The sequence below is a fragment of the Heptranchias perlo genome, chromosome 1 (assembly GCF_035084215.1).
Source record: "Heptranchias perlo isolate sHepPer1 chromosome 1, sHepPer1.hap1, whole genome shotgun sequence".
Lineage (NCBI taxonomy): Eukaryota > Metazoa > Chordata > Chondrichthyes > Hexanchiformes > Hexanchidae > Heptranchias > Heptranchias perlo.
The window spans coordinates 33,258,518-33,402,696 of record NC_090325.1 but is presented as its reverse complement, the minus strand read 5'-3'; the positions used below and the strand labels follow the sequence as shown (position 1 = coordinate 33,402,696).

Genomic DNA, 144,179 nt, shown 5'->3' with positions numbered 1-144,179 from the left:
TGGGAAGAAAGGAATAGAAGGATATGCTGATAGGGTTAGATGAAGTAGGGAGAGGAGGTTTGTGTGGAGCATAAACAGTGACATGGACCTGTTGGATCGAAAGGCCCGTTTCCGTGCTGTACATTCTATGTAGGACAAAAATAAATGGGCCAGCCAACTTACGGCATCACTAACTTGAAGACCTCTGTCAGATCACCCTTTAGACTTCTCTTTTCTGGAGAAAAGTGCCCCAGCCTATTCAATCTTTCCTGATAGCTATGACCTTTCAGTTCTGGCATCATCCTAGTACACCTGTTGCTGTTCCTGGCATGCTCTTCTACACTCCTCATTGAACCAGGGTTGATCCCCTGTTGGTAATGGTAGATTAGATTATTTGCTCAAGTCTCTGGAGTAGGGCTAAAAAGTTAGTTTACAGATGGCATAAATTGATTTATTCCCTTCTTTGAACCTGGACTTACGAGCCCATATTTGGCCTGTTAAAAGTTTTGTGTAGGTATAGAATGGAGGAGGAGGAGAGCAATTGTCCACAGTACCTCTGTTAAAGTGTATGCTTCTTCTGCAGTGCATTCAGCTTTGGCTGTTGGATTACTTAGTGCAAAAATTATAGGGCGTTCATTGAGGCTGCCCATGGCGCTAATCACTTCTTTGGTGAACAGTCTGCCAGCACCTGCCACTCCTGCCAAAAACAAATTGAACAAAATCAACCTGAAATCTTTGAAAAAAAGAGAAAAGAAAACACGCTAACACAAGACTGAGTTCTTTACAAATGCCGACTGAACTGCTGTGCACTCTCAGTTTACATTACAGATTTCAAACATTTAGAAACATAGCAACAGGGGTAGGCTATTCAGCCCCTCGGGCCTGTTCCACCATTCAACGAGATCATGACTGAATCTGTATCCCAACTCCATTCACCACCTTGGCTCCATATCCCTTAATATCCTTGGAGTTTTGCAGTTTTCTATTTTATTTGCACTGAAATCTTTGAAGTCAGGATCAATGCAAGGATAAACATCTCCTCCAATTGACAACCTGTGTCAGAATTTAAAGCTATTATAAAGCCATACAAAGTTTGAACATTATTTTTGCCAGAATTTAAACATTTCACACAGAGCAAGTTTTAAACTCATTTGGAAGCAAAGTACAGAATTTATTATACAACATTTAAATACTCTACTTTCAAGCTTTAGCAAAAATAAGCTTGCAAAAATACTGAAGTGTCGCTATTCATATTTAATTGGGGCCCTACAGTTTTGTACTACGGCCACTTCCTGATATTAGTGAGGAAACCAGCAATATTTAAAGTGCAGTTCAAGTATTTATCCTAAAATAAAACAGCTTCTCTCAGGGCACTGTTGGAGAAACCCTTTTAAGTAATACCCCCAACACTACCACTGCCATGACCAATGTAAAGAATCTTACAACACCAGATTATAGTCCAACAATTTTATTTGAAAATCACAAGCTTTCGGAGATTATCTCCTTCGTCACGATCCAACTAGACTCCAAGTTGGCCTCAAGATAAGATGGGGGATGCCGGTGATGGACTGGGGTGGACAAATGTAAGGAGTCGCATGACACCAGGTTATAGTCCAACAGCTTTATTTGAAATCACAAGCTTTCGGAGCTTTGCTCCTTTGTCAGGTGAAGTCACCTGACGAAGGAGCAAAGCTCTGAAAGCTTGTGATTTCAAAGAAAGCTGTTGGACTTGCACCTGGTGTCGTGCGACTCCTTACATTTGCCTCAAGATAATGTTGGGCTTGGGCTCCAGAGGAGCTGTGATGATGTTTTGTTCATAAAGGGGTTTCCGAGCAGCAAGCTCCCACAAACAGCAATGTGGTAATGACCAGATAATCTGTTTTAGTGGTGTTGGTTGAGGGATAAATGTTGGCCAGAACACTGGGGAAAATTCCCCTGCTCTTCTTTGAAATAGTGCCACGCGATCTTTTACGTCCACCCAAGGGGGCAGACGGGGCCTCGGTTTAACGTCTCATCCAAAAGACGGCGCCTCCGACAGTGCAACACTCCCTCTGTACTGCACGGGAGTATCAGCCTGGATTTTGTGCTCAAGTTCCTGAAGTGGGACTGGGACTTGAACCCGAACCCATAACATTTTGACTCAGGCGAGAGTGCTACCCACTGAGCCACAGCTGACAAATTACACATATATTTGAGAAACTTACGGTAAAAACAAATTACTGGACAATTCACATGGTTAATTACTAAGCATGAGTGAGAATATGACATTGAGGTATAGAATGTTCAGAAAAGAAAGTGGGCCAAAATATAAAAAGGTGGTGTAGCCCTGTGTGTCAGGGACACCCAAGAAGTAAGCAAAGTTGATTCTGTAGCCAACCCCCCTGCCACAGTATGAACTATTCTCCTTTCCCATCGCCAATACAAAATAATCCAAGCTAATACTCAGGGTATGCTACAGAACCGTAGGTCAATATAAGGAAGACAAATTGTTCTATGAAGAGAGATAGGAAGGGTAGGTGAGAAGGGGAAAGTTATTTTAATGGGAGATTTCAAAAATCAACAAAAGTATGAACTGGGAAAATAAGTGTTTTAGAACCAGTGTTGATAAATGTAATGAATAACATTTTATGACCACTACATCAAGGAAACCACAAGAGGCAGTATTCACCTTGATCTAGGTGTAAATAAATTCAGATAATGTACAGGAAACACAAATCGTAGCAATGTGATCTGGGAGTCAAACACTTAATACCAAGAGCAAGGTAGCTAACTATAAAAAAGGCTAATTTTAATGAAAGGAGGGGACAAATAAAGCAAATAGATTTATGGAGGTTGTTCAACAACACTTCAGTAGAGGCCAAGTGGAACTAAAAAAAGAGTATATACTGAAAATCAACAAGCTCAGACTAAACAATTGGATTAAGAAATTAAAAATGAGGGGAAAAATTACCTCTATAAATTCTGTAGAGAGACAAGGAAAGTGGTTTATTGGGATGAATACATAAAAATGGAAAAAAAAGTTAAATAGGCGATCAGAGGAGCAGACAGACAGACAGCTAGAGAAAAGCACAGCAGATGATGAGGCTGGTCAGGAAAGCATTGGAATAGTCAAGTCTGAAGGTGACAAAAGGCATGGATGAAGGTTTCAGCAACAGATGGGCTGAAACAAGGGCTAAGACAGGCAATGTTAGAGGTTGACGTAAGCAGTCTTTGTGACGGAGGGGGTACAGGGTACAGGGTCAGAAGTTCAGCTGAAGTGCAAATAGATCCTGGTTGTGGATAGTCTGGTTCAGCCAAGACAGTGGCAGGGAGGAAGATGGAATCAGTGGCAAGTACAGGGACCAAAGATCTTAGAAATTGTAGCTCATGCAAGACTGGATGTCAGATAAGTCATCCGACAACAGAAGCAGTGAAGGGGGGCGAGCAAGGTGGAGGAGAGGTAGAGCTGTGTTGTTGTCAGCATATATGTGGAAGATGACCCCATGTCTGCAGATGATGTTGCCATGGCACAACATGTAGATAAGGAACAGGAGGTGCCCAAGATCGATCTTTGGATGTAGGCAGACTGCAGAGGCAACGGTGTGGAGGTGGGATGGGAAATCAGTGCTGGAGATCCTCTGGCTATGATACGATAGGCAAGAGTGGATCCAAGGAGGTAGTCCCACTGCACTAGACAATAGAGCGGAGGGGAGGTGGAGGTGGAGGATGATGGAGGCCAATTTTGCAAAAAGATTGTAGAGGTTAGGATAATGCATCATAGTCATCAAGCGTGTCATTTGTAACTTTGGTTAGGGCTGTTTCAGTACTGTGGCAGGGGCAAAAGCCTGATTCAAACAGAGTGGCAGGAAATATAGGCTTGGATTTAGGAGGGAACAACACTTTCAAGATCTTTGGAGAAGAAAGGGATATTGGAGATAGAGTGGTAGTTTACAACAGGATGCATTATCCCAATATACAAAATATATTTATACCTGCAGTAAAAACTAGACTTCTGCAGCTCACATTGCCCAAGAGCACTGTGCAGCTATTCAACATTCTTTCAAACCGCAGCCTTCTGATGTTTAAAAAATCCCCCAATAAATATGTATTTCTGTACTTAAGGTACAACATGGTCACACCTGCCGAAGTACCAAAATTTCAAATAAAATCTACAAAAACTGCAAATGCACCCACTTCAGTCACAAAAAAGTTCTGCTGTAGCTTTCATCACTTACCAATAATAGCAGTGGGCCGTAGTATATTCACTGCCTCCAGAAACGTCTTGGCTAACTGACCAGGTACTGGATGGACATATGCTTCTTGGTGACTATCTATTGCCTCCGAACGACCCTGTAGCCAGAAGCAGCATTGTTAAAATTTAACTGCAATAGATAGACTCAGTTAATCTACCCCATACCAGAGGTGGGGTTAAAACTTTTTAAAAAAAATAAAAGCTAATTGCTCCTCTTTCCCCAACTGGATTTGCCAAAGCCATACACCCACTATCAGTAGTCCAGATGATAACAAATTGAGAGAAATATTTTATACTTTGAAGTGCATTTATTGTTATTCAGGCAGTGTATGTGCAGTGCTGTGACATATTGCAGAAACACACAATACGGCAACTTTTGCTTTTTGATGGTGGGCTATAGCAGCATTTTTGCACCAAATATCCAGTTTGCTGTACTAGGAATTCAAGCAGCTCATGTTCACATTGAAATTATATAGAAAATTACTTATGCTACTCCAGAAACTACACACAAACACACAACTTTAAAAGGACAGCCAGCTATCAATCGCTTAATATAACTAAATTGCAACTAGCACTGTATGCTGTACAATCACATTGAGTCCACATTAGAGTGTGACAGGTCAGTAACTGGTTTCATTTTCTAATAGAACTGAAGAACTTTTGAATATAACTCCATCTTTCCTTCTTAGAAATTTGCTCACGCCTATCCTAGCCCCAAGAAAAGATTCATCTCTAATACTTTCAACTACTCTTCTACTGACTTTACAACTGAACTTTCTGAAGTCACAGAAGCTACTGTTCACTCTCAAATTATGTATCACTTTGAAAGTTCTGATCTAATCCATAATTAAACATATGGTTTTGAGGCATTCCACTGGTAATCTTCTTGGCTGCATTATACTTCTCAAACTATATTTTTGAAATACTATTAAACATTTGAGATGTTTAGGGTGACAAATGGATCACCAGTTTTGAGTAGTGCACTTCTAAATAAGTTACCATTACACAAAATAACATTTAATTACTTTTGGGGAAATATAGTAGTACATATCATTCAAGTGGATATGTGCTGACGCTTGGCTTTGTGATATTTTCTCAGAGTTTACGATTCAGGCTTGCCAATGTAGGAAGGCATTTACGTGCATACCATAAAAGAAAGGAGCAGGAGTAGGCCATTTGGCCCCTCGAGCCTGCTCCGCCATTTAATGAGATCATGGCTGATCTGATTTTTACCTCAACTCCACTTTCCTGCCCTTTCCCCAAATCGTTTGACTCCCTTGCTGATCAAAAATTTGTCTAACTCAGCCTTGAATGTATTCAATTACTCAGCTTCCACAGCTTTTTGGGGGTGAAGAATTCCAAAGATTTACGACCCTCTGGGAGAATAAATTCCCCCTCATTTCCGTCTTAAACGGGTGACCCCTTATTCTGAGACTATGACCCCTAGTTTTAGATTCCCCCATGAGCGGTAACGTCCCTTCAGAATCTTGTATGTTTCAATAAGATAGTCTCTCATTCTTCTAAACTCCAATGAGTATAGACCAAGCCTGTTCAATCTTTCCTTATAAGACAATCCTTCCATACCCGGAATCAACCTAGTGAACCTTCTTTGAACTGCCTCCAATGCAAGTATGTCCTTCCTTAAATAAGGGCACCAGAACTGTACACCGTACTCCAGGTGTGGTCTCACCAGCACCCTGTTGTAGCATGACTTCCCTGCTCTTATACTCCATCCCCTTAGAAATAAAGGCCAATATTCCGTTTGCCTTCCGGATTACCTGAAACATGTGTTTCATGTACGAGGACACCCAGAAATACCATGTATTTCGACACAGGCACTCAGTTGCGAACATATGAATTAAGAGCAGGAATAGGCCATTCAGCCCCTCGAGCCTGCTCTGCCATTTGATAAGATCGTGGCTGATCTGATTGTGACCTCAACCCTACTTTCCCATCTACCTACTTATAACCTTTGTTAATCAGGAATCTATCTAACTCAGCCTTAAAAATATTCAATGACCCTGCCTCCCCTACTCTCTGGAGGGAATTCCAAAGACTCATGACCCTCAGAAAAAATTTCTCCTCACCTCCTTCTTAAATAGGAGACCCCTTATTTTGAAACGGTGGGCCCTAGTTCTAGTCTCTCCCACAAAAAGGAAAAACTTGTGTCTGAGTGAGTTCTGTGCTCATCACAGCTTAAATACCACACACGTGCATCATCTAAATTCTTTAAGGGCAGAGTTAGACAGATTCTGAATAATTGTCCAAGTGTGGGGAGTAGTTGTTTCTGGGCTATCAGCAATGAGCTCTCAGGCTCCATTTCAATCAGTAACGCACAATAAAGAAAACTGCCTCACCTATACACAAAGCAGACTGGAACCCAAATATCCAAAAGATGAGAAGATATTTAGCAGCTGGCTAAAAATATTACATGAAAACTATTAAAGATAAATCTTTTGGCTCTCTTGCTCACCTGACAAAGCAAGCCATACTTGTCAAACATCCAGATCTTCTTCTGTGCTTCCTCTTCAGGCATTCCCGATTCTTTCATGGCCATCACAATCAGATCAGCAATACCTAGTGCTGCCTGCATAAAGTAATAATAGAGGAAACGAGCACTTGAAATCATTTGTAAAAACAAAAACATGTAAAGAAGCTATCCCACAACCTCACAAACCATATACAGAGCAGCACAAGCACAATAGTCAAATTGGGCCTTTTATGTCTTTTATTCTCTAGAAACAAGACAGGAATTTTGTTTTCTCTAAAGTTTTAGCAGACAGTTGGCAAAAAACAAAAAGTGACCAGAAACAAATATTTGCAGCTACCCTATGAGCTGTGATGTCAAATATGTTGATGCCAATGACTGCAAGGTATGTTATCATAGCATTATCCTCTCCTTCAATTGAGATATTTATGTACAGAATATACCCTTCTTTGCTCAGTTCTGCAATGTCAATAGAAACCTTCAAGGTCATCAAATCAGACATTGCATTACACTAAATATCTCATCATGTAAGCTCTGTATAAAGGAGCACCATACTGCCAGTGTTCTAACATTACATAGAATTGGGGTATAGTTAATACTGAGGAGGACTGTGACAAAATACAGGAAGACATTAATAAACATGCATAATGGGCATGTAATTGGCAAATCAATTTCAATGTAGATAAGTGTGAGGTGGTACATTTTGGTAGGAAAAGCAGGTGGGGTGGCATTGTTAGTAAAGGATGAAATCAGAGCAATAGTGAGAAAGGATATTTGCTCACAAAATCAAGATGTAGAATCAGTCTGGATGGAGTTAAGAAGCACCAAGGGGCAGAAAACACTGGTGGGAGTTGTCTTTAGGCCTCCCAACAGTAGTGGTAATGAAGGGGTTGGGATCAAACTGGAAATTAGAGGTGCATGTAACAAGGGTACTACAGTAATCAAGGGTGCTTTTAATCTGCAAATAGACTGGCCAAACCAAATTAACAATAATACTGTGGAGGATGAATTCCTGGAACGTGTACGAGATGGTTTTTTAGATCAGTACGTTGAGAAGCTAACTAGGGAACAGGCTATCCTAGATTGGGTATTGTGCAATGAGAAGGGGTTAATTAATAATCTTGTTGTGTGGGGTTCCTTAGGGAAGAGTGACCATAACATGATAGAATTCTTCATTAAGACGGAAAGTGAAGTAGTCCAATCCGAAACTAGGGTCCTAAATCTGAACAAAGGAAACAACGAAGGTATGAGGAGTGAGTTGGCTACGATAGACTGGGAAGCTTCATTAAAAGGCATGACGGTGGAAAGGCAATGGCTAACATTTAAGGAATGAATGCACAAATTGCAACAATTATACATTCCTTTCTGACGCAAACACACAAAAGGAAAAGCGTCCCAATCATGGCGAACAAAATAAATTAAGGATAGTATTGGATCCAAAGAGGAGTCATATAAAGTTGCCAGAAAAAGTAGCAAGCCTGAGGATTGGGAGCAGTTTAGAATTCAGCAAAAAAGGATTAAGAGGGGAAAAAATAGAGTATGAGAGTAAACTTGCAAAGAACATAAAAGTGGACTGTAAAAGCTTTTACAAGTATGTAAAAAGAAAAAGATTAGTGAAGACAAATGTGCGTCCCTTACAGTCAGAAACAGGAGAATTTATAGTGGTGAACAGGGAAATGGCAGAGCAATTAAACAAATACTTTGGTTCTGTCTTCACGGAAGAGGTCACAAATAACTTCCCAGAAATGCTAGGGAACCAAGGGACTAGTGAGAAGGAGGAATTAAAGGAAATTAATATTAGTAAAAAATAGTGCTGGAGAAATTAATGGGACTGAAAGCCAATAAATCCCCAGGGCTTGAAAATCTGCATCCCAGAGTACTAAAAGAGGTAGCCTTGGAAATAGTGGATGCATTAGTTGCCATCTTCCAAAATTCTATAGATGATGGAACAGTTCCTGCAGATTGGAGGGTGGCAAAAAAAAAAAAACCCACTTTAAAAAAGGAGGGAGAGAAAACAGGGAACTACAGACCGGTCAGCCTTACGTCAGTAGTAGGGAAAATGCTAGAGTCTATTATAAAGGATGTGATATCAGGCCATTTAGAAAATATCAACGGGATTAGACAAAGTCAACACGGATTTATGAAAGGGAAATCATGTTTGACAAACCTACTGGAGTTTTTTTTTGAGGATGTAACTGGTAGAATAGATAAAGGAGAATCAGTGGATGTCATTTATTTGGATTTTCAGAAGGCCTTTGATTAAATCCCACATAAGAGGTTAGTGTGCAAAATTAAAGCACATGGAATTGGGGGTAATATACTGGCATGGATTGAAAATTGTTTAACACAGGAAACAGAGAGTAGGAATAAATGGGTCTTTTTCGGGGTGGCACGCAGTAACTAGTGGGGTACTGCAGGGATCAGTGCTTGGGCCCCAGCTATTCACAATGTATATCAATGATTTGGATGAGGGAACCAAATGAAATATTTCCAAGTTTGCTGACAACACAAAACTAGGTGGGATTGTGAGTTGTGAGGAGAATGCAAAGAGACTTCAAGGCGATTTAAGCAAGTTGAGTAAGTGGGCAAATATATGGCAGATGCAGTATGACGTGGATAAATGTGAAGTTCTCCACTTCGGAAGGAAAAACAGAAAGGTAGAGTATTATTTAAATGGTGATAGATTTGTATATTAACATTCCCCAAGGGACCTGGGTGTCCTTGTACACCAGTCACTGAAAGCAAATATACAGGTGCCGCAATCAATTAGGAAGGCAAATGGTATGTTGGCCTTCATTGCAAGAGAATTTGAGTACAGGAGCAAGGATGTCTTACTGCAGTTATACAGGGCCTTGGTGAGGCCACACCTGGAGTATTGTGCAGTTTTGGTCTCCTTACCTAAGAAAGGATATATTTGCCATAGAGGGAGTGCAGCAAAGGTTCACCAGACTAATTCCTGGGATGGCAGGACTGTCGTATGAGGAGAGACTGGGTCGACTTGGCCTGTATTCACTCGAGTTTAGATGAATGAGAGGGGATCTGATTGAAACATAAAATTCTGACAGGACTGGACCAGACTGGATGCAAGGAGGATGTTTCCCCTGGCTGGGGTGGGGGGGGGGGGTCCAGAACGAGGGGTCACAGTCTCAGGATACAAGGTAGGACATTTAGGACTGAGATAAGGAGAAAGTTCTTCACTCAGAGGGTGGTGAACCTGTGGAATTCTCTACCACAGAAGGCTGTGGAGGCCAAGTCACTGAATATATATATTTAAGGAGCAGCTAGATAGATTTCTAGACACAGAAAGCATCAAGGGGTATGGGGAGAGAGCGGGAATATGGTATTAAGTTAGAGGATTCACCATGATCATACTGAATGGTGGAGCAGGCTCGAAGGGCCGAATGGCCTACTCCTGCTCCTGCTCCCATTTTCTATGTTTCTATATTTTCTATGAGGACTTCAGTAAAATCATCCTCTGCCCTTGGTTGCAGAATGGCGATCTCTGCGTAGTGGCCGAGAAACAGGTCCAAGGCTTGTTCATCAAGTTCTCTGTCCCCAGCGCGGCATCAACAAACCCACCAAGATAGTTACTCCTACTGCCTCTAGTTTGGTGGGTGATGTTAAAAAGGAAAAGGAAAAAAAAAAAATCATTGGGCTCACCTCCCCTGCTCCAAGGAACAGATATCTGTGCTCTGTGATTGGTTTGTTGATCACTCTCTGGGCTGAGAACAGTCCTGCCAGTGCTACCGATGCTGTGCCTATATAATACAAAACAACACTAGGTGGCAAACAATGGCTGTGTAAAGCAAAAGAAAAACGGTTTTAAATTAGGCAAAGAGCACTGGAGCAACTATTAATTTTAAATGATCAATTCTAGATTTATTTTGTTCAAGGTGCTTAAATAAAGGCATAATTAAAATCAAAATTGAAAAGATTGCACAGGGTTAAATTTTTTAAAACTTTTTTTAAAAATAAAAGACGAATTCTCTGGCAGTGGGAAACTCCAATTTTTAAAAAATTTTATAATTTCTTTACCTGCATTAAATACTTAAAAAAAATAAAACAAATAAAATTACATTGAAACAAATGGCATCAGGAAAAATTAATAGAAGTGTTAATTTCTCATTTTCTATGGAACAGGTTAGGGTGCGCATTCCCAGGCAGGGTTTTAATATCTTTTATTTTGCTTTAAATTTGTTGTAGCAGATTGAAATTTGCTTGATATTTTAGTGTCCTTGCTAACTGGAAGGTGCACTTCATCACCACAGTACAACAGCTACAACCAAATCATGGTTCAATAGTATCGCAATCAGTGTAAGAACCGAAGAAACAGGACTGAAAATGGAATGACAGTGACCAACTGGAATGATTTCAATTTAGTGAAATTAATGCCAAGATTAAAAACAGAGAAGGTCTAATAAAAAGGGTTACACCTGAAACACTAACCCATCTTTGTCCTTCAGATACTCATAATGTGCTTAGTGTTTCCAGCAACCAGTGTTTCTATTTCTGATTGAGTATTCAGATTCTTTTGTGCAGTTATTGCTCATTTTATCAAGATACTATAACTTTATCCTGTTCTCTAGGTGGGTGAAAGGCTGTGCAGTATTACTTTTTCATCTCAAATATTAAATTAGGGCAACAAGCAGGTTACAGATTATTTGAATATGAAAGAGCTCATTTCCAAATACACCAGAACAAAAGTGGATCCAGCAGAGGCCCCTGGGGGGACAAAAATTTTGACTGTTCTCCAATCCTAGCAACAGCCATTAACGCTAGTCCCTTTTTTCTGTCCATCAGCAAACTTGCTATCCATGCAGTTACATTTCCTCATAAATTACACCTGAATTTTTGTAACAAACCTCCCGGAGGCATCTTGCCAAACAGCTTCAAAAAAATTCATATATACATTTATTGCATTCCCATTATGCAATGAGCCACTTCTTCAAAAAGCATTATTAAATTTGTCAAACAAGACTTGCTTTTAACAATATTATCCCAACAACTGACAAGACTGTCTCTGAACCTGGACATTGGTTCATCTAGGTTCCAAGCTAACTCTACCCTGTCTACAAGTAAATTTCATCCCACCAGAGGAGCTCTGACTTTAACTCTGGACTCTTTCATATAGTCTTCTTCCATTGCCTCCGTTTACAACCAGGACATATCTATCCTAATTTTGCCATGCCTATGAAATCTGCATTCAACGTGTCCATTCACATGCACATTTTAGCTGCTGCTCCGGATCTGAGCCGATCATTTCTATCTCCTTTTTTTCCCTCCAATCATGACACCTCTTGGGTCCTTGTCTCCTGTCTACTTCCCTTCCCATCACCCATTCAAGCCATCTTTCATTTCGCCCCTCTCAGGTACTCATCCCCCAATCCCTACCCCAACCATTCACTTTTACTTTATCTCCCTACTCACCTGCTGGCATCCCAGGCTTGGATCCCCCTTGGATAAGCCCAGATACACTCGGTGCCTCGATTCGCATTCGTCGAAGAGCCTACTGAGGCACATGTCACTGCTTCCTTATGATCAGCAACCCCAACTGCCCTATCCGCCCGTCACCAACCTTCCCACCCAGCGCATCCACTGGGGGCTAACCTAGTCAACCATCTTCCCATCCGCTCACCCCGCTCACTGCTGTCCGCTTGGACTCTGCCAGCGGATCAACCATCACCACCCGTCTGTATTTCCATTCAGATTGTTCTTCTGCTTATGAACAAGACCCTTATCATCCAGCACCTTATTGTGGATGATTACATTGACATCACAGCTTTGGATACTTGGCTTACAGGTGGAGACACCTTGCCCTTTACTGAAGCCTCCCTTGCCTGACTATATTTTCCACCACCTGCCCAGCCTAAACAGTTGTGGTGGTGATGTTAAAGGTGGTGGGGCCCTCATCACCAAATCACATGTGGGTCTCTCCCCCACACTCTGAACACCATTCTTTTGAGCTTCTCACCTTGTTACACCCCTCTCCCCTCTCTTTTAAAATCCTTATTCTCTACTGCCCTTCTCCCCTCCCCCCACAAGAGTTCTGAGATATCCTCACTTAGTTTCTGCATGAAGCAAATCCTCATCTACATCTCAACTCACCTTGCCCGCTCTCCTGTCCTCCTCTAACATCTCCTCCATATTCACAGCTACACCATCAATCTCACCATCCCACGTGGTCTCTCTATTCATCGTCTTGATCACAGACAAAGCCATTTCTAATCACTTCTTTATATATCTCACCACTCACATCCTCCCACCCGCTTCCAACCCCATTTCCTTCTGCATTTGCCATTGGAAAACTCTTCCCCAAGTCACTTATAACTGCACTTTCAAACTCCCAACAGTCTAGCCTTTGGCACACACTTCAGTGATTCTTTTGCAGCTAACGATCTGCTCAATTACTCTCACCTCTACTTTTGATGCCCTTGTCCCCAGTTAAACCCTTACCCTCTACCACCCTCCCCCTGTATGGCACTCATCTTCGCTCCCTCAAGGCCAAGGGATTTCAACATAACTTGGGCACAACTGGTTAACTATTGTGTCAGTCCAAAACCCTCTCTTCAGTTCTCAATTAGTTTGACTTGAGTGGCCATCAAGTGTGTAACCATTATTTTAGCACACCTTATTGCACCCATTGCAGCTGTACCCAAAACCCACAGATTTTTAAACAGAACACTCCATACAAATAAAAAGCTTTTCTTGCCATCTTTTTATCTATACACAGTTGCCTGGCCTGTGTCACTTATGTAGGTCCCTATGGTATCAGGTTCACTAGTTACTTGTACCCTGCAGTTTGGGAGTTTCCAGCCATTTTAACTAATAATGTTCAGCTGGCAGGATCATATTCCTTAGAAACTTACCTTGAATATCATCATTGAATGTACAATAGTTATCTTTGTATTTCCTCAAAAACCTGAAGGCATTGTGATTCCCAAAATCTTCAAATTGAATAAGGGTATTACGACCATACCTGATCAAAAAAGAGATTGTTCAACTAAGGCAGATTTCACTCCATTTCTAGACAACTAGATTACAAGTCAGACAAATATATAAAGTTATTAAAAGCATCTTAAAAGTATATCAAAACGATCAGTCTTCAGCCACAAAATGCAGTTAACCACTATCTGAAGACACCTGGTTCAACCCCTGGTTTATGCTGAGTTGGCAGGTCTCAGCAAGGGCAGCAATAAAATTGGCCTCAAGTGTTCTCGAACAAGAGAACACTGGCTGAAAAATCAGCCAGGGTTCTCACTTCTGATGACTGATGTCTAGTTCCTCCTGCTGCAAAATGCCTGTGTGGATGCTGGGCGAGGAGAGGTCTCAACTGTGATCTGCCTACACTCACTACTTCAGCCACTTAAACAAGCTCCCAAAGGGCTGCAAACCCCAACAGGACAGGAAGGGAGCAAAATTGGAATGAAAAAAATTTTTTTTTAAAACACAGCTGGAAGAATATCTGTTTAGGCACTAGATTAAGGATTAGAAGGATCAGTAAAAATAAGGATAATCAACTGCAATGCGATTCTCTGAACTGGTTGGATCATTAAAGTTTCATGTCAAAGAAGGTATTTGAAGGGGAGACACATTCTGGACCTTTGCTTGATTTAGGGACAGAGAAGAGGAATATAGCAGAACCTCTGAGGAGTTAAAATTGGTGGGGTAGAATCCATTTTACAACAGACTGTACTTGATCTGTGGAAGAAATAAGCTTGCTGGGCTAAATGGTGTGGCTTTTTCTTGTTCCATGCATTTTTTTTTTAATATAAAGTGGGGTGGGCGGTCATGGAATCTTGGCTTGTGCAGTGATCTTGGAAATCCTCTCGGTGGGGGAGTGCCGCAGAAGATTAGTCAGTGGGGCCGAAGTGAAGCAGTTTACGCTCAATTGCAGTGAATGCTAATTTATTGGGCGTAGGTTGAGGATTCTTGAAGGACTATTGAAATGTGTGGCGATGAAAGTGCACTGGACATCAACTTCACTTTGCAGAACAGCCTCTATGTTGGAACACAAAAGAGAAAAATAAATAGAGTTACCCAGGCCATACAACTCTTTTGCAGAGGGCAGGGGCAGTGGAAAGAAACCCCAAGAAGTATTAGTGAGGGTGAAGGAGGAAAGCTCCCAGACAACTTCAATCAATGGTGTTCTTAGCAAATCTATAGACAGGCCCTTGGAAAGTTTGAAACTGGCTGAATCGGGATGGTAGGCTATGATTACAACTGGGCAGCAGTGTGCAATGAGTACGGTGACTATGGGAGCAAGCATGCAATTTTCATTAAGCTGATTGATAAGTAGTTGGATTTGTTTTATAGTTCTAGCAGAATTGAGAACTCATTTTAATTAAGATATTATGATTTCAGTTTTACTTATAGCATGAATACACCACCTTTCAAGACACACACTGATGTCCTGTGATAACAACTAATCACATTTCTGTGCTGACCCCCAGTGACTCTGTAGTGTTACTGTAAGCTGACTTGGGGCCAAAACACAGTACCTAGCTTGGCACCCAACATTACCATGACTAGCATTTGACACTTTAAATGTCAACCAGTGTGTCAGGTACTGCAGGTAAATGCTGACAAATATTCTTCCCCTACTGCCAATGCTTGACAAGAGAGAGCATGACAGTCAAAAGGTAGGTTTACTAACTTGTTTACAATTGCTTCCATAAACTCATCAATAAGCTCATCATAGCGTTGTGAACGGTCTCTCTTCTGGTAAAGACCCATGTAAAAGGGATCTTTCAATAACATCTATAAGAAAAAAACTCAAGTTTTAAGTCTGAAAATACACATTCCTAAATAAATTCTACACACACACACACACACACACACACACACACACACACACACCACACACACACCACACACACACCACACACACACGTGGATTTCCCATGGAATTGCTCAGAATTAGATGCAGTGTTTCAAAACGAGAGCTTGCTAAACCCCAAGCATTACTCCCAATCCCAGCAGATGCCATCCTCTGCAACAGAGTTTTTCTCACCATGTACAGCATCACAAGATAGAGTCAAGACCTTTATAATGAAGTTTTATCTCTAGTTCTGAAAGAATGTAACGACCACTACAATAAATAACAGAATTAACTGGCAGAACATAAATTCGAACAAAATGTGCGCTTTTTTCATGACAATTCCAACAGAAAAAAATAGAATCCACAGTAATCAACACTATAAGCACATGCATCATGACTCACTGATAACACGGAAAAGCTGATTAACATTGCATCACAGCTGTGTAGGCACCAGTGAATTAGTACACTATCAGCCATTGCTGAATCAATAAATTCAATGCAGCAGACACCAGTGAGTTAAATGGCAAAGTGGACAGCAGTGAACTAATAAAGTCACAGACAAGTGGACTTCAAAATCAATAAGCTAATGCAGTAGCAGGCTCAGTAGTGGCGAATAGTAGTGGTAGTGGGGGGAGGCCTCCAAAACAGGAAAAGCAAAGAGCTCTCAAAGCCTCACGTACGAGAACACACACCCTTCAATTCCTGTTCTGCACAGATTGCAGGCTGGGAAATTCTGCAAACTACAAATGCTGATACACAGATGTGATTTAAAGCTCTCCCTTAACTGTTGTGGGCCAGAAGTATTCAGTTGAAGCCCATGCATTTGATTCTGCCCGAGGCCATCAAGCAAAAACTTTAAAGAAGATAAATTTAATCATGTAATGGTAAGTGTATTTTTTCAATTTTTATTCTGTTTAAACCTTAGATTTTAGAAATTTCAGTTGCCAAGGAAAAAAAATGGCTGCTGAATACATTTTTAAGAAAACCCTTCAAGCAATTAATGGGAACACTGGACAGATTGTGCAGTCTCAGGTAAATATCTATAAAATAGCAATGAATGTGTCACACTAATACTACAACTTTAACATTGAAAGTACTTATCAGCACCACTTATAGGAGTAAAAAGTACTGCAGGTACTTATAAAATTTCAATGAAACACACACCTTGTTGTGTAGTTCAAATACAAAAACAAGCAACCATCTTCATCCTGTCCCTACTTTTGCTTCTCTCCCACTAATTATTTCCATCTCTCTCTGGTGGAAATGCTTCCTGCGCAAAGCATTTCAGCTACTGTAAATGTTCACCTATACTTGAAAAGTAAAAATGTGCAGGCCTTTCGGGAAAGGGCAGGTGGGTAGGACTAATTGGAAAACTCTTTCAAAGAGCCAGCACAAGCACGATGGGCTGAAAGGCCTCCTTCTGTACTGTATGATTCTATGACTATTCATCTGCTAAAAACAGAATGGCAATAACTATATAAAAAAGGGATGTTAGAGGTTCATTATGCAATTTTTCTTTTTATAATTCAGATTTTTTAAAAAAAGGTTTAAAGAAGAAAACTTGAATGAATTAAATGTTATTAAAGTATCCTTATTCTGATATCTGAGGATCTGTGCAAAATTCACCCTCTCTGAAATCTTACAACAGCAACAGCTTGGAGGCCTATCACTTCCTTCATACATGGTTTAAAATATGCTTTAAAAAAAATTGAGAACATTTAGTCAAACCATTGTTTCAGTATTTCAACTGGTCTATAAAGGCTGAAGAAAAGTAAAGCAATACCATTTATTGGACCAATAAACATTTTAAATACATTTTGCAGTTACCTCATTGTCAGTACCCACATCGATACAAACAGGAAGGCACTTATGGGGATCAATTCCAGCACATGTTGTATACAAGCACAGCTTTCCCACCGGTATTCCCATCCCATAAACCCCTAGGTCTCCAAGTCCCAATATCCGTTCTCCATCTGTTACCACTACAGCCTACGAGGAGAAATAAAATTAAGATGCGATATTAATCTATGTGCAACAAACCCTTCAATACAGTATCTCTACATTAAAAAACACCATGTAACTAAATATTTTCAGCTCCTGTAATAATCATTAATCTTCCATTTTTTTTTAATACACCTGTAGTACATTTATTAAATTTCAAGTTGAACATTCCCAAAGTGCAACAGGTATTTAGTTATTCTACAAGAATACAGCAGTAACATTAGCAGTAATGCAAGGATTTAAATGTCAAATGGGTGATTCAATTCTCTTTCTATTGCATGGATTAGTAAACTCAAATAAATTCAACACCAGAGAGTGCAAGGACCAGAAAGGCTGAAGTGTTAGCATATACAAAATAACTAGAATCTCAGAAATCCCATCCCATTCAAATCTTTCTGCTTTTACAGTTTTATGATTTTTTGTGCTCTCAAAAGGTGCAGGATGTCATTGCTAAAGAATGATTCAAGCATCAAACACTACCAGATCAGGTGTAGTACATAGTGGCAATATCTTGCCCCTTACAGAAGCCTCCCACCAGGCTATACTTTTCACCACCAGTCCCACCCAAACCACTGCTGTGTTGGTCTCATGACCAATACACCATGGCCTCTCCCGCTACTCCTCTGGCACCTTCCAGTACCTCACACTTTTCCACCCCTCTCACTTTTCCTTTAAAAGAGTCATCATCTACCACCCCACTCAGAATTCCTCCCCAAAATATTCTCCTTTTTCCTCACTCAGCCTCTGCACTGTGACTCCACATTCTCAGTGACTTCAATCTACAGCTCAGCTCTCCCTATCCCCTCTCCCCCAAATTTATTGTCCTCCTTTAACTTCTTTCTCCATATAAACTCTTCTACCCATATTTACAGCCATCACCTGACCGTGCCAGCTCCCATGGCCTCTCTGCTCCCGATGACCAACAAGGCCATTTCTGACCACTACCTTGTGTCCTTTAGCACCCACATCCCCCTACTCCCTTTCAAGCCATCTCCTTCTGCATCTGCCCCTGGAAAAATAACACTCAACTTATGTAAAACAGAACTCTCAGGCTCTCAATCGTCTAGCCTTTGGCTCTCCATTCATCTGTACTTCACTAACCAGTGCATGGAGCTCATGGACTTCGTTATCACCAAGACTGAGACCATCCATTATGCTGCTTTTCCCTCCCCTGCCCCCACAACCCACCATGCCAATATAACCCCCCAGGCTCACAGTTGCCCTTTCCATGAATCCAAATCTCTTTCAAGTTTCTCTCCCATCTCCCCTCATACCCTCACCAAGATAACCTTGTTCATGAAATCTAACTCCTACTCCTTCGGCCACATTCCCTGATGTTTAAATGGTTCCATCTCTTCAGGCACCCACTCCCTCTTCTTCAAAAATGCCATCTCCCCTCAAAAAACACCACGTTTGATCCAACCACCACCCCCACCCCTGACCTCCCTTTCTTCTCCAAGGTCTTGGAATGCATTGTCATTTCCTATGCCAACCTCTCCTACAACTCTGTCACTCATACCATCCTTCCTTCCCTTGCACTACCTTGGAAGTCCTGTTTCTCTTCCCCCCCGCCCCCCCCCCAACAAACAAGAATCCATCCTTCACCCCCCTCATCTGCATGCTGCCCCTCAGCAACATCATCTGCAATCATGGGGTCAACTTCCACATGTATGCTCAACTTCTCTCCACCACCTCAATACCTCCACTGCCTCAATACCATCAGTGCTTGTCTGATATTAAAGTCTTGGATGAAGCCACAAGTTCCTCCAGATTTTTCATTATTTGTTCATGGGGCATGGGCGTCACTGGCGAGGGCGGCATTTATTGCCCATCCCTAATTGCCCCAGAAGGTGGTGGGGAGCTGCCTTCTTGAACTGCTGCAGTCCATGTGGTGAAGGTTCTCCCACAGTGCAGTTAGGGAGTTCCAGGATTTTGACCCAGCGACGATGAAGGAACGGTGATATATTTGCATGTGGGGATGGTGTGTGACTTGGAGGGGAACGTGCAGGTGGTGTTGTTCCCATGTACCTGCTGCTCTCGTCCTTCTAGGTGGTGGAGGTCACGGGTTTGGGAGCTGCTGTCGAAGAAGTCTTGGTAAGTTGCTGCAGTGCATCCTGTGAATGGTACACACTGCAGCCAGTGTGCCGGTGAAGGGAGTGAACGTTTAGGGTGGTGGATGGGGTGCCAATCAAGCGGGCTGCTTTGTCCTGGATGGTGACGAGCTTCTTGAGTGTTGTTGGGGCTGCACTCATCCAGGCAAGTGGAGAGTATTCCATCACACTCCTGACTTGTGCCTTGTAGATGATGGAAAGGCTTTGGGGAGTCAGGAGGTGAGTCACTTGCCGCAGAATACCCAGCCTCTGGCCTGCTCTCGTAGCCACAGTATTTATATGACTGGTCCAGTTAAGTTTCTGGTCAATGGTGACCCCCAGGATGTTGATGGTGGGGGATTCGGCTATGGTAATGCCGTTGAATGTCAAAGGGAGGTGGTTAGACTCTCTCTCTTGTTGGAGAGGTCATTGGCTGGCACGAATGTTACTTGCCACTTATGAGCCCAAGCCTGGATGTTGTCTAGGTCTTGCTGCATGCGGTCTCAGACTGCTTCATTATCTGAAGGGTTGCGAATGTATCTGAACACTGTGCAATCATCAGCGAACATCGCCATTTCTGACCTTATGATGGAGGGAAGGTCATTGATGAAGCAGCTGAAAATGGTTGGGCCTAGGACATTGCCGAACTCCTGTAGCAATGTCCTCCAACAACTACTACCATCTTCCTTTGTGCTCGGTATGACTCCAGCCATTGGAGAGTTTTCCCCGATTCCCATTGACTTCAATTTTACTAGGGCTCCTTGGTGCCACACTTGGTCAAATGCTGCCTTGATGTCAAGGGCAGTCACTCTCACCTCACCTCTGGAATTCAGCTCTTTTGTTCATGTTTGGGCCAAGGCTGTAATGAGGTCTGAAGCCGAGTGGTCCTGGCGGAACCCAAACTGAGCATCGGTGAGCAGGTTATTGGTGAGTAAGTGCCGCTTGATAGCACTGTCGACGACACCTTCCATCACTTTGCTGATGATCGAGAGTAGACTGATGGGGCGGTAATTGGCCGGATTGGATTTGTCCTACTTTTTGTGGACAGGACATACCTGGGCAATTTTCCACATTGTCGGGTAGATGCCAGTGTTGTAGCTGTACTGGAACTGCTTGGCTAAAGGCGCAGCTAGTTCTGGAGCACAAGTCTTCAGCACTAATATTGAGATGAGCAAAACTATTGCCTTCAGCCCCTGGACAGTTTGCAACTTTGGCATCATGTTCCAATCAGAGCCAAATTTCTGTCCCATATCCTCTCCAGCACAGATTGCTTACCTTCTACCTCTTGCCATGCCCCTACCCCAGCTGATCTGCTGCTGAAATCCTTACAATGGCCTTTGTCACCACCAAACTCAATTACTCCAATGCTCTCCTGGCCAGCCTCCCATCCTCCTCCTTCATTTTCAGCTCATTCAAAATTCTGCTGCCCATTTCCTATTCCACTATAAATCCTACTCGCCAATCACCTCCCTACTCACTGACGTAAATTGGCTCCTGGATCCCCAACAGCTCAAATTTCAAATTCTCATCCTGGGTGTTGATTTGCCCAGCTATCTCTAATCTCCTCTAGCTCAATAGCACCCCCCCTCCCTGAACTTTCCACTCATCCAACTACAGCCTCTTGTGCATTTCCCCCTCCCTTTGTTTCATCACTGGCAGTTATGCCTTCAGCTATCAAGGCCCTCACAGTCTAGAATTCCCTCCCTAAATCCCTCTTCTCCATCCCCCTCTCCTTTTAGGACCACATTTTTTGTTTTCATTACACCCACTGGGTTGTGTTTTTAACATTAAGGGTGCCACATAAATGCAAGTTGTTGTGCAGAATCTTCTTCTACAGTGCCCCAACATTACAAGGCTCAGCCCCAATCAAAGAAACTAACCCCTTTCTTTTCTCTTCCCCCCGGCTCCAAATCCCATTGTGTAGGTGTGATATTTTCAGGTGTAACTCTTAGAGTCAGCATTGAGGGGAGGTTCTCACTGCATCAGCGTGGGCCAGAGGTGAAAAGTTATTCTCACTAGAAAATAAAGTGAGGCCAACGTTTCTGGTTTTAAATGTCCTCATTAATGTCACCCCATAACAATTTGAAGCAGCCAAACATCCCAGACAGGATAGATTAACTCAGCATTACATTATTAATGCTGCAGATTATTATATATTTGAAGTACTGGGAGAACCAGGAAGGAAGGAGGGAGGGATTGAAGTGATCTCTGGGTTTAGGTAGGACATGCAGTCTAATGTTTATGGAAACATCCAATTCTTCCAATTGGGATACAGTCCAATAATTAGCTCTAACTGACCTCATGCAGAAATGTTTGCTCAAACATTAAAATACACCAGCAGGCTGGATACCAACTGTATTTTTAAATGCACCATTTATTATTTACCTCTACATTGGGCTCTGGCCAGTTGTCAAGAATTGATCCAACATGACCTTGGTCCATGATGGAAATAAACACGCCTCTGTTGCAATGTGAAAGAAAAATTAACATAGAAAAATGAACATTTCATATTGCAGAAGTAATTTTTACAAGGCACAGTGAAAATTTACAATCAGATTGTCTAAAAGAGCAAAGAAAAAATATTTCAGTCCATCAAAGTTGTTCTTCTAGTACTATAACTTCATCTTAACATGAGAGATCTTTTTTGCGCACCCCGAATACCTTTGTCTCTACTACTTTGTAAGAATGACATGTTTGGAAAAACCTTTCAATGCATAGAATATATGGCACAGAAACAAGCCATTCGGCCAGTGTTTATGCTCCACATAAGCCTCCTCCCACTCCATCGCACCCTATCAACATATCCTATTCCTTTCTCCCTCATGTACTTATCTAGCTTCCCCTTAAACACCTTCATGTTATTTGCCTCAACCACTCCACGTGGTAGCGAGTTCCACATTCTCACCACTGAGTGAAGAAGTTTCTCCTGAATTCCTTATTGGATTTATTAGTGACCATCTTATATTTATGGCCCCTAGTTTTGGACTCCCCCACAAGTGGAAACATCTTCCCTATGTCTACCCTATCGAATCCATTCATAATTTTGAAGACCTCTATCAGGTCACCTCTCAGGCTTCTCTTTTCCAGAGAAAAGAAAAGAGCCTTGCTAATATAAAATTTAAAATGGTGAAAAATAAATTGTGTCCTTTCGTCCTACTAGCTGAACTTAATCATAAAATCTTAAGCAGAGAAGGATAGAATCTTACATTCAGCCCATCGTGCCTGTGCTGGATCTTTGAAAGAGCTACCCAATTAGTCCCTCTTCCTCCATAGCCCTGCAATTTTCTCCCCCTTCAAGTAATTTTCCAATTTCCTTTTGAAAGTTATTATTGAATCTGCTTCCACTACCCTTTCAGGCAGTGCATTCCAGATCATCATAACTCACTGCGTAAAAAAATTCTCCTCATTGCATCTCTTGCTCTTTTGCCAGTTACCTTAAATCCACGTCCTCTGGTTACCGACCCATCCATCATTGGAAAGTTTCTCCTTACTTACTCTATCAAAGTCCTTCATGATTTTGAATACCTCTATTAAATCTCCCCTTAACCATCTCTGCTCTAAGGAGAACAATCCCAGCTTCTTTAGTCTCCACGTAACTGAAGCCTCTCATCCCTTGAGACCATTCTAGTAAATCTCCTCTGCACCTTCTCCAAGGCCTTGACATCCTTTCTAAAGTGTGGTGCCCAGAATGAGAGAATATTCCAGCTGAGGTCTAGCCATCGATTTATAAAGGTTTAGCATAACTTCCTTGCTTTTATACTCTATGCCTTATTTATAAAGCCAAGGATCCCATGTGCTTGCTTTTTAAAAAAAAAAGTCTTATTAACTTGTCCTGCCACCTTCGAAGACATGAAATACTTTACACTCAACAGTATTAAAATTTCATTTGTTTGTGCAAATTGGGGATGAAATTCCTCCTCTAAAATAAAAAAAAACAGGAGAATGTCTTTTTTCTCAGTAACCAATTTAATGCAATTGCATTCCTAAAATGCACATGTTCTCATGATTTCATTACATCACTGACAGAAACAGAGTGAGGGATTCACCTCCATTAAAAGCAGGAATTCTGGGCCCTTGGTTTCATTTCTTTCTATCACTCCAGGTAGTCCTAGCTGAAGTCAGTTAGAAAATAGTTTCACATGTTGTCCAACATCACATTTAGAGTTTCAGTCAAAGGATGACAGAAATTAAAGATTAATATTCAAATAAAGTTACAATTTATTTAGTTACTAAAAAACCTCAGTCCCAAATATTGGTATTATAGAATTTTTTTTAAACAAGTGACTAACTTGAACAATGGATACATGGAAGCAATTTCAAGCATGGTACCCAGGCACGCACAAAAAAAAAACACACGAACCCCAAAATGAGATTACAACTGCGAAAATCACTATGTACCCATTTTTTCCCACAATAGATCACCCATGGTGTTCTTCTGTAAGTAGTTTATAACCTCATTAACAGCAGTTTGCTGAAGGAATATATCACATGACTCGACAAAGCAAACATTTGTAACACTTGACCGTAGAAATCACACACACACACACTTTTTTTAAAGCTATAATTACATATATACACACATAGTAAGTTTAAATGATACGTTAACCCACAGATACTAGAGAGCAACATTTTAAAATTCCCTATGCCCCATGGCTGGCTTACTAAGTAATTAAATCTCATTGGGATTCTACAAAGAGCAGAAAAATTCTCCTTGGGTACAATTATTTTTGGGAATTCCAATATTGGTGATTCAGTATATAGATACATGCCTAGGAACTGCAAAATTATTCAGTGCAATAGCGAATCTCGTGGCATTGCATTTAATGGCCTGAAGTTTCCACGTTTTCCGCCCAGATATCAGCACAATCTGGTTGGAATTGACTGAAATAGCACAAAAGATCATGGAATTAAAACACAAGTGAGTTACACACATAACCACTTGCGCTCGAGTTTCCGTGATCTTTTCCGCTGATTCAAAAGTCAATTCGCCCGAAGCAGTCCCTGTCCACAAATGACCCTGAATTTCAGGTCCACAGGCACCCGTGGTCACATTAATCCATCGTTAATGACCTGCCGTTGCAGTGACCTGCAGTCAATTGAAGCTTCACTCAGATTGGTTTCTCATACTGATTCTACAAACACGTCTAAATTCTGTTCAATTGATCTGCCCTTGGTACACAAGACCTGTGATCAGCAGTCAATTAAAATCACTGACTGATCTTGTTCTTCAGCTGCAGCAATTACTTGAACAAATTCAGTTTAAATTAGTTCAAGTCAGTATTCTTGAGGCCCCACTGGCCATATTCCAGTCAATAAATCGGTCATGCTGCTCGACTGCGCTGATTCAAAGGAGATTTTACATTCAGACTTATGCAAATGAGTGTGGGGAAACTTGGGCATAACTTCACTTTGGCAGTGTCCAGTGCATTCTTCTGATTGCACCCCTAATGGAAATTCCAGCTTAATGAGTCGAGATAAAGTGCAGCACCTCCAGTGACGGGAGGGTGTAATCACAGTGTGACAAGTTAAATTATAAACGTGAACATAGCAATTTAAGGGAAAAAGATGACCAGAAAGCACATGTAGACTAAGATTCTTAATATAAAGATTATATACTGTAACCTCAGGAAGGGAAAAGGATGCTTGTGAACGCAGAGGTTTTTTTTTTGCTGGAGTAAGGCAGAGACGTCATTTATGTTAAGGTACCAAAAGGTTTTTAAAAAAAGGAACCAAGTTTTCAGTATGATGTGAAGTTGCTGATTTGTACTTATGTTTAATGCTCACTTCAGCTTTTGATCAAATTGAAACTCTACTCAACTGACTGAACTGTTACATGTTATTCATTGACCATGTGCCAGAAGTGAATTGTGAAATAACTATTCCTTTCACAAACTTGTCGGACCTCAAGTGCCTACAATATAAAATATACATAGGAACAGGAGTAGGCCATTCAGCCCCTCGTGCCTGCTCCGCCATTTGATAAGATCATGGCTGATCTGTGATCTAGCTCCATATACCTGCCTTTGGCCCATATCCCTTAATACCTTTGGTTGCCAAAAGCTATCTATCTCACATTTAAATTTAGCAATTGAGCTAGTATCAATTGCCGTTTGCGGAAGAGAGTTCCAAACTTCTACCACCCTTTGTGTGTAGAAATGTTTTCTAATCTCGCTCCTGAAAGGTCTGGCTCATGGCTTTAGGCAGAAGATGAAACTTGCATACCAATCTAAAAACCACTCAAGAATGAACGACAGGTGGAAAATGCAGAGGTACTGGTCATAATCTTCCAAACATCCGTAGATATAGGAATGGTGCCAGAGGATTGGAGAATTGCAAATGTTACACCCTTGTTCAAAAAAGGGTGCAAGGATAAACCCAGCAACTATAGGCCAGTCAGTTTAACCTTGGTGGTGGGGAAACTTTTAGAAACAATAATCCGGTCACTTGGACGAGGGTGGATTCATTAAGGAAAGCCAGCACGGATTTGTTAAAGGCAAATAGTGTTTAACTAACCTGATAGTTTTTTGATGAGGTAACAGAGAGGGTAGATGAGGGCAATGCAGCTGATGTGGTGCGTATGGACTTTCAAAAGGCATATGATAAAGTGCCGCATGGTAGGCTGATCATTAAGATTGCAGCCCATGGAATAAAGGGGGCCACAGCAACACTGATACAGAATTGGCTAAGGGACTGGAAACAGTAGTGATGAACAGTTGTTTTTCGGATTGGAGGGGGTGTACAGTGGTGTTCCCCGGGGTCGGTGCTAGGACCACTGCTTTTCTTGATATATATTAATGACTTGGACATGGGTGTACAAGGCACAATTTCAAAATTTGTAGATGACAAAATTTGGAAGGGTAGTAAACAGTGAAGAGGATAGTGACAGACTTCAAGAGGATATATAGGCTGGTGGCATGGGCGGACACGTGGCAGATGAAATTTAACACAGAAAAATGCAAAGTGATACATTTCAGTAGGAAGAACAAGGAGAGGCAACAAACTAGAGGGCACAACTCTAAAATGGGTACAGGAACAGAGAGATCTGGGGGTATAGGGACACAAATCGTTGAAAGTGGCAGGGCAGGTTGAGAAAGCGGCTAAAAAAGCATACAGGATCTTGGGCTTTATAAATAGAGGCATAGAGTACAAAAGTATGGAAGTCATGATGAACCTTTACAAACACTGGTTCGGCCACAACTGGAGTATTGTGTCCAGTTTTGGGTTCTCCACTTTAGGAAAGATGTAAAGCCTTAGAGGGTGCAGAAGAGATTTATTAGAATGATTCCAGGGATGAGGGATTTTAGTTACGTGGATAGACTGGAGAAGCTGAGGTTGTTCTCCTTGGAACAGAGACGGTTGCGAGGAGATTTGATAGAGCTATTCAAAATCATGAAGGTCTAGACAGTAGATAGAGAAACTGTTCCCATTGATAGAAGAGTCAAGAACCAGAGGACATAGATTTAAGGTGATGGGCAAAAGAACCAAAGGTGACATGAGGAACAACATTAACACAGCGAGTGGTTAGCATCTGGAATGCACTGCCTGAGGGGATGGTGGAGGAAAATTCAATTATGACCTTCAAAGGGGAACTGGATAAGTACTTGAAAGGAAAAATTTGCAGGGCTACGGCGGGGGAGTGGGACTAGCTGAATTGCTCTGGGAGAGCCGGCACGGACTCGATGGGCCGAATGGCCTCCTTCTGTGCTGTAACCTTTCTATGATTCTAACTTTTTAAGTGCAGTGACTTGTGATGTAGACAAATACTGCAGCCATTTTGCACAAGACCTCACAAACAGCAATGAGATGAGACACAAACTAGTCTGTTTTTTGTGGTGTATGTGGAGGGAGGAGTGCTGTCATAACTCTGCTCTTTTTTGAATGATACTAGAGAGTTTCTAATGATCACCTGAACCACCAGAGCAAGAGTGCTCCTTACTGAGCAAATAGTGGGGCAAAAGGTTAGGTGAGGCTGCAAATGTTGCCCCCCACCACCCCACCATATGGTCAATTAATTATCTAAGTTCACAAATGAACAATGGTTACTAGAGCAAGGCACTGGAGGTCCACCTCTCAAGCTACAATCTAGCACAAGTCAGTCATCTTCAAGAGGACAAGAAGAATCAGAGGGAATAAATAAAAAGGATCACCCTACATCTGTATTGATTGATACTGGTTTCTGTGGTTGAGGCTTAAAAGCCCAAAAAAGATATGTACGCAACACCTATAATCTGAATTCTATGCACAACTCTCCATCCCCGTTATTAAAATGAAGTTAACTACCCAAGAGACAACGAAAGCATTAGAAAATGTTTAGGCACTGCCCTTGAAATGTTTAAAATTATGACAATTCAGCATGTTGTACTTCCTTTTTCAAAATCAAAAGCAACAGAGAATGTTTCAATAGACTAGATTTTCAGTTTCATGCTGACCACTTCCTTTCTCAACAACTTACTCCTTATAAAGCTCAAGTCCATCCTAAGACTCCTCCCAATGTGGCTTCCCTAACACTTCTCTTGCACTCAGAGCAAGATACAGAAAAAAGGGTTTCTGACCGATAGAGTCCCTTGTTCCTCTAGCCTCTCTCACTATTGGGACCTTTTTTGTCTTGCTCTGTTTTATCAATACTATTTACTGAACTTTCTTTTGTTCCCAAAATGTAAATATGCCTTACACGCTCTTTTTCCTCCTCATATTCCCATCATGTTGAAATCAAAACTCACCACTGCCTCCTACTCAACTAATTCTTTCCCAGATTCTCATAACTGTGGAACTCCTTACTGCCCTCCTACAATCTTCAGACTTTTAAAGCCCAGTCTTGGAATCAGTTATTAGTTCAATTAACCTGGTCTCTTATTCAATTTTTCTTGACAATGATGGTATCTTGCCTCTTTACCTTGATTATTAACTAGACGATCTCCAGTAACAATACTTATAGTAAGCCAACACAGATAAGGGTGCGTTATACCACGTCACAATGTATTATTCAGCCAAGGTTAAGCTGTATGAAACCTGGCCTGTCCCTTTGAAATCACAAAGTCTCCAATTACTGTAAATAGGCACATCTGGAACTATGTAGAAATTACAATAGGAAAACAGGCCATTCGGCCCAGCCAGTCCGCATTGGTGTTTATCCTCCACACGAGCATACACTGATGTCCTGGACATAAATCCTACACTGACGTGTACAACCCATTTCCAAATCCTTTTATTTCCTTTTCCTTCAACCACCTAACCTATTCTTAAATGCCGATAGGATCACTGCTTCAATCACCTAGCAGTAGTTTCTCCTAAATCTCTTTCCAGACTGGAAGTTTGCAACAGTTTGCCCTATGCCAACCCTTCATAATTTTAAACTTTTTTCTAATGACCCTGTAATTTCCTCTGCTGTAACAAAATCAGTTACAATTTTTCTAGTCTTTCTTCATAATTGTACTTCCTCATAGTCCAGCTTCACTGGGATGCTGGCTGGTATCTCCTTTAATGTCTCAACATCTTTCCTGAAGGGTGCTGCCCAAAACTGTATTCCCAACTGTGGTATTACTAAAAGGTTTTATTTAGCTGCATCATTACGTCTTGACTTCTATATTCTAGACCCCTTGCCATAAAACCCAGTATTCCATTAGCTTTTCTTTTTCTTAAAAACCGCATTATCCACTTGATGCTGAACTCCCAAATTCCTCTGCTCTTCCATACAAACCAAGTATATTTACTACTACTTACTTTTTCAAAACCCAAATATAGCACCTCACATTTAGTGACTTTGAATTCCATCTACCACTTTTTTGCCTTGGCACCATTTCTCGGTATTTTGAGGGTCTTCACCCACTCTTCCCCCATTTCTCTCAGAATTCTCAGAAGTATCCCATAAGTCCTGCACTTTGTCCTCCTTTAGCTTAACTTCTCTAATGCATTCCATTTATTTATTATATCTCTCATTTCATTTTCAATCAATTCAGAATTTACCTCCTCCCAATATCCTCTTTTGTAAACACTGAAGCGAAATACTTATGCGTTCCCGCCAATTTCCGTTCATCCTCACATTTAATAATTCTCTTTTTACTGATATATTTATTGAATACTTTACTGTTCAATTTTGTTTTGAGATTCTCTCCTCATACTCACTCTTTTAGGTGTTAGCCTTGACTCAGTAGTAGCACTCGCCCAAGTCAGAAGATCATTGCTTCAGGCGTGAGCACATAATCTTGGCTGACACTTCAGTGCAATACAGAGGGAATGCTGCATTGTTGGAGGTGCTGTCTTTCAGATGCGATATTAAACAGAGGCTCAGTCTGCTCTCAGGTGAATGTAAAAGATCCCATAGCACAAAGCAGAGCAGAGGGTTCTCCCAGTGTCCTGGTTAACATTTTTCTCTCAACCAACATTTAAAAAAAGTCATTTATCTTATTGCTCTTTGTGGGACCTTGCTGTGTGCAGATTGGCTGCCCTATTGCCCTATATTACTTAGGAACAGGAGCTGGCAATTCAGTCAGATCATCGAGTCGTCTGTACCTCAACTCCATTTACCCACCTTTGCTCCATATCCTTTGACAGACAAGAATCTATTGATCGTAGTCTTCAAAATTTCAATTGACCTCGTATCCACAGTCCTTTGAGGGGTGGATGGAGGGAACAGAATTCCAGATTTCCATTACCCTTCACATGAAAAAATACTTCCTGATTTCACGCCAAAATGGCTTAGCTCTCATGTTAAGATTATGCCATATTTTTCTGAATTCCCCCAGAGGAAATAGTTTCTCTGCATCTACCCGATTGAATCCCTTTATCTTTTCAAATACCTCGGTGAGATCACCTCAACCTTCTAAACAAGGGAATACGAGCCAAGTTGATGCAACGTGTTCTCATAATTTAACCCTTTAAACCCTGGTATCATTCTTGGTGAATCTGTGCAGTACCCCCTACAGTGAATACACTTCAAAAATATTTAATTGACTGAAGTGCTTAGGGGCACCCCGAGTTCATGAAAGGCACTATATAGAGGTAAATTACTTTTCTTCCCTAATTTTCTTAATCTCTTTCCTGATTTGCTTATAGTCTTTGTTTTACTTTAGAATTTTTGATCACACCCATAGGTCCAATATGCCCCCTCTTCAATTTTAGTTTGTTTCTAACCTCTTTCCTTCATGATTCAGAATAAATACTCCCAAATGGTGTATATTTATTCTGCAATTTTGCTGTCTGTTGTTTAAAAATCTGATTGTTGATCTACAGTCCTGTGTACCAATTGCTCTTCCCACCTAACCTCAGCTAGCTCAGTCCAAATTGCTCTATTCCAATCTGGTGCTCTTGTTTTTGTACTAACTTTTTTGCTGTCTATTTGACCTTCTATTATGGTCACCAATCCTGAGGTGCTCACGAACATTTAATTCATCTACCAGATCTAGTCTATTACTCATTATCTAGGTCTAACAATGATTCTCATCTTGTAGGCATATGACTACCACTTGAGGAAGGAACCCTGCACACATTTTAGGAATTCCATTCCTATATCTACTCCCTCTCTGTCCCAAAGAAGTGTTTTCTCTGTAGATAGTCAGAGGCCTATAAATTCCAACTACTCCCCAAGTTAAAAATACTAGCTTTAAAAAATTTTGTCTTGTGTGACAAATGCACGGGAGAGAGATACTGATCATGCTTATGGCTAGAGCTGCCTTCATTTTATATGAAAAAAATATCAGGATACACTAATCCAATCTCCTAGCAATAGCCATCAAGATTAAAGGTGCTAGACTGTAAAGTATGATATAAAAAGTATAATGAAGGCTGTGTTTTTGACTTACTTTGGTCTTCTGAAGATATGTCCATACTGTGAGCAGGCCAAGCCTACTGTTGGGGTGTAAACAATTGGCATCAATTGTTCAATGTTGTCAAGCAGAACCCTATAGAATAGTTTTTCATTTCTTTCCTGCATTCCCATCACATAAATATATCTGTAACAGAACAGCAGTTATGACAGAAAAATTCTGCAAGATCATTACACACACAGAAATTTACAAGAGTCTGCTACACATTGGTGTTAACATACCAGAACAAAACTCAAATCTTCAAAATACAGTAAGCAGTCTCAAAGCCCTCTGCATGGAAAAAGTGATGAAACTGACATTTAAATATATTTCACATTGTTCAGATTTAATAGACTCAGGAGACATAATTTTCAGGTTTTATTAAGTTGAAAAATGGCTTGAATTCAAAAAGGCACCATTTAGATAACTAAGTTCACAAATGAATTCCTGTGAGAAGTGTCAAACTACAAAAAGCAGTATAACTTCTCTGATTTATAAAGTAGTATTTGCCAACAAGCTCAGGTCAGAAATATACATTTGTGATGAAATGCTAACAAAGTCTCTAAGGAGAGGCAAGTATATGGCCATTAAAGTAGAACTGGCTGCAAGTTGTTTTTTTTTAAAAAATGGGAAGCAAACAAACTTCAAGTGAAGCATTTTCTAAATATTTTTCCACATTAGCCAGATTGAATTGAAATAAACATTAAGCCAATAGGTGCTTTAATACATTAAGTAAAATCAGAGATATAAGCTGAAGAGATGGATTCTTTTGTAACAAAAGAAACAGCAGATTTGTAGTACTGAATTGCATCCAGCAGTCATATTTTTTGTTCATTCATACACAGAAATAAATAACTGGCATAAAGCTATACTTCAGAGTGCTGGAAACAGTTATACCAATGGGTAATAACTTTATTTTCTGGATTATTGATACTTTGTTCAGAAGTTGTAATCTCAAAACAGTTGAGACTAGAAAATATTAAAGATAATCTTGCAGATAGTTGGAAGTGAAGTCTCATTAGTTTTCTTCTCAAAAGTTTCCCCCCTTAAATATTTCAACTACAAAATGTACATTAAAAAACCTGCATTTCCAGTGGTAAGGACATAAGAAATAGGAGCAGCAGTAGGCCATACGGCCCCTTGAGCCTGTTCCGCCGTTCAATAAGATCATGGCTGATCTTCAACCTCAACTCCACTTTCTCGCCCGATCCACAAATCCCTTGATTCCCCTAGAGTCCAAAAATCTATCAATCTCAGCCTTGTATATATTCAATGACTCAGCAATCACAGCCCTCTGGGGTAGAGAATTCCAAAGATTCACAGCCCTCTGCGTGAAGAAATTCCTCCTCATCTCAGTACTAAATGGCCAGCTCCTTATCCTGCAACTATGCCCCTAGTTCTAGACTCTCAACATCTACCCTGACAAGCCCTCTCAGAATCTTATATATTTCAGAGATCACCTCTCATTCTTCTAAACTCCAGAGAGTACAGGCCTATTCTACTCAACCTCTCTTCATCGGACATAATCTCATTCCGGAAAGCAATCTACTGAACGTTCGTTGCACTGCTTTTAAAGGCAAGTATATCCTTTCTTCGATAAGGAAACCAAAACTGTGCACAGTACTCCAGGTGAGGTCTCACCAAAGCCCTGTACAATTGTAGCAAGACTTCCTTACTCTTGTACTCCAACCCCTTTGCAATAAAGGCCAACATGCTATTTACCTTCCCAATTGCTTGCTGTACCGGCATGCTAACTTTTTGCGCTTCTTACACAAGGACACCCAAATCTCTCTGAACACCAACAATGAATAGTTTCTCACCATTTAGAAAGCGTTTTGTTTTTCTATTCTTCTTACCAAAGTGAATAACCTCACATTTCCCCACATTATACTCCATCTGCCACCTTCTTGCCCACTCACTTAACCAGTCTATATCCCTTTGCAGACTCTGTCCTCCTCACAGCTTATTTTCCCACCCAGCTTTGTATAGTCAGCAAACTTAGATACATTACACTCGGTCCCTTCATCCAAGTCATTAACAGATTGTAAATAGCTGAGGCCCAAGCACCGATCCTTACAGCCTGCCAACCTGAAAGTGATCCGTATATTCCTACTTTCTGTTCTCTGTCAGTTAACCAATCCTCTATCCATGCTAATACATTACCCCCAATCCCATGAACCCTTATCTTGCGCAACAACCTTTTATGTGGCACCTTATAGAATGCCTTTTGAAAATACAAATATACTACATCCACTGGTTCCTCTTTATCCACCCTGCTAGTTACATCCTCAAAAAACTAATACATTTTTCAAACAACATTTCCTTTTCATAAAACCAGGTTGACTCTGCCTAATCGTATGATTTTCTAAGTGCCAAGTTACCACTTCCTTAATAATGGATTCCTGCATTTTCCCCAACGACTGATGTCAGGCTAACTGGTCTGTAGTTCTGTTTTCTCTCTTCCTCCTTTCTTGAATAGCAGGGTTACATTTACTACCTTCCAATCTGCTGGGACCGTTCTAGAATCTAGGGAATTGTGGAAGATCACAACCATTGCACCCACTATCTCTGCAGTCACTTCTTTTAGAACCCTAGGATGTAAGCAATCAGGTCCAGGGCATTTATCGGCTTTTAGTCCCATTAGTTTCTCAAGTACTTTTTCCTCTACTGATATTAATTGTTAAGTTCCTCACTCTTATTAGACCCTTGGTTCCCCACTATTTCTGGTATGCTTTTTGTGTCTTCTACTGTGAAAACAGATACAAAATATTTGTTTGACATCTCTGCCATTTCCTTATTCCCCATTATAATTTCTCTTGTCTTGGCCACTAAGGGACCAATGCTTACTTTTGCTTCTCTCCATTTTTACATACTTGTAGAAGCTCTTTCACAATCTGTTTTTATATTTTATGCTAGTTTACTCTCATTCTATTTTCTCCACTATTGATTTTATGGTCATCCTTTGCTGGTTTCTAAAACTCTCCCAATTCTCAGGCTTACTACTCTTCTTGGCAACATTATAGGCCTCTTCTTTTAATCTAATATTATCCTTAACTTCTTTAGTTAGCCACGGATGAATCACTTTTCCCGTGGAGTTTTTATTTCCTAATTGAATGTATATTCGTTGAGAATAATGAAATATTTCTTTAAATGTTTGCCATTGCTTATCTAGTTATACCCTTCAATCTAATTTCCCAATCTATCTTAACCAACTCGCCCTTCATACCTATGTTTCTTTTTTAAAATTCGTTCATGGGATGTTGGTGTCGCTGGCAAAGCCAGCATTTATTGCCCATCCCTAATTGCCCTCGAGAAGGTGGTGGTGAGCTGCCTTCTTGAACCACTGCAGTCCATGTAGTGAAGGTTCTCCCACAGTGCTGTTAGGATTTTGACCCAGCAACGATGAAGGAACGGCGATATATATTTTTGTCATTGGCTTTATTTAAGTTTAAGTTTGACTTAAATACGTCACACTCAAACTCAATTTGAGGATCCTTTACTATGAGATTACTAATTAACCCCGTCTCATTACACAGTACAGGATCTAAAATAGCACGTTCCCTGGTTGATTCCATAACGTATTATTCTAGGAAACTGTCGTCAAATTGAATAGAAATATTTCTTCAAAAAAAGGTTGCCATCTAGAAACAGCTGTTCCCATACTGCTGTGTACTTGGCCAGTACTGAATTTTTTAAATTATTGATGTCACCAGAGTAACAGATAGACCCATGCTAACACCATGCCACCAGGCTGGACCTGCTGCTACCAACTCTTTTCAGTCATCAAAATCAAAGCAAAAATCTTCAGCAAGCTACCAGCTGATTTAAAACAAACATTTCTAAAGAGGCAAGAGAGATGTTTGATTTCCAATCCAAAATACAATGGTTTCCACTTTCATCCAACCATGATATTAAAACTACATCACAATTGTTCTCAATTTGACATCTAACATTGAGTAAGCTATTATAGAAAATGCACAATAGTCCTTGTCTGTTTTTGTTGCCTCAAGGACCTGGCCAACTACATTCTTTCAGTTCTATTATACAATGCACAATAAATGAGCTGGCTCTTACTTTGCTAGAGGATCCTGTATTTTTTCCAGGTTGTTCTTAAAGCGCATTGCTTGAATATCTTGAGTTTCTATTTTAGGAGGTAGGAGCCCATGCAAGCCAAGTACCTGTCGTTCTTCTAACGTGAATGCCATGCCCTAGAAACATCATATTGATAAACATCTCAACTGTGGCAATTAGTGCATTATAAAAAGTGTACAAAAGGCTATACTGATCCACATTTTGCACCTACCTTAGATTCTTGGTCAAGAAAGTCAATGAAAATTGCTTAAAAACCTGGCACAGATCTAATGCAAATTACACTGTACAACACGAGAAGTTTTAGGAACAGAAGATGACTAACAAATCAATCCCCACTTACCCACCTTTCTCAAACACTTTCTTCTCAAGAAACACATTCAATTGTCACTTGAACCAATTTGTCCTAATGTTTCAGTGGCCTATTCTACTAATTTATTCCAATTATTCCTTTGTTCCTAATATTCAAAACAAATTGGAGAGGGTTATATTTTATTTAATCTGTTCATGTTTTATCACATTCACTGATGAGTAATTTACAAAGTCTCCTATTTGATGTCCTAGTGATGACTAGATCAATTTAAAACAGAGATTAAATAAATACTCATTGAATAATTTTCCTCTAGAAGTTCCCAGTAGTCAAATCTGTCATTCTTGTTGGATATTTTTTTTTAGTACAGGGTACCAGGCTTCAGACCAGCATTTTTGTTAATCAGGATTGTTGTTCCCCCAAGTTTACCTTAAATGGATGAGAGAAGCCTTATTTCAAAGTTTCTTCCAAAGTGTTTTTTTTTTGGCAGGGCAGGATGAAGAAAAGTGGAAAGTGTGTAAAATTAGCTTTCCTCCTTCTGGACTTTAAAAAAAAATCCACTGTGTTACAACAGATCATCACAATCTCTACTTTTACATTCTCACTACAAAATAGAGACCATGTTCATATCAGTAGGAGTCTTTTGCTACATTTGAAGTTACTGAGGAGTGATCCAAACACGAGAAACATTTTGCCTTTGTAGGTTCTCCTTGCCCAGAGGCAAAAAAAAAAAATTTAGGCTGGAAGATTTCTACAAAGAGGCCTATCTCCAATTTCTTTAAATTACATGTAAATTATTTACACCTTCCTCTATGGCAATAGAAAAATGCAGAGAGAGGTGCTTCTAGATACTACACATTCCAGGTCAAGCCGATAACCACACCCACAATGGATCTGAAATAATTAATCCATTAGTGAATAATAGCACTGGTCTTCAACCACAGTAAGCTTATTGTGCAGTTCTTGCTCCAATGCTTTATTTTCCGGAAGCCAGGTTTTAACCTGAAAAGCAAAAGTCATTCTTAGATTCTTGTTGGAAATGTAGAACAGTGTGCAAGTCAAATTGTTCCTCATAAAAAGGTCATAAAAATAATCATGGAAACTATATGGTTACATTCCATATCCAATTAGAGGGCGAGAAGGTTGGTTCTCAAACAAGCGTACTGAGCTTGAATAAAGGAGACTATGATGGTATGAGAGCGGAATTGATTAAAGTGGACTGGGAAAATAGATTAAAGGGTAAGACGGTACATGAGCAGTGGTGATCATTTAAGGAGTTATTTTACAACTTTCAAACAAAATATGTTCCACTGAGGAAAAAAGGGTGTAAAAGAAATGACAGCCATCCGTAGCTAAGTAAGGAAATTAAGGACAGTATCCGACTAAAAACAAGGACATATAAGGTAGCCAAACTTAGTGGGAGGATAGAAGATTGGGAAGTCTTCAAAAGACAGCAAAAAGTAACGAAAGGATTGATTAAGAAAGGGAAGATAGATTACGAAAATAAATTAGCAAAAAATATAAAAACAGATAGCAAGAGTTTCTACAGTTATATAAAAAGAAAAAAGGGTGGCTAAGGCAAACGTAGGTCCCTTAGAGGATGAGACCGGGAAATTAATGGTGGGAAACATGTAGATGGCAAAAATGCTGAACAAATATTTTGTTTCAGTCTTTACGGTAGAGGACATTAAGAATATCACAACACTGGACAAACAGGGGGCTCTGGCAGGGGGGGGGGGGGGGGGGGGGGGGGAGGAGCTAAATACGATTAAAATCACTAAGGGATTGGTACTCAGTAAATTAATGGGACTCAAGGCGGATAAATCCCCTGGACCTGATGGCTTACATCAGAGGGTCTTGAGGGAAGTGGCAGTAGGGATTGTGGATGCTTTGGTAATAATTTTCCAAAATTCTCTGGACTCGGCAAAGGTCCCGGCAGATTGGAAAACTGCTAATGTAACACCCTTATTTAAAAAGGGTAGTGGGCAGAAGGCTGCAAATTATAGACCAGTTAGCCTAACATCTGTGGTGGGTAAAATTTGAGTCTATTATTAAGGAGACAGTAGCGGAACATTTGGATAAACATAATTTAATAGGACAAAGTCACCATGGCTTTACGAAGGGGAAGTCATGTCTGACAAATTTGCTTGAGTACTTTGAGGACATAACGTACAGGGTGGATAAAGGGGAACCAGTGGACGTAGTGTATTTAGACTTCCAGAAGGCATTCGACAAGGTGCCACATAAAAGATTATTGCTCAAGATAAAGAATCACTGGATTGGGGGTAATATTCTGGCATGGGTGGAGGATTGGTTATCTAACAGGAAGCAGAGAGTTGGGATAAATGGTTCATTCTCAGACTGGCAACCAGTAGCCAGTGGTGTTCCGCAGGGGTCGGTGCTGGGTCCCCAACTCTTTACAATCTATATTAACGATTTGGGGGAGGGGACCGAGTGCAACGTATCAAAGTTTGCAGATGATACAAAGATGGGAGGGAAAGTAGAGAGTGAAGAGGACATAAAAAACCGACAAGGGGATATAGACAGGCTGGGTGAGTGGGCGGAGATTTGGCAGATGCAATACAATATTGGAAAATGTGAGGTTATGCACTTTGGCAGGAAAAATCAGAGAGCAAGTTATTATCTTAATGGCGAGAAACTGGAAAGTACTGCAGTACAAAGGGATCTGGGGGTCCTAGTGCCCTAGTGCAAGAAAATCAAAAAGTTAGTATGCAGGTGCAGCAGGTGATCAAGAAGGCCAACGGAATGTTGGCTTTTATTGCTAGGGGGATAGAATATAAAAACAGGGAGGTATTGCTGCAGTTATACAAGGTATTGGTGAGACCGCACCTGGAATACTGCATACAGTTTTGGTGCCCATACTTAAGAAAAGACATACTTGCTCTCGAGGCAGTACAAAGAAGGTTCACTCGGTTAATCCCGGGGATGAGGGGGTGGACATATGAGGAGAGGTTGAGTAGATTGGGACTCTACTCATTGGAGTTCAGAAGAATGAGAGGCGATCTTATTGAAACATATAAGATTGTGAAGGGGCTTGATCGGGTGGATGCGGTAAGGATGTTCCCAAGGATGGGTGAAACTAGAACTAGGGGGCATAATCTTAGAATAAGGGGCTGCTCTTTCAAAACTGAGATGAGGAGAAACTTCTTCACTCAGAGGGTAGTAGGTCTGTGGAATTTGCTGCCCCAGGAAGCTGTGGAAGCTACATCATTAAATAAATTTAAAACCGAAATAGACAGTTTCCTAGAAGTAAAGGGAATTAGGGGTTACGGGGAGCGGGCAGGAAATTGGACATGAATTTAGATTTGAGGTTAGGATCAGATCAGCCATGATCTTATTGAATGGCGGAGCAGGCTCGAGGGGCCGATTGGCCTACTCCTGCTCCTATTTCTTATGTTCTTCTTATGTTCTTACAGGCCATCACGCCCAACATCTATAGTAAGTAAAACAGAGAGCACCCTGAAGGGAGAAATAATGGAGCACATGGTAAAATGTGGACTACCGAGAGTTAGCATGGCTTTATGGGAGGAGGTCATGTCTGACAAATTTGTTGGTCTTCTTGGAAGAGATAACAGACTTATCGGATAAGGGGAAACTCCGTAGATATTATATTTAAGCAAAATTTTCTCAAAAGTGCCACACAAGAGATTGTTCATAAAACTGAAGTGCACAAAATGGGAGGATGCAAACTGTATTCATCACAAGGAGCTACATCATAATTAGGGATTGGGATATGCCTCTTACCGTCAAAGACCATTATTGTGTAAGTTCAACATAAATGATACAGCAGTGGGGTCAGAAAGAAAAGCAGTCTAAGCTTTCCGCCAATACAAATTGGGAGGGGATGCAAGTAACAGGGGCAAGTGAACCAAATAAAGATTAAAGATTAGACAACTGGGCTGACAAGTGGTAGGTGTCTTAATGTGGACACGGTGATGAGACTGGGGAAGAGGGACATGCAGTAGCAATAGAATGTTAGCCACCAACAGGACATAACAGAGGAAGGGGGTCTGGGGTATTGATAAATAGCAAATTGGAGAGCATCAACATAATGTGTAACAGCACCAAAAAACAAAACAAGATCGTTGGGTATATAGCCAGAACTATGTCCCAGGGCAATTGTATGACAGCACTTGTTTGATCACATCTGCAGCACTGGTCACCACAGTACAGTAGGGCCATCGTTGCTTGACAGGAGGCCAAATAAACTGATGTGGGAGTTCAGCATCAAAGTTCAGCATCAAAGCTACAAGACTAAAAGCAGGGAATGTTTAAATCAGAGGAAAGGCAGCACAGAGATCTCACTGAAGATTATGTTTCTAAGGGATATAGAAAAAAAATGAACTCAAGATATAAAAGTGTTTATCCTACATTAAATAATGTTGTAATAACTAGATTTAAAGATGGAAATTGACCAAGTGGTCACCCTCCTAATCATAACTCCTTTGGCTTGACGTCTCTTTTCTCCCCCAATCCTCTGGAGTATATTGGAACCTTTTTTGGGGGTTGCAGGTGCTATATAAATGCAAGTAGTTGATGTAGAAAAACAGTACCTTTCCTTAAAAAATGTATTTATAGTAGTATGGGCAAAAGCAGAATGAGAAACTTTTAGAACTTGTGTTTTTTGGCACTAAGCAAATTGGTGTCTGGAACAGTGGTATAAATAAGAGAAAACAAAAGCAAAAGTTCTGATGGACAGTCACCGACCTGGAACATTAACTCAGTTTCTCACTCCACAGATGTTGCCTAATCTGTTGAGTGTTTCCAGCATTTTCTGTTTTTATTTCAGTGTAAATAAGGGCTCTATTTAATACAAAAAACAAATGATGTTTTGCACTTGGGAGCAGCTTTGGGAAAGCAATGTGAAGGACCAATTATACAAAATTTATGTCTGAAGGGAGACAAGAGAGAGAGAAACAGAATTGTTTTTAAAAAGTCAAAATTCAGAGACTAGTGGGACTTTTCCATAAATTCACTATTTATCTTTTTAATTTATGAAATAAATTATTCTGCTCATTGTTCTTTTGAAAAAAATTAAATACCTTATTTGTTCTGGGACTCAACATTAATGGTTTACCCTTCTCCTTCGTATGCACACACCGGCACATGTAAACACATGGTCTCACGGCCAACTTAAGTTGAGACAGCATCTTTAATATCCAGTCTGCAGGAGTTAAAAATAAACCACGTTAGCCATTTTAATAACATAAGTTGATAGCATTCTAATATTAGAATACAATGTACATGGATTCAAGCCCACCTTAGAATTTGGATTCAAAAGCTCAAAATAAAACCCACTCAGGAACATAGGAACAGGAGTGCCCCCTCCAGCCATTTGATAAGATCATGGCTGATCTGTAATCTAACTCCATATACCTGCCTTTGGCCCATAATCCCTTAATATCAGGGTGACACATTGCATCAACAGGGGAAATCTAAGCAAAACAAAGCATTTCAAACAGGCAAGAGGAATTTTAAAATCCTTTTAAAAATCAATTCAGAAAATAAATTCCCTTCATATAGGTCAGATGGTTAGCAGGATTTGCAAAGAAAAGCTCCCAGAAGTTCAAATATCTTTTGCGCAAGATTTGTGTCATTTTAAAAAAAAATATTGACAAGGTTTTTGCAGGGGTACAAATTCCTCTACCTGCCACACCCTGTCATTTCTTCAGGTCATGCATCAATGCAGCTGAGGTGAATAATTTGCCTCCATTGTAAACCTACTGCAAGAAGGTGCTTGAAAATGGCAATATGATGCCCCTTTCCCTCCACTGACGTGTTGCTTTCAATATTTTCGCAAACCATCCCCAGAAAAAGGATGCCAGCTTAGAGGCTTAAGCAAACATGGAGTGTTAATACCTGTTCACACAGTTTGTATGGGCTTGTGGAAATAAGCTGATTTTGGACTGGCTGGTGTTCACTGCATAATACTTTGTGGGTCACCCTCTCTGCGTATGCACTAGAACATCACTTGTGCAGAAGAAGTGACCCATGATGTATTATGGGGTGAACTCCAGCTTCCCCAAAATTAGTTGATTTTGCAAAAAGAGGATTGGAAATATTTTCAACACGGCAGCTGCTCGATAAAGATGAAAGCTCCAGTTCCCCCAAAAGCAAGGTAAAATCTGTGCTGAACATATACAGGCACTTGATTCAGTACCCCTACAATTGGACATCTTAAATTCACTATTCATAAGAAAATCAGATGTGGAACAAACACCGGTACCATGGCCAGAAGTCAGTCCTCTGGATGGACCAAAGATTACAATGTTTAATAGTTACTACTCTCATTCTAAATCACACATTCAAGTCTCATTTGGTGCAACAGGGAAGCAAAATTAGATAAGATCACCAATGTACACATCTTTAATTAAAATCAAACATTACAATTTGAATTATTCATGGCAATCCAATACAACTAATTACTTCTGGTTAGCAGGAAGTAAAATGAACACCTTTTCAACCAGATTGCACCAGAGCTTAAAATGAAGGCTGCTGAATCACTAAATAGACTAGTAGCTGACAATAAAAGTCAATGATCCAAATGAGTTCAACTTCCTGCATGTTTAATGTACGCATGTACAATCACAGTTCAGTAATCATACATTCACTCAGAATAGGCACTCCCAGTCATGGTCCAACAGTAGTTCAAATTGAAGCCTAGTTACACATTTACCCATGTTTATATCCCAAATTACAAAGTCACACAGTGTAATATGTTGCTTGACCTATTTCTAATGAATAAAAATCTCCAGTAGTTAAGAAAATCTAAGAAATTCAATACTTCACGGTGAAGTACCCTCCAATTCTGGCCTCTTGCGCATCCCGGATTTTCATTGTTCCACCATTGGTGGCTGTGCCTTCAACGGCTTAGGCCCCAAGCTCTGGAATTCCCTCCCTAAACCGCTCCACCCTCCTTAAAACCTCTCTCTTTAAATCAGGCTTTTAGTCACTTTCCTAATATCTTATGTGGCTTGGTGTCAAATTTTATTTGATAATGCTCCTGTGAAGCGCCTTAGGATGTTTCAGTACGTTAAAAAGGTGCTATATAAATGCCAATTGTTGTTGAAAGCTTGCCAATGGCAAAAATGGTTGAATGCTGAAGTCCTCTTTGAGCTGATGCTGGCAACTTAATTTTCACCAGGGTGGGGCAGAAAAAAGTGCAGAGCTTATGCATTCACTACATAAGGCACACTGTCCACATACCCCAAATAACACTCTTAACTTATGCAAAGTCAATTAAATTAATTATAATTATTACTTTTAGGGATCATTTCTATAGTTTAACACTCAAGAAATATGTTCTAAAATGGCTGGAGCAATTTCCAAGAACATCTCTTCCTCAGTGGACTTACGATCAGTGTTAACCGCAGTTTTTTTGTTGAATTTTAGACCCAAAGTGTTGCAGCTTTTGCAAGAAAATAAGATTTGTCCTAAAAAATGAATGACTTTGGTCGAACAACAGCAGCAGGTAAGTGATCTATCAACAAGTTATAAGTTTTGCATCTGGTGCCTGCCTGCACCCTACACACATGCTGATGTTCACTTCCTTCTTACTAAATGTGGAATTAACTTTTTTTCCCCCAACCACCATCTCAAAATAAATGTTCAAATCATATTCCCGAAAAATATTCAAGTTCTTTGAGCAGCCATTATGGGTTCCCGACCCACCACAAAAAGTAAAATTTATAAAAACCTAACAATTCTGGAAAAATAATCTTATTCATTCCATCTTCCAGTATCTCCAACAACTTCATTAGCCTTTCCTGTGTCTCTGGGGTGAAGCAGAAGGCAGGCCAATTCCTTAGTGCTTTAATTCTTGAGCTGGGCAATGGGTTGCAATTGATTTTTATGTCTTCATGCACAGCTCATGAGCTTAGTGCCCCTCACTAACAGTTTTACGGCATGGCTCATTCATACATGATTTCTGCACATGGAATTTATGTTTTCCCAGCTTCTGATCATGTGCAGTACAGTAAAAATAAAAACAAAGAAGGAAAAACACAAACAAAAAAGGATGAAAGGGAAAACCTAGGAGAGGAAAGGAATGCAAGCTAGGAAGTAAGGGAAAGTTTTTAAGAAGAGCCAAGTGAGGCAGCAGCAGCTCCCCTCAATCCTTTGCCTGGGCACCCTCCCCATACAGTCACCTGTCATTCTGTAGGTCCTACCTCGCCCATTTTGTTTTTGTCCTTTAAAATTTTAATCTGTATGCAACCCCGCAGGACCTTCACTAGATTTAAACTGAAACATTTCACCTCAACCTCAAGACATTAGTGTTTCCTGCAAACAAGATCTAGCCGGGCAAGAATTGTATTAGTCGAATGTCAATTAAGTCCCTTCACAGGTACTGAAGGTCTCAGTAATGTTCAGTTTATGGCATACACAGATATATTATTTTACACCAAGAACTGAAACTTACAATAGAAATTAAAAGGGAAAGGATTAGATAGATACTGAATTTTGATTCTTTGTCTCAAATTTCCGACATTTTGAAAGCAAAGAAATGCTTGCACATAAGCTTATGACTAAGGTCATCAGCAATAATCAGAACCCACACTGCTTTTGAGTCACCAGCAGATAAAGTTGGAATCAGCACAGAAATACAGAAGATAGAAATTGAGGAATGCTTAAAAGGTCATGCTTAATTGCTTGAGTAGCATTCTAACTGTAGATAAGGATAAAGGCAACAAGGCTATAAAATGCACTGAAGTTCACATCCATTTGTTTGAATTGCTCACTCTTATCTCTTCCCTTCCCGTTTTGGTTAAACTTTGTGCGCTTTACAGATCACCAATAGTACTTGTGTCAACAAAGAAAAAAAGAAAGATTAAGCAACATTTGTATAATTCTGGAAGGGGTGGGGGGAAAAGAGACGATGTTTTTTAAACTTCTTTTTATCTGTCACTCTGATGAGGCACTTCCCATTTAATGTGCTATGAAAACATGCAAAATGATTTGAACAAAAATTGTGAGGATGCAGTTCTTCAGCTACTACAAGGAAATCTCCACACCAGTCTTTTGTTAGAGTATCATGTTTTTCAAAGTTAAAACACAAATGTTCTGTTAAAGTGCATTACAATGCAAAACCATTCAGGAGGTTCTCATGGCACCAGGAGCCACGTGCAAAGCTTCAATAGTGTTTGGAATTATCAAAACCCCTCAGATCACTAAACTATAGGTTACAACTTAACCTTTATATTATTAACCCTGCACTTTGTGATTCCTCTTACCCTGCAAGCTAAAGTCATATTGCCTTTGCAATAGTACTTTCTAAATTTATAGAAAATGGCATTAGCTCTCAAGTTATCCATCATCTTGTAAGTTCTGACCTAAACCCCAAAGATCAGCACAGTATTTGGCATGGTCATTCCATTAGCAATTTTACTGCCTATGCTACACACCTGTGGAATTCTGCTCTTGAACACTCCAGTGAATTATTTGACACATGGTTTTGACATCTTCAAATTCTCTGACAGGGTCAAACATCATGGACTTCGAAATGTTACCATCACACGGCCTCCCACTGAAGCCATGTTCATGCTAACGATCAAGAGCTGTAGATGTTGAGAGTCAAGTTTACAGTATTAGGTCAGTCGACCTATCGCCTTTTGCTAGAGCAATCTAAAATTAACCCCACTTTTCTGCTGCCTCCCCCTGATCCTGCATCTTCCTTTACTTCAAATGTTCATCCAATTTTCCCTTAAAAGACACAATGGTCTCCACCTCACTCAGTGGCAAATAATTCCATACTCCAAAAACCCTCTGCAAAAAGAAATTTTTCCTAACCTCTCCAGGGACAATTTTAAATTGATGACTCCTTCTCAATCTCCAAACAGAAAAAAAAAAAGAGTCTCTCTATTCATTATCAAAACCCTTAAATAAAATGTTAAGATACCTCTTAAAACTGCTCTACTCAAAAGGAAATAATCTCAGTATCTCAAATCTCACCTCAGTTTCCCAACATAAAAGGCAAATGAAGCTGGTTTAGTGATTGTGTTCATTCAAAAAGCCTTGCAATTAAAATGATCCTAACTCTTCTTCCATTGGCTAAAGTCTATCAACGATGGTCAAAAGGTTCATCTGGGCTAATGCCAAGGACCAATTATGCTACTTGCCAACAAATTCATGAGGGCGTCTTTGGGGTCTGAAAAGCGCAGGAAGTTGACATCTGACGCAGCAGGCTGTAGTGTGGATATATCTACATAAAGGTTGGAAAAGTCACTAAGAGCTTGCCGCACAAACAAAAGGTATCAAAGATAGGAGCAATGGGAGGAAGCAGACTCCTAGCTAATAACAGGACAGCAGCCACACGGAATTCCAAAACACTTCTCTAGGCAAGGGGTGGGTGAAGGGAGAACAGTGACAGAAATTGCTGGCTTGCCTTGAAGATACCCTTCAGCCAAAGTCATCCTTCAAATAGTCCCTCAGTCTTGCATGAGAAGGGGCAAAGGCCCCTGCACAAACATATAAAAAAGGACAGGAATAGTCCATCAAACCTGTCCCATACGATAATAATGCAACTTATGCACACCGTGATCCCCATCTGCTCCCTCCCACCAACCAACCATGCGTCCCCTGGAAGAAGAAAAAAAACTCTAGGCCACTTTAGGGAAAGAAAAACACTGAGGGTCAGACAGGAATTTCCCAAAGGTCATCTTTCTTGAAAGACAGCAAAGTCTAAATGTAGTTTAAGCTTGTGGATAGAAGGCTTTTGTCTAAAAAGAAGTTTTCCATCACTGTTCAGGATTCCTAGCCATGCAACAGAAGGGTCAAGATGTTAAATGGAATGGCGACAAAAAGGAAAAATAGTTGCAGGGAGATAGCAGGAAGTTGTCCAGCCTACATAGGTCTGCCAAGAGAATCCTGGAAAGGGTTTCGGGGGGGGCGGCAGGGAGGGGAAGAAAGGGGAGGGGAGGTCGAATCTACCTCATGGCAGGCTTGTCCTTTGCCAAAGCCCCTCAAGGACTTGAAGAGGTGGTGTCAGATAATCTGATACATATCACTAGATTTGGACATAACACTAAAAAGCAAATGCCTGTTGTAGTTAACCAAAAAAATTCAGACTTGGGACAGCTGCTAGAAGGTATTACCTGGAGGCCATGTATGAGAACATATAATCATGTCCAGAATTTGGTTCCTACCATGGTTGGGCTGCAGAGACAAGCAGATGCTGCTGCTGAAGCTCAGCACTTCCAACAGGCAGAACCAGTACTTGATAGAGTATGACACATGTCCATCCTGTGGTCAAGAAGACGGTAACTACACACTCATTAATTCTTATGACGAGTTGTGTCATTCACTATACTCTTGAGGTGCTCCTGCCTATTGCCATCTGCTTGGCAAAACTTCAAACCTGTGCTGGTCTGTTATCGAAATGACCAACCAGCTATTATCCTCTTCGGCGTGAAGTAAGCAGGGTATATCTAGGATCAAGCTGGTTCCACGATTACAACAACCACATGCATCTATATAGCACCTTTAACATAGTAAAACATTGAGTAGAATAAGCCTATACTCTCTAGGGTTTAAAAGAATGAGAGATGAAATCATTGAAACATAGGATTCTGAGGGGGCTTGACAGGGTAGATGCTGAGAGGTTGTTTCCCCTAGCTGGAGAGTCTAGAACTAGGGTAGGATAAGGAGTCAGCCATTTAAGACTGAGATGAGGAGGAATTTCTTAACTCAGAGGGTTTTGAATCTTTAGAATTCTCTATCCCAGAGGGCTGTGGATGCTGAGTTGTTCAATATATTCAAGGCTGAGAAAGATAGATTTTTGGACTCTCGGACAATCAAGGGATATGGAGATAGGGCAGGAAAGTGGAGTTGAGGTCGAAGATCAGCCATGATCTTATTGAATGGCAGAACAGGCACGAGGGGCCATATGCCCTACTCCTGCTCCTATTTCTTATGTTCTTATGTCCCAAAGTGCTTCACAGGAATGAACAAACAAAATTTCACACTGCGACACATAAGGAGATATTTGGCCAAGCTTTTGGTCACCTGTCCTAAGAGGTAGGTTTAAAGAGGTAGGTTTTAAGGAGCGTCTTAAAGGAGGAGAGAGGTGGTGAGGTGGAAAGGTTCAGGGAAGGGATTCCACAGCTTAGAGCCTAGGCAGAAGGCACGGCTGCCAACGATGGAGAGATTAAAATCGGGGATGCGCAAGAGGCAAGAATTGGAGCAGCACAGAAATCTAGGAGGCTTGTAGGACTGAAGGAGGTCACAGAGATAGGGTGGGGCGAGGCCACGGAGGGATTTAAAAACAAGGTTGAGAGTTTTAAAAATCAGGGCATTCCCAGACCGGGAGCCAAATATAGGTCAGCGAGCACAGGGGTGATGGGTGAACAGGACTTGGTGCGAGTTAGCATACGAGCAGCAGAGTTTTGGATGAGCTCAAGTTTATGGAGGGTGGAAAATGGGAGGCCGGCCAGAAGAGCGTTGGAATAGTCAAGTCTAGAGGCAACAACAGCATGGATGAGGGTTTCAGCAGCAGATGAACTGACATAGGGGTGGAGATGGGCAATGTTAAGGATGTGGAAGTAGGTGGTTTTAGTGATGGAGCGGATGTGGTCAGAAGCTCATCTCAGGGTCAAATAAGATGCCAAAGTTGCGGACGGTCTGGTTCAGCTTCAGACAGTTGCTAGGGAGAGGGATGGGGTCCCAGAGAACGGTGTTTGTGGTTCGGTCTTCCCAATATTTAGTTGGAAGAAATTTTTGCTCATCCAGTACTGGATGTCGGACAAGCAATGTGACAAATCAGGAGACAGTGGAGAGGTCAAGGGAGGTGGTGATGAGATAGAGCTGGGTGTCATCAGCGTACATATGGAACCTGACATTGTGTTTTCGGATGAGGTCACCAATGGGCAGCATGTAGATGAGAAATAGGAGGGGCCAAGGATAAGTCGTCGGAGGACTCCAGATGTAACAGTGCAAGGGCGGGAAGAGAAAGCATTGCAGGAGATTCTCCAGCTATGACTGGATAGGTAAGAGTGGAACCAGGGAGGGTAATTACTTAGCTACGGCTGGGAATTTTTTTTAGATTCTTTGAGAGAAATTCCAATGTATCTAAATAAAGAGAAAATGGTTAGAAATAGCCAGCAGCATGGATTTCAAAAGAAATAATTCACAGATCTTTGAGGTGGTAACAGACATGGTAGATGTGGGAAATGTAGTGCATGTTGTGTACATGGACTTTAAGAAAGCCTTTGACAAACTAAACTTCTCTAATAATGTTCCAAATGATAAGGAGTATGGAATTAGTGGGAGGATAGTAAATTGGATTAAAAATTGGTTAGAAGGGAGAAAACAGAGAGAAGAACATAAGAAATAGGAGCAACAGTTGGCCATACGGCCCCTCGAGCCTGCTCCACCATTCAGTAAGATCATGGCTGATCTTTGGCTTCAACTCCATTTTCCTACCCAATCCCCATATCCCTTGAGTCCTCTAGAGTCCAAAAATCTATCTCTCTCAACCTTGAATATATTCAATGACTCAGCATCCTTAGCCATCTGGGGTAGAGAATTCCAAAGATTCACAACCCTCAGTGAAGAAATTGCTCCTCATTTCAGTCTTAAATGGCTGACCCCTGATCCTACCCTAGTTCTAGACTCTCCAGCCAGGGGAAACAACCTCAACATCTACCTTGTCAAACCCTCTCAGAATCTTACGTGTTTCAATGAGATCACCTCTCATTCTTCTAAACTCCAGACAGTATAGGCACATCCTACTCAATCACTCCTCATAGGACAACCCTCTCATCACAGGAAACAATCTAGTGAACCTTCATTGCATCTCCTTTAATGCATGTGCATCCTTCCTTAGATAAGGAGACCAAAACTGTACACAGTACTCCAGGTATGGTCTCACCAAAGCCTTGTACAATTGTAGCAAGGAGTAAAAAGGGCAGATTTTCAGCGTGGCGGGAATTGGGTACTGGGGCAACTACTGTTCACCGTGCAGATCAATGATTTGGATATAGGCCTAGAAGGAGTGGTGGCGAAATTTGCAAATTATATCAAAATAGGATGTATAGTTCTGACAAAAGGTCATTGACCTGAAACGTTAACTCTGTTTCTTTATGCACAGATGCTGCCCGACTTGCCTAGTAATTGCAGCATTTTCTGTTTTTATTTCAGATTTCCAGCATCTGCAGTATTTTTTTTGTATAGTTAATTATTTGGAAGACCAAAGGAGGTGAGGTGTGAGTGACTGCCCTTCACAATAAGGCAGCATTTGACCGAGTGTGACACCAAGGAGCCCTAGTAAAATTGAAGTCAATGGGAATCAGGAGGAAAACTTTCCAGTGGCTGGAGTCATTCCTAGCACAAAGGAAGGTGGTAGTGGTTGTTGGAGGCCAATCATCTCAGCCCCAGGGCATTGCTGCAGGAGTTCCTCAGGGCAGTGTCCTAGGCCCAACCATCTTCAACTGCTTCATCAATGACCTTCCCTCCATCATAAAGGTCAGAAATGGGGATGTTTGCTGATGATTGCAGTGTTCAGTTCCATTCACAACCCCTCAAATAATGAAGCAGTCCGAGCCCGCATGCAGCAAGACCTGGACAACATCCAGGCTTGGGCTCATAAGTGGCAAGCAACATTCGCGCCAGACAAGTGCCAGGCAACGACCATCTCCAACAAGAGAGAGAGTCTAACCACCTCCCCTTGACATTAAACAGCATTACCATTGTCGAATCCCCCACCATCAACATCCTGGGGGTCACCATTGACCAGAAACTTAACTGGACCAGCCATATAAATACTGTGGCTACGAGAGCAGGTCAGAGGCTGGGTATTCTGCGGCGAGTGACTCACCTCCTGACTCCCCAAAGCCTTTCCACCATCTACAAGGCACAAGTCAGGAGTGTGATGGAATACTCTCCACTTGCTTGGATGAGTGCAGCTCCAACAACACTCAAGAAGCTCGACACCATCCAAGATAAAGCAGCCCGCTTGATTGGCACCCCATCCACCACCCTAAACATTCACTCCCTTCACCACCGGCGCACAGTGGCTGCAGTGTGTACCAGCCACAGGATGCACTGCAGCAACTCGCCAAGGCTTCTTCGAAAGCACCTCCCAAACCCGCGACCTCTACCACCTAGAAGGACAAGAGCAGCAGGCACATGGGAACAACACCACCTGCACGTTCCCCTCCAAGTCACACCATCCTGATTTGGAAATATATCGCCGTTCCTTCATCGTCGCTGGGTCAAAATCCTGGAACTCCCTTCCTAACAGCACTGTGGGAGAACCGTCACCACATGGACTGCAGCGGTTCAAGGCAGCGGCTCACCACCACCTTCTCAAGGGTAATGAGGGATGGGCAATGAATGCCGGCCTTGCCAGCAACGCCCACATCCCATGAACGAATAAAAAAAGTTGCAAAGCGATGTTGATATGATTGGGGAAATGGACTAAAAAGTGGCAGACGGAATTGAAAGCCAGCAAATGTGAGGTGATGCATTTTTGTAAAAGAAGTAACAGCAGTAATTATAGTCAATGAATGTAGGCTTGGTGCTGCAGAAGAGCAGAGGGATTTGGGAGTACAGGTTCACAGAACATTGAAGGCAGCATCTCAGGTTGATAACACTGATAAAAACTAATGGAACGCAAGGTTTTTATCATGATTTATAGAATATAAAAGCCAAGAAATAATGAGGAGCCCATGTAAAATCTCAAGACCTGTAGTCTTGAGCTCTACACCATAAGGACAGTGAGGCTTTGGAGTGTGTACACAGATTCACTAGGATGCTACATAGCAAGAGGAAATACAAATGCAAAGAAAGACTTGAAAAAAATTGGGTCTTTTCTCATTGATTAGAGTGAGATGACAGATGTGTTTAAAATTATGAAAAGATGAGGCCGGGTAGATAGAAACAGACTGTTTCAGGTAGTTAAGGGGTCAAAAATGAATGGCCATTGATACAAGATTAAATGCAAGAGAATTAGAACAGAGAACATGAGAAACTACTTATTTACACAGAGCTATGAGCACATGGAATTCACTTCCAGAATTAGTGACTGAGGCAGAAACTGTAAACATTCAAGATAGAATAGATGGATGAAGGAAAAGAAGAAGTTGAAGCAATGAGAACAGAGTGGGTAAATGTGATTAAAACTATTTGCTAGCCAAGGGTAAATGCTAACGTGGACTGGTTGGGCTGAAAGGTATTGTATCTTCTACAAAAAACCAGTGCCTTGTTCAAGTGTTGAGACACAAATTCCTTGAGGGAATCTCACACTTGGCTTCCATGCATGACAGTCACATTGGGATCAGGCTCTCAAGCCAGACTGGCACTTTAATGCCAAACAATCCCTTCACCTATGATTAATGTACATGGCTTCACTTTACACCTTTCAAATGTACATCACTATTCTACCACTTTCTTTTGGTGCACACAGCCTCCCTTTACATCTTATGAAGTGAAAATAGATTACTCAATCATATTGAAAGCATTTTAAAAGCAGTTATCTCTAACTGAAGTGGCTTCCACCTCTCTATAGAAGATCTACATTTGCCATCTTAAAAGGATTCTGCAAGCAGATACAATCCCAACAAGTAGTTATTTCATTGTTTGTTATGGAGCTAATTTAGATTTCTAACATTAAATTAATGACAAAAATCAGTAGTCATGTGTTAACTGTCAGTCACAGAAAATCTCTGCTTATTTCTTCCAGAACTATTTTATTTTAAATACATATCAATACTGCAGTGTCAATTTATCAGTGATCATTGCATCCAATACTGACACAAGTTACTAACCTATATCGATTTTAAACTAGGATTAGTTCCAGCTTTTCCCACTTCCACATAAATTATACAAACAAGAAACGACTGAATTAAAAAATATTCCATAAATCAGTATTACACACAACTGGCAGATGTTGTAAAGAATAGTACAGATAGGGCTATCTTTTAAGGCAGTAACATCTGGAGTTATCAAAATAATCTGTTTCAACAATCAAAATGATAATACCTCTGTCTGCACTGCATCTTTGTCCACCAATCTCTTGGACAGATCTATCTTGCCTTAATGTGCATTTAATGTGAGCTGTCTGGAAGTTGACCTGATTCATCACTGTCATATATTTTACTACTATCTCTGCCCGTCTTTATCTCTTCTCTCCCCATCTGTTCACCAAAAAACAGCATGCCAACACTCCAGATATAATGCTGTCTAATGTAAATAAATTCCTGTATCATACTTAGGGGAGCTAGAATGTCTTCAGCTTTTTAAATGACCTTCCCACAAAGCCAGGTTTCTTATTTGTAGCCCAGCCTGTAATGAACCAAAGCATAAATTTCAAGAATGTAAAGCAATTAAGCCATGTCACCTTAAAAACAGACATCTACATTTTAAGCAGAAGAGTAATTAGTCTGGTGCCTTCAAAATAAGAGCAACCCACCACTTAAAGAAGCTAGAGTTTCAAGAATGCAGCCCAACTAAAGCCTTTTAAATGAAGGAAATGCTGGAATGATTTCTCCTCTAACATTTCCTAGCAGTAAGAACATTTTTTTTAAACAGCCACTTTACAAAAAACAACCACAAAATAGTTTGCGAGTGCTATACCAATTTCATAACCAGACAGAGTAGGACTCAAAGTGGCCAGGCTAAGATGGCAGCCAAGGAAGCATTTATTTGAGAGAGCTCCAACTTTTTTTTTTAAAAAGTTGGACTATAACTTGGTGTTGTAAAATTGTTTACAATTTTTTTAAAAAGACAGTTCATTCAGGATTTAGATAACAAATCACTAAATATTGCATTTTTAACTATGACATAACCCCACTTAATAACATCTTAATCATTTTAAGAGACTAAATAACTTTACAATAGTCATCAGAATGTTTACAGGAACCTTCCCTAGTTTCATTTTAAACAAGGGTGAAGAGAGAAACATGTGGCAACCAATCTCACATGGTTGTATAATGTAAAGGTAGCTGTAGTGCAGTTTTAAATTTGCATCAGCACAAAAATTGCAGTATTTCAAGACTACTGAGCAAACAGGATGTCACATACTAATCTGAGTTTGTATTAAATGTAGTACAACACCAGCTATAAAGTTATCATATTGTTCCATACACTTACAGATCCTCTCAATGTCCTGCTAGCCCTCATTTTCTTCATATAAATGAACTGCATGTTTTAACTGGTCTTATATAATCTGATTAATGTCTGGTCATTAACCAATATTACAAGTTCTACATTTATTGAATACTCTCTGAAAAACACAGTCCCACATATCTACTTAGTGATCCATCACCAGGATGGACACTACAACCCCAATGCCAGTTATCCCAGCACTGAACTTGCTAGATCATTCTTACTTCTGTTTATGCAGCATAAAAATACTAATGGTAAAAACACATGTCATTGGGGGGGGGGGGAGGTGCAACCAAGATTAGTAATTCCTCGTTGAGTTTCTTTTATAAACTATATGGAATTTGTACCATTTCTTGAAAACACTTCCCACAAAAAGAACGGTCTTACAGAAAGATAAATTGTAACGGAATGATATAATTAAACGGAAATAATCTGAATCAGATAAGTTGATTGCTCCACTGTGCAACGGCCCAGTCGCATCCTCAGGAACTATCACTACAAGCAGCATCCTCACGATAAGCAGCATCCTCTGCACAGACCAACTACTGGACCACGATCACGGGAGCCTCGCCTCTCTGGTCGACCGGCTGCGCATCTTCCAAAGTGCAGATTCCCAGCCGTCGGCGATTCCATTATTTTAAGATCAGGAATACCGTACTGTACCCGCTAGAACTTAGGTTAAAATTCCCCAGGGCCGGGCGGGAATAACTTACTGCGATGTCAGTCGCCTCCTCCGAACTCACGCACGGCGAAGTCTGCCCTCACTATCCCGTTCGCCGTCCACAGTCTCGCTTCCAACGACCACAAGGCTCGAGCACCTGGTTCCACTCCCCAACCGTCACCGTTTCTTTAGGTCATAACCTTAAAACCGTTTACGTCCCAAATCGGCCCGTTGACGCGCGCGAAACGCCGGCCGCCCTCGACCAATAGGGGCGAACATAGAGAACCATCTGGGCGGGGTAACGCCTTGTGATTGATAGCCGAGTTGGTCCAATGGGAACGCGAGAAAGCGAGCGAGCGAGCGCGCGCTGTTGTTTAATTTAGATTAGAAAGAGTGGGAGGAAATGAGAGTTTATTAATATGTCCTTCCTCTTTAGATTAAGGTTATTGTTCATGTCTGTAGTAAGAGGTAAAAGAACAAATTTTTTTTTTCCAAGCAAAATCTTCATATTTAAATTGTTGCTGTACTGCGAAAGAGGGCAAAGTCGGATAAATAATGATTGAAGATTACATGGAATGTTTGTTTGCACCTGCTAAAAAAAACTTGCACTAATGATCCCAAGACAAACTTTTTAAACTTTAAAAGTGCACTCCTTTCTGTTTGATTTTTTTTTTGTTGTTGTTAAGAAAATCGACAATTGTCCTGCCAACCTTGTGGAGGGTCTCCCTCATTGTCAGGTTGCTTCAGTGACGGGAAGCGACCCAGGACAGCTGTTTTGCAAACCCGGGTGTAATTTCAAACCGGCCAGAGATTGAACAACTACGTTACGAACTTAAATAGTTGTAGCAATCGGGCTGGATTTTGCCCTGAGCAGCGAACTAATGGCGCCCGCCACTCGGTGAGACTTGGACTTGCCCATAAACTTTTCATGGACTTTTGCACTGCAAGTTCCTCTTATCGGATGCTAAATCCAGCACAACACCCTCTCTCCAGCATCTGGGACCTCTGTGAATGGGACAAGCTGCTGTGTATCCCCTTAACTAATCAGATTGAAGCATGTTAATAAGCCACTCAGACACAGAACTAGGAAGTGTTCGTTAGAATAGTAAATTCATATAAAATCAGTTACAGAAAGCAAAATAAAGGGAGGGTAAGAAATATTGAACTAAAAGACAGACAGAAAAAGTAAAAATTATTTTTTTTAAATGTCAGACAATTAAAGCATGAAGGAATAAGATTCCACACTTGTAAAAGTAAATTTTCAGTGTAGGAGAGGTCGTTTGGCAGTCATTAAGACTTACCACGCCTTACACTTAAAAAAACTTGATTTACCTTTTTCTGGCGAGGTTAGTTCATTTCCATCAGGCCAGTAGAGGAACTTTGCGCTGTTGCAGTCATTTCAACAGTGAGTCAGCAGGTGAGATCTTCCTGTAAAGCTTCTGGAGGAGCAGAGCATCTGGTACAGCAACTAACTAATTTCCGTGTTTAACTGCGCAGGTGCAGTCGTCGGAAGTTGCGTTTTGATTTGCACTGAAATAACAGTGAGCGCTGTTAGACTTGCTGTTATTTTTAGAGCAAAATCCAGCCTATTTTTTATACTTTATTCATAAAATTTGCAACAATACATACAATATAGTTGTCATATCATATTCCAAACGTACACAATACAGATTATACAATTTGCAGGTTACATCAAGTACAGTTCAATGAACACGTTGTACATAATTACAGTTCATGACACTCTAGGGTGCCTCATTGCATCTCACTCAATATTGATTACAGGTGCATTACAGATTCATTACATCAATTTGAATTTTACATTCTGCCTGAGGGGGGTTTTTCCCTGATTGCATTCCCTCGGTATACAATGGCAGGAAGGCTCTAATCGGTTGCCTTTCCCCACAGAGCCTTTGCGGCGGCCGCACCCAGCTTCAGTGCATCCCTGAACACGTAGTCCTGGACCTTGGAATATGCCCGTCTGCAACATTCAGTCGAGGACAGCTCCTTGCACTGAAAGACCAGCAAGTTTCGGGCAGACCAAAGGGTGTCTTTCACCGAGCTGATGGTCTTGCAGCAGCAGCTGATGTCCGTCTCGGTTTGTGTCCCCGGGAACAGCCCGAAGAGCACAGAATCCTGTGTAACGGAAATGCTTGGGACGATCCTGGACAGATACCACTGCATCTCTCTCCAGACCTTCTTTGCAAAGGCACATTCTGGAAGGAGGTGGGTGACGGTCTCGTCTCCACCGCAGCCTCCTCGGGGACAGCGCACGGTGGCGCTGAGACTCCGGGACTGCATGAAGGATCTGACGGGAAGGTCCCTTCTCACCACCAGCCAAACTAGGTCTTGGTGCTTGTTTGACAGCTTTGGTGATGAGGCGTTCTGCCAAATGACATTGACAGTCTGCTTGGGGAGCAAACCGACAGGATCCACCATCTCCTTTTCCCGCAGGGAGCAAAATCCAGCCTATAGTATTTTTAGAAATGTTGTTACCTTTCAGTTATTGTCTTCTCTGTGGCTGTTCTGTTCCCAGGCTGCTCTTTCCATTACTTATTTGAGTGAATGTGAAATATAATCAACAACTTCAGATCAAAAAAATGTTCCCATTTTTTGGACAGCAAGTGCTGGTCATGGTTCTGCTGCTGCCATTTACAGCTACTCCTGACCAAACTTTTGTTTCTTAACCTGTCCGAATACCACCTTTGCCTTGCACCATCATCCCTTTTGTCATTTAATCTCTTTTGCCCTCTACCCTATCACATACAACTTTTTTGTTCTTTCCCTGATTTCCAGCATCCGCAGTATTTTGCTTTTGGTGAGATGAAACTGGGGTCCTAGACAACATGTGCTGTTTGATGTGCCCCTCCCCCTTGCTGTATTTTTGCATTTTTTTTTAATGTCATGCTGGTTCATCACACCTGTTCTTGCTAATGGTCACAAATGTGCAAACTGAAAACAACTTGTGACCCAATTCACTTTTGCAGCAAATTTATTTAGTGTGACTTTGGTTGTATATGTGTCACATAAATGTACTGTGAAAAATACTTAGCAGACTGAAAAGAACACTGTTCCAATGAATATCTAACTGTGTTTCCCCTAAAATTAAAATAGTGCAGAAAAACACATTAATTCTGAAAAAATGATCTTTATTCATTTTTGGAGCTATTTACATCTACATCTTAATATCCCAATAAATCTGGAATAATTTCAGAATATATATGCTTTTAAAAAATAAAACACCAAAGCTTTATTTCCATTTCACACATTTTGAGATACATTGATTTATAAAAATGCACATTGGAATTCTGTATTATGCATGAGTTACAGTACTGTGCAAGACATTCATTTCTGTCACTATTTTCAAATATAAGTTTTGTTAATACAGTGCATTATCAAGATTGATTTTTTAACTTTAAATTGCAAAGCAACAGTACTCATTTTGCAGGCCTACATTCATAATAAAATATAGCGAAAATGTTTTTGAGGCCACTTTTAGGTAGATCTCCTGAGCTGGCAACCATAAGAACATAAGAAATAGGAGCAGGAGTAGGCCATAGGCCCCTCGAGCTCTGCCATTCAATAAGATCATGGCTGATCTTCTACCTCAACTCCACTTTCCTGCCCTATCCTCATATCCATTTTCTTATGTAGGTCAAATTTATTTTTAAAAGGCCACCATCTTCATGAAAAGAGACAAACCTCTTTATTATTTACTTGCAAAACAAAATTCTGACATGGTGATATCAATTGCACTGAGATTTATTGTATCACTTGCTTGTCACGGAGAATGATGCATAACTTTTCTGGCTCTTCGGCCCATGATAACAATGCCCCTTTAAGACCATAGGGGATGAAAAAGAAATAAATCAAGAGGCCTAACACTATAACAGTAAGGCACAACTATGGTCTCAAATTCCTACTTTCCAAATAGTATTGTGAGTTCATCAGGTATACAATATACCTTACAAGCTTACAAGACATCTCGGAGGTTCCTGTATCACCTGCTCGTGGCTCCCGACATTGCAGCCAAACTTGTCACATCTGACTGCAATGTCTGGAGCCAGCAAAGGTGACCTAGATTCCTCGCAGATAAAGAAGAAACATGTACAGTGTAGTGGTTTAATTGTCAAGAAACTGTTAGGGTTATTACAAGTCGACTCAAGTGTGCAGGAGGCCTGTATTGTAACCAAAAAATCCACAATGGCTTTTGATATCCCAACATGCCAACAATGCAAGTTTATTTTCAGTACATCACCAGTCCCAAGACTTATATTCACTATATAACTGCATGATGTTAATGCTTTATTAATAGAAAAAGTTTTATCTCATGGGAAGTGCTTTGAGCCTTGCACTTATTGCTCACTCACTCCCTTTGAGCTTCACTATTTTGTACAAACTGAATTGTACCTCCAATGATGATGACAACTCATGAAATAGTCTTCGTATTTCCTAAAAATGATCTTATAACTGAAAAGAGAGCACAACAATAAAAGCCCATTCACCCTGATGCCCCAGAACCAGTCTGCAATCCACACAACAAAAAAGACCCCATAAATATATTTTGATCTGGTTTATTAATTTATTTTTTACCTCACACTTATCCCTCTCACTTTCTGTCCTTATCTTTCTTTTGAAGTGGCAAATGATTCAGGGATACAAGTCCAACGATGGCCTCATCCCTCTGGTACCTTATTCATTTGGCCATTCCTTATGTAACCCCAGGTAGTGAATGTCAGCAAGCTATTAGACATAGGATCTATTGCAACCGAGCCGAATTCTGTTTTTCCTTCTGACATCTACACATATGCTACAGCTGGGGTTGAGTTAAGGTCATTAAAACTAGGTGCCCAGATCAGTTCATTTCACCCTCTCCCTAATCTGGGGACACTGAGGCCAATTGTGTGCACCTACAGCTGTGTGGTTGAGTTTGGCTAACTCAGCACCTGCCAGAACACAGACTTTCGTGATCTTCATGACATGTTGCACATACCCATTGAGTTACTTACTTCGAATTTTAACTAGTTACAGAATGTAACATGCTCATTGACTGTAACTCACTCATGACTTCATCACTCATCAATAATCAAGTTGATTTACCCCTTTAATTGTATCCTACAGACATTACATATAGAACAATAGATATTTAGTTCATAGACACAGAAATGTTGGTACAAGAGGAAGCCATTCAGTTCTTCGAACCTGTGCGGGTATTATATATCAAAACTGTCCATTCTAGTTCCTTTTTTCTGTATCCTTTAATAGTTTCAAGAATTTTTCGAATTTGCTCTTAAAAGTAAGTAAATGAGTTCAGAGATGATCAGCAAACTGGGTATATCTGTTCGACAGTAGCATTGTTATCAGTGTGCTAATAGGTTGTTTACCTGACTAATAGATTAGGAGATTGTTGTTTACTGAAGTATTTAGATGACGTCATAAACCAGCAGTGTTTTTGTAGTTCATCTAATCACCAAGATTAAAGTAGTACTTTATGATTATTTTAGGATATCTGTTTTTTGTTTAAACACTGGCTGGTGTTCTATGATATTGCTTGCAGTAAGTCTGATGATAATGTTTTATAAGGAGGAATGTTATAACATGCAGTGTGTTATTCTACTGCTCAAGTGAAGCTCTGTCCTTTTAAGGCCACAAAGTCTAATTGTTAAGTAAACACAGCCTCTGGTCAATTAGAGTTTAATTGTCATTTGGTGAGGGAACTGTATCGATTTGAAAAATGCTCATAGGTTTCAGGCTGTGTGTTAGAAGCATTCAGCATTTAATGGCTGGTTATCTTCCTTGATTTTTAAGATTGTTTTGTATCTGTAACAAAGTGTGACATTAGTAGTGTATGACAGACAAAACATGGACTAAATGGTGGTATTGGTCATGGTAGGTCAGATGATATGATTTTTTTTATAAGGACAAGAATATTATATCATGTGTTGATCTGATGCTGAGATGGAACGGTGTCCTTTTAAAACCACAAATTTTATTAAGTAAACAGGGTCTCATGTCAATCAGAATCTAATTTTTTGGTAAGGGAATTTTTGGAGTGAGGAAAATTAGCGTTTAATTGCCTATCAGACTGCAAGTCAGAAGCCAGGATGGAATGTCGAGCTTTCTTTCTCTGTTTTAATTACTAAGGATTTTAATAGGCCATAGACATTCTGACACCTGTGTTAGGAATGCATTTTCTGTTGAAGGGGGAGTTTCTCTGTACATTGCAAAGGACCAGATTTGTTTTTTTTACCAAAAATTGACACTGAAAAATTCTTCCAACAATCAGCTGCAGGAAATTTGCCTGTAATGAAGTGTGAGAGAGAGAGATCTGACACAAGATGCGATATACCATTACAATCTTAATTTTTTATATATCAGAATACTATTGGGTATATAAAAAAGCTCTGAGTTGCTGGTGATATTCACAGTGAAAGATTAATGATTGCGGGCAATTACTGTTTTTCTCTTGACTCTTCGACATCTCCATGCACCGTTCCCAGCCGAGGGGAAAACAGGGGAGCTATTGACTAATTTGCATCTGCTACCTGACACAATGAGTTACATCAGAACAGTTCAGTTTGACATGTCTTCTGAACCACACAATTTCATCCCTACCTTTTAGAAACATAAAAATACAAAACGATTTTCTTGTTTACAAAAGAAAATTGTTTTATGTCAGAAACTGAAATGTATTTGCTATCACATGTTGTTATAACATGCCAAAAGTGTGTACATTTACTTTTATACAAAATAATCATGTAGCTTTGTTTCAGGAACAATCATTAATTATATTTCAATTCTATTTTTTCAGTGTAGTGGGGAGAGGGGAACATATTAAAATAATTCTGCCCCATTAGCTAAATTAAGCAAACAAATGCTGAGGGAGACTCCTTGGGAGTCTGCCACCCCAGCACATCCATTGCAACTTAGCAGCTCAAACGGGGATTATGCAGAGCTCCACAGAGGAGCCTGATAAGTGGTATGATTTTGTCAACTGTTGCTCACTCAACAAAAGTAATTTTACCAATGAATCATCCAGACATAAGTACTTACAGTGCCTAGTACTTACCCCTACATTAAATTTTGCCTTTAAAAATTCAATGAAAGTAGGCTGACAAGACAGGATCTCCAAAGTGTGACATTATTATGCTTTCTTCCTGACCAAGACAAAAAACAGTGCAGTGCATAGATAACCAATACTGAAGACTAGTAATAATAAAATGCAAGATTTTTAAAATGGCTCTTGATTTTACTTAAACCGATATTATGAATTTTTTCTATTTCCCCATATAAAGTGTAAAAGTCCAGCTCTCTTCTGTAGACTAATGTAGTCACTTGATAGACAAGTGACTCAGCCTTGATGTTTTGATATTCCAGTGCCGTTATAACCACTGTAGAGGTAACAGTAGCTAGTGTCTCAATTAGAAATGGGCAATCAATAAAAATATAAACTTGAGGCAGTCAGGGATGTGAAGCATCAATGTGCTGTGCCGTAGAGTGGTGGGATAGTTTGTGCACCCACTCCTTGAATTCATAATGTTAGTTGTCTTACTCGGGGGAGGTACTGAGTGAAGACCAAACGCTCACTCTCTCCCAGAGGTAGGAAGGAAAAAGCAAAGCCGATTTTAAAGCAGCCTTTAAGAGCAAGTCCCCCATTTGTCCACTTGGCTTCTAGTATTACACGGTGCTAAGGAAAAGGGAGACAGTATAAAAAATACTTTAAAGAGGGAGCATCACCCTCAAAGCAAACCGGAGGCATCACGAGCCAGATGTTCCTGAATTTTACAGGTGTCAGTCTGTATTTCTCCTTGTCTTGAATACTTCTGGAGAAATACAGAACTATAATACATATTCAGCATGGCCTCATGGGTGAGAGATCATGCCTGAAAAAACTTTTGGAGTTCTTTGAAGAGATAACAAACCTTGTGGACTGGGGAACACATTGGTGGTTGTTGGTTTAGATTTCAGGAAAGCTTTAGATAAAATGCCACATAGGAGATTGGTCCTCATGGTTGGAAAGCACATCACAGGTGAAGTGCTCCTGAAATGGGATTGCAAATTGGCTAAAGCAGAAGAAGCGTAGAGTGGCTCCTGTCAGTGGTTCAGCATGGAAGGACAGAACCCGTGTGATGTCTCTGGATTAGTGCTGGGGCAGTTGCTGTTTATAATGTATATAAATGACTTGGAGATGGGGACAGAAACAGAACTCTCCAAGTTTGCAGGTGATGTTAAACTGGGAGGGATTACAAACAACAGGGAACAGATTGTTTCAATACAGAAGGTCTGGGTAGATTGGGAATCTAGGCTGACCAGTGGCAGATGTCATTTAATGTGGACAAATGTAATGTGATGAAATTGGGTAGGGACAAATATAATTTCATGAAATTGGGGAACGATAATGAACAGTGGCAATATAGTAGTATTCTACAAGGCACAACACAGGAGAGAATTGGTAGATAGATTTCTGATGCCTTCAGCATAGTGTGTGGACAGTAAAGAGAGCAAATAGGATATTGGGTTGTACAGCCAGAGGATTATAGCACAAATCTCAGGAAGTGATTCTGAGTTTCTATGGAATACTGGTTAGACCTTATCTGGAGTGCTGTGTACAATTTTGGTCACTATATTATGAGAAAGACATCAGGTAATGGTGAGGGTGCAGCAAAAGGCAACTAAATTGATCATTGGAGTTAGGTATCTGAATTATGTAGAGAAGCTGGGAATCTTACAGGTGTACTCTTATAGAAGTATTCAAGACAAGGTAAATGTCAATACGTTTAAAACAGGTACAGATTCTACAACAAGAAGGCCCAACCTTAAACTTAGAAGGAGTTGAAGAGACAATTAGACTTAACTACACAGAGAGTGGTGGCTGTATGGAATGGACTGCCACAAGAGGCAGTGGGGGCTAATTGTATCAGCAAATTTGAGAGAGAGTTGGAAAAATACCTGGAGAGAAATATTTGATAAGGGGTTATGCAAGGTTGTGAGTATTCCTAGATTTTAGAAACCGGCCTGATGGGCCGTAATGGTCCTTTCAATCTGTACATTCCTATGTTGTTGCTATGACATGCCATCTCAGCTGACATTGAAGTTAGTCAACAGACCAAAGAATCAACGGTAAAATTCAGCGGAGCTCTTAATTTTTTTATCTGAGTGGTTTTTTTATATACAGGAAATCAAAACCTAAAATGAGCAGGTTCAGCATTGGCCTGACTGCGTCTCATGGTCTTTACATTGGATTGAGTGTCCACGATGGATCGTCCAGATTCATGTTGACCTTTTAAATAAGGAAAGTTTTTTTTTGAGGTACAATGGTATTAAGCACAGACTTACCCCAGACTCCCACAGAAACATTTCTGTTTTCATAATCAGTCTTTCTGGTGGCTCTTCTAAGTGACACTGCCAATTTGAGCCTAATTATAGTCATTCTTAGGTTGGGGACTTCAACCCACTGGAAACTGGATTCTGACCCATTTCACTAAGATTCTTTAGACCGTCCAGAGAGCGAGAGAGGAGACTTTTATTGTAGGGATTCAATTCAGGCCCCAAAGCTGAAAGAACTAAGCACTGCCCCATTGCAGCTCTCTGCTATTAAGTAATGTCTGTGCCCAGCATCTCAATATGAGCAATTTACAGCAGCAGTCACAGGACACAAATCAGGAATGGGAACCTTCATTGGTTATCCCCTACCTAGCCCAGGGATACTGAGGCTAATTGTAGTGCCCTGTTGCTGCCCTGATTGAGATTGGCTAACTCAGCACAACCAAGAGATAGAAGCAGGGCCTTTCCTGGTTTGTATGGTTTAGTGGCACCTTGTACACTGTGCCCTTGATGGGCTCTAGGAATATATTTATTTTTTCCATGTCAATTTTCTCCACTCTCCTCATTTCTTGAATGCATTGACTGTTTGCTGAAATACAGTTCAACGAGCACCTGTCACCTTTCGGTCTCGCCCAAATGGCCACAGGGGAGCCAAGAATATTATTTCAAACATTTCTATTTTTCAGCATTCACATGACACTGTTCTCATAGTTTATGATGTCATTTGAATCCCCTCAATGTGGTTCTTCCCTATAATACACTTCTGCTGCTGTGGCTAATGCAGCATTATGGATTTATTCTATCAGCGATAATGTTATTCTCATTCCTCAGTAGTTTGGTAATCACGTGGACTGGTATTAAAACAATATTGATCTGCAAGTGCTTATTGTACAACAAGCAGCAAACACCACATTTCAGATCTGATTCAAATACCTCTTGATGCGTTGATCAAGATTTAGTGTAAAAAATATCCAATGAAAGTCTCTTTTGTCTGCTGACTAAGGTTCCTGTGCAAATTCAGCATGACCAATTTCAATACAATTCCTAGCTGGTGCCGGTCCAAAGTACAAAACTGCCTGTTATTTTGCACGAATTGGCATTCACACTCAGGGAGGTCGCAAAAACCGTAGGTGCAGAAATGTGAAAATTATCACCTTGGTATAGTTGGGAAGGTTTTGCTGAGGTTGCAACTAAGGCACATTATTTGGGCGGAATAGAGGGAGCTTTATTTTGCATTTGGCCTGTACTATATTTAATAAGGGAATGCTTAATAATGACACAAAAGTGGAGAACGTGTTTCATTCTCCAGCAATAACCATTCAGCTTAAGAAATAAGTAAACTCACCTCAAAAAATATAAATTTAAATCAGCCAAAAAAAAAATCACTCCTTCTGTGAAAAGATGGTAATAACAGTTTCACACCAACAGGTGGTGTAACAGCCAAGTGTACTGGAATGCTAACACACCACCACCACCACACTGTGGGCTAGATTTTAACTTTCGGGCGGCCGATCGGCGGAGTGCACCAGCCCGTCTATATGATAGTGCCGACGGGAAGCCCGGTCTATTTTGAGGACCAAGACTCAATGACGGGCTGCAAGTGCAAAACCGGCGCTCCAGGGCAGCCTGCCAGCTCCAAGCCCAGAGGCCAATCCGGCTGCGCAAAAGATAGGTCCGGGGCAGGGAGTTGCAGTCACAGAAGGGGGAAGCCCGCAAAAATAATTTTAGCAATTCCTTGGAGGGAACTCTTCTGCTGTTGCATAAGGTTTCACTGAGAGGAGCATCCACAGTGGATGCTCTGCCCAGCAGGCAATTAAAATCACATCGGGGTCCTATGTATGTCATAGAACCTCGATTGGCATACAGTAATGAGGCTCACAGCTAATTCAGGCAAGTGCCTCAGCCACCCAGCAGAAGGCCCTGGGAAATATGGCGGCGTAGAGGGAACAGGGCAGTAAATCAGCCATATCCACATCCATTTTAACTCCGCTACTGCCCTGTTTCCGCTGGGCGAAGGGAGTAAAATCTAACCCGATGTTTGGGATTACCCAACTCGGCAGAATGCATGATCTCAGACGTGCTGTGTAGGGGAAGCAGAGATCAGTCAGGTGGCTCCACACAGGGAAGGTAGCAAAGATGAAAGGTTCACTCTCAGGTAATTCCACATAATAACTCAGAACCACATTGGCAGAAGGCTCAAATTGGACAGAGCAAGGGGACAGGGAACCAAATAGAAAAAAAATCATATGACTTTTAAAAATTAAAATTTACACTGACTGTTATTGGTCCTAATTCACTTATGTGAACTGGAAATATAATTCACTCATACATGCATCACTTAAGAGTCATTGGCCTTTCAGGCAGCGCAATTAAAATTAGTAACACATAGTGACAAGTTCATTGTCTGAGAATACACGAAAAATGCAAGCTTTGATTTGTTTGCTGAAATACTGTTATAGTCTTCAAAAGGTTAACAGGTTGTCAGTGTTTACTATAGCTACCTTCCAGACCGGTGAAGCACTGATTCTGGGCTGTAACAGATTAACTAAACTCCCCTCAAGACTTAATTTTCCAGGTTTTCAAACCCTTAGGTTAATATACTTGTTTTGCATTGCTGAGACAACATCTTTACGAATTGAAACTCTTATCCGCTGTTCTAAGAATTGCCTATTTTCTACCACCTCTCCTTTTCATTTACTTCTGCCTGGACAATTTCATTGGTATGTTCTGGCATGCACGCGCCATTCAAATCATTCAATTTGCTATCGGCTAGCTCTTCCTGCTTCCCGCAAAGCTTCAAGGCTCTGGATATGAAGACATCAAAATCAAATTGGGAGCCCCCTCCATTTGATATTTCTGAAGATGCCAAGTTACGAGGGGATGCAGGCTGACTCCTTTCCTGAATATTTGGCAGTGAGCTGGAGCAATCGATTTTCAAAGGGCTCCCATTCTTACAATCCGAGACCTTCAAAAGGAGGTCGGATTTTCCTTCGTCCAGTGAGACAGCCACACAGGAAGCAGTTGCTGTTCTTTTCCTGTGAGATAAATCCAGAATGAGCTTAGGCTCCGAATAATGATGGGGCTTGTTGTCCCTCCACAGTAGTCTATCCAGATAGGAGGGCGACCCGATTTTATAATCGCAAGATCGTCCATAGTCCATTTCACACATCCGATCCATGGAAGTGTGGGACTGCTCCAGGAGTCGCTCAGAGCTGCTCTGGGAATATTTGCGAGGGTCGACCTGCACGTCCTCTGCAACAGCTTTGGACGCAGCACGAGGATCGCGTTGCGCTTCATCCATGTCACAGTATTTGTCCCGTAACCATTCCAAGTCAGAAGAGAGGCTGTCGTGATATCTGCAATAAAATTGTTGCGGTTATAAAAGAGTCAAAGATAAACAGCAGTAGTAACACCCAGCTTTTTGGTTCAGAATATGTCTTAAACCTGCAATGTCTTACAAAGAGCAAATACACTTTTGCTACAGCTTTTGTTTGGTTTCTGGTAAAGATTAGACTGCCCGCACATCAGGCACGATCCCATAGCCAGGAAAACGGAAGCTCCTGATCTTACATCAAAGATGCTCTGAGATTCTAGATCCTAGAATGAGATCTGAGATCCCTAGATTCTAGAACGGTCCCAGCGGATTGGAAGGTAGCAAATGTAACCCCGCTATTCAAGAAAGGAGGGAGAGAAAAAACGGGCAACTACAGGCCAGTTAGCCTGACAACAGTCGTCAGGAAAATGTTGGAATCCATTACGAAGGAAGTGGTAACAGGGCACTTAGAAAATCATAATATGATTAGGCAGAGTCAACATGGTTTTATGAAAGGGAAATCGTGGTTTGACAAAATTATTAAAGTTTTTTGAGGATGTAACTAGCAGGGTAGATAAAGGGGAATCAATGAATGTAGTATATTTGGATTTTCAAAAGGCATTCGATAAGGTGTCACATAAAAGGTTGTTACACAAGGTAAGGGCTCATGGGGTTGGGGGTAATATATTAGCATGGATAGAGATTGGTTAACGGACAGAAAACAGAGATTACGGATAAACGGGTCATTTTCAGGTTGGCAGGCTGTAACCAGTGGAGTGCCGCTAAGATCGGTGCTTGGGCCTCAGTTATTTACAATCTATATTAATGACTTAGATGAAGGGACCGAATGTAATGTATCCAAGTTTGTTGACGATACAAAGCAAGGTGGGAAAGTTAGCTGTGAGAAGGACACAAAGGATCAGCAAAGGGATATAGACAGGTTAGGTGAGTGGACAAGAAGGTGGCAGATGTTGTATAATGTGGGGAAATGTGAGGTTATTCACTTTGATAGCAAGAATAGAAAAACAGAATATTTTTTCAATGGTGAGAAACTATTAAATGTTGGTGTTCATAGAGATTTGGAAGTCCTCGTACAAGAAAAACAAAAAGTTAGCAAACAGGTACAGCAAGCAATTAGGAGGGCAAATGGCATGTTGGCCTTTATTGTAAGGGGGTTGGAGTATAAGAGTAGGAAGTCTTACTATTGTACAGGGCTTTGATGAGACCTCACCTGGAGTACTGTGTACAGTTTTGGTCTCCTTATCTAAGGAAGGATATACTTGCCTTGGAGGCAGTGCAATGGAGGTTCATTAGATTGATTCCTGGGATGAGAGGGTTGTCCTTTTGAAGAGAGATTGAGTAGAATGGGCCTACACTCTGGAGTTTAGAAGAATGAGAGGTGATCTCATTGAAACATACAAGATTCTGAGGGGGCTTGACAGGATAGATGCTGAGAGGTTGTTTCCCCTGGCTAGAGAGTCTAGAACTAGGGGGCATAGTCTCAGGATAAGTGTTTGGATATTTTGAGATGAGGAGGAATTTCTTCACTCAGAGAGTTGTGAATCTTTGGAATTCTCTACCCCAGAGGGCTTAGGATGCTGAGTCGTTGAATATGTTTAAGGCTGAGATAGATAGATTTTTGGACCCTAGGGGAATCAAGGGATATGGAGATCAGGCAGGAAAGTGGAGTTGAAGTCAAAGGTCAGCCATGATCTTATTGAATGGCGGAGCAGGCTCGAGGGGCCGTATGGCCTTCTCCTGCTCCTATTTCTTATGCTTTTACTACGAGGAATTGCATGGCAGCAATGGTATCACCCTCCCTCTATTTTTTCTGTCCTCCTGTAAGTATCTGGCCTTTGCTGGCACATCCCTTCAATGATGTGGCTGAGATAAGAAATTCAGCAGTGTCAAGAATAGAAAACATATGCCTAAATTTTTGGTACTGTGCACTGGTGTTCAGCCTTCTGATATCTCGATTAAATGGCCATTCTTGTGTGAGCACAGACAGGTTGTGTCAATTTATTTGATTGTGGAGGGCATAGAATCATGGAATGATACAGCACAGAAGGAGGCCATTCGGCCCAGCGTGCCTGTACCGGAATTAATTACCAATGACCTCTGTGCACTGATACCCAGTGCATGATGTTTCCCACTGAGAATACAAATCTGTCACATCTACTTTTACATTTAATCCAATAAAATTACTGCAAGTAAGCACAATTGTTAATTAAGAGTATAACATATAAACCAAGGGGAGATTTCAAGATTGTAATTGGCCTTGACAGGCCCACATCTGGAGTACAATGTTAGTAGAGAGGTTCAGCAAATGAAGAAGATTAATACTAGAATTTAGCACATTGTGCTGCAATTGTATAGCAATTGGACTTTTTCTCTTTTGAAAAGAGACAGAGGAAACTTTGAAAGAAGGTTTTAAGATCATAATTTAAAACCAGATAATTTTTTAAAAAATCATATACAGACATCCCTAACTTGGGGAATCAATTCAAGGTCAGGAAGACTGAAATCAACTGTCACTTTGGTCAGATTTCTTCAGCAAAGGCTCATTGATAAATGGAACAAACAATCTGTGGAGATGGGGAACAGAAAGCTTATAAAGGAACATGTTCTTAGCATCTGAAGGGAGTCATGGTTGTTATATTTTATACAGGATGCAGAGATGCTCTTCACCTGACTACTATAACTACTGTATTTCAGAGTACAGTTTCTGATTGGAGAGGGACAAACTCTGCTGATGGGAACTACTGTGAGAGAAAAAAAGTTTTATAAAAACTCAAAAATGTTGTAACAAACAGGTTCACTTTAGCTAATCTGCATACCAGCATGTATCCTTTTATGTAAGTATAAATGGGTGTAAGTATAAATGGGTGAGAACAGGATCAGGCTAAGGCTGTGATCACAGCCTTAGCCTGATCCTGTTCTCACCCATTGTCCAACATGCACACTTTTTCCAGCAGGGACCACTGGACTGCAACCAGGAACCAGAACACAACTCTCAGTTTTTCTCTCCCTAGCCCAAAGGCACTAATACCAATTGCAGCATGCTAAGATCAGCTAACTTGGCATAAATCGCGTATCAAACTTGAGGCCTTGCTAGTCTATATGGCTCAGTACCACAATGGGCAGTGCATTTATTTGCGACAGTCGACTCCTGTTAATTCAGTCGTTTTTGGCCCCCAAAAATGTCAATTATCTAATTGTTTGAATTAAACAATTTAAATAAAACAGTGCAATAGGCATTTTTTTCATGATTTCAGTTCAAATTAACAGGTAACAGATTACGCAACTTCAAAATAAGACTGTAAGCAATTAGGGGAGTGTCCTTTATAGTTTTTAAAATTTACTATCAGTTTTACTTACAAAAAATAACAATTCATTTTTAAGATGAGGCTGAGGTCCTTGAACCTGCATCTTGCTCACATGTTACGCTGACATTTCTGCAACTCCATGTTCTCTGGATTATGGATCACAGAAGGAGGAACAAGCTGGAAGATGGGTGGACATCTGTTCCAGTCACCATAAAAGTGGTGACGACCCATGGTCACTGAGACCCACTGAGAATGCAAAATAGCCTTTTTGCACCCACACTCAACTACAACTTGATCTTGAAGTATGTAACACTGTTACACAAATATGCACAATTATGTCTACAGGCTCATTAATGTATGCTCATGTAAATATCACTCAAACAAAATGTAAAACTGAAGAAATACTTCATGCATTCATCTGAAATTCCACTCTCCAATATTTTAGATTAAACACTAACAATCACAACTTACATATATATAGTGCCTTTCATGTACAAAATGCTTATCCAGTTAAGTTTAGGAGGTTTGACTAAAGGCTTGAGTGAAAAGATACGTTTTGAGAAGGTTTTTAAAAGATGAAAGAGAAATATAGAAACAGAGGGATTTAGGGATGAGGTTCCACATAGCAGGGCTTAGACGACTGAAAATTTTGCTGGTAATGGGAGAGGGATGCACAGGAAGCCAGAAGTGGAAGACCAAAGGAGGAGAAGTAAGTATGAAGAAAGTTGCAGAGGTAGAGTGCACCAGGCCTTGGAGGAATTTGAAGATAAGAATTTTAAATTGTGATGGAGCAGAAAGGGTGACATGGTCGCTGGGAGCGGAGGGTGAGGCACTCTAGAAGAGCAGGTGATGGGTGTCATGATAGAGGATATCAAGGGAGACACGGAGATAGGATATGTGGTCCTTCAGGAGGAAATGAACCTGGGAGGGTGGAAGGGGTGAATGTAGGCTGGAGGATAGTAACAAGTTGGAGGAACAATCGAGGGAGGTATGATGCTGGAGGAGGGGGACAGGAAGGAGGCAAGCCTGATGAAAAGACAATGCTGCTTGGAATGGCCAGAAGGAAGGGAGGTGGGAGGCTCGATTCTGGAGCAGTATGGAAACTGTGCAAGCGAATTGATGTAGAAAGAAAATTAAATCACTCGGATCAGAGGGTGAGATCTAGGTATAGTGAGGTAGGAGAGTAAGGGTAGGAGCTGTTAAGAGAGGAAGTAACACTAAATGTCCTAATTTATGGGGGAAGGAAGCCTCTGGACAGAAGGCAGAGTTGGACTGGGTCCAGTTGGGAACCAAAAGTACAACTAGGAGCCAGTGGTGACTAGAAACGGTGTAGCAGCTAATGGAGGAGTTAAGCCCAGTTCAGAAGATAAAGGAGGAATGGACATTAGTCTACGAGTCTAGGAGGGATGGGCATTGATCCAGTAGTTGTTGATGGAGTGGAGAATGGGTCAGTAGCTGGTGGAGTTTGGTCTCAGAGGTCAGTGGGTAATCCAGGCAAATAGATAGAACTGGGGGTTGATCTAGGAGGCAGGTGGAGGGGCAGAGAGTCAACTAGGAATACAACAGAGGAGCAGAAGGCCATCCAGGAAACCAAGAGATGGTACAGCCCAGGAGTAGACACGGAGTGGGGCACATTACAGAAAACCAGACAACAGTGAAGAAGACGAATTCAATCCAGGAGTTATCAAACTATTATATAGTTCAATTTTTTAAAAAAACAACTTTCCAAATTTTTTTCTCCAATCTACGCCCCCTCTTTTCTGCCCTCACCGTGTTTCTCTTCTTGCCTTCTTTAGAACCTTTGTATTAAATCCTTTTCTCTTTGTCTCCTTTCTTTCCTGTTCAGCTCCCTTTATGCTGCTTTTTACTTTCTTTAGGTGCAAAAGCAAGTGGGCAAATTCAAGCTTTATGAAAAGACCTGAAATAGGCCAAATGTTTGGCTGCTACGAAAAAACATTAAAGTGGAAGATGAGCTTCAGCGGGTCTTAGATACTCACTGACTCCCCCTATGGAAAGGAGTGAGCAGATCATTTAAATTGACAAGCATGATTAACTGGGGAGGGAGGGGGAGGAAAGAACAGGAGGGAGAGGCACCATCCGCTTGAGGTCATCAAAGGTGAAGAAAAACACGGAGAATGTCCAGGATTTGCAGTGTTCAACTCCAGACAGACTGGGGAGATCAGAGGAGAATCTTCAAACACAAGGGTAGCAATAGACCTCAGAATACTGTCTCGGGCCATGTGAAGCACCTCACTGAGAAGTTGCCATATTGCCCAAGATCCTTAAACATTCATATGTCAATATCCCATGGTACTGTTTAAGGCCCATGGAGAATAACGAGTAGCATGGTGTTTCTATGTTAAGAATCCTCTGTACATCAATCGGTCCACCTTCAACCGCTTCTCCTTTTAAAGTCTTCCTTAAAACCCACCTCTCCGACCAAGCTTTTGGTCACCCCTCCTAATACCTTCTTCATATCTGTTGAATTATACCTCTATGAAGTGCCTTGGGATGTTTGTTTACATTAAGGGTGCCTTTTAGTGCAAGTTGTTTTTGTTATAAGATTTTAAACCACTGTTGAATACTGAAAAGTGCTACAATGCTCAGTGGGACTGCCTTCGCTTGATTCTATGCTTATCTATCCAACTGTAGCCATAGCATCTCTAGTCATGGCTTCTCTTCCCAACTCTGCACCGTTGTATCCGGAGCCTGCAAAGATTCATCCTTAATCCCCTGCTCTTCCTCATAACTCTGCTCCCCATATCCTATACTGCATTAAGTCTCGCTCCCCCATCACCCTCATCCTTACTGACCATTTGGCTCGTGGTCTGCAATCGCCTTAAATTTAAAATTCTCATTCTCCACCTTCCTCTCCTCCTGTAATGCCCTCCTTGAAACCCAGCTCTTTGATCAAGCTTTTGGTTACCCTTTTTAATCTTTCCATTTTTGGTGTCTGTTTTTCCTTATGCCTCTGTGAAGTGCCTTAAGATATTTTTCTACATTAAAGGCACTATATAAAAGTAAGTTGTTATTCAAAATGATCAATGTCTTAAAATACATTATGCTCCCTGGAAGTTTTGAAGTTGAGCAAAATTCATTTTCCTTTCTACAGCAAAACAGTATGAAAATATTCAACACATTTTCCAATAACTAAATATGCACCAAACATTTGTTTAGTAGCTTCAAATTATGCTGTACAATATTATCATACCAAAGCTTAACTTGTTAGTATTGCACTCCTCTGTCCCCTATTTTAATTGTCACAATGACTCTCTTAACTTTCATTTCACACTTTGCACTAAGGCTGCAGTGTGTACTATCTACAGGATGCACTGCAGCAACTCACCAAGGCTTCTTCGGCAGCACCTCCCAAACCCGTGACCTCCACCACCTAGAAGGACAAGGGTAGCAGGTGCATGGGTCACCTCCAGGTTCCCCTCCAAGTCACACACCGTCCTAACTCGGACATACGTTGCTGTTCCTTCATCGTCACTGGGCCAAATTCCTGGAACTCCCTACCTAACAGCACTGTGGGAGTATCTTCGCCACACGGACCGCAACGGTGCAAGAAGACGGCTCATTACCACCTTCTCATGGGCAACTAGGGATGGGCAATAAATGCTGGTCTTGCTGGCAATGCCCATATCCCGAGAATGAATTTAAAAAACATATATTTTATCGTTTAAATACTCTATTCTATTTCCCTGGACAGATATAGATATTGTCCAGAATATCCAACCCCTGGAATCAAAACGCTGAATGGAGGGTATGCCAGGGGCAGGTGACACCAAATCAGCTGCAAGGCCTGTCTGGAATGCCGGTCCCAATTGAAATGAATGGAACTGCTGCAGAAGGTTCCATAAATCCTTTTACTGACATTACCTGAGTGGCTTGGGAGGAAAGAGACAAAAAATGGTAGGTCTCTGTCAGGCAAGAAATTTTATAATATTTCAGTACTGGTAATGCATCTATCTATAATAAAAATTTTAAATCTGCATGCTCTTCCTGTCAGTACAACTTTTAGTCACATTTTTGGTATCAACTTTTTCCCATTATAAATTCCTATAGCCACATTTATAATGGGTTTTACTCACGTAAACTCATCACTCTGACTGCACAATCTGGCTACTGAATTTGCACAAATCACTCAAAATGCTATTTGAAAAGATTCCTTTCTGGATCATTATCTACACACAAGTACTTTGAAGTAGAAATTAGAAATGGGAACCCTGGATGACCTTTCTCCTTCCAGCCTAAGGGTGCTGAGGCCCATTGTCTGGCTGTGAATAGATAGTAAGATTAAAAGGCAGCACAATTCATTTTGGTCACTATAATGATAGGATGAGGATTTGTGCCCACGATGCCCTCGATAGTCCATTAGTGATTTTTACTCTGCTGTTATGCGATAGGCAGCAAGTGGAGCCCTGGCACTTTCCCATAGTGGGAAGGACAGTCTCCCAAGGCCACTTGTGTTGGCAAATGCCTCACAGCTAAAGACAGTGTGTGATATGGTGGTACCCCAGAGCGGAAAAGGAGTAAAAATACATATCAAAACAGATTTAAAATATTTTAAAAAGGCCTTGTAAAAGATAGCATTAGAGCAGATAAAGTGCCTACTCTGGTTTAAAACATTTCTTAGAATGATTAGGAACAGCTTATTCTGAAAACTGCGGCCAGATGCTATCATGTTAACTGCCTGTGAAAGCTTGACCTGCAACTGATGTTGCAGCTGTCAAAATGTGGCCATCTCTACTTTTATTTAGCTCAGAATGTTACAATCGTTTACATGTTGCTGCAGTTGTACATTTTGTTTACCTGCCCAGTGAATCTGTTGATATAATTGTACATATTAGTCTATAGAAGTGTAAACGTGCTTCACAATCTTTTAATCCTAGTTTTTATTCAAACGATCCTAAAAAGAAACAATGGGGGTTAAATTCTAAAAGGCCTGATACTGGGCGCGAGGGTCACGGTTCACAGAAGGTTACAGCACGGAAGGAGGTCATTCGGCCCATCGAGTTAACCCGCGCCCGGTGTTAGCGATGCAGGCAGCACGCGAGATTCGTGCTGCATCCTCATTACCATGATTCCCTATGCAGCCAGTGCTACCTGCGCCATTGAGTGGCTGAATGCACCAGCAGGAGGCCCGATATGGGGCATGGCCAGCACGAGGTAAAGGCAGCCTGCGCTTCTTATTGGGGAGGAGTACCGTCAATGGAAGCAATGCAGGATGGCAGGGAGAATGGCTGGAGCAGCAAGAGCGTGTGCCCCAATGTTCTCCAACAGCGCACTGGAGGCCTTAGTGGAGGGAGTGCAGGAACAGAGAGCCATTCTGTACCCACAGGATGGCAGGAGACCCTCCAGACACCAGCTGTGGAGGGAGTGGGAGGAAATGGCCTTGGAGATGAATGGCAGGACTATAGTACCACGCACGTGGGTACAGTGCCAGAAGAAGTTCAATGATTTGACACAAGTGGTCAAGGTGAGTGAATGCAAGTGTCGAATAGCACATCCTACCAACCTTAGCTCTGCTCCATGCACGATATGCCCCCTCACCCACCCACCAACAAACGTTGCCCATCCATATGCAACATTGGACTTCGAATGCTGCATCTCACCCTCACATAGAAGCACACTTGCAATCTACACACCCACTGCTCACAAGTCACACACACTGGCAGCTATTCGACCATGACAAGCACATCATCCAAAAACACTCACTGACACACTTCCCTTTGTCTTGCAGGAGAAACTGGCGCATCCCAGCCGTCAGACCGAAAGACCTGAGGGAGGACAGACACGCCTACACATCCCCACCCCTCGGAGGAGACCGTGCTGCGCATCATTGGGTGGGATGTCGCTGCAGCATGGCCTTCTCGTTTCCCACATCTCCCTCATCCCACAATCTTTTCTGGCGCACGTGCTGCAGATGGTTTCAGCAAGCATGGCTTACTCACTCCTATCCCCGCTCCACAACTCAACCCGTCTCCCTTTGTCACTGCAGGTGCCCAAGAAATGGAGCCGGCACCATCCGAGGTGGAGGAGGAGGAGGAGGAAGAGGAAGACACCGATAATGAAGCCACACCATCACTTGATCTGACATTCTCATCCACCAGCTCAGATACTGCGCTTACTGTGGGTGCTAGGTTAGAGGAGGGATCTGTACGTGGTGAGACACCGGGCACAAATGTGTAGGAACCAGGGCGGTGGGAGTGGATTCCACGGGTGTCAGCTCGCTAAAGGGCGAGGTTGCACAATGGTTCTGCTGCCGAGCCATCAGATGGGCCGAGCTACACCACCGAATGCTTGGTGCACTGGAAAGTCTGCCAGAAAGCTTGCGCACAATGTCAAGGGGCATGGAGGAGTCCACCTCGAACTTGGTCCAGGGCTTTGTGCAGAGCTTGGAGCCCATCCTTACCCACACAGAACAGGTGGGCAACTCCATCAGCACACCTGTAGAACCCACCATGATGCAGCGTCTGATGACCGATATCACAGCTTCCATTGCAGCACAGACCAATGTCATCAGAGGTCTGTAAGCTTCATTTGAAGCTCAGACAGCTGCAATGGCAGCTTAGACGGCTGCTCTGGAAGTGCAGATTGCTGCTATCGTGGCTTTGGGTACCACTGTGGAACGGGGCATCCAGCAATCCGTTCTCCAGCTGATCACCAGGAGTGCTGAGGCGCCTCCCCCATCTCTGAGGATGACACCATTCCTGCTCCAACCCCTGCCACTCCGCCAGTGCCCTTGCCGTTGCCTGTCAGCCAGTCAGGCCAGACTGCTGCAGCCCATGCTGAGATGATGCAGTCTCAAGCTGGGCCCTCCTGGCCCAGGGCTGCTCGAGGTCATCCTCCAAGGCCGTCAGCGTGCACCTCAAGTGAAGGCAGGCAGCCTCCCAGCACCCATGCTCCAACCACTGGGGGTGTACCTCATAGGAGCACTAGGAAAGGCAAAGGCACTAAGGGAATGCACAAGGGTGAATAGTGTAATGTTTGATGCTACAGTTAATGTATTACATTATAAATTTGTATTTGAAGTCACAGTTAGTGGAGGTTTTTATTTATGCGCTGCGGGAGAAGGCAATGTGTAATCATATGGAGGGCGATGTGATGGTCATGTGGGAGAGGACAGGTGGGGAGTGTAGGACTGTTGTTGACTTGGGAGGTGTCGTTGAGGTTAGTGATATCACTCATGAATAAGGCGAGCACACAGAGCCCTGGCATTTAGGGCTTGTGCACCTTGTTGTCTTCCTCCTCCTCCTCCTCCTCCTCCTCTTCCTCTTCCTCTTCTTCTTCCTCTTCCTCTTCCTCTGGCTCAGGGTCTTGCCGGATCGGCGGTGGCAAGGACTGTTCCTTCATAATGACGAGATTGTGCAGCATGCAGCATACCACGACGAATCTTGACACCCGCTCAGCGGGGTACTGCAGGGCTCCACCAGAATGGTCCAGGCAGCGGCAACGCTGCTTTAGGAGGCCTACGGTGTGCTCAATGATGTTCCGTGTGCCTGCTCTGCACGTGTGCGTGCGTGCCTGACCGGGCTCATGAGCCACCTCACTACGGGATAGCCCTTGTCACCCAGTAACCGCCTTTGACTTGCTGGGCCGGCGCAAAGATATCTGGGACATTGGACTGCCACATAATGAAGGCATCGTGACAGCTGCCAGGGTAGCGGGCATTGACCTGCATGATGCACTGCGTGTGGTCACACACCAGCTGCACACTGAGGGGGTGGAACCCCTATCTGTTCATAAAGATGGCTGAGTTGAGGTATGGAGCACACATGGCTATATGCTTACAGTTAATGGCACCCTGCACCATGGGGAAGCCTGCAACGCGAGCAAACCCTCGTGCTCGCTCATTCTGCTTCTCTCTATCAAGAGGGAACATGATGTGGAGATGCCGGTGATGGACTGGGGTTGACAATTGTAAACAATTGTTGACAATTGTAAACAATTGTTGACAATTGTAAACAATTGTAAACAATTGATGGACTGGGGTTGACAATTGTAAACAATTGATGGACTGGGGTTGACAATTGTGACAATTGTAAACATTTACCTGAGGAAGGAGAAAATCTCCGAAAGCTTGTGAATTTAAAATAAAATTGCTGGACTATAACTTGGTGTTGTAAAATTGTTTACAAGAGGGAACATGATGAACCTCTTGCGCAGCTCGTACAGTGCTTCCGTGACCTCCCTTATGCAGCAGTGCACTGCAAACTGCGAGATGTTGCACATATCTCCAGCAGAGGCCTGAAATGATCCAGAGCCATAAAAGTTCAGTGCCACGGTTACCTTGGCAGCCATGGGCAATGCTGTCCTTGCCCCCCTCTGAGGCTGCCCTGAGCCGCCTTCTCCTCCTTCTTCTCCTCTCAACTTGACCTGCACTGCGTGGCCTTTCTGCATGCTCTCAGTCGTGTTCTATGCCCTAGCAGGCCACCCATGGTTATAGAATCATAGAATCATAGAAGTTTACAACATGGAAACAGGCCCTTCGGCCCAACATGTCCATGTCGCCCAGTTTATACCACTAAGCTAGTCCCAATTGCCTGCACTTGGCCCATATCCCTCTATACCCATCTTACCCATGTAACTGTCCAAATGCTTTTTAAAAGACAAAATTGTACCCGCCTCTACTACTGCCTCTGGCAGCTCGTTCCAGACACTCACCACCCTTTGAGTGAAAAAATTGCCCCTCTGGACCCTTTTGTATCTCTCCCCTCTCACCTTAAATCTATGCCCCCTCGTTATAGACTCCCCTACCTTTGGGAAAAGATTTTGACTATCTACCTTATCAATGCCCCTCATTATTTTATAGATTTCTATAAGATCACCCCTAAACCTCCTACTCTCCAGGGAAAAAAGTCTCAGTTTGTCCAACCTCTCCCTATAAGTCAAACCATCAAGTCCCGGTAGCATCCTAGTAAATCTTTTCTGCACTCTTTCTAGTTTAATAATATCCTTTCTATAATAGGGTGACCAGAACTGTACACAGTATTCCAAGTGTGGCCTTACTATTGTCTTGTACAACTTCAACAAGACATCCCAACTCCTGTATTCAATGTTCTGACCAATGAAACCAAGCATGCTGAATGCCTTCTTCACCACCCTATCCACCTGTGACTCCACTTTCAAGGAGCTATGAACCTGTACTCCCAGATCTCTTTGTTCTATAACTCTCCCCAACGCCCTACCATTAACGGAGTAGGTCCTGGCCCGATTTGATCTACCAAAATGCATCACCTCACATTTATCTAAATTAAACTCCATCTGCCATTCATCGGCCCACTGGCCCAATTTATCAAGATCCCGTTGCAATCCTAGATAACCTTCTTCACTGTCCACAATGCCACCAATCTTGGTGTCATCTGCAAACTTACTAACCATGCCTCCTAAATTCTCATCCAAATCATTAATATAAATAACAAATAACAGCGGACCCAGCACCGATCCCTGAGGCACACCGCTGGTCACAGGCCTCCAGTTGAAAAACAACCCTCTACAACCACCCTCTGTCTTCTGTCGTCAATCCAATTTTGTATCCAATTGGCTACCTCACCTTGGATCCCGTGAGATTTAACCTTATGTAACAACCTACCATGCGGTACCTTGTCGAAGGCTTTGCTAAAGTCCATGTAGACCACGTCTACTGCACAGCCCTCATCTATCTTCTTGGTTACCCCTTCAAAAAACTCAATCAAATTCGTGAGACATGATTTTCCTCTCACAAAACCATGCTGACTGTTCCTAATCAGTCCCTGCCTCTCCAAATGCCTGTAGATCCTGTCTCTCAGAATACCCTCTAACAACTTACCCACTACAGATGTCAGGCTCACCGGTCTGTAGTTCCCAGGCTTTTCCCTGCCGCCCTTCTTAAACAAAGGCACAACATTTGCTACCCTCCAATCTTCAGGCACCTCACCTGTAGCTGTCGATGATTCAAATATCTCTGCTAGGGGACCCGCAATTTCCTCCCTAACCTCCCATAACGTCCTGGGATACATTTCATCAGGTCCCGGAGATTTATCTACCTTGATGCGCGTTAAGACTTCCAGCACCTCCCTCTCTGTAATATGTACACTCCTCAAGACATCACTATTTATTTCCCCAAGTTCCCTAACATCCATGCCTTTCTCAACCGTAAATACCGACGCAAAATATTCATTTAGGATCTCACCCATCTCTTGTGGTTCCGCACATAGATGACCTTGTTGATCCTGAAGAGGCCCTACTCTCTCCCTAGTTACTCTTTTGCCCTTTATGTATTTGTAGAAGCTCTTTGGATTCTCCTTTGCCTTATCTGCCAAAGCAATCTCATGTCCCCTTTTTGCCCTCCTGATTTCTCTCTTAACTCTACTCCGGCAATCTCTATACTCTTCAAGGGATCCACTTGATCCCAGCTGCCTATGCATGTCATATGCCTCCTTCTTCTTTTTGACTAGGGCCTCAATCTCCCGAGTCAGGAATTTTGTTCAGCGCACTATTGTAAATGACACCAACAGTAATACCGCTCTTTATATACTATAGCAAATCTATCCAAGTATAGGAAGCTTCAACAAACACATACAATTGTACCAGCAGCCAGTTGCAGTCATCCAGCCACTAATCTGCAACACCTGCATGATCCCTTTAAATAGTGCTGGCGGGGGATCCTCCAGGCCGTCTAAGACATGTTCAGCTGTTTGTGGTTAAGAAAGGTCATTGGCTGGATCGTTGAGTGCCAAAATGGTGTCCATCCCTTTAAATCAGCTTTGCACACTGATCTAAGGCATAGTCTCCCTACTTTACATGGTGCCGGCGTTCGTTATCTGCACATGTGCAAACGCATTTACCAAAATGGCGCCAGTTGCACGTCACGCTGGAAGCATGCGTGCGCATCCTGGACGTCATTTTGGGACCTTAGGAGGCCCAATTTGCATCCCAATTTGTTGCATCAATTGCAATCACTTTTGCCAGGAAATTATGGTGCTTTGCTGTATAAAAACAAGGTATCTTGTGAGATAACTTATGGCAACATTGTCCCTCCAAATGCTTCTTCAGTGAACACCATATTTATATCAAAAGTTATACTGCCTTCCACTAACAGCTAGGCATGAATATCACACTGCAACTGTGGTGTTTGTTTTGCATTTATGCATTTAATCTCCTGTTTCCCCTTGTTGGTCTCCCCATCTCATCAACCACAACAGAGATGGCAGGCAAAATATTCCCACTATTTTAAAAAATGTTCCCTCTTCCTAACCTGAGGTTGCTGACTTTTGTTGGAATACAGTTCCACAGATGCAGGTAGCCTTTTGGCAACTTTCCCAAGTGGTCATTTAACATTTGTGATTGTCTGTGAAGGGCATGGGGGCTGGGCTCGATCCTGCCTTCATCTAACATGCAATTTCCAGCAGGAGTCACTGAATAGCAGTTGGGAATAGGAAGCCCAGCTGATTAATTTATATTTTTCTCCTCCTTAATTCAGAGAATGCTGAGGCCAATTATAGCACCACAATTGCCACCTGGTTGAGACAGGTAACTTAGCATAGACTGGGGGTTGAATCTGAGATTTTCCATAAGCTGTGAGGCTCAGTACCACACCAAGAGGTGCATTTACCCCAATAAACCATTGGGATAACTTTTCAGTTCCATTACTGATCCAGCCAGTAGAAGCCGCAAAAGTAGTAGCTCAGGGTGTCTCATCCTCTGGTTTTCCCTCCCTGTGGGGAAACCCTGTCACTAGTTAGCAACTCCTGCTAAGACCGAGAACTCACTTTGCAGAGAGTTAGAGGTTCAAATGCAGGTCCTATCATCTAATTAATGTATGATCTGATGTGGGCAGTGATAAATTCTATGGAATTCATTTGATAGTACATATTGCAGAACATAATTCATATTAATCATTATGTAATACCTCTCCCAGTTGGACATCTGGCTCTGGCTTGCTTCCATCAACAGTATGTCATCTATCTCATCTTCGATCCTAAAAGGATGCTGAGATATCGGTTCATCTTGCGGGCAGGAGTAAGGGCTCATAAAGAGATGTGCTAGGCCTTCCTCAGCAGTTAATCGATCCATAGAGTTAAATGTCAAAATCTTTTCCAGGAAATCAATGGCTGTGGTAAGCAGATAATATTGGTTACTTTTATAAACATTGTAATTGGTTGTCCCAACACAATTTCTCTCCCTTGGCTTCTACACTGATAAAAGTGACTAACAGGACTCCTCTGAACCCCACGCAAGTAATGTTTGCTCAGTATTTTAATCTACATGGACTGGTTGAGTGAAAGTGCTCCAAGTTATGCTGTTGCCACTCAGCGGAGAAGCTCTGTGATGGATTTAACGTATGATTTGCTTTGGCATGCATGGTTCCCTGCATTATACACACTTTTTGTTGAAGTAGCAAATAGCTGAAAATATACTCTTTTGGAACAGAGGAACAGGAGTAGGCCATTCAGCCCCTCAATCCTGTTCCACGATTCAGTTAGATCACGGCTGATCTGTATCTTAACTCCATCTACCTGCCATAATATCCTTGCCTAACAAAAATTAACTCCCATTCGTAAAGCAGCTTTCATGTCCTTAAGACAACAAATGAATTACTTCTGAAGTGTAGTCACTGTAGTTATGCAACAAATGTGGTAGCCATTTTGCACACTGCAAACTCCTGAAAGCAGGAGTGAGATACTGACCAGTTAATCTGGTCTTGGCTCAGGCTGGGATACCAGGAGTCCCTAGCTCTTCAAACAGTGTTAAGGGATCTTATACACTCACCTGAACAGGCAGTCAGTTCAACATCTCATCTGAAAGATAGCCCCTCCAATAATGCAGCACTCCCTCAGTACCGCAATGAAGTGTCAACCTAAATTATATACTGAAACCCTGGAGTGGGGCTTGAATCAATAATGTTCTAACAGAGGCAAGAGTGCTACCATGGAGCTAAGCTGACATTGTGTACGTTCACACAGGCCAAGTGTAAACTTTTTTTTGGAGAGAAGGGGTTAATTGCAATTTAAAACCAAGTGAGAGATGAAATATTTTAGATCTAGTAAGTTGTAAAGGGGAGGAGGGGGGGTGGGGAAGGAAAGAAATTAGGGCAGAGAAAATGTTTGGCTACAACAGCTGTCCTCTGCAGTCCACTTCAGTGCCACTGCTCTTTCCCGGTTAGAATCATAGAATGTTACAGCACAGGTTATACAATGTTACAGGTCATTCAGCCCATCAAGTCTGCACGAGCCACCTGGTCCAATTCCACTCTTCTCTCACTCCCCATATACCCTTCAAGCAACTATCTTATTTCCTTTTAGAAGTAAAGGGAATTAGGGGTTATGGGGAGCGGGCAGGAAATTGGACATGATTTTAGATTGAGGTTAGGACCAGATCAGCCATGATCTTATTGAATGGCGGAGCAGGCTCGAGGGGCCGATTGGCCTACTCCTGCTCCTATTTCTTATGTTCTTATGTACTAATGGATTCTGCTTCAGCAATAGTTTGTGGCAGATAATTTTGTACACACCCTCTGTGTAAAGAAATGTTTTCTAATCTCCCCTTTATTTCTTTTTGTTTTCGCTTCATTTTAAATTTGTGCCCCTAGATATCATCTTACCAACCAACAGAAACAGTATATCACTATTAACCTTAAAATACCCATCATATCTTGAAGACCTCTATCAAGTGACCCCTCAACCTTCTGAGCTCCAGTCTTTTTAAAAAAAGGCCTAACTTCTCATGTCCCTCTTCATAACTTTGACCTCATTCCTGGTAACATCCTAGGAACAGAGAGACCTGAGAGTTCACATACATAATAACAACAACAACTTGCATTTATATAGTGCCTTTTATATAGTAAAATGTCCCAAGGCATTTCACAGGAGTGTTATCAGACAAAATTTGACACCGAGCCACATAAAGTGATATTAGGTGACCAAAAGCTTGGTCAAAGGCTTAGATTTTAAGGAGTGACAAAGAAGGAGAGAGAGGTGGAAAGATTTAGGGAGGGAACTCCAGAGCTTAGGGCCTAGGCAGCTCAAAGCTCGGCTGCCAATGGTGGAGCGAAAGAAATTGGGGATGCGCAAGAGGCCAGAATTGGAGGAGCGCAGAGATCTTGGAGGGTTGTAGGGCTGGATCTTTGAAGATGGCAGGATGAGTTTAAAGGCTATTAAAAAAGCATACGGGATCCTAGGCTTTATAAATAAAGGCATAGAGTACAAAAGCAAGGAAGTTATGGAAAACTTTTATAAATCATTGGTTAGGCCTCAGTTAGAGTATTGTGTCCAATTCTTTAGGAAGGATGTCAAGGCCTTGAAAAGGGTACAGAGGAGATTTACCAGAATGTTATCAGGGATGAGGGACCAGTTATGTGGAGAGACTACAGAAGCTGGGATTGTTCTCCATAGAGCAGAGAAGATTAAGGGTAGATTTAGTAGAGGTGTTCAAAATTATATGGGGATTTGATAGAGTAGATAGGGAGAAATTGTTTCCACTGGCAGGAGGGTCAGTAACCAGAGGACACAGATTTAAGATAATTGGCAAACAATCCAGGGGGGAAATGAGGATTTTTTTTTAACACAGTGAGTTGTTATGATCTGGAATGCACTTCCTGAAAACGTAGTGGAAGCAGATTCAATAGTAACTTTCAAAAGGGAATTAAATATATACTTGAAAAGGAGAAATTTACAGAGCTATGGGGAAAGAGGAGGAGAGTGAGACTAATTGGATAGTTCTTCCTAAGAGCTGGCACAGATACGAATGACCTCCTTCAGTGCCGTATGATTCTATGAATCTATGTTGCAACCTTTTCATTGCTTTTATATTCTTCCGATAAAGTGCCCAAAACACAGTACTCCAACAGCAGCCTAAATAGGGTCCTTTTCAACATCACTTCCTTGCTTTTGTGTTCTCTGCCTCTAGCTACAAAACCAAGGATTCTAGTTGTCTTTTGTATGTCCTTTCTACTTGTGCTGCCATCTTTAATGACCTGTACATCTGTTTATATCTGTCACAATACCGACATTAAAAGTTTCCCCTTCTCTGCTTGCACGGTCGCCCTGTGCTCTATACTTCAATGCCTCATCTCCATTGATGTTCCGGCGGGCGACAGCGAAGAATCGCATAGACCTCCTCAGAAGATACACAGGATCTGCTCAGACGAGGAGGAACGCGATGGACACCTACAGACGCTGAAAGACGCCCTCGTAAGAACGGGATATGAAGCTCGACTTGTCGATCGACAGTTCCGAAGGGCCACAGCGAAGAATCACATAGACCTCCTCAGAAGACAAACACGGGACGCAACCAACAGAGTACCCTTCGTCGTCCAGTACTTCCCCGGAGCGGAGAAACTACACCATGTTCTCCGCAGCCTTCAACATGTCATCGATGACGACGAACACCTTGCTAAGGCCATCCCCATGCCTCCAATACTCGCCTTTAAACAGCCACCCAACCTCAAACAGACCATCGTTCGCAGCAAATTACCCAGCTTTCAGGAGAACAGCATCCACGACACCACACAACCCTGCCACGGCAACCTCTGCAAGACATGCCAGATCATCGACACAGATACCACCATCACACGAGAGGACACCACCCACCAGGTACATGGTTCATACTCCTGTGACTCGGCCAACGTTGTCTACCTCATACGAGGCAGGAAAGGATGCCCCAGAGCATGGTACATTGGCGAGACCATGCAGACACTGCGACAACGGATGAACGGACACCGCGCAACAATCGCCAGACAGGAGGGTTCCCTCCCAGTCGGGGAACACTTTTGCAGTCAAGGACATTCAGCCACCGATCTTCGGGTAAGCGTTCTCCAAGGCGGCCTTCGAGACACACGACAATGCAAAATCGTCGAGCAGAAATTGATAGCCAAGTTCCGCACCCATGAGGACGACCTCAACTGTGATCTTGGGTTCATGTCATGCTACACGTAAGCAGGGGAAAAAAAAAGTTATCTGTTTTTAATACAACTGGACATTCTTTCTCTCTCTCTCTCTGCCTTTCGGGTCTCTTTCTCTCTCTGGCTTTGTAACCTGACCCATTGTGTATTCAGAACTGTTTTCTGTGGCTAACCTGTCTGAACACCAACGGCACCTTTGATTGGTGTGAGCGTGTCCCAGCCTAATATAAGATATGCGATTTGAGAACCTTTCACTCACTCACTCACCTGACGAAGGAGATAATCTCCGAAAGCTTGTGATTTTAAAATAAAATTGTTGGACTATAACCTGGTGTTGTAAGATTCCTTACATTCATCTCCATTGATTTGATATGATATCCTTTGACAATATCATTCCGAAGCAAGGGATCAGCTTCCATATGATGACTACACAAGTTGTGTCACTGACTCCTTACTGGCATAGGATGTTGCTACACTCTTCCACTGCCTGTCTGACATTAAGGCATGGATAAGACAAAATTTCCTCCAGCTTAATTTGAACAAACCTGAAACTATCCTCTTCAGCTCATGGTCCTATGCCTCTGACCTTGAATGTACTAACCTCCTTGTCTGCCACCTCAGGCTAAGTCAAAAGGTACGAATCCTTGGTATGCTGCTTGACTCCAAGCTGAGCTTCTTCCCATTATCTGTTCCATTATCCTTCACTTCTGCAACATTGCCCATTTCCACACCTACCTCTCTTTCAGAGCCACCGAAACCCTAGTCCATGCTTTTATCATCTTGAAGCTTGATTCTTCTACCTGTCAGTCTCCCTGCTACAAACTACAACTTATTCAAAATGCTGCAGCATACATCATTCTTTGTACTGCCATCGTCCCCATCTTCTCCAAGATGGACTGAGTCCCTGTGCCCAGCAAATTGACTCCAAGATTTCCATCCTCACTTTCAAATCCCTCCACGCCTTCAGCCCACCCTACCTTAGTGATCTCCTCCATCTTTATGTGGCTGGATACACTTTGCTCCTTTGCTACCACGTTATTTCTAGTCTTCTGCACCCTTCACTCCACCAGTGGCGCTTTCAGCTACTGTGCTCCTATCCCCTGGAATTCCCTACTTCGGTCCCTCCACCTTGTTACCTCCCTCTCTTCTGAAAATCTTCCCTTCCATCTTTTCTTTAGCTCTTCCTCCCCCAACCCCTAACTCTCTCTGTTTTATCTTCCTCCTTCTGTCTTTTTCCTCCACAATGTAAAGCACTTTAAGACGTATGTGAGGTGCACTTTTGAAATAAAACTGCTATTGTTGCCTCTGCTGCCTGGTCATATTAAATATATCTATATAAATGCAAGTTCTTTTTTTCATTTCTTTTTCTTTCTTTCCTTCCTTTGGATCAGCATGAGGTGAACCTAGGTTATTTATTTTACAGTCCAGCTTGCTGATTTGATACTAATTCTGTTAGCTTTGAACTGCTTGCAAATGAGGAGTGATTTATTTTATTTTAGAGATTTCTTTAGTTAAGCTTTTTAAATCAAGATTAATCAGTAGAGGTGTTTACTAGAGGAGGGGGGGAAATGAACTAATGTCCATTCAGGCTATTAATGTGATCTATTTCTGTGGTACCAAATTAATTTATAAGAACATAAGAATTAGGAGCAGGAGTAGGCCATATGGCCCCTCGAGCCTGCTCTGCCATTCAATAAGATCATGGCTGATCTTCAACCTCAACTCCACTTTCTTGCGCGATCTCCATATCCCTTGAATCCCCTAGATCCCAGAAATCTATCTATCTCAGCCTTGAATAGACTCAACAATGATATTATCCTGCAAAAGCAGAACAAAGAAGCATAGAAACATAGAAAATAGGAGCAGGAGTAGGCCATTCGGCCCTTGGAGCCTGCTCCGCCATTCAATATGATCATGGCTGATCCTCTATCTCAATACCATATTCCTGCTCTCTCCCCATACCCCTTGATGCCTTTTGTGTCTAGAAATCTATCTATCTCCTTCTTAAATACATTCAGTGACTTGGCCTCCACAGCCTTCTATGGTAGAGAATTCCACAGGTTCACCACCCTCTGAGTGAAGAAATTTCTCCTCATCTCAGTCCTAAATGTCCTACCCCATATCCTGAGACTGTGACCCCCTCGTTCTGGACCCCCAGCCAGGGGAAACATCCTCCCTGCATCCAGTCTGTCTATCCCTGTCAGAATTTTATATCTTTCAATGAGCTCCCCTCTCATTCTTCTAAACTCGAGTGAATACAGGTCGAGTTGACCCAATCTCTCCTCATACGACAGTCCTGCCATCCCAGGAATCAGTCTGGTGAGCCTTCGCTGCACTCCCTCCATGGCAAGTATATCCTTTCTTGGGGAAGGAGACCAAAACTGCACACAATACTCCAGGTGTGGTCTCACCAAGGCCCTGTATAACTGCAATAAGACATCCTTGCTCCTGTACTCAAATCCTCTTGCAATGAAGGCCAACATACCATTTGCCTTCCTAACTGCTTGCTGCACCTGCGTGTTTGCTTTCAGTGACTGGTGTACAAGGACACCCAGGTCCCTTTGTACATCAACGTTTCCCAATCTATCACCATTTAAATAATATTCTGCCTTTCTGTTTTCCTTCCGAAGTGGAGAACTTCACATTTATCCACATTATACTGCATCTGCCATGTATTTGCCCACTCACTCAACTTGTCTAAATCACCTTGAAGCCTCTTTGCATCCTCCTCACAACTCATGATCCCACCTATTTTTGTTTCGTCAGCAAAATTGGAAATATTATATTTGGTTCCCTCATCCAAATCATTGATATATATTGTGACTCGCTGGGGCCCTGCAGTACCCCAACCTGCCTGCCACCCTGAAAAAGACCCATTTATTCCGACTCTCTGTTTCCTGTCTGTTAAACAATTTTCAATCCATGCCAGTATATTACCACCAATCCCATGTGCTTTAATTTTGCACACTAACCTCTTATGTGGGACTTTATCAAAGGCCTTCTGAAAATCCAAATACACCACATCCACTGGTTTTCCCTTATCTATTCTACCAGTTACATCCTCAAAACGCTCCAGTAGGTTTGTCAAACATGATTTCCTTTTCATAAATCCATGTTGACTTTGTCCAATCCTGTTGATATTTTCTGAGTGCCCTGTTATCACATCCTTTATAATAGACTCGAGCATTTTCCCTACTACTGATATCAGGCTAACCGGTCTGTATTTCCCTGTTTTCTCTCCATTTTTTAAATAGTGGGGTTACATTTGCCACCCTTCAATCTGCAAGAACTGTTCCATAATCTATAGAATTTTGGAAGATGACAACTAATGCATCCACTATTTCCATGGCTACCTCTTTTAGTACTCTGAGATGCAGATTATCAGGCTCTGGGATTTATCGGCTTTCAGTCCCATTAATTTCTTCAGCACTTTGTTTACTAATACTAATTTCCTTTAATTCCTCCTTCTCACTCGTCCCTTCCACTTTGTGATAGGCTATTTTGTCACTGAAGGAGCGATATAAGTTAGGAAAGCCTGCTCCCGCCCTCTCCAGGGAGTAAAGAAACATGCATGCCCTCTCGAGGAAGGGTCCCTTGCACATAACAACTTAAGAGTCTGGACATGCATTTGTCAGGGGAAGATTCTACGTGTTATTAATACAAAACATGTATTGGTAGGCTAAAAACAGCCCTCCAGCTGCCAGAATAAAATGGTGGATCTTACACTAAGTGCTGGTGATGATACTTGGACCCTGGACCAGAGATTAAAAATCCTGATGTTGGCCTCGGTGTCTCATTTATATTGCAGCACTGCCTATAAAGGCAGGGCTCCAATATAAATGGAGTACTAAAGCATTCAGTGTATCTAGATTCAATTAAGTCAAGTGATGTGCCTCCCTCTTTTGTGCTGTCAAAATACTGCTACTGATCTTCCCCAGCAGCCAATGGTTGCTCTAGGTACATGGGAAACATTCACTTTGAAACTTTTCTCCGCGTTGTATGTTGATAGGCTATTTTGTCATGGAAAGAGCGATATAACTCAGTAAAGCCTGATCCCGCCCTCTCCTGGGAGTAAAAACACACATGCCCTCTCGAGGAAGGGTTACTAAATAGCGTTAATTTGGCTCACTGGTAGCATTCTTGTCGGAGTCTCAGGTCCTGAGTTCAAACCCCACTGCAGGACATGAGCATATAATCCAGGCTGACACGTCAGTGCTGCACTGCGGGAGGGCGGCATTTTTGAAAGTTCTGTCTTTTGGATGAGATATTAAACCGAGGTCCCATCCCTACTCAGGTGGACATAAAAAGTTCTATGGCAACATTGGAAGAAGAGCAGGGGCATTCTTCCAATGTTCTGGCCAACATTTGTACCTCAACCAACACCAAAACAGATTAACTGGTCATTTATCTCATTACAATTCATAGGATCTTGCTATGCAGTTTATAGGATTGTGCTATGCTCTATCATTAACTTGCTATGCCTTACTTATGTGTATTATCTTACTGGTGAATAAACTGTAATGGTTTAACAGTGTGGCATTCACTTCCTTTCAGGATAGGAGAAAATGGCGTGCACCCACATAACCTCTTGTGCAGTATACCATAGCTAAGAGGTATTTGTTAGTCCCATGGCACGTTATCCCACTCACGGCAACCGTAAGGCTGCACGTAACAGTGTGAAGAGCAAAGGGGGGAGGAATTCCTGAAACGTGTACAAGAGAACTTTCTGGAACTGTGTGTTTCCAGCCCAATGAGGAAGGAAACAGTGCTGGATCTAATTCTGGGGAATGAAATGGGGCAGGTGGAGCATGTTTCAGTGGGGGAGAATTTGGGGGTCAGTGATCCTAATATTTTAGAATCGTTATGGAGAATGACAAACAACAATCAAATGTGAAAATACTTAACTGGAGGAGGGCTAATTTCAGTGAGTTAAAAAGGGATCTTGCCCAGGTGGATTAGAATCAAAAATTGGCAGGCAAAACAATATCATAATAGTTACAGCACAGGAGGAGGCCATTCGGCCCATTGTGTCTGTGCCGGTTCTTTGAAAGAGCTATCCAATTAGTCCCACTCCCCACCCCTTTCCCCATAGCCCTGTAAATTTTTTCCTTTCAAGTATTTATCCAATTACCTTTTGAAAGTTACTATTGAATCTGCTTCCGCCACCCTTACAGGCAGTGCATTCGAGATCATTACAACACACTGCGTAAAAAAATGTTTCCTCGTGTCGCCTCCGGCCCTTTTGCCGATCACCTTAAATCCGTGTCCTCTAGTTACCGACCCTTCTGCCACTGGAAACAGTTTCTCCTTATTTGCAGCAATTGAATAATGGGAGGCCTTTAAGGAGGAGTTGGTTCGGGTACAGCATAGACACATTTCTACGAGGGGGAAAGGAAGGGCATCCAAAGCTAGTGCTCCCTGGATGACTAAAGATATAGAGATTAAAATGAAAAAGAAAATGGAGGCTTATGACGAATGTAAGGTTCATAATACAGTAGAGAACCAAGCTGAATACAGAAAGAACAGAGGCGATCTAAAAAAGGGAATAAGAGGAGCAAAGAGAGAATATGAGAATAGATTAGCGGCTAACAAAAAAGGGAACCCAAAAGTCTTTCGTAAACATACAAATAGTAAAAGGATAGTCAAAGGAAGGGTGGGACTGATTCGGGACAAAAAAGGAAATCTTCTTGTGGAGGCAGAGGGCATGAGGCACTAAATGAATACTTCGCATCCGTCTTCACTAGAGAAGAGGATGCTGCCCTTGTAGCAGTAAAGGAGGAGGTAGTAATGATATTGGATAGGATAAAAATAGATAAAGAGGAGGTACTTAAAAGATTGGCCATATTCAAAGTAGAAAAGTCACTCAGTCCAGATGGGATGCATCCTAGGTTACTGAGGGAAGTAAGGGTGGAAATTATGGAGGCTCTGGCCACAATCTTCCAATCCTCCTTAGATATTTGGACGGTGCCAGAGGATTGGAGGATTGCAAATGTCACACCCGTGTTCAAAAAATGGAAGTGGGATAAACCCGGCAATTAAAGGCCAGTCGGCCTAACATCGGTGGTGGGGATATGTTTAGAGACAATAATCTGGGACAAAATTAATTGGCACTTGGAAAAGTATGAGCTAATAAATGAAAGTCAGCACAGATTTGTTAAAGGAAAATCGTGTTTAACTAACTTGATTGAGTTATTTGATGAAGTAATGGAGAGGGTTGATAAGGGTAGTGCGGTTAATGTTGTGTATATGGATTTTCAAAAGGCATTTTATGAAGTACCACATAATAGACTTGTTAGCTAAATTAAAGCCCATGGGATTAGACGGACAAGGCAGCATGGATACAAAATTGGCTTAGGGACAGAAAGCAGAGAGTAGTGATTAACGGTTGTTTTTCAGACTGGAGGGAAGTATACAGTGGTATTCCCCAGGGGTCAGAATTAGGACCACTGCTCTTTTTGATATATAGTAATATAGGGTACGGTAACATAGTGGTTATGTGACTAGACTAGTAATCCAGAGGCCTGGACAAATAATCCGGAGTTATGAGTTCAAATCCCGCCACGGCAGCTGAGGAATTTAAATTCAATTAAATAAAATCTGGAATTAAAATACTAGTATTAGTAATGGTGGCCATGAAACTACCGGATTGTTGTAAAAACCCATCTGGTTCACTAATGTCCTTTTTGTGACTCCAGACCCACAGCATTGTGGTTGATTCTTAATTGCCCTCTGAAATGGCCTAGCAAGCCACTCAGTTGTAAAATCTCGCTAAAAAAAGGAACAATAAGAATAAAACTGGACAGACCACTAGGCCCGGATACGACAAAGGCAAACCAAGCCCAGTCAACTCTGCAAAGTCCTCCTCACTAACATCTGGGAACTTGTGCCAAAATTGGGAGAGCTGTCCCACAGACAAGTCAAGCAACAGCCTGACATAGCCGTACTCACAGAATCATACCTTTCAGCCAACGTCCCAGACTCTTCCATCACCATCCCTGGGTATGTCCTGTCCCACCGGCAGGACAGACCGACCAGAGGTGGCAGTACAGTGATATACAGTCAGGAGGGAGTCCTCAACATTGACTCTGGACCCCATGAAATCTCATGGCATCAGTTCAAACATGGGCAAGGAAACCTCCTGCTGATTACCACCTACTGCCCTCCCTCAGCTGATGAATCAGTCCTCCTCCATGTTGAGCACCACTTGGAGGAAGCACTGAGGGTAGTAAGGACACAGAATGTACTCTGGGTGGGGGACTTCACTCTCCATCACCGAGGGTAGCTCGGTAGCACCACTACTGACCGAGCTGGCCGAGTCCTGAATGACATAGCTGCCAGACTGGGCCTGTGGCAGGTGCTGAGCGAACCAACACGAGGGAGAAACTTACTTGAGCTCGTCCTCACCAATCTACCTGTCGCAATTGCATCTGTCCATGACAGTATTGGTAGGAGTGACAACCGAACAGTCCTCATGGAGACGAAGTCCCGTCTTCGTACTGAAAACACCATCCAACGTGTTGTGAGGCACTATCACCGTGCTAAATGGGATAGATTCAGAACAGATCTAGCAGCTCAAAACTGGGCATCCATGAGGCGCTGTGGGCCATCAGCAGCAGCAGAATTGTATTCCAGCACAATCTGTAACCTCATGGCCCGGCATATTCCTCACTCTACCATTACCAACAAGCCAGGGGATCAACCCTGGTTTAATGAGGAGTGTAGAAGAGCATGCCAGGAGCAGCACCAGGTGTACCTAAAATGAGGTGCCAACCTAGTGAAGCTACAACTCAGGACTACATGCATGCATTAAGGGAGGGAATTCCACAGCCTATCCAGAAACACTGGTTGGAGTCATACCTAGCACAAAGGAAGATGTTAGTGGTTGTTGGAGGCCAATCATCTCAGCCCCAGGACATTGCTGCAGGAGTTCCTCAGTGCAGTGTCCTGGGCCCTGAGGCATCTTCAGCTGCTTCATCAATGACCTTCCCTCCATCATAAGGTCAGAAATGGGGATGTTCGCTGATGATTGCACAGTGTTCAGTTCCATTTGCAACCCCTCAAATAATGAAGCAGTCCGAGCCCGCATGCAGCAAGACCTGGACAACATCCAGGCTTGGGCTGATAAGTGGCAAGTAATATTCGTGCCAGACAAGCGCCAGGCAATGACCATCTCCAACAAGAGAGAGTTTAACTACCTCCCCTTGACATTCAACGGCATTACCATCGCCGAATCCCCCACCATCAACATCCTGGGGGTCATCATTGACCAGAAACTTAACTGGACCAGCCATATAAATACTGTGGCTACAAGAGCAGGTCAGAGGTTGGGTATTCTGCGACGAGTGACTCACCTCCTGACTCCCCAAAGCCTTTCCACCATCTACAAGGCACAAGTCAGGAGTGTGATGGAATACTCTCCAGTTGCTTGGATGAGTGCAGCTCCAACAACACTCAAGAAGATCAACACCATCCAGGACAAAGCAGCCCGTTTGATTGTCACCCCATCCACCACCCTAAACATTCACTCCTTTCACCACCGGCGCACAGTGGCTGCAGTGTGTACCATCCACAGGATGCATTGCAGCAACTCGCCAAGGCTTCTTTGACAGCACCTCCCAAACCCGCAACCTCTACCACCTAGAAGGACAAGAGCAGCAGGTACATGGGAACAACACCACCTGCACGTTCCCCTCCAAGTCACACACCATTCCGACTTGGAAATATATCGGCCGTTCCTTCATCGTCGCTGGGTCAAAATCCTGGAACTCCCTTCCTAACAGCACTGTGGGAGAACCTTCACCACACGGACTGCAGCGGTTCAAGGCGGCGGCTCACCACCACACTCTCAAGGGCAATTAGGGATGGGCAATAAATGCCGGCCTCACCAGCGACGCCCACATCCAATGAACGAATAAAAAAAATAACCTGGACTTGGGTATAGAGGGTATAATTTCAAAGTTTGCAAATGACATGAAACTCGGAAATGTAGTAAACAATGTGGAGGATAGTAACAGACTTCAGGAGGACACAGACAGACTCGTGAAATTTAACGCAGAGAAGTGTGAAGTGATACATTTTGGTAGGAAGAATGAGGAGAGGCAATATAAACTAAAGGGTACAATTCTAAAAGGGGTGCAGGAACAGAGATATCTGGGGGTATATGTGCACAAATTGTTGAAGGTGGCAGGGTAGGTTGAGAAAGCTGTTAAAAAAGCATATGGGATCCTGGGCTTTATGAATAGAGGAATAGAGTACAAAAGTATGGAAGTCATGCTAAACCTTTTTAAAACACTGGTTAGGCCTCAGCTAGAATATTGTGTTCAATTCTGGGCACCACACTTTAGGAAGGATGTCAAAGCCTTAGAGAAGGGCAGAAGAGATTTACTAGAATGGTACCAGGGACGAGGGACTTCAGTTATGTGGAGAGACTGGAGAGACTGGAGAAGCTGGAGTTGTTCTCCCTAGAACAGAGAAGGTTAAGGGGAGATTTGGTAGAAGTGTTCAAAATCATGAATGGTTTTGATAGAGTAAATAAGGAGAAACTGTTTCCAGTTGCAGAAGGGTCAGAAATAAGAGGACACAGATTTAAGGTGACCGGCAAAAGAGCCAGCGGCGACATGAAGAAACATTTTTTACACAGTGAGTTGTAATGATCTGCAATGCACTGCCTGAAATGGTGGTGGAAGCAGATTCAATAGTAACTTTGAAAAGGGAATTGAACAAATACTTGAAGGGGTAAAAATTTACAGGGCTATGGGGAAAAAGGAGGAGAATGGGACCAATTGGGTAGCTCTTTCAAAGAGCTGGCACAGGCACGATGGGCCGAATGGCCTCCTCCATACTATAATACTTTGAAGTTTCCTCGGAATCTCAGTCTGCGTTTAGAAATTACCTTTCTGCCAATAAGTGTTGGGAAAAAGCCCAACTGGAACACTCTTTACTGATTCCTTTTAATTCAAGTGTGATATCTGTTGTCTTTGTCTATATTTGTCTAAGGAAAGCAAGTGCCTCAGGTGTACAAACAGCAATAACAGAAAACAAAAGGAACCCGATATGAATCATTAATATGAAATTGAAAATGAGAATTGCAGTCTGCTTTGTGCCCCTGTTATTTATTGTGATATTAGGGGTGGGAATTTTCAACTGCCAGTTGCCCATTTCTCACCTGAGAAAAATCAGAAGGAAAAAAACACAATTTTTACAGTACTATTTCCTGTTCTACAATTATCCTTTCTAATTGCTCCACCTCTTGTGCCCTTTCATTGCCACTACCACACTCATCTGTAAAAAAAAACAAGGCAAAATACTCATTTAGTCTCTCTGCCATTCCTTCATTCTCCGTAAGAATTCCTTTTTTCACTTCTAATCAGGCCTACCTTTACTTTAACTATTCTTCTACTTTTTATGTGTTTTGCTCCAGTTTTTATTTCATTTTCTCCTCTTCCCCTGCATTCCGCACAGGTGTTCTGTTGTACTTCTGGTGCGAGGTCAGGTACGTGGCCTGCTTCTAGGTTTCTGTCATTGCTTGTCTTGATTGGTGCAAAAAGCCAGGAGAAGCAAGGTGACGCAAAAGCCCCTTCTCTTTATATGTCATTGCCACAGATATTAACTCCACCACAGTGGCAATGCTGTAATATAGATGAGGTGACACTATTGTCAACTGAGGATTTCAAATCTCCTCTATAAGTAGCAGTGCCGTTGGCAGCACTGAGAACCGTTTTATGCAGCCGCAGGCATGCTGAGTAGTTTTCGCATTTCCTCAGCCAGAAAGTAAAAGTTTAGATGCATAAGCTTCCATAGGAACAGGCAATATAAACTGGAGGGCACAACTCTAAAAGGGGAACAGGAACGGAGAGATCTGGGGGTATATGTGCACAAATCATTGAAGGTGGCAGGACAGGTTGAGAAAGCGGTTAAAAAAGCATACGGGATCCTGAGATTTATAAATAGAGGCAGAGAGTACAAAAGTATGGAAGTCATGATGAACCTTTATAAAACACTGGTTCGACCACAACTGGAGTATTGTGTCCAGTTCTGGGCACCGCATTTTAGGAAAGAAGTGAAGGCCTTAGAGAGGGTGCAGAAGAGATTTACTAGAATGATTCCAGGGATGAGGGACTTAAATTACGTGGATAGACTGGAGAAGCTGGATTTGTTCTCCTTGGAACAGAGACAGTTGAGAGGAGATTTGATAGAGGCATTCAAAATCATGAAGGGTCTAGACAGAGTATCATAGAATCATAGAGGTTTACAGCGTGGAAGGAGGCCATTCGGCCCATCGAGTCCGCGCCAGCTCTATGCAAGAGCAATGCAGCTAGTCCCACTGCTCCACCCTATCCCCGTAGCCCTGCACATATTTTCGTTTCAAGTACTTATCCAGTTCCCTTTTGAAGGTTGTGATTGAATCTGCCTCCACCACTCCCTCAGGCAGTGCATTCCAGATCCTAACCACTCGCTTTGTAAAAAAGTTTCATGATTTTGAATACCTCTATCAAATCTCCTCGCAACCTTCTCTGTTCCAAGGAGAACAACCCCATCTTCTCCAGTCTATCAACGTAATTTAAGTCCCTCATCCCTGGAATCATTCTAGTAAATCTCCTTTGCACCCTTTCTAAGGCCTTCACATCCTTCCTAAAGTGCGGTGCCCAGAACTGGACACAATACTCCAGTTGTGGCTGAACCAGTGTTTTGTAAAGGTTCATCATGACTTCCTTGCTTTTGTACTCTTTACCTCTATTTATAAAGCCCAGGACCCCGTATGCTTTTTTAACTGCTTTCTTAACCTGCCCTGCCACCTTCAATGAATTGTGCACATATACTCCCAGATCCCTTTGTTTCTCTATCCCTTTTATAATTGTGCCCTCTAGTTTATATTGCCTCTCCTCATTTTTCCTACCGAAATGCATCACCTCACGTTCTTCTGTGTTAAACTTCATCTGCCATGAATTCGCCCATTCCACCAGCCTGTCTATGTCCTCTTGAAGTCTATCACTATCCTCCTCACTGTTTACTACCCTTCCAAGTTTTGTGTCATCTGCAAATTTTGAAATTCTGCCCTGTATTCCCAAGTCCAAATCATTAATATATATCAAGAAAGGCAGTGGTCCCAGCACCGACCCCTGGGGAACAACACTGCACACCTTCCTCCATTCTGAAAAAAACCCATTCACCACTATTCTCTGTTTCCTGTCATTTCGCCAATTCTGTATCCATGTTGCTATTGCCCCCTTTATTCCATGGGCCGCAATCTTAATAGAAAGCCTATCATGTGGCACTTTATCAAATGCTTTCTGAAAATCCATATACACCACATCAACTGCATTGCCTCATCTACCCTCTCTGTTACCTCATCAAAAAACTCTATCAAGTTAGTTAAACACGATTTGCCTTTAACAAATCCGTGCTGGCTTTCCCTAATCAATCCACACTCGTCCAAGTGACTTTCAATTCTGTCCCGGATTATTGTTTCCAAAAGTTTCCCTGCCACCGAGGTCAAACTGATTGGCCTATAGTTGCTGGGTTTATCTTTACATCCTTTTTTGAACAAGAGAATTTGCAATTCTCCAGTCCTCTGGCACCACTCCCATATCTAAGGATGTTTGGAAGATTATGGCCAGTAACTCCGCAACTTCCCCCTTACTTCCCTCAGCATCCTTGAGTGCATCCCATCCGGATCAGGTGACTTATCTATTTTAACAACAGCTAGCCTTTCTTGTACCTCTTCTTTCTCAATTTTCAGCCCATCCAGTATCTTAACTATATCTTCCTTTACCGGTAAAGGAAGATATAGTTAAGATACTGGATGGCAGCATCTTCTTCCTTGGTAAAGACTGATGCAAAGTATTCATTTTGTACCTCAGCCATGACCAGTAGATAGAGAGAAACTGTTCCCATTGACGGAAGGGTCAAGAACAAGAGGACAACGATTTAAGGTGATTAGCAAAAGAAGCAAAGGTGACATTACGAAAAACTTTTTTACACAGCGAGTGGTTAGGATCTGGAATGCACTCCCCGAGGGGATGGTGGAGGCAGATTCAATCGTGGCTTTCCAAAGGGAACTGGATAAGTACTTGAAAGGAAAAAATTTGCAGGTCTACGGGGATAGGACGGGGGAGTGGGACTAGCTGGACTGCTCTTGCAGAGAGCCGGCACGGACTCACTGGGCTGAATGGCCTCCTTCCGTGCTGTAACCTTTCTATGACTCTATGATTCTAACATTTGTTTTTCTATAGGCACCAGTGTTGTGAAATTGATCTCACGATGTAAATGGGACAGATTCCACAGCATCTGGAGCCTCATCACACTGCAGAAAGACTTCACGCTGAAGTGCTTCTACAGTGGAAAAGAGGAAGCAGTATGCAATCTTCTCCCTCTCTTTCCCTGTGGAGAAGTTCTTGACCTCTGAAGACATCTCGCACAGAAAACAATAATCACCCTTTATTTCCTATGGATGATTTACCTTCTGCATTTCCTTCAGGAAGTAATTTCCTCAGTGGCTTTGGTACCTCCCACTTTGGGTTGATGTACGCTGGCATGACACGGAGTAGCTCCTGTTTGTCCTCCTCTCGGACAACAGGAATTGTTTTCAGAATCAACTGCATCTGTTCCAGTTCATGAGCACCTAGGAAGAAAAGAAAGGTGGAGAGGAGGAAATCACACCATGTTTAAGTTAGTTAACGCTATTCTTCGTCACGTGCCATGTGTACAGTTCAAAATTTAAAACAAAAATAAGCAGTGCCATGGACTGCTAGGATATATTAGGGTATTGGATTGTGGCCAGGATTCTTCAGACTGTGAATTTCATCTCAGCTGGCTGTCAGAGGATTATAGGGACAGAAAAGAGGCCACACTGGTTCACCTAAGGTCCTTCTGGAAAAGGAACCTGGCACCCCTGCCCAGCCTGGCCTATGTGCAACTCTTGTCCCACAGTATGTAGTTGACTCACAATGCCCTCTGAAGTGGTCTAGGAAGGCACTCTGTTGTCACCAATCATTACAGAACATGATCAAAAACAGACTGACCTGTTGGCAGCGACAAAGGCATCGGATCAAGACAAGACTCAGTCGCCCTGCAAAGTCCTCCTTACTAAAAAATGGGCACCAGTGTTCAAGTTGGAAGAGCTGCCCCACAGACCACGCGAGCAATAACCTGACATAGTTGTAATCACGGAGTCATATTTATCAGCCATCCCTGGGCGTATCCTGTCCCACCAGGACCGTGAAATACAGACAGGTGGGAGTGAGCCTGGGAGTCCTCAACATTAACTCCAGACCCCAAGAACTCTCATGGCTTCAGGTCAAACAAGGCCATGGAAACTTTCTGCTGATCACAGAATCATAGTATCATAGAATGGTTACAGCACGGAAGGAGGCAATTTGGTCTGTCAAGTCCGTGCTGGCTCTCTGCAAGAGCAATCCAGTTAGTCCCACTCCCCCGCCCTGTCCCCGTAGCCCTGCAAATTTTTTCCCTTCAAGTACTTATCCAATTCCCCTTTGAAAGCCACGATTGAATCTGCCTCCACCATCCCCTCAGGCAGTACATTCCAAATCACAACCACTCACAGTGTAAAAAAGTTTTTGCTCATGTTGTCTTTGGTTCTTTTGCCAATCACCTTAAATCTATGCCCTCTGGTTCTTGACCCTTCTGCCAATGGGAACAGTTTCTCTCTATCTACACTGTCTAGACCCTTCATGATTTTGAATACCTCTATCAAATCTCCTCTCAACCTTCTCTGCTCTAAGGAGAACAACCTCAGCTTCTCCAGTCTATCCATGTAACTGAAGTCCCTCATCCCTGGAATCATTCTAGTAAATCCCTTCTGCACCCTCTCTAAGGCATTCACATCCTTCCTAAAGAGCGGTGCCCAGAGTTGGACACAGTACTCCAGTTGTGGCCGAACCAGTGTTTTATAAAGGTTCATCATAACCTCTTGCTTTTGTACTCTATGCCTCTATTTATAAAGCCCAGGATCCCATACGCTTTCTTAACAGCTTTCTCAACCTGCCCTGCCACCTTCAACAATTTGTGCACACATACCCCCAGATCTCTCTGTTCCTGCACCCCTTTTAGAATTGTACCCTTTAGTTTATATTGCCTCTCCTCATTCTTCCTACCAAAATGTATCACTTCACACTTTTCTGCGTTAAATTTCATCTGCCATGTGTCCACCCATTCCACCAGCCTGTCTATATCCTCTTGAAGTCTATTACTATCCTCCTCACTGTTCACTATCCTTCCAAGTTTTGTGTCATCTGCAAATTTGGAAATTGTGCCCTGTACACCCAAGTCCAAGTCATTAATATATATCAAAGAAAAGCAGTGGTCCCAGCACTAACCCTTGGCAAACACCACTGTACACCTCCCTCCTGTCTGAAAAACAACCGTTCACCACTACTCTCTGTTTCCTGTTACTTAGCCAATTTCGTATCCATGCTGCCATTGCCCCTTTTATTCAATGGGCCTTCAACTTTGATGACAAGCCTATTATGCGGCACTTTATCAAATGCCTTTTGGAAGTCCATATACACCACATCAGCCACATTGCCCTCATCGACCCTCTCTATTACCTCATCAAAAAAATCAATCAAGTTAGTTAAATATGATTTGCCTTTAACAAATCCGTGCTGACTTTCCCTAATCAATCCACACTTGTCCAAGTGACTGTTAATTTTGTCCCAGGTTATTGTTTCTAAAAGTTTCCCCACCACTGATGTTAAACTGACTGGCCTATAGTTGCTGGGTTTATCCTCACACTCTTTTTTGAACCTACCGACCCCCCCCCACCCCCAACCACTGAACTGACGAATCAGTCATCCTTCATGTTGACCACCACTTGGGGGAAGCACCGAGGGCACAGAATTTACTCTGGGTGGGGAACTTCAACATTCACCATCAAATGTGGCTTGGTAATACCAGCACTCACTGAGCTAGTTGAGTCATGAAGGACATAGCTACCAGATTGGGCCTGTTTCAGGTGATGAAGGAACCAACACAAGGGATTAACCTACCTGACCTCATTCTCACCAGCCTACCTCTCACAGACTCGTCTGTGCATTGGTGAATGTGACAACTGCACTGCCCTTGTGAAGACAAAGTCTTGTCTTTACAGTGAGGGCACTCTCCATCATGTAATGCGGCATTACTGCTATGCTAACTGGGATAGACTAAGGGCAGATCTAGCTGCCCAAACATTGGGCATCCATAGGTGTTGTGGGCCATCAGCAACAGCAGAATTGTATACCATCAAAATCTGTAACTTCATGGCCTGACATATCCCTCTCTCCTGCATTGCTATCAAGCCATTTTGTCCTGGCGCTCCATGGTGAAACATGCTAATAGCACTATGATGCATATGAAAAAAATCACAGAAAAATCACCTTTGTTTTACTTCACTTCTAATCTTTATCCCTGTCACTGTCCTGCATGTTTGTAAAACAATAGGTGTTAACTATCAAATAGAACAGGAACTTGCTTACCAGCAAACAGCATCTTTCCAGTCAGCATTTCTGTCAATATACAACCTGCAGCCCACATGTCAATAGCTTTGGTGTAGTTGTTGGGCGATAGAAGGAGGCGAGGGGATCGATACCATTTGGTTACTAAACCTTCAGAAAGATGACCCTGGACAGTAAGAAGCAAGAAACACGATATTGATTAATATAATGGTTCAGGCTTAGAGAAAAGGTTTTGTGAAACAATTATGTTACTTAAGTTACTGAACACGGGTGTCGTTATCACTAGCCTACAACATGAAATTGGTAACAACACATCACCAGCAAAGTTGCTACCTCAGGCATTTTATAAAATGAATTTGCTGTAATTCACTTCAAGTCCTTTCTGTACAATATATTCTACTATTAGTCAGTCTAAAACTGCAATTCAACCATACTGCAATGCAATTTTTTTCCCATCTGTTTTCCAAATGTAAACCTGTACAACATTTAAGGTAACAAAAAATGTTATGTAGCTAGCACACAGATTGGAGTGTACTTCAAAGGCAGCAAATACATCAACATGATGTCAAAAATCCATGAGATGGAGTTTTGCTTGATGCTATGTCAATCACAATATATGGTGTCCTGGATGGTGTCGAGCTTCTTGAGCATTGTTCCAGCTGCACCCATCCATGTGAGTGGTGAGTACTGATTTGAGCATTATAGGTAGTGAAGAGACTTTGAGGCGTCAGGAGGTGAGACACTTTTTGCAGAGTACCTACAACTTACCCTCTACCTTGCTGTTTTAGTCAAGGTGTTGATATGACTGATCCAGTTAAAGAGAAAGATAGGTTAGGATTTCAGGTGGAGGTCATCGGTCACTCTAACTTCTGGTGTTATAGTGAAGGGTCTCTCTCAAAACATTAATTTGTCTTTCAGGTGCTGAAGGACCTGCTGTGCATTTCCAGTATTTTCTGCTTTTATTTCACATTTCTGGCATTCATGATTTCTTTTTTTTTATCTGTTATTTTGTTTGCTAGTGACAGGTACTTTTAGAAAGAGAGAGCTTCCGAGATCAAATCAGATTCCCTAAACTGATGTGCTATTGTACCATATGACTCAAACTGCAGTGGTATAACGTACATTTCACTGCACATTGCAAGGCAGTAGCATAGCTCCTATAATAAATGTTCATGTTGTGTTGCTGGTTTCTGGATTGATTTGATGTTACTATTTTATTTCCTTGCTGCCACACAACCTACCTTTGGCTGAGATTATGCAGCAGCATGGGCTGCAAATATTTCTAGAGCTATCAATCATGCAGTCCTATGATAGTCATACAGAGATCCCAACTTGGGGTAAACCACTACCACAGTGGGAGCCCTCTGGTCTCTAAACCAGGAGTTTAAGTTCCAATCCTAGTCTCAACTGACCTTCCCACTTATGATTTCCGTCAGTAGGGGGGAGAAGAAGTGAGTGAGTCAATACATGTCAATGTTAGACAGTTTGATTGTGAGAAAGGGTGACAAGCTGGCTCGCGAGGGTCCCTTTGCGATCACTTAATGATGTCTAACCATCTCCTTGACTTTTTTGAGGAAGTGACATCGCGTGTTGACCGTGGAAAGCCGTATGACTTGGTGTACCTTGACTTTCAAAAGGCATTTGACAAAGTTCCACACAAAAATCAAACTCAAAGATGTGGGGATTCATGGTAAATCTTGGGAATGGGTAAGAAATTGGGTGAAAGATAGAAAGAAACAGGTATTGTTGGAGACTGGGGAGATTTTCATTGGTCCTGTCATTGGAAACAATGTAGTAGCGCTCTGAAAATTGTGGGGAAAAGTTACTGCTCGGTTCCTGCTCCCAGTCCATCCTGAAGAAGCCTACCACTGGCCAACTCCGGAGTGCCTGTCTGTTTCAGGCGGTCGGCCCTTTTAATAAGCAAATCGGAGTCCTATGATGAACATAGGACCCTGATGGCCATTTTTGGGGGACGACTAGGTCTTTCGGAGGCTAGGTCAATTCAAAATTTCAAAACTGAGTTTGATCGATTTTTGTTAGGCAAGGGTATTAGGGTTATGGAATCAAGGCAGGAAGATGGAGTTAAGATACAGATCAGCCATGATCTAATTGGATGGCGGAACTGGCTCGAGGGGCTGAATGGCCTACTCCTGTTCCTATGTCCCTAACTGGGCGGAACGTGTGCCATGCATTCCCATCCAGTTTAACCTGGTGGTTTAGCTGAAGAGGACCAAAGCAGGAGTTCTCGTCCAGGCTCCATAAGAATAATGTGAGTCACTGCCACCCTGGGCTTCTCCCTCCCGTGATCGAACCCCCCTCCCCACCACAGACCAGCCGGGTCGGCCTCCAGACAGGCCGACATTGCATTGGCCCGGAGCTGGCGAGCTGCAGCAGAGTGCCTGTTTGATGCGTACGGCCTGTTGGCGAGAGGGTAATGGGGCTTAGCCCTCAAAATAGACTGGGTCTTCTATCGGGAGCACTATCGGGAGTCCAGCCAGCCTCTCAAGGCAAAAGTGCTCCTCTGGCTCCGCATTCAAACCACATGGGCTCCTGCTGGCTACCGCACCCACCCACCCACCCCCGTTTCCCCCTCATCCCCGCCGCTCCACCCCGATCTCCGCCGTTGCCCCCTGAATCCCCCTGCTCCCCCTCTGATCCCTGCCGCCACCCACCCGATCCTGCCGCCACCCCCCCGATCCCCGCCATCACCCTCCGATCCCGCCACCACCCCCGATCCATGCCGCGACCCCCCCGATCCCCGCCGCCACCCCCGATCCCGCCGTCACCCCCCCAATCCCCGCTGTCACCCCCCGATCCCGCCAACACCCCCGATCCCTGCCGCGACCCCCTTGATCCCCGCTGCCAACCCCCGATCCCGCCGTCACCCTCCCTGATCCCCGCCACCACCCCCCGATCCCGCCGCCACCCCCCCGATCCCCGCCGTCACCCCCCGATCCCGCCACCACCCTGATCCCTGCCGCCAGCCCCCCTGATCCCCACCGTCACCCCCCGATCCTGCCACCACCCCCCCGATCCCCGCCGTCACCCCCCCGATGCCGCCGCCACCCCCCGATCCCCGCCGCCATCCCCCGGATCCCCACCGCTCCCCCCATTCCCCAACGCTCCCCCCTACCCCGATCCAGGCCATTGCTACCCACCCTCTCCGATCCCGGTCACCACTACCCATCTGCTTGGTTGCCCCCCTCTCCCGGTCTCCTTTAGGAAATTACTTCCGGGCCACTGCTGACATCACAGCAGCCTGATCTTTAAGCCTTGTTCTCGACGAGCTGCCTGGGGACGCCCATTAAGTGTCCACAGCTTGCTGGTTTGATGGTAATGATGCTCGAGGCCCAATATTAGGTGCGCCTCCGGCCTATCAAGTCAGGTGCTGAGAGCCATCTCTGCGCCCCCTTGCGTACACATTTTTGGGCGCGCTCAAATTCCAAGGCCGGAAAGTGTGGCAAAAACATGACAACAGGAAGTCAGGTGGCTCAGATGTAAGATTTTTAATAAGATATAGGCATAGTTATACTAGTGGATCTACAAGGACGTTGCTCAAGGGATGTGGAGTGTGGTTTTTGATATTTACTACAGTCCCACTGGAACCTAAAGGCGACAGCAATTCACTCATCACTGTTATGCGTCAAATTTAATGATGGAATTTATCACCTGATTGAGTCACGGTAAAAATATTACAAAGCTTATTAATATTATAAGGTACAGGCCTCACAAGTATAATGTTTGTAATACTGTTTGTCTACCACTTTACAAAGTAAGATTGTTATTTCCTCCCCAAAACCTTCCTTCTTTTGCTTAGTCATTTACATAATTAAAGAAGATATTTATTCTCCCTGTTACTTCCCATGGTGTATTTCTAATTCTCGCTAAAGCTGTCATTTGTTTAGCACTGCCAACTGACGTGCAGAATCCCCAGTGATCAGCACTTGAACAGCTGTTCATTCCCCATGATCCGAGCCTGGTTGACTGACTGACTGACTGACTCTAGCCACAATGTTCGAGTCAGCATGAAAGCATTTCATAAACATCCGCCTCTGATCCCATCAAACACCTCGATCCTCTTCAGTAATACAAAAAAAAACCTCATTCCAAACAACATTATGAGCTCAAAATTTTTTATTTAATAGATTAAACTGTATAAATAGCTGAAAATTTAAATTTCTTTTGTGCCTCATTGTTATTTATAAATTTTCTGTCTGGATCATAGTGCACTCTGGTTATTGCAGTTCCAGAGGAGCATTGTGAAAACAGGAACTCCCGTGATGTGACACATTTACTCACACTCACACACAAAATTTCTGCAAAGAAACTAGAGCTGTTGTTTTTAAACCTAATTCTTATGCCTCAAAGTTATTTGTAAATCTTCCTTTTAAGTTACAGTGCACTATGGAGATTGTAGATTGTGGGAAAAACGTGAAAAGTACAACGCTCACCATCTATTTTTCTGTCAATCTCTCTCAGAATTTATCAGATGCAGCTAGAAATTCCAGTATCCAGGCCATATAAAATTCTAACATAAACTCCAGACAGAAGGACAGGTTTATCTTAGGGTTGCCAACCCTCAAGGATTGTCCTAGATCCAGGAATTAAAGATTAATCTCCTGGACACTGCTGCGAGAAAACCTTGAGAAAATTCATGCAGGCATTGAAAAAAATTGAATATTCTTTCATTTTCTTTGAACACCTTCATTTATTAGTCATAAAAACGTTGGAGATGGGGAGAGGATGTTGGACTGAATCATCCAATTGGGTAACGACGAGTCTGTTCGCCTTCCAATTGTCATGGGAAGGCACAGCGCCGTGAGGATGGACATGTCGGGTGACCAATAGCGGCAGTGTGAGGGCGGGACGGTTGGAGGTGGGAGGTCATGTGATGAAACTTCCAGGAATGCGTCCAACCAGAGTTAGCAGTCCTAGCCTATCTGACAGGAATTTCTAACATTGACTAACTAATTCTATTGGTAAATTTAATGATTTTTTTCACTGTCTACTATTAGGGAGTTTCTCGCTGGGGTCAGCAGAAATCGTTGTGGCAGATAGCCCTGGTGTCCTAACAGATACTAAAATATTAAAAGCGCAAAAGAACCGCCACAAAATGAACTTCGTAAAAATCTATTTTCTCTTTTTAAGAAGCCTGCTGCAGTAGGCCAGGTCCTGGGATACACTTGCATCCAGATTTTATGGGCAGATTTGTGCTGTGAGCCTCACACAAAGAAGTAAAATTTGGTGTGGGATCCTATACAATGGGATTTAAACATTAAAATCAGTCCACGCATGCTAATAGCATGTCCTTGTTACTTGATCTTGAATCAACTGTTGGAAAATTGGTGCCCCACGAATTGGTCATGCCACGTTGGGTAACTGATTTTCTGCGCCCCTCCCCCCCAACCCTCACTGATTGTGATGCTGTTTCCAGGGAAACTTTGTGAGTAATGTTAGTGTCAGAATCAAGCACTTCCAGGTCATTAATAACCTGATTAGATACAGAGTAAAACTCCTTGGGCCCAAAATTCCTGAGCAATTTAGGATGCTTCTGAGGCAGAAGCTGGGCAGGAATCAGGAGTCAGGAATTTGGGACAGGACCTGTTTCATCTCCACCCCTTTTTTTTAAATGATGAGAAATTCTGACGGGTGGTCCTGGGCCTTTAGAGCATCTTGCCCCATCCCATGCTGACATCGAAAGAAGAGATGGAACTGGCAGGATGACGTCACCTACCAGAAATTCCATCAGTTCCACCTCACACCCCACACAACATATATCTTCATAATCCAGAGGTACTTGTGTGCCAGGATGACATGCTGGCAGAAGTGAAGCCCACATTGCTGGTTACTTAACGGCAATAGATCGCAAAGTTGCAGTTAGGAAAGCGATACTGGCAAAACGAATCTACTTCGTAAAAAAGAAATCTTGATTGTTTGGTTGAGATGACCCAAGCTTCCTAATGGAGTGGTGCTGTACTGCTTTGAAATTCCTGGCCCCCCAAAAGGCCGGTTGCGCAGGGAGCACCACAAAGCATGCCCGCTGTAAGGAAATGGGCCCCAACCGATACATTTGGCACAGGGTCAGGGCTGGGCAGACCGGCGGGCAAAAGCTCTAGCCCTGCCGTATATCCGGTGCCAGAGCGGGGAACAAGGAATTCCAGGCCCCTCTGCTCCAAAAATGTGCCTCAGTCCAAACTTCAGAAACTGCACCATTGTGACATTACTATTTCGAGTATCAGCTATATTGTGGCCACTCTGAGTGAGATTGCCAAATTAGGGGCTTATGCCCAGTAGGAACTGGATTAAAATGGCCCAAACTCATTTCACAAAGGACCTTTACAGCCAGTAGCGAGGAGAGTTTAATATTTTAAGCGCCTATGGTGCATATATTCTGTTTCTAATTGTGTAATTGTGACTATAAATGCCTGATAAAAGTGGTCTTACTAGTACAACAATGCCCCTTTAATTAAAGTGGGAAGGCATAATAAACGTACAAAAAGATAATGACTTAGATTGTAAAACATTCCTGCACACCCCTGCCCCCAATGTTCTCTTTTGCTAAGTGTGTGCAATTACTGGTGAGATCTGATTAGGTCAGATCATTGACCTTGAACAACACAGGAGTTAGATAGCTTCCACCTGCTTGAACCAGTTTGCTCTAAAAGTGCAGCTTTGATTGTGCCACATTTTTCTGCAATACAATAAAAATCAGTTACTGATAAAGTAAGAACTCCTTTGTCATTCTAACAGTATAAGAATCTAAAGCATTATCAGTGTTTTAAAAGGGTGATGGAGAGCAAAATCCATGCCTAACAATATTACAAAGCAAAAGATTTGAAAGCAGCTACTGTGTGAGAAAGGAAGGAATCAACAATACATAGACACGCCACTGAAAGCTCAATGCAGAGTAGAAAATAATATCTTATGTTTCATCACTTGCTTTGAAACTCAGCATGCTCTTGTGAGATACAGGTATTGGCAAAATGAACAACAATGTGACAGCTGGTTCACACTGCAGCATTTTCTGTTATGTTCCTCATTCACTTTTGGCTTGTGTCCCAATTGACAGTGCATCAATGTCAGCTCGCATCCTGTCTTGATATATGCCCTCTTTCATTCTCTCCTTTTTCCCTCACTTGCCTGACTTGACCTCTAATCTGTTAATTGGAGGTCTGGTGCACACTGTGGTGCAACTGTTTAAACACTAGGATCGATTTCCCCGATCACAGAGAAAATGACCTTGAGATCGCAGCACAAGTTTGCACTCCTGCATTGGTAGAATGGGCAGCTGAGCTTACTAGATTTGGCAAGAACACCTCATTAACATAGTTATAATATAGTCCCTGCATGTTTTCTACATGGACAGAAGCATTATAGCAGCGGAGGGGGGGGGGGGGATTTGGAGTGTAGCACCGCTTACAGAATTGCTGCTTATTTGTGTTTTTGATGCTTTTGTTCTATGCCAATCCATTATACCTGAATTATTCAGCCAGAGAAATGTATCCGAATAGTTGGTTAGAGACCACGGATACCCCCTTGCAATCATGGTTGATGATCCCATACTGGCATCCAAGGCCAGCTGCAGAAAACAGATACAATGAAGTATTGGGAGTTACACACGTCATTGAGGAGACAAGCGGGATACTGAAGTCCTACTTCAGGTACCTGGATAGGTCGGTGGGAGCCCTGCAGTACAGCCCCAAGAGTGTCCTGAATTATACTGGCATGCTGCATTCTTCACAAGTTTGTAATTCGGAAAGGATTGGTTGGACCTTCCATCTCCAGAGCAAGAAAGGGTTGTCCATGGGGGAGAGGAGGTGGCACTTAATAGCCCCTTGCCAACAGCGAGAGAGGAGACAGAAATCATCAGAAACTGCTTCCACTAAGTATTAGGCAGTCTATCACCAGAAGCCAACATTTAGTGGATGGCCCCACTACTTACTATAATTCACAAAACCAATAAATCATAGAACATCTCAACAACAACTTGCATTTATATAGTGCCTTTAACGTAGTGAAACATCCCAAGGCGCTTCAAAGAAATCTCTGGGAAAGGAACATTATAGCCATGAGAACAGGAGGCCTCAACATAAAAATGCACAAGCACATTAATATACCACAAATTTCCAAATTTACAGATTTTCACAAGAGTGACAAGAAATATAAATAAGACAGTCAAAATTCTATTCTGGGCCCAGGTGCTTTTCCTGCATTACTGCCGGATAGGAATCAGAAAATGGGATGTAATCCAGGTTCTGTCGGGATTCTGCCCTGTGGAGAGGAGGTCTGAAAATTCAGGAAGGATGGGAGAGGGCGGATCCTCCACTCACCACGCACTATGTCAAGGGGTGTATCTGGGAGAGTTCCTGGGAGTTCTGCCCAGCACACATCCACAGGCATCAGTGGAACTCTCTGTAACTGAATGGTGTGAGACTTGCTGAGGTCTTGGGAAAACTCCAAAACTTTTGCAACCAAAGGTATTGATTACGTTAAGAAAATCCCTCATTAGCTCCAACAGGAGCAGAAGATTAAAAAAAAGTTACCTCTTCGTTGGCCCCTTCCCAGGCCTCTCTTTCAACCTCGGAATGACCCAGTACCGCTCTGATTTTCAGAGTTGATGTCAGGACAACGAAGTTGATGCATCCTTGCAGGTGTCTGCAGCCTGCCCCAACTATGCAATTGACCCCATCCCCGGGATTTGGGACAGGATGTGCAGTCGAGAGTACCGCTCTGTTGCATTTCCACTAGCGGAGCAGGACTCCTGGAATTTCAGAACTACAGTAACTACCCTTTATGCCTAAAACCCCTGTTTATGCTGCTCCAAACCCACCCTGCATAACAAAAAAATGGGATGGGGTTGTGGCAGGTTCATACGTGGCCATTCCACCTCTCAGCACTTCCAACGGCAGAAGAAAAATTCAGGCCCTTATCTCTTCCCGTCCTCCCTAATCCCACCGTCTAAACTCTATTCATTTATTTCTCATCTTCTCTTTTATACTTTTCAATCTTTGTGGTGTCCTGCTCTATGGGCCATAACCCTTCACTTAAGTTTTTCAATAATAAATAACCTCACTTGTAGATACATTGGTGCCATAATGTTGTTGTTTTATCACAGCCAATTTAACTATTGGCAATTGGCCAATTGGAAAGGGAATTTGGATACCCCTATAAACGACATAGAATTTGATAATCATATTAGAATACATAAAACTAGTTAAGGTATTGTTCAGTTGAAATAATGGACTTTGCTTACTCTGTCTTATCAAACTGAGGATAGGCTGATAAATGATAGACTCGACCTTCAGTCTCATCCTTCAGTAGTTGAGCCCATTCTCATTTTAGCAATAAGGCACACACCCAAGCATATTATTGCTGAAACAGATATTGCATCAGCATCACATTTTTAAAACTAATTAAACAACTGCAATATACAATCATTTCTAGAGAAAAATCATTGGCACGTAGTGGAAACTTTTAAAAACTGGAATAAGGTGCTGGCACTGCAGTGGCACGGTGTACTTGAGCATCAATGTGCAGTGTTACAGGAGTGCCGGAATACAGCTCTGATTTTACCACAACACTGAGCTCCCAATCCCAGTTGCATCACTGTGGGGAGCAGGCTCCTTCAGCAGGGCGGGGGGGGGGGGGCAGCGGAGGGAAGGAGAGAAACTCTGAAGAAAAGTTGCCCTGGGCTCCCTTCTAGATGCCAATTTAGAGTGATCTAGCAAGAGGGGTAGCTGCAAGTTGCCTGCCCACACCCTTGGTGCCAATTGTTGATTTTTCTGCAGAGAAAAGTACCCTTATTCTCTAGGTATGAGATGGCAGGTATGCTTCTGGCCTTGAGAGCCTAGGAGATCGGCTTGAACTAATGTTGCTGTTACAAATTTATGTTTGCTATAAATACTTTCTTGGGTTCAGTGGCATTGGTCACACCCATAAGTGGAAAGAGTGTCTTATTTTTATGGAAGGTGACGCACGCACACTGCAATCAGTTTACTCACATGATGACAAACCAGGAACGTGACAATACCATGCCTTGTGGTCATGTCTTTTGCATGAATGCTTCTTTGGTATCTCTAAAGGATGAGACCTGGTACAAATCAATAAGCTGCTTTATTTCAAGTAAAGAAAACATGTAGAAGTGTCATGATCAAACTCATTTAATTCAAGCAGTACAACATATCTCCATGTAATGATACAAAATAAAGAACACGCCACATACACCCACATGGGTCATCTTACTTGACTTAAACAAGGTGTCTTTTAATTGTTCCTCCAGCATCTTTGACGTTCGGAACCTGTCCAATGCTTTTCTAGCTCTCTGTTTAAAAGCCTGACTGCCTGACTAACTATTAGAAGGCTGACATAGAGGCTCTGGGTTCCACCTTAGAGAGACAGGTGTCCACAATAAACAGATTGGTGGACTGAATAGATAGGAGCTTTTAAGGTGTCACTTATCTTCTGGAGTCTGCTCTCTGGCAAATCAATGGAAGTGATGAGCCCCAGCCCCACGGGAGTGGCAGTGCTGCTATGGGAGCAGTATATGTTGCCCTCTCTCAGGTTATCACCATGTCTGCTCCTTTGCCTCAACCAATATCCACCACGGTGCCAGCAAGTTTGCAGCCGAGCCATCACAGGCTTCAGCACCCAGAAATCACCCACCGCGAGCATCTCAAGGGTCCCGACATGAGCAATAGCAGCCTTGCACCAGATTTGCTGAGGCCACTAGGGGAGCACCTCATAGGGGTAGACTTAGAAAGCCGTTTAAGAAAGGTACCATGGATTGTTACTTGGGTGAAAAATGAATGGAAGGGTAATTATTGTGTTTGGAATTACATTCATCAGTTTTATCACATTAGGCACTTTGGTCTGCAATGTGGTATTATAGCTTCTGAGTCTGTATTGTCAGTATGTCATTGATATAGAAGTTTGCTGAATGGCTTCAATGCTCTTTGTTTCAGGATTAAGAGAATGGTGAAGAATGTGACAAGGACTGTTAATGCAGGGAAGCTTTGTGTAAGTTTTCGGGGCAGGGGAATGAGCAGGCCACCAGAATTGCAGTACAATTAAGTTATCCCTCGCTTCTCTTGGTGCAAAATGTTGAGGGGGACATCCTTCTTCAGCTGCTTCATTACCTCCATCCTGGTCTTCCTTGTCCAATGAGGACTGCTGCTGCTGCTGCTGCTGCTGATTTGCCTCCTCCAAATCCAGTCCTCTTTGTATGGCGAGGTTATGCAGGATGCAGCACACTACTCTAATCGGGGAGTCTCTTTGTGGGGCCATATTGTAGAGAGCCCCCAGACCTGTCCAGACACCTGCAACATATACTGCTCCCTTAGCAGCACTGCCACTCCCGTGGGGTGGGGTTCATCACTTCCATTGATTTGCCAGACAGCAGACTCCAGAAGAGTCCTTAAAAGCTCCTATCTATTCGGTCCATCAATCTGTTTATTGTGGACACCTGTCTCTCTAAGGTGGAGCCCGGACTCTGCTTCAGCTGCTCCTATGGTATACTCAATAATCATCCTGATGGTCCCATGGCTTTGATTATATCTGTGTTGCTCAGGTATGGTGGGGTCACGGAGGGATGTCATGAGCCACATATGTGGAGTTATCCCTTGTCCCCCACCAGCCATCAAATCATGTTTGTGGAAGGGCCGTATATTGGGGGGATCGTTGAATATAGGAACATAAGAACAGAAGTAGCACATTCAGCATGTCGAGCCTGTTCCAACTTTCAATCAGGTCATGGCTGATCTGTACCTCAACTCCATTTATTCGACTTTGCTCCATATCCCTTGATACCCTTACCTAACAAAAACCTATCAATCTTAGTCTTGACATTTTCTGTTACAGCATCCACAGCCAGCCACTGCTGTAAATCCCCGAGCTCTCTCCTGTTGACAGCAACAGGAAAGTGATGTACTGGTTAGCCCTGGCGAAGAGGGCACTGGTGACCTGCTTAATGCAGCTTGGCACTGAAGACTGGGAGATGCAGGAGATGTCCCCGGTAGCAAACTGGAAGGAGCCAGTGGAAAAGATGTTAAGGGCTGTGTTCACTTTGAGAGCCACTGGCAAAGCATGGCCCCCAGTTCTAGCGGGCAGCAGTTCCTGTTGCAGAGATCTGCAACAGCCTCCTGATGCAGATAGAGCCATGAAACTGACTCTTGGCCTGTACATCCTATGTGCTGGGTATCCGAGTCGCCCCCCCCCCCCCCCCCCACCTCACCTGCTATCTTTGAATAGGCCAAGCTGCTGCTGCTACAGCTCCTCTTCCTCCAACTATTCCTCCATCCAAATGAAACTGGCAATATTAGCAGCTATTTTAAGCAGATAGAACTTACTGAGAGTAACTAAGGCAACAAAATCTCAGAAAGAAGTGATCTGGAAGCTAAAAACTCTCTAGGTAATCCAAATAACACAATGGCACACAGATGCTGTATTCCGATTTCCTGCAGGTGTGTGCTCCTTTAAATACTGCTTCAGTGGCTGTGAGGCTAATCCCGCTGGGTTTTACTGGTGGGTTGGGTGCTGGGTGGGACTTCTGTGATTTTGAGTTAAAATGGAGCAGGGGTCCTAATTGCTTCAAAGCACCCTGATTTGAATGGATTCATGAGGCCCCTCTCTGTCTCGGCCGACTAAAAAAACTGTGCATTTAAAGTGGTAACATAGCGGTAAGTCCTCTACAGCAACTTTAACCGCCTGACCCTCCCATCCTTGCCAGATGAGCAGGGTTAAAATTGCCCCTAGAGTGTTTGAATTGAGAGTAGAACAACCTTCTTTAAAATGAGGTTGTTGTTTTTGTATCTTCATACCTTGGAGAATAGTGTGAAGTAGTGGAAGGACTCACAGGTGATTAACACTGACAGGCTGTGACATGAATGCTCCTTCCATGGCTGTAAGCCTCTTTTATACCAGCCATAGAGTGGTTAGTCCCACAATCCATCCAATGAGGGGGACCACCATACCCATCAGATGCAAATATCCCATTAAGCGTCAACACAGAATTCAGTGCGGGAGCTCTCCGGGACTATCTGGAGCTGGGTTCGAACCCTGCACCATCTGACTTTGAGGTGGAAATGCTATCAATAAGTCAGAGGCTCTCTTTTAAAATGAAGTGAAAAAAGAAAGAAATTAAAACAATACAAAAACTAAATGCAGAATGGCCAAAAAAATGTACCAAATAAAATGCAACCCAACCAAACCAAAATGTGAAAAGTTATACCTCACACTGACCCCCAGTGCAACTACACACAGCTTTAAGCGAAACACCAAAAAGTGAGTTACCAAATGTGCCCATGTAAACCCCTTCTTCACAGACGATGTTGCATTTGAGGAGCAATCCACTGACAATGGGGCTGAGGGAAGCCCTACTCTTATTTGCATGATGTTCAAACCCTCGAGGCTCATGCATGCCAGCAGCCCAGTTGATAAGTAAGGGACAGCATGCTCCTCACACACTTTCAAGGCAACGTCACTCCTCTGAATTTCATTCCCCCCTCCTCATCCAACACCCCTCCCCCCCACCATCAGACATGTGAGTCAGTGGATAGATAATCTTCCCTTATATTCCAAATGTGGCCCACTGAAGATAAGCACCATTGTATTTTACATCCTTGAGACCTCCTCATCCCTATCTTACATTGTCTGTACATAAAGCAGCTCCTTTACTGGAACATTCTCCAATACATCATAACCTGCAACACAATAGGCGTTGTTGATAGCTCCCTCTGTAATATTGGCTCTAAGATATCTAATTAGTAAAAACTCCATTTGTCGTCAGTTCTCAGTGATATTTCTCTAGTTTGATACAGTTAGTCTTATGCTCTAATTATGAACAATATACTCTTAATTGGAGACTAGGCAGAATCTCATTTAAATATCTGTGACCTATGAGGCTTCTCATACAGTACATTTCATTCCACTCAAGTGAGTAAATGATAAGTGGATATTTCAGTGCACTGTACTTCTCACCAGGTCATACAGTGCACTGTGTTGATTCAATCTGTCCTCTACTGTTTCACATCCTTACATAGCTGCTGCACTGAATGATTTATAAAGCGTACTGCCACTGTGGTAGTATTTCAGGATACAGTGAGAATCCCTATTACATCCACAGCCCCGATGAGCAATTATGCTGTGGCACACAGAATACTCTCATAAAGCTTCAATCACTTTTTATTGCAATACTTATTTTCTGTCCCTTTAAAGGAGGTTAATGTTATTCAGGTGAAGTGTCTTGCAAGATGCTTTAAGGAATGAAAAGATTTGATTATTAACTTTTCTCTGTTTTAACATGAATATAAGGAAGCATGGAATGAGGAAAGACCATTCAGTCCATTAAGCCATGGGTCGTGGTGAGGGGGGGGGTAATCTTTAACTTCAGCACCTGGACGATAATGTGACAGAACATATCGCCCACCCATTACACAGGTCGTCCAATATTCATCCCATTGAAATCAGTAAAATGAAAATTGGCCGAGTTTTGTAATAGGTAGGTGAACCATTCGCCACGTTATTGCCCAGGTGGCAAAGTTAAAAATTATCCCCATGATCCCTTATCTCAATCTTCCGCAGACCATGTACAATCTGTGCCATAACGAATTCTACCCAAGCCATTTAATCTACTGAGGAAAGATTCTATAAATTTCTCCTTGGCGCTCAAAAGCAAAACTGCAAAATATGTTTCTTCATAATTCATTCCTGACCAGTTGTTCCCCTTGGCACGGTATTTCTAAGGAGTCTGATGAAGGGTCACATCCCAAATATTAACCTATCTTTCACTTCCAGATACCGACACACTTGCTAAATACTTACAGCATTTTCCGTTTTATTTCAGAGCTCCAGCATTTGCAACTTATTTTTTATCTCAGAGATCATTGTGTTACATATGGCTATCGATCATGTCTATCTGTATTTATCCTTTCAACCCTCAGTCCCATTCCAAACCAGCACTGCTCCCCCCCCACTTTCCACTAATTTCCTCCACTCCCCCTCCTCCATTCTTGTCGGAGTTGAATCCTTGATGGGGTAAGGTATTGATTGGCTTCCAGTTCCTCACTGAAGTGGCCATTCTTTATGTTTGAACCGACAGCGAGTGTTGGCAGGTGAATTGACTGCAAGGACATCACCCAAGCCGAATCCTGTCCTCACCTGACATCTACATGTGTGAACTTCTAGCAGGGATTACAGAAGAGTAATCAGGAGCAGGGACCCTGGCCCATTTTTACCTCCTTAACCCAAGGCAGGGTACAGGGTACAGGGTACTGAGTTAGATGATCAGCCATGATCATTTTGAATGGCGGAGCAGGCCCGAAGGGCCAAATGGCCTACTCTTGCTCCTATTTTTCTATGTTTCTATGTTTCTATGTTTAAGGCACTGGGGCCAGTTGTTGTGCCCCTATCAATGCTTTGCTGAAATTAGCTAATTCAAAATAGAGTAGAGATCAAACCTGACACATACTGGTTCAGCTACTCATTACCTTAATCACTGATCTATTAAGGGCTTCCCAACCATTTTTTTAATGGAATTAAGCATTAATGGAATTTAAATGCACATATCCATTACTCTGTGGCAAAACAATGTCTTCTAATTTCAAGTGATGATTTGTTCATGTTGAAGAGTCCTGCTATTTGAAATGCTGAGCATGTGACAAATTTTAAATAAAAAAACTCATAACACGCAGAATAAAATCAGCCTCAAGTTCACACTAAATGATGTCTATGGCAGTGGTGGTCATGCTAAAGCATCTTCTTCTCTTTTTCTGTGAACCTTGCCAGTCTTGCCAAAACTATCCTGAGTATTTTAGTTAATTGTCTGAGAAACAGGATGTAAAGTGAAAATGCACAGCAGGTCACTCAGTATCTGAAACCTGCCTTTTCTCTTTTAGATGCTGATGAAGAAAGAACAAGTTACTTATAAAACACCGTATCACATTCCTCAGGATGTCCCAAAGCACTTCAAATACAATTAATTATTTTTGAAGTGGAGCTATTATAGCTCTGTCGGCAAAAGCAGCAGCCATTCTGCACACAGGGTCCACAAGCCGTAATGAGAAGACCAAGCAATTAAAGCAATTAATCTATTTTATTGGCCATGCTGGTTGAGGGAGGAATGTTAACCAGGACTCCCTGCTCTTCTTCGAATAGTTCCACGTAATCTTTAACATCCAGGTAAAAAGAAAGGCCTCAGTTAAATATCTCATCCAAAGGATGGCAGTTCCTACAATGCACCACTCCCTCAGCACTGCCCTGAGGTGTCAGCCCAGATCATGTACTCAGGTACTGGAATGAGGCTTGAACCACAACTTTTAGACTCAGGCTAGCGCTGAGAATACTATTAATTGAGTCAATGGGGGTAATTTTAACTCCCCAGGTCAGGCGGTGGGGGAGGGAGTTTAAAATTTAAAAATGGCAAACCCACCCACTTCCGGTTTTAACGGAGGTGGGTTGTGGTGCGGGCAACTAACCTGCTCTCCAGAGTCGGGTCCGTCCTTAAAATATTTTAATGAGGCTGCGGGTCTCAAATTTAACCTCTGTTTCACATTTAACTCCTGGGGGCCAGGTTTTCCCAGGCCTCAGGAAACCCGGCAGCTGAAGGGAGGCAAGAACGGGTGGACGGGACAGTACCTTGCCAGCACTGCTTGTGGGTCAGGAGGAGCAGGAGTGCTTCCCCTCAGCCCACCAAGCTGCCATGTAAACCACCCTGCGATCTGACCGCCTCGATCGGCCGACCCCCCCCCCCCAACCCAGGCAATCAGACACCCTCCCCGTTGCGATCAGACCCCCAATGTCCAACCCCCCGCAATGCTCGACCCCTGATGTCCGACCTCTGATGACCAACTTCCCCCCCCGACCTCCAATATCCAACTCCCCCGCCCCCCCCGACCTCCAATGTCCAACTCCCCTCTCCCGACCTCCAATGTCCAACATTCCCACCCCCACTGACCTCCGATGTCCGACTCGCCCCCACCTCGATGCCCGATTCCCCTCCAATGTCCAACATTCCCACCCCCACTGACCTCTGATGTCCGACTCGCCCCCACCTCGATGCCCGATTCCTCTCCAATGTCCAACATTCCCACCCCCACTGACCTCCGATGTCCGACTCGCCCCCACCTCGATGCCCGATTCCCCTCCAATGTCCAACATTCCCACCCCCACTGACCTCTGATGTCCGACTCGCCCCCACCTCGATGCCCGATTCCCCTCCAATGTCCAACATTCCCACCCCCACTGACCTCCGATGTCCGACTCGCCCCCACCCCGATGCCCGATTCCCCTCCAATGTCCGACTCCTCCCCCGTCCCACCATACCTGACTCACCTCTGCTCCGCTCCTCAGTTGCCTACCCACCTGACAGTCAGTCAGCCTCTCAATCTGGCTGCGGCCGGGAAGCCAATTCGAAAAATTTAAATCAGGACCTGCCGTTAAATTTGGCAGGCCCTCCAGCAAATCTATATTTCCCAGCCACGAAATCTCGGTCCCACCCCAACTCCCTCCCCACCTCCTCGTTGTTATCGAGGCCAATATGTTTCTGTCATTTTCTATCTTTATTTGAGACTTCCATTATTCACTATTTTCCTTTTTATATATTGTTTTTCTACTTGCCTTTACCTATACCAGATTTTCTCTAATTTATTTTTCCCAGGCTCAGAACATAAATATGAGTTCATAATTTAATTGACTTGTTGAGTAGATGGGGGAAAAAATTCGATAAGGGCCATTTTCGGGCACAGTAGCGTGATGCGCTATTACCCCGCGCCCGGTGGCCCTTAAGCAGACAGCACGTGAACTTCGAGCTGCCTGCTACTTACCATGATATCTCTGTGCAGCCAGCGCTACCTGCGCTGCTGACAGGCTGCACAGAGAATGAGGAAGTTGGAAATAGGGCATGCACAGCGCATATCATCAGCAGCCTGTACCTCTTAAAGGTGCAGGTGCACATTTTAAATGGGACATGCACAGTTCACTAGGAGGAGGGAAAGATGGCCGGAAGGATGGCAGGACTGGCGCGAGAGCGGGCCCCACGCTTCTCCGATGATGCTCTGGAGGCCCTGGTGGAAGGGGTGGACGAAAGGAGGGCCGACATGTACCCACAGGGTGGCAGGAGACCCTCCAAACTGCAGCTCTGCAAGCATTAGCAGGCTGTGCTGCAGGAAGTGAACGCCAGGAGCATGGCACCATGCACCTGGGTGCAGTGCCGAAAAAAGTTCAATGATTTGACACGAGTGGTCAAGGTGAGTGAATGCAAATGTCAAGTGGCACATCCTACCAACTGCACCACTGCTCCAAGCATCACACTCTCCGTCACTCACCCACCAACAAACACTGCCCATTCATATGCAATGCTGCACTCGGCATGCTGCATCTCACCCGCACATAGTACCACACTTGCAGGCCACACAACCACCACTCACAGGTCACATATACTGGCAGCTATTCGACCACGACAGGCACATCACCCACACACCTTGCAGGATACTCACTGACACACTGTCCTCTGTCTTGCAGGAGAAGGTGGTGCATAACAGCCGGCAGCAAGAGAGACCTGATATGGATGGGGACACTTATATGTCCTCACCCCCCTAGAGAAGACAGTGCTTCGGTTCATTGGGCGGGCCGTCGCTGCAGCCGTCACAACATGCCGTGCTGGAGGTCCCGATGAAGGGGGTCTCTGCATTATGATGCTCCTTCTCCTTTCCCACATCTCCCTTCTCCCATAATCTTGTCTGACTCACGTGCTGCAGATGCGGTCGGCAGGCACATCTTATTTGCTCCTCTCCCCGCTCCACAATTCAACCTGTTTCCCTTTGTCATTGCAGATACCCAAGAACACATGGCGGCACCGTCCGAGGAGGAGGACGAGGGGGACACTGAAGCCACACCGTCACTCGATCTGACACTTGTTTCCACCAGCTCAGAGACTGACACTGCGCGTCCTTTAAAGGCTAGCTTGGAGGAGGGATCTGCACATGGTGAGACACCGGGCACAAGTGCGCAGGAGTTGGGGTGGGAAGAATGGATACCACAGGTGCCAGCTCGTCGGAGGGTGAGGTCGCTCACTAGTTCTGCTGCAGAGGAGTCAGATGAGGACCTTGATGGTCCAGGCTACAGAAGAAGGCTGATGGGCGTACACCACCAAATGCTTGGGGCACTGGAAAGCCTGCCAGAAAGCTTGCACATAATGACAAAAAGTATGGAGGAGTCCAGCTCCAACTTGGCACAGGGATTTGCGCAGAGCTTGGAGCCCATCCTTTCCAACTTGGAATGGGTCGTCACCTCCATCAGCGCACCTGTGGAACCCACCATGATGCAGCGTCTGAAGACCGATGTTGCGGCTTCCATTGCAGCACAAACCAATGTCATCAAAGGTCTGCAAGCTACCGTTGCAGCTCAGACTGCTGCAATGGAAGCTCAGACTGTTGCAATGGAAGCTCAGACTGTTGCAATGGATGCTCAGACTGCAGCTGTCTTGGCTCTGGGAACCACTGTGGAACGGGGCTTCCAGGGCGTCACAGCACTCCAGCAATCCGTTCTCCAACTGATCACCAGGATTGCTGAGGCAGTGAGAGTGGCAGTGGTGCCATGGCAGTCGGACCTGCTGTCCTCTCTCAGGATGACAGTAGTCCTGCTCCAACACCTGCAAATCCGTCAGTGCCTCTGTTGTTGCCTATCAGCCAGCCAGGCCAAACTGCTGCAGCCCATGCTGAGATGGTGTAGTCTGAAGCTGGGCCCTCCCGGCCCAGAGCTGCTTGAGGTCATCCTCCAAGGCCATCTGCACGCTCCTCCATTCAAGGCCAGCAGCCTCCCACCACCCATGCTCCAGCCACTGGGGATGCACCTCGTAGGAGCACTAGGATAGGTAAAGGCACACGAACAACAGGCACTAAGGCAATGCACAAGGGTGAACAGTTCTGTTCTGTTTCCATAATTTCATTTATTCATTGATAAATGTGACTTTGAATTTGCATTTGGTGGTGGTTTTCATTTGCGCGATGAGCTGAGGGGGAAACCAATATGCAATGAGATAGAGGGTGATTTGATTGTCTTACGGGAGCGGAAAGGTGGGGAGTGTAGGACTGTTGGTGAGTTGGGGGATGTAGTTGACATTATTGATAGCAGGCATGGATCAGGCGAGCACACAGAGCCCTTGCAGATAAGGCGCGTGGTCCCTATTGCACACTTGCGTCTTCCTCCTCCTCCTCTTCAACCTCTTCCTCTTCCTCCTCCTCGGCCTCCTCCACCTCTGGCACAGGGTCTTCTCCGATCATTGGTGGCAAAGGCTGGTCCCTCATGATGGCGAGGTTGTGCAGCATCCAGTACACCACCACCCGCTCAGCGGGGTAGTGCAGGGCTCCTCCATGCCGGTGAATTGGGCCTTATATCTCACTTGTAAAAATTCTGATCCAAAGGCTATCCCTGATCCAAGCAAAAATCTTGATCCCAAGAGAAATGCTTGTTATCAATTCTCTGGCTTTTCTGCTCAGTATAATAAATACACTGCCAAAATGTACCTAGAGGATCAAATTTGTGTGAAGAAATACAGTTCTGTTGCCAAAACAAAGATTGTCATTTGCTGCACAAAGATTTGCAAATTTATAGAAACCCAAATGTAATATCTCTTGGGAGAGTAGTTATGTTTTATTCCACTTTCTTAACGACTCACCTGAAACAATTAGACTAGTTATACTGCACAATTTGCATTAATTACATTGAGTATATTCAAAACTGAGATCGATAGATTTTTGGACACTAAGGGAATCAAGGGATATGGGGATAGGGCGGGAAAGTGGAGTTGAGGTAGAAGATCAGCCATGATCTTATTGGATGGTGGAGGGTTCGAGGGGCCTATGGTCTACTCCTGCTTCTATTTCTTATGTTCTTATGTTCTGATGCAAAACAGTTTCAGCTTTGCATCAATATGAAGTCTGTGGTATAACTCCAATATAAAATGACTCAAATCAAATTTAGACAAACAGTATGAGATCCTTTCGAGATGGTAATCTCTTGGCACTTTGGCTTCACACTATAATCAGTTTTAAATGAATTTAAAAAAAACATTTTGGAATTTTGTAAATGTTATTTTTCATCAACATCAACTTGCATTTATATAGCGCATTTAACATAATAAAACTTCCCAAGGTACTTCCCATAGGAAAGTGACAGACCAAGCGATAGAGGATTTAGGAGAGTTGGCTGAAGGCAGTCAAAAGCAGAGGTTCTCAGGAGGTTTTATAAAGACTGAAATGGAAGTAGTGATGCAAGGAGGCTTAGGGAGGGAGTTCTAGAAGGTGGGGCCAAGATGGCTTAAAACTCTGCCATCAAGTGAGTAACAATGGGAGTAAGGCAAAGGAGCCCAGAGTTGGAGGACAGTACAGTATAGCTTGGGATGTAGGACTGGAGGAGTTTTCAGTGGTAGGGTGGGCAAGAGTATGGAGAGATTTGTAAATAAGGACAAGGACTTTGAATTTGTTAGTTGGGAGACAGGGAGCTAGTGGTGGTCAGTGAGGACAGAAGCAAGATTTACTGTGAGTTAGGATGTGGTTGGTGCAGTTTTGGACATGTTGAAGTTTGTATAATGAGGAGCTCAGAGACCAGCGAAGAGTGCGTTTTACAGGTCAAGTCTTGAGGTAATAAAAGGTAGTGGAAGAGATGAAGAAGGGATGAAGGTGGGTAATGTTGCAGAAGTGAAAGAATGCTGTCTTGGTGATGGATAGGATCTAGGGTTTGAAGCTCAGCTCAGGGTCAAGTAGAACACTGAGGTTATGAACCGTCTAGTTCAGCCTGAGTGAGCAGCTGGGAAGGAAGATTGAGTCATGAGCAAGGGAATCTATTTTTGGCAGGAGCTGAATAATATGGTTTCAGTTTCCCAATGTTCAACTGGAAGAAGATCTGGCTAATTGACATTAGATAGGCAGTCTGATAGCACAGAAGTGGTTGTGGAATTGAGGCTGGTGGCGAAGAGGTAGAGTATTGTCAGCATACATATGGAAACAGCAGCATGTAAACAAGGGCAAGGAAGGAGCTAAGGATGGGACCTTGGGGTACCCCGGGGGTGGGAGAAGTAACCATTGTTAGAAATATGCAGGCTCCACAGGGATAAGTAGGAGTAGAATCAGAAGGGCCACAGATCAAAGACAGTGGAGGTGGATGCAGTAATTGATCATATCAAGCACTGTTTAAAGGCCAGAGAGGGATAGTATGCCTTGATTACAGTCACAGAGAATTTCAACAATGATTTTGCCTAAGGTGGTCTTGGAAGGGCAGAAACCAGATTGTAGGGATTCAAAGAGGGAATTTTGGGAGCACTGGCCACAGCAACAGCACACTCAAGGACCTTGCAGAGGGAAGAGAGGTTAGATCTGGGATGATAGTTGGAAAGGGTACAGGAGTTGAGAGTGAGTTTTTTGAAGGGCGGGGAGTTGATGACAGCATTTTTCAAGCAAAGGAGAATAGTACCTGAGCAAAGGGAGCCACTGATGATATCAGCAAGCTTTATGGTTCAATATTCAGAAGTTTGATGCTGCCGAAAATCGGGTGTTCTGTTGGCTCTTGTTTAACATAAAAATCTAACCAGTATTTGGACACAGGTGAGCAGAGCTCTAGGTGTATGTGCTTGCTCTGATTTCCTTAGTCAGGAAGCTAAGTGGAGCGAGCAGTATAATTCAAGTTTTCCAGTACTTTGCCTTGGGATGTTTTGCTACGTTAAAGGCGCTATATAAATGCAAGTCGTTGTGTCACCCTAAACAGGTAATGGTCTCAAACCAGTAAATACACCGTAAGTGTGGCCTAAGGTTTTAAAAAAGTTTAATTTGCAATTGTAAGTAACTCATAAAAAAAAACATGCTGTTGCTTTATGTTAGTAAGGTAAGGTTAGTAAAGTATCTGGAGATCATATTCTATTTGGTTCAATGCATGCTGAAGTGAATTCAGTCACCAGTATAAGTGAGATATGGTTCAATGAGTTGACCTGCAACTGACCTGCAAAAATCTTTTCATTGTAAAGGACCGATACTTTTTAAAAAATAATTTGTCCCACCCCCTCAATATTCTCACCTTCTCTCCTGAAACTGCTAATTATATTGGGGTATTGCCCCCCCCTCTGTAGCCTCGCCCAAGTGACCCTTGTTCACGTATGAGCCTAAACATTCAGGGGCAGAAATTCCTGTGGTGGGGGGAGAGCGCAGTTTGAGCAGATCGTCCACACACCAGGTAAGGATGGCAGGTTCCCTTCCCGAGAGGACGTTAGTGAACCAGTTGGGTTTTACCACAGTCACACAGCGTCATGGTCATTTTTACCAGTAGCAGCCTTTTATTTCCCGATTTCTTTTTTCAAAACTGAATTCAAATTCTCAAACTGCCCTGGTGGATTTAAACTCCTGATCTCTGGATCATTAGTCCAAGCCTCTGGCTTATAATTCAGTGACATAACCACTACGCTACTGTAGCATCTCATTTAATCACCGTCCAAAATCCTGACTGGCAGGGGGGAGGGAGTGTGGGCGAGTCTTCTGCCCATCCCTCAATGTCTGCAACAACAACTTGCATTTATATAGTGCCTTTAACATAGTAAAACGTCCCAAGGCGCTTCACAAGGGCATAATCAAACAAAATATGATGCCGAGCCACATAAGGAAATATTAGAACAGGGGAAGCTTGGTCACAGAGGTAGGTTTTAAGAAGTATCTTAAAGGAGGAGAGAGAGGCGGAGAGGTTTAGGGAGGGAATTCCAGAGCTTAGGGTCTAGGCAGCTGAAGGCAGGGCCGCCAATGGTGGAGCGATTAAAATCAGGGTTGCGCAAGAGGCCAGAATTGGAGGCGTGCAGAGATCTCGGAGGGCTGGAGGAGGTTACAGAGATAGGGAGGGGTGAAGCCATGGAGGGATTTGAAAACCACCAGCTTTTGGGGCGTGCCTAGGGGGCTTTCCTGGGCTATCCCAGAAATTCCATCGAGTATGCCCTCCTTAGGCCCAGCATAAGCCATGCCTGCTGACTACAGTCATTGGTTCCATACTGTGCCATCCCAAGGCTCCAAACTTCTTAATGAGCAAAGATAATCACAATGCCACACTTTGTGTCCCAACGGGGAGGGAGCATTTTTAAAAGAAAATTCAATCTGAGGTCAGTCAAGGGTCTCCAGCTTCCTTCCAAGGAGCAGCAGGGTGTCACACCGATTTTCTGACACTCCTTTAGGGTGGGTGCCTCTTCTGCAGCCACGGACAACCCACGCTGGTTATTAAAGGGACCCCATCCCTGGGATTTGGAATGAGGTCAACGTCCTCAGTGGTCAGCGGCTATAAGTTCCACCCTTCCAACACTTCCAGTGGAGGAGCAGGAGCCCTGGAATTTCGGGCCCTGCGTGTCAGTAAATTATTGGATTATGGACAGTATCATAAGGCACTTTTACACTATAGGAGTGTCGCTGACTGCAGGCCCACAAGTTTCCTCCATTGGATGAATGCCATAGTGTGAACAATCCCAGATTCCGAATCTACAATTCTGCCTGAGATAAGGGAGTTGGTTTTACTTATATTTAGACAGGGTGCTGGTCTCATGTGTTTCCTGTCTGTTATCCATATGAAAGCAATGGTCAGCACACCTACAGAAACCAGCTGTCCAGTCTGAGTGTAAAAGCAAGAAAATGGTGTGCAAAAGCTGTTCTCTGGCTCTCTGTAGGCAAGCATAAAAGATCCTGTAGTTGAACTCAATCCAGTACTCACCTGGCACTGTTTAATCATAAGGACTGGGAACCAGAGCAGATACTTTTTCCCTTCCCTAGCCCAGAGGTGCTGAGACCAATTGTAGTCTTATCGCAGCTTCTACCTAGTTAAGATCTAATTCATCATATCCCAGTGGATTGAATTTGGCAGCTAACAGTACTGAATGCCCCAGTACTATATTAAGCCAGTGAGTTTTAATGTAGCTCACTTACTTTGTGTGAATAATGTGGGTCCACAATCCTCGCCAATCCAAAGTCCCCAATTTTCAACACAAGGTCTTCGGTGTTGATAAAGATATTGGCTGGCTTTAGATCTCTGTGCAGTATGTTGGCTGAGTGGATGTACTTGAGTCCTCGAAGTAGCTGGTATATAAAAAGCTTAGCATGTTCCTCTGAGAGGGGTCCCTGCTCCAAAAGGCGAGCGAGGTCTGTGTCCATGTGCTCTTGGACTATGTACACCACGCTTAACCTACAGACATCGCGAGGTATATCACTTCCTTTGGGGCCGAGAACCTCAAAAACCTTTACTATGTTGTCATGATCCAATCGACGGATGATTTTGATCTCTCGCAGAGCGTGCTTGATACTTTGGGAGTCGCTAATATTGATCTTCTTCACCGCAACCTTACGGTAGCTTTGGCTGTCTATTGCCGCAAATACCAATCCATTGGCACCATATCCCAAAGGCTTCAACTCGATGTAACGGACACCCAGATCAAACCCATGGACATGGGTGACGCAGTCAAATTTTGCTGCCATTGCCTAGTCAATAATTGTTTCAAGATGGAGGTTAATCTTTCTTCTCATCCAGAAGCCTTTAGGAATATTCAAATTTTCTTTTTCAATGACTGAGAATGTTAAATAAAAGAGCCCCCAGTGTTTTGCCAAAGAGGGATATCTTTCAGTTGGCACGCCCTCAGTCGACACGTTCTATGTATGTTGTGTTGCTGCAAGGAGCGCCATGAAGCTGTGCAGTAACACGAGTAGACATGCCATCGTCTTGTTCAGCAATAGTTCTGCTGCTGTTCTTCACAGCTCATTGAGATTTTTATTGGCATTTGCTTCTGCCAATGTTACACAGACAGCTTGGCCTTGCTCCACACCTCCTGAAAGAAAAAAAAAAGATTTATTTGTATAGAAAATCTCCAGAAACTGGACACAGTGATTGTACTTACAGATGCCCTAATAACACTGAGAGATAAAAGAACAATCAAATGCTGATAAGATCAATTAATAAAGAAACAATAACTGGTTAAGGATATGTGACGGAACCGAATTAAACCTACATTGGCTCCCGGTCCAGCAACGTCTCAAATTTAAAATTCTCATCTTGTGTTCAAATCTCTACATGGCCTCGCCCCTTTCTATCTCTGTAACCTCCTCCAGCCCTCAGTTCTCTGAGAACTCTGCATTCCTCCAATTCTGACCTTGCGCTTCCGCGATTTCCTTCGTTCCACCATTGGCGGCCATGCCTTTACCGTCTAGGCCCTAAGCTCTGGAATTCCCTCCCTACTCCTTTCCGCCTCTTTACCCCTCTCTCTTCCTTTAAGGCGCTCCTTAAAACTTACCTCTTTGACCAAGCCTTTGGTCACTTGACCTAGTATCTCCTTATGTGGCTCGTTGTCAGATTTTGTCTGATAACGCTTCTGTGGAGCGCCTTGGGACGCTTTACTACGTTAAAAGCGCTATATAAATGCAAGCTGTTGTTGATATAAGTGACTGCCCCGTGATATGCATGGACAGTGTAAGTGGTGGCGACTGTATTTATTAACTAGCCCTGGAGTCACATGTAGGTCAGACCAAGTAAAGGAGGGAAGATCCCTTTCTTAAAGGACATTAGAAAACCAATTGGACTTCAACAACAATGCAGCAGCTTTCTTGATTTTCTTTTCATGGTCATAGACCACAAATTACCCATGTGAACTCAACCACTGGACTACCATATTCAACCATACCAATGGTTGCCTCCCACTTCATCTATTCGCATATTTGTTTTTTCTCCAGTATCTTTAGTACATTTGATGCATCTTTCCATTGTCTGATGGAAAGATCATCTCAGCCAACGTACAATCTTCTGTTTTTCTTTTAAACAGGTTACAGGTTATTCCACCAATACTTCCTCTCTTGTATTCCCCCCTCCCCTTTGTTCTGACTCTATTAAAATGCTTGTTCATCTTTAATTTTTTCAGTTCTGATGAAGAAAGTATTTACATTGCACCTTTCACATCCTCAGGACAACCCAAAGTCACAGCTAATGATCTATTTTTGAAGTGTAGTTACTGTTATGTCGGCAATGCGCCATATGTTTGAAACATGAACTTATTTTTTTATTATTCATTCATAGGATGTGGGCGTCGCTGGCGAGACCAGCATTTATTGCCCATCCCTAATTGCCCTTGAGAAGGTGGTGGTGAGCCGCCTTCTTGAACCACTGCAGTCCGTGTGGTGAAGGTTCTCCCACAGTGCTGTTAGGTAGGGAGTTCCAGGATTTTGACCCAGCCACAATGAAGGAACGGCGATATATTTCCAAGTCGGGATGGTGTGTGACTTGGAGGGGAACGTGCAGGTGGTGTTGTTCCTATGTGCCTGCTGCCCTTGTCCTTCTAGGTGGTAAAGGTCGTGAGTTTGTTCTCTCCACAGATGCTAACTGTGCTGCTGTGATTTTACCAGCTTTTAGCTTTTTATTTTTATGGTTCATCATAACAGACAGATGATTTTACACATAAGTTATTTGTTGTAAAGACCTTGAAGATCTTTTTCTCCCCTATCCCTTCTTAGGCACCCAGAGCCGAGGCCAATTCACAGTCAACAGGTGACCTCCTCCCAGGCCTCCCATCAGTGATACTCCAAAATTGGAAACATAGAAACATAGAAAATAGGAGCAAGAGTAGGCCATTCGGCCCTTCGGGCCTGCTCCACCATTCAAAATGATCATGGCTGATCGTTTAACTTAGTACCCTGTTCCTGCTTTTTCCCCATATCCCTTGATCCCTTTTGCATTAAGAAATATAGAAACATAGAAAACAGGAAAAGTGTCAAGAGGGTCGAGGGTGACTTATCCTCTTATTTTTTCCATCCTTTCTTGTAAGGAAATGGTTGTCCTTCACACAACACTTCCCCACAGCAGTAGAGCTGAAACTGAAGTCAAGATGCTAGTGGAGTGCAGGCATGAACAAGTGTACCCTCACTCCCTGGCACTCTGTCACCGGGCTATCTGTATATGTGATTTACATTAATATCATAAACTTTCTGAGTAAACTATTCAGGCCCCAAATTCCGATTTTGTTTAGTGCAGAAACAGTGTAGTTGTGAAGACTGGAAGTTAGGGCAGATGGTCACGGTGCCACCGTTCATTTAAAGGAGAGCTGCATTGTGTCGAATCCATCTCAGATGTTGGCACTGCAGAATGTATTGGATTCTGCCATGAACCCCTGCCATCCGTCGCAGGTCCTCCTGATGGTCCTCAATGCCTCTATGAGAGTGTGATGCTCATCCAGCATTCTTATATTTTGAAGCAGGACTCCAGAGATCGAAGTCCACAGATTTCTGCAGAGACTCTGCTCCTCACTGTCAGATCCCACTTTCACCTCTGGCATCTTTAGGGTAATGAATGGAGTGCCACAAAAAGAAACTGTAAGGATTGGTCAGAGGGAGCAGGTAGCTTACTTTGGCCTCTCTGCTGAGGTTGTTAAACTTCTTCCTGCATTGCAAAGGAGTCCTCAGGTTCAACGAGGTGGCACTCACTGCCACCTCACTCCACAAACTACCTACCACATTCTTGGCAGGTCTCCAGCCCCTGACCCAAAACAGGCTGTCCTTCCTGCCCCATTTCTCCTGTATGAGAACATGCAGGTCCAGCTCTGTGAAATTTGACGCTCTTTTCTTTGATCGGGCTGCCAACCTTGTCACCCAGAATGCCTGCGTTCTCTGGTGCTGCCACTGCCTCTTTAAGGAGCACAAGGTTTTATATACTGCAGCTGCAGCAGATATCTGCCTCTCCATAATGGCACTAAAGACTGACAAAGCCCCAGGACCTGATGGTTTCTAGCCCAAGGTTTTAAAAGAAGTTGGTGAGCAAATTGCAGATGCTTTAGCCATAATCTTCCAAAGCTCTCTCGCTTCAGCAAATGTCCCTTTAGATTGGAAAATTGCAAATGTAACTCCATTATTTAAGAAAGATGAGAGAGAGAAACCAGGAAATTATAGACCTTTAGTCTAACATCTGTTGTGGGAAGTTATTGGTTTCAATAATTAAGGACAGTGTGACTGAGCACTTAGAGAGAAATTTGAGCTGATTAGAGAGAGCCAACATGGATTTGTAGTGGGTAGGTCATGTGTAACGAACCTAATTGAATTTTTTGAGGAAGTAACTAAAGTAGTAGACAGGGGAATGTCTATGGATGCTGTTTATATAGACTTCCAGAATGCATTCAATAAGGTTCCACATAAGAGACTGTTAACCAAAATTAAAGCTCATAGAATTGAAGGCAAATTATTGACCTGATTAGCTCTCTCGCTTCAGCAAAGAGACCCCTGGTGAGTAGGGATAATGGGTATGTATTCGAATTGGGAGGAAGTGACTAGTGGTGTCCCACAAGGATCTGTGCTGGGGCCTCAACTACTCACTACATTTATTAATGACTTAGATAACACAATAAAGAGCCATATATCCAAGTTTGCTGATGACAGAAAGATTGGTGGCATTGTAAGTAGTGTAGACAGGAGCATAAAATTACAAAACTATGGCAGATGGATTTCAATACAAGTAAATGTGAGGTCATCCATTTTGGACCAAAAAAGGATAGATCCGAGTATTTTTTAAATGGTGAAAAGACAGGAACAGTGGAAGTCCAAAGAGATTTAGGGGGTCCATGTACACAGATCACTAAAATGGTCAGGTACAAAAAATAAAAATAATCATAAAGGCTAATGGAATGTTAGCCTTTACAACTAGAGAGCTGGAATATAAAGGGGAGGAAGTTTTGCTACAGTTATACAAAGCCCTGGTTAGACCACATATGGAGTAATGTGTACAGTTCTGGGTACTACACCTTAGAAAGGATATACTGGTCTTGGAAGGAGTGCAGTGCAGATTCACCAGAATATTACCAGGGCTCCAAGGGTTAAGTTATGAGGAGACATTACATAAACTAGGCTTATATTTCATGGAATGTAGAAGGTTAAGGAGTGATTTGATTGCGTTTTTTAGGATTTTGAAAGGAATTGATAGATAGATAGATAGAAACTTTTTCCACTGATGGGGGAGTCTAGGACAAAGGGACATAACTTTAAAATCGGAGCCAGGCCATTCTGGAGAGAAGTTGGAAAACACTTCTTCACGCAAAGCATGGTAGAAGTGTGGAGCTCTCTTGTTCAAAACGCAGTTACTACTAGCTCAATTAATAATTTTAAATTCTGAGATCGATAGATTTTTGCTAGCCAAAGATATTAAGGGATATGGAGCCAAAGTGGATAAATGGAGTTAGGATACAGATCAGCCATGATCTAACTGAATGGCGGAACAGGCTCGAGGGGCTGAATGGCCTACTTCTGTTCCTATGTTCCTATGTACATGGAGCTAAAAAGGGATGACACTGTTGGGCAAATGCTTTGTTTCCCATCTGGAAAATTCTTAAATTCTAACATGGTGTTTGTATGTACATTGAAGGTACCTAATAATATTTATACGGTAAAAATATATATTGTTTGCTACCTGCCACAATCACAATTGAAATGCAGTATATTTTACTGCGAGCCACAACAGATAAACATTCTGCCTATTAAGATTATATGCTCCTAGCACAATACCGTGCATGCAGTGTTTGGACATAAATCCTAACCACTCAATCAGTGGGTTTTTGATCATGGCTATGCCATTAGGAGAGCTGTCAAAGGGAGATGCTTGTCCCAAAGGAAGGAGTTAAAATTGGAGGGTCCCCCTGAGTGACAGTCACACACCACCTGGAAAACAGTTCAAGGTGGGCATTTTAGCGGAAGATTAGGAGTCGGCTTCAGTCATTGAGTTGCATGCGGTGTTGAGGAGGAAGAACTAAGGAGGAAGTGAAAACAAATAAAAAATAAAAAAGAGCTGAAGTAAACGTCATCAACTTCAGACTCCTCAGTGTAGTAGAACAATTCAACTGACCTAAAAAACACGAATCACTGTCTTTTTATTGACACTTCGAGTGCCATCCCTCAGCACAGTCAGTCAGTAGCCTGCAGAGCACAGTCCTAACATTAGTCAATGCAGTTCAACTTGTATTAATAGTCACCAGGATCGAGCCATTGAGTTTCCAAGAGTTATTCTGTGCATCCATTGCAGTGGTTCATTGTTAAGAAGTGAGCATTTCAGAGATAAATATTAACTTTTAACTGAGAGCCATAATCCTGAGCAATGATTTACTTAAAGACCAATCTCACACAACAATCATCAAGTGACTATTAAAAAAAAACAATGGAGCCCGGACATTCCACCATGGAATAGCAGATAAATGTTTAAAATAATTGCATTAACACCGTTGCTAAAATAGTGAAGAGAATTTCTGATGCTACTATTCTCTCTCTCTCCCTTGCCCCCTCTAGGGTTGCTAAGTCTGGTTGGACATATTCCTGGAGGTTTTATTACATGACCTCCCACCTCCAACCGCCCCACCCAGTCAAACAGCCTTTTATTGCATCTCCAATATTTTTATAACTAATAAATGAAAGTGTTCAAAGAAAATTAAAAAACACTATTTTAAAAAAATTCCCCAATGGTTTTACTCGAGTTGCTTGTAGTCGTGTCCAGATTAATATTTAATTCCTGGAGACTCCAGGACAATCCGGGAGGGTTGGCACTCCTACCCCCCCTCTCATGCGTGAATCCCCACTCCAGTAATATCCCCGAGCCAGCAAGATATAAACTGAGGCCCTGAGGCACATAGAACAGCAAGTGTCCTTAAGATCAGGAGGAGTGAGCACCTCTGCACTGTATTATGAGTACTACTGAATTACATGGTTGGTCACCAGTCTTAAGTTGTATATTTAGGTCCAGATGGAATGTATGTCTCTGCTGGGGTAGAACCCCACCCCCATACACAGCCAGATATTGGAGGGGGGAGCAAACAGATCCTGTTAACCGTAGGCAAATTGTAGAGAGATATGGTATACTCAATTGGGAGTTATAGATCAATTTCAGTCCTAATTTTGATCCATGTCAGTGGACTTCATTAGCACATTGGAGTCAGTTTTTAAAAATCAGAATGTCCACTCCATTCAGATATATATGGAGCCATCATGCACTGGTGATTACCCCACACTGATCAACACTGCAGTATGTGTAATGAACCTTCTCTGTGCATTCCATTACAACTTTGCTGAATTCATCCATGTAAATTGTGCGGAATTACAACATATCTGTGGGGGTTAGGGTTAGGATATACTGTTGGAACTAGCACAAGTCGGGACACCCATTACATAAATATATTGATGTTCATACTGTAAAGAATGCCATATGTGGTTGAACATTCTAGAAGCCAATATAATTGCAAGTACACCAAGAGGGTAAAGAGCCACAAAACTGGTGTCGCCACTTTATGTATGTAACGAATTGAAAGATTGATACAGGAAAGAAGACATGGGAGTTATAAGTGAAAAAATAACCCACCTTGGCCCCAAAATTCCATCGGAGTTCTACTGGTCTCCTGCCTTAACTCAATGTCAATAATAGGTTTACATAATCACAAAACAAAAGTATTTACCCATTCCTGTTTACAGATCTTTGAAAAGACTACCTGCCAACCTTTGGCGAGACCCAGCCATTTGCAGGATGGTAATCCTAATTGAGCTACTTCAAGCACAGGAGAATTGGATGCTGGCTCCTGAGCCTCTACAGAAAAGTCTTCAAATGACTCCAGGGAGCTCTGAATGGCAACATTCCAGAGAAGCACAAAAGTGAGTTGCTGGTTTCATGCTAATGTATTAATCAGATTGATGGTGGGGATCTGGATGTGCCCAGATTGCGTTTGAGCATTGACATTATCCATTAATTGTTTATGCATGAGTACACCTGACATATCACTCTGTATGCTGCTGACCTTCCTATATGTTCAGAAAAGATCATGTGGAAGATCCGACCACAGCTGACGGCTTTTCACACTACTTGACTGCACACTCTCCTCCCTGAGTGACAGCTGTCAAATAGTGTAATCGATTCCCATTCGTCTATGGACCCTTTGCCCTCCTTTGTCTTGTTGCTGTCTTCCAAGTTAGCTATGGCCTCATGAACGGCTGCAGCAGAGTAAGCTGAAGACAACTCCTCTGTGGTGATATAACATTGGAATACATATTTAACAGAAATCAGGACTACTTCAAACATTAGTTTAGCAACAGTATCTGAAGCTGTGATATATATGACAAGGACTTTACCTGTGTATTATTATGAGTTGCATTAATCTGGAATTCACTACCTGAAAAGGAGGTGCAAGCAGATTCAATAGTAACTTTCAGAAGGGAATTGGATATATACATGAAAAGGAAAAATTTGCAGGGTTATGGGGAAAGAGCAGGGGAGTGGAACTAATTCGATAGCTCTTTCAAAGAGCTGGCATAGACACGATGGGCCAAATGACCTCCTTCTGTGCTGTATGATTCTATGATTAGAAGTTTTACAAACTGATATTAGACAGCAGATTAAGGAATTCAGGTAGAAATTAATCACAGTACTTTTCAACCTACTTTTACTGTACTGGGAGATTTTATCAACTATCAGACGACTGGGACACTGGGGGTGAACTTTCTCTCTCTGGGACTAATTTGAACAGTTTTCTTAAGAGTTCTTTTTTAGATGTGACTGAGTCTCTTCATTATGCTTTAGACCTTTGAGAATTGAATTCAACCTTCTTCCTCACCCCACCACCTTTTAAGATCATTTATGTGTTTCCTGTTGTTTTGTGGTGTTTTCTGAATTATGGAAATGTTATTAACTTTTCATGAGCCCTTCAGTCAGATTTTCCCACCCTTTCATGTACAGATTCTACCTGAATAATCTGTATGTAATTATTTTTTCATTTACTCCAATTCTTTGAAAGTTTCAAGTTTATTCACCCGAGCAAAGGTAATGCAGCAGATGTAATATGTTTGAATTTTCAAAAGGTCTTTGATAAGGTACCGCATAGAAGACTCATGACTACGGTCAGAGCATGTGGAGTCAGGGGACAAGTAGCAGAATGGATAGCAAGCTGGCTACAAAACAGAAATGAGAGGGTAGGGGTTAAAGGTAGTTACTCAGACAGGCAAAAGGTGGGAAATGGTGTTCCACAAGGACCGGTGCTGGGACCACTGTTCACCATTTACATAAACAATTTGGACTCGGGAATTGGAAGTACAATTTCAAAATTTGCAGACGACACCAAATTGGGGGGTATAGTTAATTCTGAGGAAGACTGTGACAAAATACAGAAAGACATTAATAAACTTGCAGAATACGACTGTGATTGACAAATGAATTTCAATATAGATAAGTGTGAGGTATTACATTTTAGTAGGAAGAATAAGGGGGCCACATACTGTTTGGATAATAAGAGTCTAAATGGGGGCAGAGGAGCAGTGGGATCTGGGAGTACAGATACACAAATCATTAAAAGTAGCAATGCAGGTTAATAAGGCCGTAACAAAAGCAAGCACTGGGGTTCATTTCTAGAGGGATAGAATTGAAAAGCAGAGAAGTTATGCTAAACTTGTATAGAACCTTAGTTAGAAAAGGATATAGAGGCACTGGAGATAGTAGAAAAAAGATTTACTAGGATGATACCAGAACTGAGAGGTTATACCTATCAGGGAAGGTTGAGTAGGCTGGGGCTTTTTTCTCTAGAAAAGAGACTGAGGGATGACCTGATAGAAGTCTTTAAGATTATGAAAAGGTAGATGTAGAGAAGATTTTTGATAGGGTAGACGTAGAGAAGATGTTTCCACTTGCGGGGGAGACAAGAACGAGGGGCCAAAAATATAAGATAGGGGTTAATAAGTCCAATAGGGAATTCAGGAGAAACTTCTTCACCCAGAGAGTGGTTAGAATGTGGAACTTACCACCACAAGGAGTAGTTGAGGCGATTAGCATAGATGTATTTAAGGGGAAGCTAGATAAACACAAGATGGGGAAAGGAATAGAGGGATATGCTGATAGGGTTAGATGAATTAGGGAGGGAGGAGGCTCATGTGGAGCAGAAACACTGGCATGGTCGTGTTGGGCCGAATGGCCTGTTTCTGTGCTGTGCATGCTATCTAATTCTATGAGGCCTGAAATTATATAGGACACCACCGTATGAATGTTTAAAGCATTTAACCGAAATTCCTCTCTGTGCTTTTTTAAAATAAATAGGTTAATATCGTCATTAAAATAATAGAGAGAAATTTCAGCATGGTTTTGTGAGAGGAAAATCATGTCTCATGAATTTGATTGAGTTTTTTGAAGGGGTAACCAAGAAGATAGATGAGGGCTGTGCAGTAGACGTGGTCTACATGGACTTCAGCAAAGCATTTGACAAGGTACCGCATGGTAGGTTGTTACATAAGGTTAAATCTCATGGGATCCAAGGTGAGGTAGCCAATTGGATACAAAATTGGCTTGACGACAGAAGACAGAGGGTGGTTGTAGAGGGTTGTTTTTCAAACTGGATGCCTGTGTCCAGCGGTGTGCCTCAGGGATCGGTGCTGGGTCCGCTGTTATTTGTTATTTATATTAATGATTTGGATGAGAATTTAGGAGGCATGGTTAGTAAGTTTGCAGATGACACCAAGATTGGTGGCATTGTGGACAGTGAAGAAGGTTATCTAGGATTGCAACGGGATCTTGATAAATTGGGCCAGTGGGCCGATGAATGGCAGATGGAGTTTAATTTAGATAAATGTGAGGTGATGCATTTTGGTAGATCGAATCGGGCCAGGACCTACTCCGTTAATGGTAGGGCGTTGGGGAGAGTTATAGAACAAAGAGATCTAGGAGTACAGATTCATAGCTCCTTGAAAGTGGAGTCACAGGTGGATAGGGTGGTGAAGAAGGCATTCGGCATGCTTGGTTTCATTGGTCAGAACATTGAATGCAGGAGTTGGGATGTCTTGTTGAAGTTGTACAGGGCATTGGTGAGGCCACACTTGGAGTACTGTGTACAGTTCTGGTCACCCTATTATAGAAAGGATATTATTAAACTAGAAAGAGTGCAGAAAAGATTTACTAGGATGCTACCGGGACTTGATGGTTTGACTTACAGGGAGAGGTTAGACAGACTGGGACTTTTTTACCTGGAGAGTAGGAGGTTAAGGGGTGATCTTATAGAAGTCTATAAAATAATGAGGGGCATAGATAAGGTCGATAGTCAAAATCTTTTCCCAAAGGTAGGGGAGTCTATAACGAGGGGGCATAGATTTAAGGTGAGAGGGGAGAGATACAAAAGGGTCCAGAGGGGCAATTTTTTCACTCAAAGGGTGGTGAGTGTCTGGAACGAGCTGCCAGAGGCAGTAGTAGAGGCGGGTACAATTTTGTCTTTTAAAAAGCATTTGGACAGTTACATGGGTAAGATGGGTATAGAGGGATATGGGCCAAGTGCAGGCAATTGGGACTAGCTTAGTGGTATAAACTGGGCGACATGGACATGTTGGGCCGAAGGGCCTGTTTCCATGTTGTAACTTCTATGATTCTATGATTCATTCATAGTCTAGTGTCCCATTCCATAATTTCAGGGCTGTGATCACTTTATGTTATTACCGGGTTTGTCATTTTGGAATTAGGCCCATACCTCTCAATATGAGACAATGACCCCTAAAGTGTGGGACGCAACACAGGACACAACCTTTTCAGTATGCGTAACATCGTAATGGTGTTCTTTTTGTAATAACGATCTGTTCACAAAGCTTACATTGAAATCAAACGGTTTTGGATAATGCTTCTTGTTGTATATTGCAGTAATCTTCCTGGCTGACTCCAGTGCTTCTTTTGATTGCTGTGCCTCAAAGCGTTCACAGTCTTTGTTAATCTTGATAGTAAACAATGAATCCAATGTCTTTGTTATGTTTAGACTTAGCTGCCATTCTGTTCGACTTTCTACACATACTAAAAGCATGATCAGGCTTGGCATTCGAATATGGCAAACAGGAGACAGTCATCACCAGTTTTTTAACATATTTAACAGTGTCTACAAGATGTACAGATTCATCTTAGTAAACTGTTGCACTACCTGGATACCTCTGGAGGACCTGGAATGAGATAGTCAGTATCTGCAAACTGATTCATGGAAAATACATTCAATATGATGAAGAAAATCAAAGCAGAACTGACTATTTCACTTGCATTGCTAGTTCCCAAAACAGGTATGCAGATCTACCAAATCTCTGGCAGATAATTGATGCTTGGTAGAAGCATTTAGTAATAGAATCATAGATGGTGGCATCTTGGCCCATCATGTTTGTGCCAGCTCTTTGTCAGAGCAAACCAAAACTAATCCCACTGCTCTAATCTCTCCCCATAGCCCTGTATCTTGCTCTGCTTCAAATATTTATTCAATTTTCCCCTAAAAGATGCAATGCCCTCAATCACTTCCTGTGGCAAAGCATTCATAGTTGGAAGATTTGTAGAGGGGTTCAACAATTTAAGCTTTGTAGAGCAGTTCAGCCTCCAGCAACTTGCATTTATATAATGCCTTTAACGTAGAAAAATGTCCCAGGGATCTCAGCCACTGAAGCTTTGTAGAGGGGTTCAGTCATTGAAGCTTTGTAGAGGGGTTCAGTCATTGAAGCTTTGTAGAGGGGTTCAGTCATTGAAGCTTTGTAGAGGGGTTCAGTCATTGAAGCTTCGGAGAGGGGTTCAGACATTGAAGCTTCGTAGAGGGGTTCAGTCACTGAAGCTTCGTAGAGGGGTTCAGTCACTGAAGCTTCGTAGAGGGGTTCAGTCACTGAAGCTTCGTAGAGGGGTTCAGTCACTGAAGCTTCGTAGAGGGGTTCAGTCACTGAAGCTTCGTAGAGGGGTTCAGTCACTGAAGCTTCGTAGAGGGGTTCAGTCATTGAAGCTTTGTAGAGGGGTTCAGTCATTGAAGCTTTGTAGAGGGGTTCAGTCATTGAAGCTTTGTAGAGGGGTTCAGTCACTGAAGCTTTGTAGAGGGGTTCAGTCACTGAAGCTTTGTAGAGGGGTTCAGTCACTGAAGCTTTGTAGAGGGGTTCAGTCACTGAAGCTTTGTAGAGGGGTTCAGTCACTGAAGCTTCGTAGAGGGGTTCAGTCATTGAAGCTTTGTAGAGGGGTTCAGTCATTGAAGCTTTGTAGAGGGGTTCAGTCATTGAAGCTTTGTAGAGGGGTTCAGTCACTGAAGCTTTGTAGAGGGGTTCAGTCACTGAAGCTTTGTAGAGGGGTTCAGTCACTGAAGCTTTGTAGAGGGGTTCAGTCACTGAAGCTTTGTAGAGGGGTTCAGTCACTGAAGCTTTGTAGAGGGGTTCAGTCATTGAAGCTTTGTAGAAGGGTTCAGTCACTGAAGCTTTGTAGAAGGGTTCAGTCATTGAAGCTTTGTAGAGGGGTTCAGTCATTGAAGCTTTGTAGAGGGGTTCAGTCATTGAAGCTTTGTAGAGGGGTTCAGTCATTGAAGCTTTGTAGAGGGGTTCAGTCACTGAAGCTTTGTAGAGGGGTTCAGTCATTGAAGCTTTGTAGAGGGGTTCAGTCACTGAAGCTTTGTAGAGGGGTTCAGTCATTGAAGCTTTGTAGAGGGGTTCAGCTATTGAAGATCTGTAGCGATTTGTTTTTACCCCAAAAGAAAATTCACTTTGAGCTGGAAATGGAGGACAAACTTCATGAAGACACCATTAATATTTATTTATTCGTTGAAGTATTGTAGAGGAGTTTGCAAAACAGCAACATTGACAGTTCTTCAAAGTAATTCAATGGATGTGAAGCACTTTAGGATGTCCTCAGAAACATTATAAAATGCTATATAAGTTCTTTCATTCAGCAGTTGAAGCTTTGCAGAAGGTTTTGAAACAAGGAAGCATTTTCAGAGGTTGATCACTTAATGGCAATTTACTAATTATTTTGATGAGCAACCTCCCATAGGACAATGTAGAGTTAAAAAAAAGAATTCTCTTGGATATCTCATACATTAGGATCATTGTGCTTCAGGAATCTGCCAACAAACAGGTGGACAGTCTTGCAGAGATCATTATGTAGTGTCACAATCTGACACTAGCTATCATCTTTTGATTAAATTCACATTGAGGATTCAACGTAAACTGCAAAGAGAAACAATGTTCTGACTTTGTAATTTTGTAGCAGCTGACAAAGAAGTTCCACCTTGGCAGTTCTAGATTCAACAAACAAGGAATATAAATGCATTGTATCCCACATGACTACTGTCGGGTTTATCACTGCAGTCCTCACTGTTCATTTTCAGCCCTAAAAGAACATCGAAAGGTAGTTAAAAGAAAGTGGGTTAGCACAAATTTAGTATTATTTACAGCAGCTAAACAAAGTGCATGGAAATCATTAAAATCATTAAAAGGTGGTGCAAAAATATGGTAAAAATGGAAATTAAAATAGCTTGAAGAATACATACTTCAGCATAATTAAAATGTGTGTAACCTCACTTCAAAGCATATTTTTAAAAAAACGAATAAGATTTGACATACTTAAAATAACGAGCAAAATAAAAAGGCATTTAAAAAGATTGGTTCCAAAAAAGGGGTTGCAAAATTAATATGGCTAAAAAGGAAATATTGTGAAAAACAAAGCTTCAGAAACATTAAGGGTCAACATAAATAATAAGCATAACCTTGAATAGTCAGTTTTAAAATACAAAAAAAATGCTTCTAATAAATCAATAATGAAAATAGAAAAATGACAATAATCTAAATTTAGATACCTGAATTGATCCTCCAAGGTAAGCAGTATTGCAGCTTCCCCTTTGTTCATGATCCAGGGGTGCCTCTTTTCTTTGATTTCTTTGTCATACTGCAAAGCTTCCTTTCTTGTACTCTCCTCTCTTGGTTTTTCAGACTAAGGTCCTCTAAGCCATACATGGCAAAGGTGATGAACAGGTTGGCTTTATACACCAGTTAAACAATGAGCAAAACATATGGGCCCCAATTTTAACTCTGGGCGTGTTGTGAACAGGTGGATATCATGGTGAGTTGGGAACTCTCTCATTGCTGCAGAAATCAGGCCTGAGCTATTTTAACTCCAGGACCTCATTAACATGCCATTTGGACGGGTGAGAAGTGGATGCGCAGCAGATGCCAGCCTCTGGAAAACTGGGTGGCCATGGCTGCCCGTTGGCATGTCGTTGCAGCGGGCGGTGGGGGGGGGGGGAGAATCTTGGCAAGGAGAGGCTTGAACTTTCCATATGGGGGCAGGGAGGGCAGTCCTACTCCTCCTGGCCCCACTGAGAAAAGTTAAAAAAATAGCCTCTTCAGAGGCTGGCCCTCTTCTGTCCCAGATTGGTCTGGGGAGGGGGCAGCATGTTCCCCACTCAGGACTGTTAAAATTGCAGTTGGGTCCCAATGATGTCATCAAGACCTGAACTGCATATATAAAATGGAGCCGGCCAGCATTCGACGGGTGTGCTTGTCGCCTGCTTGGGACAGCAGGTTAAAATCACAATAACAACAACTTGTGCCTTTAACGTAATAAAACATCCCAGGGTACTTCACAGGAGCGTTATCAATCAAACTTTGATACTAAGCCACATAAGGAGATATGGTGACCAAATGCTTGGTCAAAGAGGTAGGTTTTAAGGAGTATCTTAAAGGAGGAGAAAGAGGCAGAGAGGTTTAGAGAGAAAAATTCCAGAGTTTAGGACCTAGGCACATGGCTGCCAATGATGGAGCGATTAAAATCAGGGATGTGCAAGGGGCAAGAATTAGAGGAGCACAGAGATCTCGCAGGGTTGTAGAGCTGGAGCAGGATACGGAGATAGGGAGGGATGAGGCCATGGAAGGTTTTGAAAAAAAGGATAAGAATTTTAAAATCAAGGTGTGAGGGTTTCAGCAGCAGATGAGCTGAGGCAGGGGCGGAGACGGGCGATGTTACGGAGATGGAAGTAGGCAGTTTTGGTAATGGAGCGGATATGTGGTCAGAAGCTCATCTTGGGGTCAAATAAGACATCAGGATTGCGAACGGTCTAGTTCAGCCTCGGGCAGTGACCAGGGAGAGGGATGGAGTTGGTGGCTACAGAATGAAGTTTGTGGCGGGGACCGAAGCCAATGGCTTTGGTCTTCCCAATATTTAGTTGGAGGAAATTTTTGCTCATCCAGTACTGGATGTCAGACAAGCAATGTGACAAATGAGAGACAGTGGAGGGGTCGAGGGAGGTGGTGGTGAGGTAGAGCTGGAACCTGACTTTGTGGTACAAATGGCGGTATCCTGGCGGCACCAGGGCGGGTAAGTAACTCGAAGCATTTTAACTGCCTACCCGCCCGGTTTCTGCTGGGCGGGTAGGGTTAAAACTGCCCCCCTGTTTTGATGTTTAGCTGTTGGCATGAATTTCAAATTGAAATATGGCCTTCTTATCGGCCACAGAAATGTCAAGTAAACATGTGATGGTACACACCATTTCATTAAAGTTA

At 42.7% G+C, this 144,179-nt stretch overlaps 2 protein-coding genes across 2 annotated transcripts in view; both read right to left on the bottom strand.

Annotated features, from left to right (window-relative positions):
* The window catches only part of me2 (malic enzyme 2, NAD(+)-dependent, mitochondrial), a 76,027-nt gene extending 21,214 nt beyond the window's left edge, over positions 1-54,813 (bottom strand). Inside the window, exons 1-12 of the mRNA XM_067989403.1 lie at positions 54,641-54,813; positions 40,871-40,992; positions 35,483-35,616; positions 31,406-31,555; positions 21,993-22,068; positions 17,344-17,505; positions 15,352-15,455; positions 13,565-13,674; positions 10,359-10,456; positions 6,684-6,797; positions 4,194-4,308; positions 534-676 (exon numbers count right to left, since the gene is read on the bottom strand). Coding sequence (XP_067845504.1) covers positions 534-676; positions 4,194-4,308; positions 6,684-6,797; positions 10,359-10,456; positions 13,565-13,674; positions 15,352-15,455; positions 17,344-17,505; positions 21,993-22,068; positions 31,406-31,555; positions 35,483-35,616; positions 40,871-40,978 — 1,314 coding nt within the window. The 5' untranslated portion in view covers positions 40,979-40,992; positions 54,641-54,813. The remainder of the gene's footprint in view (positions 1-533; positions 677-4,193; positions 4,309-6,683; positions 6,798-10,358; positions 10,457-13,564; positions 13,675-15,351; positions 15,456-17,343; positions 17,506-21,992; positions 22,069-31,405; positions 31,556-35,482; positions 35,617-40,870; positions 40,993-54,640) is intronic.
* An 11,770-nt stretch (positions 54,814-66,583) lies between these two features.
* LOC137324664 (mitogen-activated protein kinase 4-like) lies at positions 66,584-128,410 on the bottom strand. Its single transcript, XM_067989273.1, has 5 exons — positions 127,821-128,410; positions 102,910-103,054; positions 99,894-100,055; positions 82,445-82,646; positions 66,584-67,265 (listed from the first exon to the last, which is right to left on the bottom strand). Exons 1-5 carry the CDS (start codon positions 128,364-128,366, stop codon positions 66,584-66,586), a joined length of 1,737 nt encoding a protein of 578 aa, XP_067845374.1. The 5' UTR covers positions 128,367-128,410.
* Between the last annotated feature and the right edge of the window lie 15,769 nt (positions 128,411-144,179).

Bases quoted from the DNA above. Each gene is read 5' to 3' on its own strand.
- LOC137324664 (XM_067989273.1), bottom strand. From the start codon at position 128,366: ATGGCAGCAAAATTTGACTGCGTCACCCATGTCCATGGGTTTGATCTG. The intron at 103,055-127,820 runs GTAAGTGAGCTA...CTTACTGTCCAG, and splicing joins ACCCACATTATTCACACAAA to GGTCATCTTTCTGAAGGTTT. The intron at 82,647-99,893 runs GTAAATCATCCA...TGCTTACCACAG, and splicing joins TCCTGAAGGAAATGCAGAAG to CCATTGATTTCCTGGAAAAG.